Genomic DNA, 131,478 nt, shown 5'->3' on the forward strand with positions numbered 1-131,478 from the left:
TAGGAACGTGACAAGGATAACCTTTTCATATTTCAGGACAGAAAATATTCAAATTAAAGACATAAATCCTGGTTACATCCAGTGTTTTTTAACATTGGAAACAAGGACAGGTGTCCCTGACTATGAATTCGTTCCTACGTTCTATGTATGTGTAATAATTATATAATGTATATTTAATTTTATCAAATAATACTTTTTTAATAAATATTAGGTAATCATAGATTTGGTTTAAAAAATTGAGTGCTAATTAATCCATGCCACGTAAAAAATAAGGTGGCAGGTTAATCTTAGGTCAACTTTTTTTTTTTAAGATAAAAATACTAATATTGATTTTTAGGTCAAGTTGACAGTTTTTTTAAAAAAATTTTGCCTTGCCTGTAGCTGAAGACCAAACTCTTCTGCTTAGAATTTTTTTATATATATATATATATATCATAGAAATTAACTATTTGCCAAAAAAACTTTATCTTTAAATTTTTTTTAATTTTCATTATTTTCTTTTCTCCAAAGTAAAAAAGAAAAAAAGAAAGAAAAGAAATGAAAAAAGACAAAAAATCCCTTCTCTTCTCTTTCTTGCAGCTTTCTCTGCGTTTCGATTTCTTTGTCCAAGAATTTCTATGAGCTCGGGCTTTCCGTTCTAGAGTTTGTTCGACTCTCTCTCATGTATTGCAAAATTAACTTCAGCTCCTCAGTTTCATTACTTTGATTTTGATATTTTAAGGTCAAAATTGATCACTATTGTTCAAAACCCTAGTTTTGTTTCGATGCTTAAAATTGGGGAAAAGCATAAAGGTGGAAAATTTCGTTAATTTTATGAGGTTTCTTATGTGGGTTTTTAGTGATTAATAGATTTAACTTCTTTGATTAGTCGGGTTCAGTGTTGTTAGCTTGAAATCTGGTAATTTGGATCTAAAAAAATTGATGAAGTTGAGATTTGAATTTCTAATGTGTTCTATTTTCCTGCATTTTCAATGGGTTATCTGTTATTGGAGTTTCTAAGCTTAAATACTCGCTTTAGTTTGCTTAATTTGATTGATTATTAGTTTTGTTTTAGCGAAATTATTGTTCTATAACCGGAGGGGGTGGAATTTCTAGTCCATTTGGGTTTGCTTGTAAAATTCTGAACTTGGGAAATAGCCTAATGCTACCAATTTTAACGGAATGGTAGCTTATTTTAACATTGATTATGTGGGGAATCCAAGTTCTTATTTGTGGGTTCAATGAAAACAATTCCCATGTTCTGTTTATGGAAAACATAAGATTAAAAAAGATTGTGTGGTTGTCTTTCCCTACATTTTATATGCGAAAGAGTTTAATGCTGAGTTATTGTTCAATTTCACAAATAGGGTTACAGCATTCATTGAGGTCAAAGGGGGAGCAAAAAAAACTTCGAAGTGCATGAGTGTTTCTTCTTCTTTTTGAGGCCCTTAATATAGAGATGGAGCCACAAGTCTCCTTGGACTCTGAGCGACATCTTCATCGAAACAGTTCAATTCAGGTCGGAGATCCTGGTGTAACATCATCTACTCCAGATCGTGTTGAGCCACGGCAGCCAGGTATGTTATGTGCTTTTAATATTTTTTTTATAGTTTTTGTTAATTTAGGTGCTGCTGGAACATACCACGATTTGGGAGTGGTAGTTTTATCTGTAATTGTTAATATTATGCTTAACGCAGAGAAAAGACCAACACGGCAATGGGCTGCTTGGACACATCAAGAAGAGGAAAGTTTCTTCAATGCACTACGACAAGTTGGCAAGGCATGTTATTACTGGAATGTGCTTTGGATTAAAAAAATTTCAGTTCTGTTTTACTCCTTAAGTAACCATCTTGAGCTTTCATTGCAGAACTTTGAGAAAATTACTCGCCATGTTCAAAGTAAAAACAAGGATCAGGTAAGTTGCAACAAGATTTAGATCCAGCTGTTTCGTCTAGTTTTGTTGATGTATTCATCATATTCATTACCACCTATTTAATTTTATTTCCAGGTCAGGCATTATTACTATCGTCTTGTGAGGCGTATGAACAAATTGCTGGGCCCAGGATTGTGCCTAGATGCAAAAAACTCAAAAGATACAAACGCTGCAATGCTCCGATGGTAATATTTCTTATATACTGTTTGAATTGTTTTTCTTTTTTTTAATATGTATTATAAATTAGGGAAGTGATACATGAAAAAATAGTCAGAAAAAGGAAGCTTGTGATACTATCAACAAATAGATGTCATTATTTTTCTGGTTCTGCATTGGAGCTGATGTAAAGCATTCTGAATCTCTGATACATTAAGTGAATGGTTTTTCTACTGTCTTAATTTCCCATCTTTGTTCAGTGCATCTGGCTTAAAAATCTTTGGGGAATTTGATATAGTGTATAGACCATAATGCCATCATGGATCAAGGATTTGTATCATATCTTGGTAATGATGAGGATTCAGTGTTATGGTTTGTCAAAATTGATATTTTTCTCTTGGACTGCTTCAACTGACAGAGTCTTGGATTGTTTTGTTTTCCTGGTTCAAATTTCGATTTTTTTATACAGGTGGTCATTATTGGCAAAGTATAGTTGCAAAGCTTCAAAGCTCCATCTAAAACCGCGAAGGTTTAAGATATTTGTAGAAGCACTGGTTAGTGAATTTTGTCTATATTTGCAAAAGTTTGCGCTTTCCTGTTCACGAACTTGATTGATCTACTGGATATGCTCAACTGATTGGTATATGTTTTCCTTGAAGGAAAACCAACTCTTGAAAGATCGAAGGAAGAATGTTAGGAAACGGTCTTCACAAGGGGAAAATGGCTCTCCAACAACTCCTAGCATTATCACAAATCAGAATAGAGCATCTGGGCATGATACTCGAACTGTTAAACTTGTTCTTGTTGATAGTCAAAACATACAAAAATTAGGTGGTGGAAAGGGATCATTGAAGCGCAATGTTAATTTGGGGGTTATCCGTAACAACAATAAAGGAGACTCAACTGCAATGAAACCTGCAAGGCAAAGGCGGAAACCAGGTGATTATTTGTTTGAGCTTATCCTCAGTTTTGAAGATGTTGTATTAGGATTTTACATCAATTCTATACTTTACTTTCCCCCATTTACCATACATACTTTTTATGTCATTCATGAATTTGCTTTAATGTTATTCTAGGCATGATCCTTGAGGTATCTGTACAAAAAGTGGACAACTTGTAATTCTCATTTTTTAACTTTAAATGGGATATGTGTTTGGGGTTTGTTCGGAACAATCAGTGCCCCATAAAAGGCAGTGACTTTCTGCAAAATTGCTGAAGAATAGGACTGCCCCTGAATCCTTGCTTTCAAAACCCTACTCAAGTGGGGTTATGACTGAGTGATGGCCATGCTATTGTAACCATTATTCCTAGCTAAAAGCTATGTTTCTCTGGTTTCTTGATTTTATTATTACCCTGATTTTTCAAATGATGGATGAATATTGTTTCACTTTGTTTGGTTTGAAATCATGAATTTTTGTGCTGGTCACATTGTTAATTGATTCTCATTGGGTCTAGCCTCATCAGCGGCATACAAAAAATGGGAAAAGGCTGCAATTGCTGGGGTTTCTTTGGTTGCTGATGCTGCCGAGCATTTGGAACGGACAGCCCCTGATAAAGAGTTTGAACATGACCAAGGTATGGCTGGTGGGGCTGATCCTCACCAATTCCTAATCCAAAAATTTGAAAGAACCACCATTTGAAGCGCCATAAGTGATTGTTCTTTCATTTCCAGGGCAAAATGGTCTTGATTCTGTTGAAAACGTTCTGCCCCATTTGCCTGCTTCTTTGCTTCATTATGTTGAAAGCAGTGCACACAATAATATGAAGCTTAAGCTCCAGTTGTTCCCAATTGATGATGGTACTCGTAGAGCCTTAGAAATGGTGAGCACAAAGAGAAACAACGTTGATGATTTTGATGTAGAAGTTTTAGTTATCGAGCAGTATTCCGAAAATGTGATTGTATTTTCATTTGGGTGCAGGATAAGCATAATCCACACCTGGAACTCACTCTTAGTACTCGGAAAAAGATATCATCAGTACTGGAACATCTAAATCGGAAATGGGGCAATTCTACTGTTGCATCTGGAGAGCTAATGCTTTTCCCTTACGTAGTTAATAGAGAAAACCTGGTGGGTTATCAGAGATGGACACAGGACTCACTTGTCAGTGCAGCCGATGTATACCTTTCAATTGGCAGCCCTCCAGTGTTTCGCTTGAGGTTTCTTCTATTTCTCGTTCAACTTAAATGCAAATCCTTTGTTAGATCGTACTTTAACTGACATCTGCATTTCAACAAAGGTATGGCTGGTTTTCCAACGCCAACTTTGCTTCTATGACATTGCGAGCACCTTCAACGTATAGTTGCCTTACAGATGGAGGAAATGAGAAAGGGAAGGCTATGGATTCTGTATCCACAACTGAGCCATCAACTGGTGATCAGTTTCTTGAGGATCCCAGTAGGGATTGCCCGACTTCCATGAACAGTAATCATGCTTCTACACCTCATTCTGCAGGAGTGAGCAATGAGACAAATGAGTTTATTGCCATAGGACCCATAAATAATCTTGTCAAGTCCTTTGATCCTGCAGCAAACACATCCTGGCATAGAACAGAGACTGATGATAGGACTAGCACACAACAATTGGAAGATGTGGTAATTGCAAATTCTCATGATTTTAATCCAATTGAATGCTGTCTCAGTTCATGCTACTTCATACCACTTTTTTATTCTGCTATATATACTTGCTGATGCAGCATTCATGTCTCATTCATAAATTGAGGTTTGGTCATTTAGTTTTTAATACAATCTGTCCGTTGTTGCGTATATCTATCACCTATTATTGACTTTTGAAATATTTCAGCCATGACGAATGTCCATACACTATTCCATTTGTGACGTGTACTTTGATTTGTATATATGTAGGATGGCTTGCGATTGAGCAATGTAAATGTGCTGTCTGCTGGGGAGTGGGCTGATAGCCTTACTGATGTTAGCATTGGAGATCTACTATCAGAGTTGCCTCATGAAGCAGATTTTAACTGCGTTGAACCTCCTATTGTTCAAAGCAATCAATGCCTTCAGCAGATCCCATTCAGCTGTGATTCATTTGATGCGGCAATTGCTGCACATATCTCAAGGCATCAAAGCAAAGTGGGATTTGTTTCCTCAGTGACATCCCATACATCTTCAATCTGGGATGGTGAAGAAACATGTGATGCCTTTGCTTTTCAAAGGAATCATTCTCTCCGCAAGGAAGTTACTACATCTGCTGTTGCTTCTCCACAGGTTGGCAAACAGATGGACAGGACAAGCTCAATCGCATCCGGTGCCTTTCTTGAGGTATCCTTAACACTTGTATCATGTTCAAGTGATTCCATTGTCTGGTGGAAGCAAGGGTTGATTAAATATATTATACTTCTATTGCAGGAGCTACCTGATTTTGTGGGTCCTATGGATTATCCTACTGGTGAAGACCGTATGTGTCTGTCTGATTTGCAAGTCGTGAACAACCAAGCAAAGAATTTCAATGGGCTAACAGATATCTATTGGGTATGTTTTTTGTTCTTCATTCTTTCTTTTCCCTGTTTTATGCTCTATATCCCCTTTAAGTTGACCGGGTTAGCATTCTGGCGCCAGAAGAAGATGTGTTGTTTCATAAAGAAATTTGTTAGCCCCTGGGAAAATTTAGTTAGATTTTTATAGCTGACATGATTCATGCTATCCACTCTGCAGCCTGACTCGTTAGGGCTATTAGATCTGGATATACCATCCTCCAAATACCATGCTGAAGATTTGATTTTAAGTGATAGCCTTGGTGGTTTGAACCATCTGATAGCCAGCAGCTTGGATGCATTTCAAAATTGCTCCTTTTTTGGGCTGAACAAGAAAGATTCGACTTCAACAGTTGAAGCTCGAGAAACAACCTCATTTTCAGATTTTAAAATCGGCAGCGGGATTTGAATTTCACCATAGAGGATGTCAAGAGATGCTGCCCTTAGAAAACAGGAACTTTGCTAGATTATAACAATTAATTGTTTATGCTCGGCTGACATTGGGAGGAGTGTGTGCTGAGGACCGGTGCAAGCTAAGAAAATTCTGGTTATTCGCCGATCAGCCATTCTCCTGCATCTGTACAAAAATAGGCATGGAATACTTGATCCTTTTCTCTTTCTTGACTTGTTTTCTTACTATTCCTGTAAAGCGTTTTCCATAACTGTTGTAAGTGAACAACCTCGGTACATCAAATAACCTCTTTTTATCTCATCACTTCACATTGCTCATGTATTCTTTTCTCTTTCGGTTTTCTTGGATGTATATTGTTAAGGTCTGATGTAATTCTTTCTTCGGATTGCCGTATGGTGATTTTTTTTTTCAATAAAAAAATGAATATACTTTCCAACGTGAGTTTTTTTATGTAAAAAATTTTCAATTACAAATTAAAATGTTTATCTATACATCTAATTAAATAAATCAATATTTAATTAAGAAATAATTAAAATTAAGATATTTGATTATACAACATGGATCATGTTAATAACCTTGTTTTTTAAAATAATTTTTTTGTTCAATCAAAATTTTATGTGCCAATAAAAAAAAGTTGAATGATGAACTATTCTGCCAATTATCAAACTACTTGAATGATGAAACTGAAAAAAAATAATGAAAAAAAAAATATGAATCAATCTGGGTTAACTCGTTAATCACGCGATCATGGGTACATGATTATAATAGACCCATAGAGAGGAAAGTGAAGGAAAAAAAAAACACGAAGATCAATTCCAAAAGAAAAATTATGTTGAAGGATGAAATTTTTAAAAAAATATCAATTTTAAAAAAGAACAAAACAAGACCAAAATCAACCTGCGCTAACCTTTGAAACTCGTTACCGTGGTCATGAGACCGGGACTGATTGCATAGAAGACGAACCCAAAAAAATGAAACAATATTTCCAATAAAAAATGTTTAGCAATGAAACTAAAAAAAATTAATTTTTAAATGAACAATGAAAAAAAATTTAAAGCTAACCCGGGATCGAGATAACCCAATATAAAAAAAATGAAGAAAAAAACACGACCAATTAAAAAACCAAATTCGACATAAAAATAAATTAAAATCAAATGCTTAGAGATGAAATTGAAAACAAAATTTTATTGATAAAAGGGTAAAAAAAATCAAAAGAATGTGGATCAAATTTAACATGAAAATCAAATTAAACTAAATGACAGAGATGAAATTGAAAAAAAAAACAATCAAAATAAGATATAAAAACAAAACATATAGTAATCAAAAGAATGAGAACTAAATTGAATATAAAAAATAAATGATAAATGATAAGGTATACTCATACTTTGGTAAGGAGAAGAAAGAGATAAAAAAGAAAAAAAATAAAAAAAAGTCTATTAGGGCCTAACCAGAGCTCCTACATACAAGCACTGCGTCACCACGCTTCCAAAGCCATCTTTAAAAGTGAAGTCCACTCGCTGGTGAGTGTCACTCATGCTCTATCAACATTTTTTTATATTAAAATTTTATATTTATTAAAAGATCAAGGTGTCCTTTAGCTCTCCTGAGAATAACAAAACAAATCTAAGATCAAAAGATAAAAAAACTCCTACTATGAAGCTTTATTATATTTTTTTTTATCTCGAGGATAGTTAAATAATTTTACTATATATAAAAAATTAAAAATTCAATAAAGCCCCCCGCCACCCTATTATTACAAAAACATTTGTTATGAAGTACCAAAATGCCCTTGACTATTAGTGAATAAGACTCAACTTTTTAGGGGTAATTGTATATGAAATTAAAAAGATGAAATGCCCTTCGACACCGGCTTTAAAAATCTTAGTTTCAATGGTAATAAAGTCATTTTACTGTGCATAATATATATAAAAAGACCGATATATCCCTTATAAATGCAATGATAACAAGTAGATCTTGTAAAATAATAAAAATACCCACGGGTCATTTTGCTAGCGATCGAGGTTATGAGACTGTGATAACCTTATAAAAAACAAATAAAAATAATTATGAAAATCAATTCCCAATCAACCTGGTGTTGAAAAAAAATTACAAAAAAAATAACTTAAATGAATACGGTTAGTCTGCAAAACTCGTGATTTGAAAAAAATCCACCATTATTAAACCTTTTTTGTCAAATGAAACCCATTAACATTAAGAACGATAAGTTCATCATAAAAATAAGTTAAACTAAACATTCTCTCTCCTCAATGTTTTTAGGCGACTCTCTTTCTTTTCTCTAATTTAGTAATTGAAATGTTTAAAAAATAAATTTTAGAATTAAAATTACAAAAACTATAAAGACCTTCAAGAAAGAAAAAGGAAAGTACAAGGATGAAAAAAACCTTTTCTCTGAATTTTTGGTTTGCTGATGAGTTTTTGTTTTGTTTTACACTTTGGTCATTTATTGTTGATTTTTTTCTTTAATTAATAAATTTTGACAAATTGATCATGAAAGTAGGCATAGAAAACTGAAATTAAAAAAAAAAGAGATTTCATGATGAAAATAAAAAATAATTGGCTATTGTGGGTTGTTATAAAATCAATTTTAATATATTTTATAATGTAATTATAATTATAATTGTAATTTCAACTTTCGGCTGAGTACACAGATAATAGAACATTCTAGATTATCAATACCCTCTCATTCTACGCTTGCACATACCTCCTTATTTATTGGCCCCACTCTTCACATAGCTGCAATTTCTTAATATTTAATGATATGAAGGCTTGGTTTCTAAAAAATGAAGTTTTAAATTTTAAATTAAATTGTCATTGAAAACTTTGTGTAATTAGAAACAAATAGATTATAAAAATAAAAATAAAAATAAAATACATAAAAATACTATATTTGATGTAATAATGCCACAAAATAATATAATTAAATAGCATAACGCTTGTTCATCATTTTTTAAGGATATTATTGTATATACAGCATTTTCTAAATCTCTAACAAAAATTTAAAATCTCCATTGTTAGAGGAGACACTTCATCCATCACGTGATTGAATTGATTAGAAAATGCTTAAAATTTATTTATTTGAAACTTTTTTTAAAATTTAAAAGAAAAATTTATATTTCTTAATTTAAAAATATAAATTGAAATTAACAAGATATATATGGCATAAGATTTTAACTGTAGCGCTAAATACAATTTATATTTTAGGTACTATTAATAAAATATATATTTTTATCTATATCAATCTCTTAATTTTTTTTTAATTTTTTTAGTTATTATTAATGATTTTTTTAAAATTTATTTATATAGATAATTATTAATTTATTTGATTAGATATTTATATAAATTTTTTTATTTATATTTTAAGTTTTTTTATGTGGAAATAAATATCAAAATAGTCAAGTAGCAGGATAATATTGTTGTGCGTGATTGAACTACCACGTGAGACAAAAGGAGTAGTTGTATCGCCCTTGCAAATACTACAAGTCTCTCTCTCTCTCTCTTCAAACTATAAAAATAAAACTTAAATCTAAAATTGAATATGTATTTCGATTTTCTTTTGTAAGAAAAAACGAAAAAGCCAATTTAAGAAATTAATAAAACATGTTCAATTTTTGTTATACAGTAAGGCAGTGTTATTTTTTCTTTTACCTCAGCTATTTTTTTTCCTGTTTATTTATCATATTTCCTAACAATTTTTATTTTTTTTATTCAATTATAAATTCACAATATTCAAATATCCGTCCAAAGTCCGAATTAAAAAGGAATAAAAGAGATTTCGGTGGAGCGAATCGAAACTTTTCTTTCCAAACAAGAAACGAAGACTCTCTATAAATACCGAAACACCCATCTCTTTAGATCCCAAAATTAATTTTCGAAAAAAGAGGTATCTGAGTTCTGATTAGTCTCTCAACAAAAACTCTGGGCCATGTCTAACCAAGCTGAAGCTGAATCCTCCGACTCGTAAGTACATCATTGCTTGACAGATCTGCTTTCTCTCTCTTTCTCTTCCTGTATCTTTCGATTTCGATTTTAACGTTTAAACTTTTTTAATTTTCGGGGAATTGTTTTGTGTTTGCAGTAAGGGAACAAAGAGGGATTTTAGTACTGCGATTCTGGAGAGAAAGAAGGCTCCGAATCGGCTTGTTGTTGATGAGGCTGTAAACGATGATAACTCTGTCGTTTCGCTTCATCCCGAGACCATGGAGAAGCTCCAGCTCTTTCGGGGTGACACCATCTTAATCAAGGTTAGATTTTCCGATCTAAGATTATTGTTTCAGTTTTTTCGCGTTGGGGTTGGGTACTTTGTTAATTATGTTGGTGATCTATTTGAAATTTGGGGTTATTTGAGATTGAAATTTGTGTTTCATGCTTATATTTGTATACGAGCATGTGATGTTTTATGCTGGGTTTTTAGAATCTGTGAGCTGGGTGTTTCTTTTACTTCGGTTATATCGATGTGTTGTTGGGGTTGTTTTAGATGAAGTCGTGTTTTAGTGTATTGGGTGTATAATATATATATTTTTTTAGCAAATACTTGTGAAAATTCTTTATTCTTGGTCTGTTTTATTACTAAAAATTCAAGAAGTTTGAACGGAGGCTGTATATGCATGTCGAAATTAATTTCTTGTTTTTTGCATGTATAAAGATTTCAAATTTAGTTTATCAGATGTATTAGGAGTACACCTACTACTCTTCACCATGAGCGATGTTTGGAAATATGATTCTTCTTGGGTTTCTCTCTGTGCTTGTGTTTGTTATGCAATAATACTCAATAATGCTATTTTGCTTGGATTGTTTTGACAGATTGTGCTAATGGTGTTCTTTGTTACCTTGTTGCTTGTGGTGTTTAGGGAAAGAAAAGGAAAGATACTATTTGTATTGCCCTCGCTGATGACTCATGCGATGAACCAAAGATCAGGATGAACAAGGTTGTGAGGTCGAACCTGAGGGTTAGGCTTGGAGATGTGGTGTCTGTGCACCAGTGTCCTGATGTCAAGTATGGAAAACGTGTGCACATCCTGCCCATAGATGACACAATTGAAGGGGTCACTGGAAATCTCTTTGATGCCTACTTGAAGCGTGAGCTTATTCTAAACCTATTATTCTAGGCCAATATCAGAAGTTAACCTGTCATACTACTAATACTACAGTTAGTCCTTAGTGATGATTTTTACATAAAGACTTGTAAGCTCTTCATTTTGAATTTGATAGGGAAAGTGTCATGTTTACAAAACAAATTCTCACCCTATTAATTTTGAGTTGGTCCCGGACGTTGCTACCTTTCTTCCTTCTTAGGTTTTAATTGCTATGCAAAATCTGTACACTATACTTAAAAGAAACTATCTCATTGACTTGTCTCTGCTTTACTTTTGGAATTCCCCTATCCCATTGGTGCTAAGAATCCTCTTTTGTGTTCCTGTGTCAACATACCTTTATTGTTTCTATTTTGCATTTGTGAGATGATAGCTATAATTCATGAAAGAAGTTGGTGATTGCCTTGTTCTACCGATTTATTTATGAAAAATGTGCTGCTATCTTAGCAATAGTGTGAAGCAGTACTGCTTAATATATGCGTGCGGACATCTAGTAGTTAATGATTTATGCAGCTGGCTCTTACTGGTCAATTGTGAGGCATGATTGTTAGCGTGGAACTTCTTAGATTTTTTTGAAGCACAGCAATATCGTTGTCTATTTTCTTATGATTACTCTATCCTCGTAACATAATTTTTTATGCAAGAAAAGATAACCCTTGTTGGTTTTTTGGTGGAAACTCTAAACATGGTTCTTGCAATTCCCTGTCTTTTGTTTTATAGTTATGATATCCTACATTTGATTTCTTGTTAATTTCTTTTTGTGTGCACGATGCAGCTTATTTCCTGGAGGCATATCGCCCAGTGAGGAAGGGTGATCTCTTCCTTGTAAGAGGGGGAATGAGAAGTGTGGAGTTCAAAGTTATTGAAACTGATCCACCGGAGTACTGTGTGGTTGCTCCAGACACTGAGATCTTCTGTGAGGGAGAGCCTGTGTTAAGGGAGGATGAGAATAGATTAGATGAAGTTGGTTATGATGATGTTGGTGGTGTTAGAAAACAAATGGCTCAGATTCGGGAGTTAGTGGAGCTTCCATTGAGACACCCACAACTATTCAAATCAATTGGTGTGAAACCACCGAAAGGTATTCTGCTGTATGGACCTCCTGGTTCTGGGAAGACTCTTATTGCCCGAGCAGTTGCTAATGAAACTGGTGCTTTCTTCTTCTGTATTAATGGACCTGAAATCATGTCAAAATTGGCTGGAGAGAGTGAGAGCAATCTCAGAAAAGCGTTTGAGGAAGCAGAGAAGAATGCACCTTCGATTATATTTATCGATGAAATTGATTCGATTGCTCCAAAGCGAGAGAAGACAAACGGAGAGGTTGAGAGGAGGATTGTATCCCAGCTCTTGACACTCATGGATGGACTAAAATCCCGGGCACATGTTATTGTCATGGGGGCTACAAATCGACCCAATAGCATTGACCCTGCTCTGAGGAGGTTTGGGAGATTCGATAGGGAAATCGATATCGGTGTTCCAGATGAAGTTGGGCGCCTTGAGGTTCTTCGTATTCATACTAAGAACATGAGGCTTGCTGAAGATGTAAGTAACAAACACAGTAACTGAATTTCACACATTCCTTTTCTGTTTTGCTGCTCCTTTTATTTAATTTAAATTCTGTGTTTGTATGCAGGTTGATTTGGAAAGAATTGCCAAGGATACCCATGGTTATGTTGGTGCTGATTTAGCAGCACTTTGCACTGAGGCTGCACTTCAATGCATCAGAGAAAAGATGGATGTGATTGATTTGGAAGATGAGACAATAGATGCTGAGATACTCAACTCCATGGCAGTGACTGACGAACACTTCAAGACTGCTCTTGGAACAAGCAACCCATCTGCTTTGCGTGAAACAGTAAGTCTTGACCCTTAGTTGTTTGTTGTGGGCATCTTTTGTTTTTATGACTCTGACTAACAATTTATGATCAGGTTGTCGAAGTTCCTAATGTTAGTTGGGAAGATATTGGTGGTCTCGAGACTGTTAAGAGAGAGCTGCAGGAGGTAATTGCTGTTTTTCTAAAGTGATGTATTTGTATTTGTAAATGTTTTTTGTTTTCTATTTGAATCTTAATGCAACCATTGCACTGTCTTATTTAGACTGTTCAATATCCAGTGGAGCACCCAGAGAAATTTGAGAAGTTTGGAATGTCACCATCAAAGGGAGTTCTGTTCTACGGTCCTCCTGGATGTGGGAAAACTCTTCTGGCTAAAGCTATTGCCAATGAATGCCAGGCAAACTTCATCAGTATCAAGGGTCCTGAATTGCTTACAATGTGGTTTGGTGAGAGTGAGGCCAATGTACGAGAAATTTTTGACAAAGCTCGCCAATCTGCTCCTTGTGTCTTGTTCTTTGATGAACTTGACTCAATTGCAACTCAGGTTCATTCACTTCTCTAGAGTGTTTATGAATTTTACCCTTTTCTAGATCAAGGTGATCATATGGCGTGTGACAACTATTCAGTGATTGTAGTCGTTGGAGATGTCAATCATTATGGATGTGTCGTTTCATTAAGGATGTGTGTATGATTCAAGGTTAATCCAACAAGTCAGATGTATTTTTTTTGCTTCTTGCTTACGCTGTGCCATGTCACACTTGCAGAGAGGAAGCAGTGTGGGAGATGCGGGGGGTGCTGCTGATAGAGTTTTGAACCAGCTTCTGACAGAGATGGATGGCATGTCTGCAAAGAAAACTGTTTTCATAATTGGGGCAACTAACAGACCTGACATCATAGACCCTGCCTTATTGCGTCCAGGGCGTCTTGATCAGTTAATCTATATCCCTCTTCCTGACGAGGAGTCTCGCTTTCAAATTTTCAAATCTTGCTTGAGGAAATCACCAGTCTCTAAAGATGTTGACCTCACAGCACTTGCCAAGTATACACAGGGTTTCAGTGGTGCTGATATTACAGAAATATGCCAGCGTGCCTGCAAATATGCCATAAGAGAGAACATTGAGAAAGTATGCTTCAGATTTGTTTACTACTACTACTACTATTATTCTCTTATCATGTTTTAGCTACCTGTCCTGTTACACTGAGATTTATTTGGGATCTGTATCTTGTAGGATATCGAGAGGGAGAGGAGGCGAAGCGAGAACCCTGAGGCTATGGAGGAAGATGTTGAGGATGAGGTGTCTGAGATCAAGGCATCACATTTTGAGGAATCCATGAAATATGCCCGTCGGAGTGTTAGTGATGCTGACATCCGCAAGTATCAGGCGTTTGCTCAAACACTGCAACAGTCAAGAGGGTTTGGATCTGAATTCAGGTTTGCTGAAGCTAGCGCCGGGGCAACTGGATCCGATCCGTTTGCAGCTTCTGCTGGCGGGGCTGATGAAGATGACCTTTATAGCTAAGTTATCTTAAAATTGCATGTCTTGTAGATTTGGGCCCTAATATGTGTATTAGGTTAAATCGATGTATGTTTACTTAAAGTTCCTTCGGATTTTTTTATTGGGTCCAAGTTGGCCTTGTGCCTCGGTCAATTGAAGATTTCTTTTCGGCCCTTTCAAGTCAAATGAACTTTTTATCTTGTTTTGTAAGATTATAATTGGCAACCATCTGAAATTAAAGTTACATCTCAATGGCAAATTGATTTTCCAATTTATCTTAAAGATTATCGTGCTATTTGCAGCTCGGAAGTTTATGAACATTGAACCATGTTATCTACTCATAAGCTCCTGAGTTATGCGATTTGTCTTTGGAAGTAATGTCTATGTGGACTTTTAACTTCAAATTTTCAATTTTCTGATCAAAAGATTTCTTTACTTTTTAAATACTAAATTATGTAAAATAATGTTTAGGGCAGATCCTCACCAATTCGCAATCCAATAATTTGAAAGAGTAACCATTTGAAATTGTTTGTTGGGTTTATCTGGTACAAATAAATTAAGAAAATATCCATGTATTTAGTTTATATAAAAGTTTGCAGTTGTTACATCCTTTGTTCTTTACACTTTAATTACTAGAGATGAGAGAAAAAATGAGTTTTAGGTTACTATAAGATTTTATATCAGTGTGACACTTTGTAATATATTATTTTCTCATAATGAATTTTTCTTATTGTCTCGCTTGTGAAGTAGACTTAAGTTGCCGAACCATATAAATTTCGTGTGTGCTCTTATGTGATTGATTGTTTTTGTTTTTTTATATTTCTCTACTTGCTAATTGGTTTGAGATTTAGGGCTGTTTTGCTATAGTGTTACATTGCTAATTATATACGATATTCTTATTATATTTTTATGGTCTACTTAGTTGTAGATGACAAATATTTATAGACATCACATTACATCAAATACTATCAAATTATCTCTTGCTTGTAAAAAATAAATCAAGATAATGTTTGTCAATAATTACCTTGATGTCTCGATTAAGCCAACTCATATTGTAAGGTTAAAATGTTTTTCTATCATGAGCTGCAACCTCTCTACTGCCTTAGTCGACACCACATTCTTACAATTATCGTTGTAGATGATTAAATTACATACCTTATCCTTTATGGTACAAGTTGAATGGAAAATACTAGTGTATATCCATTCGAATCACTTGTAAGAGCAAGCAAAGTCTTTTGGATTACTAAGATAACACCGTCATTACCTTGCAAAACCTCTTTACTACCACCTGAATGATCATAAGCTGGACCACTTACCTCCTCATCAGTTTTTTCTACCATTACATTTTTACTTGGATGACTTTAGCTTATGACACTTAAAAATTTTATGCCTCAATTATATCCAAACATCAAAATTTAAAAACAGATCCATAACTAGAATCTTGACTTGTGGTTTGTTCAGTTGTTGATTCAAGTTGAACGAATGATTTTTGTTAGGTAAGTGTGTGCCCTTCTATTATTCTAGTTAGATCAAAAACCACTTTTGTTAGTTACCCTATAAACCTCATGTTTGTCCATAATTAAAGCCTTCTAATAGGCTTCTAAAACTATTCACAAAGATTGTAAGCATTGTATGTCCTGGATAGATTGCTATAATTCACTCAGATACTTGGAAATTCACTGCTCTTCCATTCCTGATAGATCATTTCTAGCCATTAGTTTGTAGAAATTATCAGTGTACTCATCAACAATCCTCCCACCTTATCTCAATGTATAGAGTTGCTGGTACAAAGTCTAAGTATACTTCAAAGGAAAAAAATAATTCTTCTTCATCTTCTTTCCAACTTTTTTAATCACTTTATCTGTTTTGTCTTTCCCGAGACCCCTTCAATTGCTTCCGCCAAGTAGAAGCTCGCCCCTTCAATTGCTTCCGCCAACCAGAAGCTCGCCCCTTCAATGTGATGATGATTAGCTTCACCCTCATTTGCTCTAGAAATTCATGTACTTGAAAACCCTCTCTACTTCATTCAACTAATCGATAAACTCCTCTTCTTACAAGGTTTTTACAAACTTAATGAGCTTTATCCAAAACCCTAAATCTTCATGATACTTATCCCGATTAAAAGGATTTTCCTTCTACTCTTACATTTGAAACATGTTTTTAAAGATGACCATAGATCCATGATCACTCTTATCATGATCCTTAAGGTTCCTCATTGCCGCAATCTGAAGGGTTAATTACGTAATGTTTCTTTATATACCTTTTATCACTAGTTTTAAACATCTATTTTCTAAGGGATAAGCTCTTCCTCTCCTCCTACATGAACATCTCTTGTTCTGTAACCTTTTCTAGCCATGATTATTTAACAACATACAACAATTAAACATCAGGACTCGTTGAGTTTTGATATCAATTGATATATATAGAAACCATATAAGAAAGACAACAAGTACAAGTAACACATAATTCTACCAAATAAAGCCACCACACAAAAACTCTAATTCAAAATTTTATTACTGGATATTTTATCTTCAAGTACTATTTCTTTCTAAGAGTTTTGCAACTCTTTAAATAAACCTAAACAAACTATAAAATCTAGAAATAAAGGGAAAACAATAAAAGTCCTAAACAAACTAGGAAATAAAAAAATAAAGACGAAAAATAACAAAATTAACCTAAACAACACCTTCTATGCCTTACTTGGAGGTCTTTTAAACCTCAATTGGTTATGACCAATAAACCTCTTATAAAACTACACCCGTGAAATCTCATAGTAATATGGGACACGGCTATCCATATAGCTTAATTATGGCAAATCTATATCTAAATGATTAGAAGCACCTACATCAACCTCTATGTTATAGGAACACTATTATTGCTTGAGTTACTGCTAATGAAATTGATGCTTTCTTCTTTTATATTAATGGACTTGAAATCATGTTAAAATTGGTTAAAAAGAGTGAAAGCAATATCAGAAAAGCATTTGAGAGAACACAGAAGAGTGCATCTTCAATTATATTTATCGAGAAATTTGATTCGATTGCTCCCAAATAAGAGAAGATGAATGAAGAGGTTGAGAGGAGGATTGTATCCTAACTCCTCCTCTTAACACTCATGAATAGCCTAAAATCATGGGCACATGTTATTGTAATTGGCTCTAAAAATCTGCCCAATAACATTTACCTTACTCTAAGAAGGTTTTTGAGATTTGATAGGTAAATGGATATCGATGATCTAAATGAAGTTAGGTGTCTTAAGGTTCTTCGCAGTCATACTAAGAACATGAAGCTTGCTGAAGATGTAATTAACAAATAACATCACCTTTCATTCATTCCTTTTCAGGTTATTCCTTCAAGGATGACAAGAATTGTGACTCCTTTTCTTCTTAAAAAATAGATTATAGCTAGAGTAACTGATTCACCATTAATAATATTGGCCAATAGAGCCAGAACACTAGGTATGTGTGAGTTGAGAACGGAATCTCTTTTCAACTTCTTTTCGTTATTGACTTGAACAATTCCCATCTCAAGCTACCTCTCATCTACATTTTGCCTTCTTGTTATTAGTGAGAATTAAACAAAAGGCAACTAATAATAACTTAATTGTTTATGTACCTTGTACACAATCTCTTGATAATTATTTGTACAAACTCCAAAATTAATAAAATTTTTAAACTTTTCCATGCTGGAATGTAGGCTTATCAATATGTACTCAATCAATTAGAACATCATGCCACTAATTTTCAACATCACATGTAAGTTTGTGTATGACAAATACTACTTTTTGATAACACAGAGTCTTGTTCAAATAAAATTAAGTTTGAAACTCTAACAACCATCCAATAAATCTCTTATTTGAAGATTCATATTAAAGAGAAAGGAATTTCATCAAAATAACCAATGGGGTTTTTATATTTATCGGTGATTCTTTTGGTGGTGTACTAATTTGTTTTTTTAATGCTAGCAAAACAATTTGAATCGGAGAAGCATTAAACAACATTAAATAAAAAAATATAACCTGAAGAATACATTTAATATTATTAATTTAACTATAAAAATCAATTACAAATGATTATAAACATTAAAAAAAGGTTGCAGATGGAGGTGAAGGGGGAAACAATGGAAAATTTCATGGAGGTCAGTAAGGAGGAGGATAATGACTGAACATATATGCAATCATCTCCATCCATTGTTGCCTTTTTTATTCATACTTTATCTCTATTTTGGCCCTCAAAGCACTAATTCGTTTTTCAACCAACTCTTTAATGACTCATGATGGCTGACTTGTGATGGATTGTGGGGTGTCTATGTTTGAGACACTACAACCCGACCTCATATTTCAGGCTATAGTCATAAAGTTACCATAAACTCAATTTCTATCGGGTCCACCAATTGCTTTAGCCTTCAACCACAACTCCGGATTGTATTCTGGATGGATTAAAGGGTCCTTCTCATGGTTGACATGTATGGCAATGTTATATTGTTCTTACACAACAAAATATACAAGTAAAAGATATAGATAAAAAATTAGTCCAAAACAATGCACAAAAGGTTTAAAACTTATAATAAACACTTCAGCTCGACTGTCCATAAACTATTGCACTTTTTTTTTTTATCTATCCTTCCTCCATATATGTGTTTCTATTTATAACTCCATCGAAGTTGGCTCGCGCCCAAGCCATGTATCCTATAAAATAAATCATTAGTTAAACATTATCACCAATAATAACTACCATTCTAAGAAAAATATTTAAAAATAAAACAAGTTCTCTTAACAAATGCTTTTCATGGTTAGTAAAGGAAACAACTTGCTGGTATGCTTGCTAATGAAACCATGAGTTTTTTTATTTTTGTTTGAGGACCCACTCCATGAACGCCTCCTAAAAACCTTCCACGTGAAGAACTCTAGATATCTCTCATAACTACTTTTCATGTTGTGGGGAGGTCTATAATTCTTCCACTTCTCAAAGTCATCTGACTCAGCATATCTCTTAGCGTAGGTGTATTTGTCATACCAGAGATCACGCAACTTGGTTCAAAGATTCGTTAAATAAAAAAATATAACAAAAAAAGATTACAATTTAATACAAAATAGATACTTCATATTTTAAAACTTACCTAATTGCGTTGTGATTTTTTTAGACTTGCTTTGCCGCCCTAGAGTTTGCCTTGTCTTACCAACATTTTTCCTTGCAATCATTTCATAAAATAATTAGTTTCTAAATGAAAAAATCTTTTATTAATGACAAGTATTGATTATATACATATATATACTAACCTTAAACTTTCCTCACCAAGCCTCAACCACGGACATCCATTCAGGATGCTCTTTAAGCTGACTCCATTGAAACAAGGGCACTTCTATTGATGATTTTATTGTTGAAGTTATTGTTCACTCAACTTCTATATTTGTGAACCTGAAAATTAATTAATTAACAATTCAATATGTAAACACATAATCAATAATTCAATGTTATGTTTGAATAGAACAAATTTTCTTACATGCATTTTCCTTCAATGAAGTCCTATACTAAGTAAAGTAAACCCATTAGAAGTTTAATTAATTCTGATTTTGGTAAATTTTTCTTTCAAACTTAATTTCAATTAAGTCCTTAAATAAGTTAAATAAGCTGATTAGAAGTTTAATTAAGGCCTTAAACTTAATTAATTCTTCGAATTTTGGTTAAAATGACTTTCTAATTTAATTTTGCTTCAATTAAATCTTCTTTTAGCCCGTCTTGTCAATAATATTCCAATCTGACTATCCTTCTGGTGTTTTGACTTATTGCAGCACAAAAGCTCATCTATTTATGTCCCAAGAATATTTTTGGATTTAAAATTTATTATTTTTTTAATTTTTAAATAAAAGGAAAAAATATAAAATAATTTTAGGGGACATGAAATTGGGTTATGACACTTCATACACTAAATATATAGGCAAATGCTCCATTAAGCCGAAGAAAAACAAAAAGAAGGTCATCTCAAGTTTACAAATCATCTTAATGATGTTCATTTCAAGCTACTCCATGTGTTGTGGACACAACTTGTTCGAGCAAATATCTTTTAAAAAATAACTAATCTCTGTGAGTGCATCTTATATATCTTTTAACAATAAATCCCTATATGCAATTAGAATGAGTTTTTGCATAAACATATGGTAATCATGACTCTTCATACCATACAATTTGTATTCTTCCAAATTCACCAATCTAGCTATGTTCGAAGCATATTTATCAGGAAATTATAGACTCTTTAGTTATTCATAGACAATAAATTGTGCTTTTTTATTGAAGGCAAATGTTGCTATAAACGTTGTCACACATGCCTCATCATTAAGCAACCCCATATTTTGATGGTCATAATACAAAGTTATATCTATTTTAGCTTTTATATTTTCATTTGTTTTTCATTTGACGCCCATGACCATGTTAACAAAATTTCAAACATATTTTTCTCAATATGAATGACATCTAAATTAAGGCGGAGGACATTAGTCTTCCAATAAGAAAGCTTGTGAAAAAATACTATGCTTTATCCAATTATGGATCACACTAAAACCAAGAAACTTTTGTTTATCAAATTGAAAATTAAATACAATGTCCTCATATTACGAAACTACATCATACAATTCTTCATCTGATAGTACCGGGGGTGCAACATCCTTTTCAGCTTTACCTTTTAGAAAGTCTTTTACGTTTTCTTTTTGTATCGATGATGACATGGCTAGAACCTCTAGTAGCAATTGAAAAAGGAAACTTTACCACCATTTGTTAAGGTAAAGGCATTATTGTTTTCCATACAATATAGACAAACTAATTTTCTATTTGTGCTCCATCCCAAAACCATCTTATACATAGAAAATTCATTTATAGTTCACATCAAAGCTATCTTTATTTGAAAATTCTATTTCCTTGCGACATCATAAATCAAAACCTCGAATGGCCATAACTATTTTTAACTCATCAATTAACGGTTAAAGTAAAAAACATATATTCCTACTTGGTCTATGAGGACTGGGTATGATTGTAGATAAGAATATGAATTCCTGCTGCATACACATCCCCGAAGGCAAGTTGTAAACTATTAGTATGTCCAGCCAACAAGAATATGGAGTAACAAAAGACCTAAATGGATCGAACCCATCTGTACACAAACCAAAATGAACATTTCATGATTCCATTGAAAACTGAGGATGCACCTTATTAAACTAATTCCAAGCTTCACCATTAGAAGAGTGCACCATGACTCCATCATCCGTATCATGTGAATAATGCCATGTCATGTGCTCAAATGTCTTTGGAGACAAATAACCTTTGCAGCCTAGGAGTGATAGGGAAGTATCTTAATATTTTATATGTGATAAGTGTCCTTCCCCTACCTGTATTGGATTTATACCGAGTATATCCACATGTTTTGCACTTCATTAAATTTACATCCGCATCGTAGTACAACATGTAAAATTTTTAGGCACATATCAATTTTTTGGTATCCAAGGTCAAGGGGTTTCATCATGAGTTTTACAACATAAAAGTTCTCTTTCAGCATATTTTCTTAAGGTAAAATGTTTTTTTCCCATTTGATTATGTTATCATAACCAACCTCACTTATACCATAATCAGACTTGATGTTAAACACATGTGCAATGGTTTTTTTTTTCCTATTTGATTATGCTATAAAACCATAATGTTTTTTTTTTTGTCATAAAAAGAAAACATCAAGATAAAAAAAACATATCTTCAAGTAAAATTTTTTTCCCATTTGATTATGCTATCCTAATCGGCATCACTCATACCATAATTAGACTTGATGTTAAACACATGCAATGACTGATAATTTCCCATAATAGTTTATCAAAAAAAATTAAAAGTTCAAAAAACTTAGCTGCATCTACATTTGGTTCTTCATCTACACATGAACCTTCACTTGAATAACAATGATTAATTATTATTGCATCCATTACCATACTCTTATAATGATTATTTTTATCATCTACAACTTCATGTTTGTTGCTATAACTAGATGTTGAGCCAACATTCCTTTCTAGCATGGTCTTGTAAGAAACAAAGAGTTCTTCGTGTGCAAATCAATACAAGTCTTTCTCAATGAACCATTTTCTTAAAAGATGCATCATCACAACATCTAATTGGTGAAACTTTTTGTTTTTACACTTCAAACATGGATATCTAATTATGCCTCCCCTAATATTATTTAGATTTAAAAGAGAAACATTAATAAAACCCTAAACCCCTTTACAATAACCTTCCCTATACAACATTTGACGAGAATCTCGTTACATAAAAAAAAGATTATCCAATAATTAGGAAACCTATATAGAATAATAATGACAATATTTCTTAATAATATAACAATCAATTCAAAATTCAATTTTGATAATTAAAAGTGAATTCACAATCTAATAACCAATTATTTTTTTTGTAAAAAAATATAATGATATGTAAAAATGTTAACTAAATAAATCCAATTAACAACAATTAATCGCTACCAACTAATTATCTATCATTTATTCAATTCAAACTTATTTAATCTAAATTAATACTATTTAATTGTTATCAATTCCATAAAAAATCAATTTCCCTAAAATTTTCAACATAACAATAAAATTGACAAAATGTGATTGTCACCCATTAAATAATCTGTCATTTCTTTCATTATAACACACCTAAGTTGCAAAATCAAATTCAAAATCAATTTCATCAAATTACAAACAAATTTAAATTTCCTCAAATTACTAACAAACCCTAACATATAAATCAAACTTTAATCTATATGAAAAGGTTGTAAAACACTTAAATAGACAAGCAAATTACATTAAAAATATTAAAAAAATATTAATACATTATCTTAAAACATAACTTGGTAGGTTTGCTTACTTGGTGTAGGGAATATTTAGAAAAAATAGTACCAACACAATAATGCTAACATCATAGAGTGTTGACTGGCTGAATTTGTGATGATGAGGCCTAGATTTGGAGGAAAATAGGTGGGAGGGGCTACTGTTTTGATTTACAGTTCAAAGGAAGGAGGAGGAGGAGGAGGATGAGGAGGAAGAAGAAGGGGAGAATGAGGCTGATATCGATTATAACACTTTTAAATTTATCGATGGAATTTTACGATGAAAAATAAAGTGGTCAATTCGTAAACCAATAATGACGTCTCATTTTTATGATTTAATGATAAACAATTTCATAATTTGTAATTATTTTTATTTTATTGGTGATTCCTTTGGTAATGACCGACAAAACATATTTCGTCGTTAATTACATTGTAAATTTCCAACTAAAATATTTTGTTGATATTATAATCGAAAATTACCAATGGAAAATATTCCATTGGTAATTCCATTGCTATTTGATATTTTTCTAGTAGTGATTCCTTCACATATAATGGCTTGTGACATTTGAAGCAAAAGAAACAAATATTATTAAGATAAAATGGAAGTCCATTGATAAACTGAAGATATCATGGTTTTTTAATTTTTGAAATATGTGGTCTATCACTTCCAAACTCGAGGTTTTTTTTTTTTTTTTTTTATAGCATAATTAAGAAAAACAATTGGTAAAGTAACAAAGAGAAGAAAATTTTTGGGGATATGACATAGTTTCACAAATCCCCGATGGCAACTACAACACGCGAGTCGTTCACAGATGCCATTAGCAACTCATACTTTGTAGATGGCATTTACATCATGCGAGTCACAGATAGCATGTATGACTTCATTCGAATTTTATACCTAGAGACCCTTTCCCTCATTCTTTCCTTCTCTCTCTCCCCCCCTCTCACCACCGTTAGCAACCTTCCTCTCTCTCCCCCACCATGAAACCCAGAACAACATGAGATCACCCATCTTTCTCTCTCTCTCTCTCTTTCTCCGCCATGAATCATCCATTTCTCACCCGAAACAACCATCACCGGTCACCATTACCACCCACATTCTATATTTTAAAGTATATTGAACACTTTTCCTTTATCAATTTGATATAATTTATGCTAATATGTGTTAATTTGATTTTATAGAATGCTAAGGTTTTGAATTAGGGATTAGGTTAATTAGACGTGATTTGAGTTGATAATTATGTTTTTATTTTTGTAAAATAATCAAGGATTTTGGGTTGTTATTGATTGTGAATTAACAAAATTATTTTGAAAGAGTTAGTGTTGATTTAGCTATGAAATTATTTTAAATTATGGATTACACTGAATTACATATAAAACAATAATATTAACTATGAAATACATAAATTTGATTGATAATTTTGTTATGGTAGCGAATTTGATGAATGTAGGTGTTCACCGATTAATTTGATGAATTTAGGTTTTAGCCAATTATATTATCATTATGGTTTTGTTGAAAAATTATGAATTTTGATTAACCCTAAGATATTAATAAACTAGACAACGAATGTTATTTTTTTTGTATTTGTTTTGAATTATATAAACTTCAATTATTGTTTTTAATTTAACTAATTGGATGTTCAATTGTATTGCAAAGGCTAATAATTTTTTATATAAGACCTCGAGGGAGACATGGTTCGGATTATAGGAGGTTTAACTGCTTCTAGAAGTGTCGACAGGCAGGACCACCTTATTGTTGAGGCAAATCCTGATGATAGGTCAGTTTTATATATGCATGATTAGCATCATTCCGATGATATTTGGAGCGGAGATGTGAAATAAATATTCTAATTAAGCATTTAAAATTATTAAAATCTTAGAAATTTTAATTGTTTAAATAACTAAATTGCTTAATTTCCAGGGTGGTGATCATGTAACACCTTGACAACATACCTTGATGGAGTTGCATGAGTGTGTCCACTCATTTGTTATTGATGTTGGTTTTTATGAGATTAGCTATAACTACATGACATATATCTTGACCACACATTAATTGCAGTATTGGTTGAGCGAAGGAGGCGTGAAACACACACCTTCCGTCTATATGTTGGTGAGATGACACCTACACTATAAGATGTCACCATGCTGACTGGTCTTTTGATAGATGGAACTCCTGTGACAAGCCATGGAAGGTCAATTGACATAGATACTTTATGTGATTGCCTATTACGGGTGCCTCTAACCAGTGCTTATATGGGTGACTACATCAAATTGACATGGTTGTATATAAATTTTAAGACCCTCTAGCATATGCGAAAGAGGAACAGTTGATTATGTATGCTCAGACATACATATTACATATGCTTGGAGGTCTTATTTTCAAAAGTACTATTAGCAATGTAGTACCATTGTTTTTTTTTTTTTACTTAACTTAAAGATTTCTATGCAATTTCTAATTACAACTAGGGGGTCATGCTTGCATATCTATATATGCAACTATGTAAAGCATGTTTAAAAATGATAAAACAAATTGCTGAGTGTCTATTATTTCTTCAGGTATATTTATTTTAAATTATTTGATTATTAGAATTAATGATATTTAAAATACTAACTTATAATTGTCAATGTTGATTAATATAGCTCTGGTCATGAGAGCACATTCATATCGGGCATCCAGAGAGTTTGGGTAATAACATGTTTGATATTATCACTTAGAGGCCGCTATCCATTGGTTCTAGGTAATAATAAAATTAAATTGATTCTAGTCAGCATGTCATTTATATAAATTGAATGTACAAAATGTACTAGCTTTGTGGCTTGTTATGCCAGATGGTGTTGGGCTAGATATTTTATGGTAAATCCCACTCATGTCCACAAGTTTTACCGGGATGAGTCAAACACATAATAACCACATTAGATATGAGTTATAAATGTATTGAATTTTTTGTTATTTGAACGTAAATTATTTATTTTTGGTTTGTTATCTAATATAAGTCTTCCATATGTTTTGATAGGTTATATGGATTCCATACACAGAGGACTTGATAATTTCAGCTTCGTCTATATGTTATAAGGGATCTGATATTTCATTAGCATAGGTCCCATTACACTGCCTCGACATTGTTGAGATGCATTGTCTAGATTGGGTAATGTGACAATTTGAAGTATCTCAACATATACTAGATTATATTAAAACCGATGATGAGCTGCACAATATTAGTCGTTAAGGTAAGCACGAGGGGAATTGATTGGTGATTCATGTATTTTACCTAGATCTTTATAATGCTAGGAGAGATCATGTTTTTGAGGAGCGACATTCGACGGTTTATGTAGATACCTACATAAGATGATATCTGTCTATTACGCGCCATTTCATTATACCTACTTGATCACGTTTCTCGAGGTGTCCAATTCGATGCATTATGCGCCCTGATATTCGAGAAAAAATTGATTGGTATGCAATATTGTTTTACATACAACATTTATTAAATACTGAATTAATTTTATTATGGATGATGACAACTAATTGATTTTTAATGTATGTATATTCATTACTTAATATAGGAGGCTCAGAAAATAGCAATAACTATCCGTGAAGGTGTCAATGAGATGAGATGTATTATGGCCAACACTATGCTCAACTTATATCGTCGTGGACTCCAAGAGGTTGAGGAGGCTGAGCGTCTTGAAGTGACATTAGCGGAAGATGGGATTGCTTATTGTGGGAGTGTTGGGGATGCTGGTCCATCCACGAGCATTCCAGGCCCATCATCAAGCGTCCCAGGCTCGTCCACGAGCGTCCCAGGTCCATCCATGAGTTGAGATGATATTGATCCTCACACCTACATGGATATTACAAACTCGTCCTTGAGTTAGAGTGATGCTCCAGACTTGTCCCAAGTGCTCCAATCCCTTGTATGAGCTAAGGTAATTATTAGATATAGTTACATGTTATTATATGTTATGAGAATTATAGATATATGTATAGTTAGTTTAATTTTAATCAAATGTTATGTTATGTTAAATGTTGTCTAATTTTGTTACTAATGATTGAAGATGTTATGTCCTGCTTATGTGAATTGTGTTTTGATGTTGGAAAACTAGTTATTTGAATTGTGCGAATTGTTTTTTTTAGCAAGGAGTTAATAGAAAAAGAGACTTTTCTAGGGTGAGTCTGTTAGAGGAGTCACAAATCATATATGCGACTTGAGTGTCGCAATTGGCATCTGCGACACTGAAGTCGCAGATATGATTTGTGATAAATGAGTTACAAAAGGTATATATGACTCGAATATTGTAGATGCTATATACGACTTGATCATGTGTGCTGGATTTCTAAATATTTTTTTGTTATCTATGTTATTTTGATAAAATCTTTTTTTAATTTTGCTAAGACTTAAAAAAAGAAAAAAAAGCTCCTAAAATTTTATTAGCTTGAAATATGAGGAGGTTTTAGTGGGTCAGCCAAAATGGAATCTTATAAGTGATGGTGATATACGTCCAGTCAATGAAATAAGTGATATGAAATTGCTGTGTCATCTAGGTTCAGAGAGCGCAATTATTCAAAAGCTCCTGTCTCATAACATTCATAGGGATTGCTGCTGATTTTATCTTTTCTTTTAAGGAATCTGCTGACATTTTCCTTTCGGAGTATAAAAAATAATACTCCCAACTGTGCTTCCAGAATGCTTCAATTCTATTTTTTCTGTCAAGGATGCGTTACTAAATAAACTCGTTTGTCTTTGCAGATTTTTATTCTCAATAATTTGCAAACGCTATTAGATTCCATTTGCAATTATAATGGATGATTACTATTGTTTTGATCTGAGTTTTTTACTTTGGTTTCGCACTAACTCTATATAGAAATTAATGAGATTTTAATTTTAATTTCCCCCCAGTGTTAGATTCTGATGTTATTTTTCTCCATTGCTGGACATGTTCATGTCATCAGCTCATAAATCTTTATTTATAACGTGAATAATTTGTCTTTTAATTAGACGGGAAAGATAGATTTGAGAATTCCTCTTTACACACACACACAAAAAGCAAAAAAAAGTGGAACTTGGAATATTAACAATTGATGAAGCCTGCTGGCTTTTTCGTTTATTCATTACCAATAAGGTGAGCCTGAGAAACCAAGGTTGAAGAATTTAATGGAACTTGACAAAACTGCAAGCGCTGTTTTCCATTCGTGGGAGATCTATGCCAACTAGCAGTCTTTACACTGACAGCCTTTTCTTTTCTTTCTGTTGACTGGACATCTCTTTCTTTACAATATTCGCATCTCACGTGGGGAGTTTGAAGCCGAAAGCTGCTGCTCATAACTCTCTTCTTGACTAGAAACATTTCTGGTATTTTTAATGGCCGCAGGGGGCATTCATCAAAAAATGACCTGTACATTTTACAGCTTTGTAACTTGTAATAACTAGTAGATGTAGATATTCCTCCCGTTTTAACTTGTAAAAATGACCGTCTCATACTTTTTTACACGGTACATTCTTCAGGTAGGGTTTTGGTTTCCGGATCGGGTAGGTCCAAATCCAACGGTCTGAATTTGATGTTGGCCAAGTTTTAGGAATGCTGGAGATAAGGAGTCATGTCCCAAAATATCAAAGCAAGGCATGAAACGAAGGGTTAGAAGGTTTGAATGCCACCAAAGACATATTTTTGGTAATGATGGTTGGGGGGAGGCTAATTTTGTTCTCTTGACTAGACTAAGCTACTTCACAGGAGACAACAGCACATGAAAAACTAGAGATTAATGTGTACTCCTTTACTAATATTATTTTCCTTGCACTTTTAGGATTCATGCACGGCGCCACTGGCCATTGTAATCTCCCCACCATTCCCAGCACGGCGACCCCCGCGCGAACCCCTCTCATCAACGTAGTTTTGGAGCCACAATGGGAAAAGAGGGGGCAATTGCCTCCTTAATTTTTTTTAAAAAAATATTTTTTATATTAAAATGTTAATATAATAACTTAACAAGTTTAATTTTTGTAATAAGTTATTAATTGATACAAGCTCTTCTTCTTCCTTTTTGAACTATTGTTCCTGTCGCTCTTTCTTCTATAAAATTTCTCTTCAAGTCCTAAACTATTAATTAGTTAAATAAGTAACATTTTATGCTTTATACTTTATGTTTTAGGTGAGTTTCCTTCCTTTTTTCTATTTATTCCATTGTTTAATTTTAGTTTTATTTCTTTATAATTAATTAGTTATTAAAAATGTTAGAGTTTATGATAATTTATGGATTTGTTAAATTAATATTTATATGGATAATAATATATGCATATGAATATGAATTAAAATGAGTTTTGATGAACTAATATGTATTTTGTTATGAATTTCATATGAAAAATGATGGTGATCAACTTACTAGTGATTAAAAATGAAATACTAGACAACTCAAAAAATTAGAGGCACAATAAAAAAAAATTAAAAAAAATATATTAATATTTATATTTAACCCACTTGTATAAAACAATAAGTCAACAAAGAATTGTTGCCAATAATTTCACTAGTCCCTCGAAGATATAGAATGAATGAAAGTTTGATTGTATATATTGAGAAAGAATATTTTAATCAAATTAAAAATAAAATCATTATGAAACAATTTTAAAATACAAAAACTTGAAAAACAATTATGATATAAGTTTTTTTTATTTTAAAAATATTTTTAAATTAATTTTGCTTGACATGAGTTAATATATACATTTCAAATTGACTTCTCTATATATAATACATGTCTATATAATATATAATATCAAATATTTATTAGTAATTCACCGACTCTTTTAAAAATTCTTGTCTCCCCACTTGTTTGAGATCATTTCACCTTGCCTGTTCGGATGCCCTACATTTGTGACCAGTACTACTGACATGTTCCATGTTCATGTCCTGTTCTCCTCTATCCTTGTGGAATTCACGGGATATTTGAAAACATGGTTTGATGCCTCGAAGGTTTTTACCTAGTAATTTGCGAATGGTAAAAACAGGTAACGATAGTGCTTTCTAGAAACAAAACAAACACGGCCTTGTTTGTCTGAAACAAGGAGAGACAATCAAACGCCTTAGAAATAGCACAACGGCAACTACAAAAAAATATATCAAATCAGGATCATGTGCCAAATAATAATGGTAAGGGGAAAATCATGTCATATCATATCATACACGTATATATCAATCATGTCTGGGGCCATACCTTGTTACTCCTTTTTCTCCCATTATAATATCTAGCTAGGTTTACCTATTTGGGTCCAACTGCTCTATATGGTCACGTGGCTCAGCCAGCAATGACATGATCAATGGAAAGCAATGCACTGAGATTGCTTCAATGACTTCGAGTCACTTATTTTTCCAATTTTTTCGTTCAGAAAGAGCAAGTGGATTTTTATTTATTTAATTCAATTATTAAAAGATATATTAAAGATGACCGGAATCATAATAGTTTTAATTTGTAGTTATGGGAAAGAATATATCTAAAAAATGCGTGGAAGAAAAGGTTGAGTGATAATTTTTGTAAGGGATTTATAATGGTATTATGTTTTTTTTCCTTCTTTTTAATCATAAAAACATCAAATTATAGCTTATTTTAAATATAAAAAAAATTAAAGTTGGGGGTCCACCGCCATCTTTTCACAACCAAACCCTTTGAAAATTAAAGAATGGACCACATAATGGAGGTCCAAACACACACTCGCATTCTCATCCGAATGATCAATCATACATTTATTTATATAAGCTGCACAAAAGCTCTTTGATTGTTTTTAAGGGTCTCCATCAAAATTGCAAAATCTAGATCGATGTGGAGTCCTTGAATGACTCAAAGTGTATAAGCTCAATTTGAGAGTATAGTAATTTTTAAGGGTCTCCATCAAATTGCAAAATCTTTGAAAGTGTGGAAGTTTATGTTTTTTGATGAGTTTAAAAAATACATTTTAATTGAAAAAATAATAAATTAATTTTTTAATGATTTTTATGTACTATTATAAAAAATAAATAAACATAAAAAAATATTTCAAATGAAATATATTTTTAAAAAGTACTTTATATCCCCCCTGTACTAAACAAACATAACACCGCACTTTAAAATGTAAACATAAAATAATATTTTAAATGAAATATATTTTTTAAAAGTACTTTGTATTTCTGTACCAAACAAACATAAAACTGCACTTTAAAATGTCTTGACTTGACTTGAGGCACAATTAAGTTGCTTTCTTGAGATGAAAAACATCTTTCACATGAAAAAAATTTATGCAATGAATAAAGAGAGTGTTGCGCAAACTTAGTCAACAAGCTTGTACTCCCTGCAAGACTTAAAACTCTAGAAAAAATAGTACAACTTTTGCCCAAATGAAACAACAAAGTGAAATTGTATGATATGACTTTAGTTTATTGGAAGAAAAAAAATACACAAAGGAGCTGAAAACAACTTTTCATTGGAGGAGGAAAATTTTATAACCAATAAAAGATAGATTTTTTATATATATTTTGTTGTACACACACATATAAATGTAGGAAATTACAAGTATTTAAGTTCTAAACCATTAAGGATTTAATGACCATTTTAAAAGCTAATCTCTCATTATTTATTATTATTATTATGTTTTGTAACTGCATGCGATTAAATGGCAATTAAAATGGCATATAAAGTTGAGTAATTGTATGCAATTAAAAAGACCAAGAAAACATTATATTTTCTTATAACAACTCCTTAATAAATTTTATTTTTTTATAAAAATATTATAACAATGCCCCCGTTTATTAATACAAAAATAATAGCCATATATATATATATTATTGAAGATGAATATTGTATCACACACAACATATCTAGGTACTCTGCAATGAGGTCATATCTAGGCACATTATGACGTTAATTGTGCTTGATCTAGACTTTCACGAACAATTTAAAGAACTCATCTAATTCTCAAAAGAAACGGCCCCACTTCCTTGTTTATATAGGCGTACGTGTCTATCAAACATCCAATCCAAAAGAACTATATAACACATTAAATTAAAGTTTCATTAAAGAAACTTAACCTTATTTCACCTTAGGATACATGCACTTGCACTATACATATGGATAAAAATAAATTAGTGCATTTTAATCAACTACTCTTATAATTTGTTCTTCTTTTTTAACCAAGATTTTGAGATCTCTACTCAATTAGATAAGATGTTCTCATAGGTAATATATATATATATACCATTGTAATATTATTACACAGAGACAATTTTATCATAATAAATTAAGAAATGTGATATTGGTTTTTCCCATATAAAAATTTCATATAAAAGATCGCGTAACCAACCTTGCTTCATCACTGATTGTGACTAGAGCTATCAACTCTACCTCTATTGTAGATTTAGCAGTAATTGATTATTCTATTCCATTTCTAACATATTACTCCTCCACCTAAAATAAAAACATAGCTAGTGATATATGAAGAATCACCTGATAAAGTGTTCAAATCAGCATCATTATACCCTTCAAGTACAATAAAATACTTTTGATATAATATATTATAGTGCATTGTTCCTCTCATATATCTCATTAAATGAGTTATATATAACAATATTCCACTTATGAGCATTTGGTTTGCTAGTAAACCTTCCTAGAACCCCAATAATAAAAGGCAATATCAGGTTTTGTACAATCAATAGCATACCTATGATTTCCAATAATACTAGCATATATACTTTTTTATATATAGAAAACACCATTATCATTTTTTATAGGAAGCAAATGCATATTACAACAAAAAATAGTACCTATAGATTCGCAAATTATATATTTTAAAGATATTTTCAATGTAATGAGATTGATTAATAAAAAAAACCATTAGAAGTTCTAGAAATTCTTATAAGAAAAATTATATTTGCTTCACCAAAATTTTTCATATCAAAAACTTTGAAGCAACAATTTAGTACTATCAACAATATTCTTGTTAGAACTAAAAGTTAAAAGATCAAAGCATATTTAATCACATGAATATTATTGAAAAATCTATAACATATGCATTTATCACATTCATTATCAAGTAAACATGCATCAAATTTTCATGTTATTCTTTAGGTCCTTCTTTGAAACCATATAAAGTTTTTTTTTTTTTTTGTAATTTACATACCCTATTTTTATTAGCTTGTACCACAAACTCTACAGGTTGATCCATGCATATTTTTATTTATAAATCTCCATTTAGAAATATTGTCTTAATTAAGATCTATTTGGTTTATAAACAAATTATGTATATCTTTTTTTGTCTTTAGCAACTAATTAATCTAGCTAGCATTTGAAATATTTAGTATAAACTCCTTACCACATATATATGATTGGGTTGCAATTCTTATGGCAACAATGATGGTGTTCCTGAGATGTTGAATTCGAGTACAAAAATTGAAGTTGTTGGAGATCTGGACTTTTTTCTTTTCATGATGGAAGAGGCTTCTTTTGTCGATCCCCATCAGCCAAGCATATTGTCATTCATTTCCTTCAATCCAATGGCCGAAAATATGATTTGAGTTCTTCTAAATCCAAATTCTCTAGGGGATTGTTAAGCTTGGATGCCCAGATTCGGACGATAAGAAAAAGATAAGGGTGCTAACTAGGTTTTTTTTTTTAATATGATGATGAAATTGTAATATTTAATATAAGGGTATTTTTTATTAAATAAAATATAATGATAATCTTATAAATAACCAGACAAATTTTATTAATTTTTTTAAGAGGATGTTTTAAAATATAAATAATAATTTTTCCAAACTTAATGGACAAATACAATTTCAATTAAACTATAGAACGGTACGAGTGATTTATTTTTTTATTTTTACCCCATTAGTCTTAATAGTTTATTGAGATATCCTATACAACACTCAGCCCTCATGAGGGGTAAAAGAAAACTAGAGAAGTATAAAACTTTGCTTATGCTATCAATTATTCCTTTTATAAGTAAAAAAATGTATAGGTCTTTAGAAATTTTTTTACATTATCATTAAATCTGAAAAAAAATATTTGTTTTGATTTTTTTTTCCTTCAAGATAAGTTTTTGTATTAACATATCCAACATAATATTTTCAAATGAAATCATTGTTTCTATTTAAAAAAATATTTTATGATTGTTAAAGTACGGTAACAAATAATCTTAAAATAACATGTTTATATTTTATGTGATTGAAAGCTAAAAACAATTATAAATATGATAAAATGATGTTCAAATCAATTTAAATATTATAATAATAGAAAACCAATTTCAATCGAATTTTCATGAACAATTTGTTTTTAGTATTATTATTTTTAGTTTAGATACATAATAATTGAAAAGGATAATACTTTATTAAATCTCAAATAAAAATTAAAAAGTAAGTGAATGTAATAAAAAAAATCTTCAAAGTGTGAAAAAACAAAGAAAAAAGAGTTAATAAAAAGACATCAAAGAGCCATCCCACGTGCGCATAGCAGGCCAAGAGGTTAGGCTTGCACGCCATGTCTGGCCCCCATTTTGTTTTAAAAAAAACATGATTGATGACAGGTCGTTTGCTATAATTCTAAAAAAATTTGTGCCCGCTTGAACTCGTGACCTTGGACCGGTCCTGCGTGTTAACCAGCTCGATTATCTATCACAATTTAGAAAATATTTGCATTCCCCAGTGTTTGAAACTGCAATCTCAGGTACCATGAATAGAGTATTTAGGTCGTTTGCATTCCCCAGTGTTTTTAGTTGTTTAGAGTATTTAGGTAATATCTTTAATTGTAAGTCCAATTTAAAGTCAAACTTCAACAACCAACTACTAGCTACCATGAATAGAACTTCAACATCTATTATTCCTGTTATCGGTGCAGTGTCTTGCAGCAAGAATCTTTTTTATAATTTAGGCGTCAAGGTAACTCAAAATTCACCGACAAAGCTCATAAATCAGATAGCACATGAGGAGGTTCAATTATGAAATTGAAATGTAGAAATTGAGATTGAAACTGGATTCCATTTTTGTTTTCATTGTGCACTAAATACATTAGCTTAAATAATCAGGTCTTGAGTTTATTCCTCAGAAATCGCCAGTTCGAGTGTCACAAATCTCAGGATCACTAGAGATTTACGTTGTTGTTAACATCAAAGTTTCGGAGGATTAGTCAAAATACATGTAAACTAGCTCGAACATCCACGGTTTAAAAAAAAAATGGCATTGGAAACACAATGGATCACCTCATTTTTTTTTATTTGCATCTTTTTTTTTTTGTCCTTCAAACTTTGTATTTTTTTATATATCCTTTTTATTGGGTCCTTTTGCTTTTTATTTAACAATTGTAGTTTAATTTTACAAAATTAACTCTTGATAAACCATGAAATGATAAACACGAAACACGCTAGATAATATAAGATAAAGAAAATAATAAAAAATAATGAAAGTACAACAAAGGAGAAAGACATAATTCATTGTGGGTTGCAATAGTTATTTCCAATGTTTTTTTTTAATTTTTTTTGTCACTTAATTTTTTTATTTTTAATTTAATTATTTTATATTGAGTTGACTTAAAATTGAGTTTGATAATTTTATTTAAACAACTAAATATATCTTAATAATCTCATTGTATTATCAAAATTATAATTACTTAATATATGTTATATAATTTGTTGATATATTTGTCATCTTATCAGGTAGTTTTAATTTCTTATCAAGTAGAATTTATTATTGGATCTTATAAGCTTTAAGTTATAAGGGTACACTAGTAACTTGCTTAAATTTCTCATCAATTCTTTATATAAACCAAATATAATAAAAAAAATATTACTTAAACTCTTTAATTTAACCAAATACAGATATTTAATTCTTAATAATTATATTCCTAACAGTCACATTCTAGAAAAACATCAAAAAATCCAGCATAAAAAACCCTCCTGTCTCGTTTCAAATTTACTACATGAAAATTGAATTTGACCAATACATGGACGTCACGTGTGAGATCATAGAATAACAAATGAAGCACGATATGGAGGGTAAAATGACCCGATTTAGGTCAAAAGATAGATGGGATGGGGCCCGACTGAGAGACAGAAAAGTGGAGGGTCGACTGGCGATACAGGGAGGGCCGCACGAGGGGGCACTGGGCGTCAGACTGTAGGTGTAAGGGGTTGTGCTCCTCTCTCAGTCCCCATCCCTCACGTTCCTTCTCATAAGGATTCTCGCTGTCGGCTGCTGACACTTCCATGTACCCCAACGCCCGTATCTTCCCGCTTTTCATATGCTAATGCTACCCTCTCTGTTGCTACAGCTTCACCCATTCCATCTCTCTCCTTCAATGGAGTTTTTATATTTTGTTTTTTGTTTTTGTTTGTTTTAACAGGCAGTACTTTTCTAAGATTCAAACCTCAGTTTTCTTTTTAAAAATGTTAAGATTATTCTCATATATACCAACTTATGGCTCAACAATCTTAGAAACAATCCTCCATGACAATGCCGTGCCATGTCAAGTCTTGAATCACAAGGTCAATATCTAGAGATTAGATTCAAACCTCCATGACAATGCCGAGCCATGTGTCAAGTCTTTTTGGTGATGTTATTTCCATGGGTAACACGTACATTGCTAGCGTTTTCCGTCACATTATCGTCATGTGATTTTACTCTACGAATCATGGCTGAAGATCGATGAAGTCTGAATTCATGTACTCTCCAGAACATTGAGGTTGTACCATCGAAAATAGGCGTGTGAAATCTTCCCTGGGAAAAATACTATCCAGGGATCTCTCTTTCTATGCAGGGGACAGGAAGAAAAAAACTGACGATTGCTCTTGATATTTTTTTTTACTATATATAAACCTTCATTCTTCCTGAAAATTGATAATATCTGTTTTCATGCCTTAGAATTTACAGTGTGAAAAAAGATTGTAGCTACTAGCTAGAAACATGGCTGATCATTTATATTTGCCTTTCAAGCCAAATTGACTAGTTGGCTAGAATAATGAAGTATAGCTCTCCGAGAGTGAATGACAGCTATATATATATATATATATATATATATATTAATTTCTGTAGAGGGCACTTGAAAAGTATCGATGTCCACTAAAAATATATATATATATATGGCATGCAGAAGGGGCAGCTAAATATCAACCAGGTAAAATCTTTAAATTTACTGCTAATTTGGTCACATATATTTGATTTTTTTTTTATTAAGATTGTTTTATTAAATGAGGTGGAATTACATGATTGATGATTTATCAGTTAATAGAATGTACAGTTACCATTACTTCACTAAATTAATATTATAAGTTTTATATTCGATTATTTAAAAACCTTTCAATATTAAAAATGCCACATCACTTAGTAATTTTTTTAAAAAAAAATGTAAGTACCCCTAGCATTTTCCTTCACCTAATTGCTAAAAAAACTAAAAGCTACAAGTCTCTATATTAATTATGCATGCTAATTATGTGACAATTAAGTACTTTTCATTGTTTGATGTCTTTCTATATTGGAGCCTGTATCACACATACATATCATTTTTTTTTTTGATAATTTGACTTAGTATAACAATTTATTTGGTGATATAGGCCCTATACAAATATAAAAAATCATTTCATAACTAAAAAATATTTATTAATGTTATATCGGCATGTATAGTAAAATCAAGCACCTCTTAATAATAACCCTGAGAGGTGTAGCTTAACTGGTCAGGTCATAAGTTTGCTCTCTAGAGATTACCAGTTCAAGTCTCATAAATCTCAAAGCCACTGGAGGCTTACATGGTCGTTAACTCCAGAGCCCGTGGGATTAAACGAGGTACGCGCAAACTGACCCAGACATCCATATTAATAAAAAAAGATATTTGAATAATTGAAGTAGTCTAGTGATCATAAGTGTTAATTGAACAAAATTCAAAAGACACAAAGTTAAAGAAAAATTTTGTTTTGAAATATTGTGGAATTCAATAATTCTTAAAACTATTCTAAAAATAACTTACAAGCTGTTTAAATAGGTGCTTAACCAATATAGCTAGTTAAAACCAAATCATGTTAAAATTTTGAAATCTAAACAGGAAAAGAATATGAAAATAACAAAAAATAAATATAAAAAATTCAAACAACAACTTCTAAACTTATAAAATGTCTTGATAAAATTTTAGTCAAATCGAATGATTAGATTTAAAAGTATACATATCTTTGTTATAAAAAAATTCATCCAATGTGTTCGAATCTCTTTTTAGAAAAAGATTTTCAATTCACATCTTACATCAATTATAATAATCATATTTAAGATATATGTGCAAACTATATAAAAGATTTCACGATGTGGACTTGATGAAGTTTTAAATTAACTACTATACTAAGAATTGGGTTGGAATCATTGTTTATATGAACATTGAATCAACTTAATTCTTTTTTTCTAATTCTTTAGTTCTTTTTTAATTTACTCCCTTACATTTTTTTTCCTTCAATTTTATTATTTAATTTTTTTTTCTCTCATTTAAGCTTTTTGTTACCTAATTCTATGAGATTAGGTTTTAAATTGTGAAAAATAAAATTAAAAGGGAAAGGATCTCAATGTAAAATATAGAAAAAGCACCATGATTGTTCTTAAAGTTGGTGAACAAGTGTTTTTTGGCCCACCTATTTTTTATTTCTTCTCTTATTCTATCCATGTAGAATTTTAGTTATGGTTCAAAGTTTATTTTGTTCTTTTTCAGTCCCTGAGTTTTTAGAGATGAGAGAGAAACTCACCAGAAAACAATGAGGAAAAAAAAAGTTATCGGTTGATTATATTTTGATAACAAAAAAGGCCAACCTTGATGCTAACCGGTTCCATTTGATGAGAGAAGATCAATTTAGATATTTTTAGGCCTTCATCTCACCAAAAAAGTAGATTAAGTTGAGAAAGAATTTTTTTTTCTAGTTTGATTTTGTGTTTTTGGACTAATTTATAGGTATTTTAAGTTAAAAGATTGATTTATTGACATGATAAGGTTATTAATTAGATGTTTATAGGTGAAGATTGGTTGAAAAATAAACTTTTAAGTAAAAAACCTATTCTGATTTTCTAACCTCCTCTCCAATGGTCAGAAACTAAGGAAGCATACGATGCGTCATCTATCGTTGTGAAACAACTCCTTTTTTTCATCTTTAAACATTATGTTTTAATTTCATCCTTTTTTTACCTAACTCCACGAGATTAAGTTTTAAAATATTGTTGAAATATAAAATTAAATTAGAGAGGACCGCAATGTAATTACAACATGAAAAAAACACATTGCTAGTCTCATAGGTAATGTTTGTTTTTACGGTGGTATCGCGCTTTTGAAAAATATGATTTTTTCTTGCTTAAAATTATTTTTTTTGGTGTTTTTGAATCGTTTTGGTGTGTTGATCTCAAAAATATATTTAAACAAAAATTTAAAAAAAATTATTTTGATGCATTTCCAAGTAAAAATCACTTTGAAAAGCAATCGCTACCACAATGTCAAACAGTATCAAAGTTGGTAAAAAAGTACTTTTCAATCCACCTATTTTCCTTTCTCCTTTACTTTAGTCCCTTTTGCTTTCAAAATTTTAATTTTGGTTTAAAATTTCATATATTTTTAGTCCATGGGCTTAGGAGATGAGAAAGAAACTCGTTAGAAAACAGAGAGGAAGAGAAAAAGTTGTTAGTTGATCAATTTCAACAATAAAAGCTTGATTTTAATGTCAACGTGTTTCCTTATATAAGAAGAGGCCTATTAAGATGTTTTTAGACTTCCATCTCATCGAAAAAAGTATATTGAAGTTGGGATTTTTTTCTAATTTGATTTTGTATTTTTAAACTGATTTAGGGATGTATTTAGTTGAAAAATTAGTTTATTGACATGATAAAATATTTTTTATTTTGTATTTTTGAAATGACTTTTTATATAAAATTAAAAAACTTGGCTTAATTTTTTAACTATTTCTTTGATATTAAAAAATTTAAGTAAGCAGATGACGACGTATTGTTTGATTTTATTTTTTTTTTTGTAGAAAAAACATCAAAATTTGTTTCTTATGTATATCAAAATAGAGTGTTTTGATGTATCTATAAATTTTATTGATTTATTTAAGTAAACATATACATCAGCAAAAATATTAATCAAGCATTTATTCAAGCAGAGTGTCCTGTCCTTGGTGGGATACGTTTAAATCAATAGTTTTCATGTCATATCATCAAAAAGTGCACTTTACGGGTTGCATGTGATTTCTGAGCCACTTAACTAATCACTTCTTGACTCGAACTGTGATTCACTGTTTTCAGGCATAACAAATGGAAGCTCCTCTCTAACGTCCGAATTCTCACTTCAAACTCTTGTCGATTAGCTCCCAATTATTGCATCTCCTCATGACAAGAGGCGATGTGCTTGGTTTTCAACGTTCTTTTCTTGCCCTTTGATCCTGTACCTACAACATGTAGCTGTTTATAATTTAAAATATTTATTTAATTCTTATTTTTCACTTTATTTTTTTAATATCAAAACAATATCATTTCATGTTTCAAAAATATTTTTAAAACCTAAGAAAAAAATAATCACTTCGTATTCTAAGCTTGAATCCAGTTTTTCTGTATTGGAATGCAACTATAAATAGTAACTGAAATCCAAATTATTAATTTAATAATAGTGTCAAGACATGATGTATGAACAGCATTCCCGTTCGACCCCCACCGTTGATGTTTTGTTGCCTGTAGAGAAACATTAATGCAAAACATTGTGGGTTTTCAGGACACAACACTACAAAAAAAACAAACCTTCAAATTGGAGGATCGAAAATTGATGCTTGCTCTTGTCTAATAGATGTTCCCTTAACATAAGGCCTATATATATATATATAGTAAATAGTCGTCTGAATTAGAATCACATAGAATTTAGAGGGTGGAGGGCATAATAATTATTAATTAGTGTAAACTGAATGTTTCTGATTATAGGACTTCAATTGCACTATATAAAAAAAAAAAAAAATTAAAAAGGAGAACGGCTAACTCCCTTTTGCCAACAAATATATAGTTCAGTTCGGCACTTTCATGCTACGTCCTATTGCAAGATTTTAGGTTGAAGCCTCTTCTTTATAATTTGTTTTTGGAAAAAACTCCTTTGTGTTAACAGTTAGCAAGAAAAAATAAAAATAAAAAAGAATCAAATCTGGGAAAACCTGACGAGTCCGATGTCTATTTCTATCGGAGACTTGTGAGGAAAGTGGGGGGGGGGAAGCTATTTTTCTTGACTCAATAAACAAGAGAGTGGTTATTACACTCTTCCACTATATATTGTGTTCTGATCCACCTTACAGAGCAATAAAACTGGAACAGAGAATAATCGAAGAACAAAAAGTTATACTATAAATTATCAGGCTAACCGTGGAACCATTTAGTGAACTAGACTAATAATTTGACACCAGCCAGTTTCCAGAAAAACTAATAATTAAGCACTATAAACTCGATAGAAAGTTAATTACGATAGATGGAGCATGCATTTTCAGAGAAGAAAAGGAAAGAAAAAAGAAATATATATGGAGTAATTTAAGATTTAACTCAACAGATGGATAGATCCAGATTTCATAACAGGAAGCTGAGTTTATGAACACTACAAAATAATGATAGCAACATATAAAATTAAGTAGTTCTATTAATTACACTCTTATAGCTAGATAGATACATATAATTCAAGATTCTTGAGACAACACTTCAAGGCTCGCCGCGCTCACGCTCATGCCAGCAAATAAGCATGGCTATGCAACGCCTGACGATATAGAATTTGCCCCTCTGCTTCTTCACCAAATGGCTGCACTTCTGCCCAAACGATCTGCAGGGTTCACAACCATGCAGCTGAGTCTCACTCTTTTCCTTGCCTGCCATGAACTATAATGCAAGTTAGCCACTTGAGCTAAGAGTGTGACTATACTACAAGAAGAAGGAAATGAAATATAAAGGGCAGAGATGGGAGGTTGTTGTATTTATAGATAGAAGGGAAGGGAGAATTTGGGGGAGGTGATATGGTTATATGCGATCTGTTTTGGGCTTCTCTGTTTTAGGTATGGACTCTAGCCATTGTAAATTGTAAGGTAACCCACTGGCTGTCAGGAAGGATGGTGCAGCATATGATCAGGCACGGTATGGACCAATGCTCCTGCCATTTCACCTGAAAATATTAAGTTCGCCTAGGTCCCATTGCGTCTTGTTAAAAATACTTTTACCATCGTGTATAATGAAGAATATTTTAAAAAAAATTATTTCATATTAAAAAAACACAACTTAATTCTTATAACATAGAGTATATATAGAGTTTTATATCCTATATTAGAAAAATAAAACTTTTATTTAGTATTTATATAATGAACTTTGATATGAGATAGTAACCAACAAGGAAAAGATAGTAAGCTCGCACGTATAAGGTTGAGCCAAGTAAGAGAAAAACCTTTAATTGCTCCTCTTGTGTACGAAGCAACACCTGTATTTTCTGAACCTTTTATCTCCGGTAATAATTTATTTTTTACCCTTAAACTGAAATTATAATTTTTTAAACACTTGAAATTAATTTTCTAACAATCATAAAATACTAACAACTTTTTTATTTTAAAACTTTTTTAACAGCTAAAACTCTTTAATTCTCTAATAGCTCTTTTATTTTTTGAACTGTCGTAACAACTCTTTAATTCTCTAATTTATTTTCTGCTTAGCTATTACATGTTAGCAGCCTATATATACCATGCACTCTTACAATCAAGGTATGCTAAAAAAACCGTAGTATTTTCCTCTGTTTGCAAAGCTTGCTAGTATTCTCTTTCGATCTTGATCTAGTTGTTTCTATAACCCTCGTTTTAGAGGAGAAACTTGTTAGTTCCTGGAAGATAGCCTTGTGTTAAGGTAATATCCTTAAGGACAGTGTCTGTACACGCCTAAAGTTTTTTTTTTTCGTTTATGTTCTTCATTTTAATTTATCACAACACTTAGAGCCTCATCTGACAGCTTAAATTTTTGAATTGGAATGATTACATGGTATCATAGTCTTATTGACCAAGTAGTCACAAGTTTGAATTTCACCATTTTTATTCTATTTGATAAAATTAATGGCACAAGATAGTTTGGGCCTGTGTAAATTTTAAACTTATAGGGCTTTTACTTAAGGGAGTGTGTTGGAGAGTAATATAAAAGTATTATTGGAACTTCATCTAACAACTTAACATTTTGGGTGAGACAAAGTATCAGAGCTTTGATGACCAAACAGTCGCGAGTTCGAACCTCACTACACTCATTCTCTCTTCTAATTAAAATCTAATTAATAACACAAGGTAGTATAGGCATATGCAAGTTTCAAGTCCAAAAGGCCTTCACATGAGAGGGTGTGTTAGATAATAAATTATATCCTAGAACCTCACCTAACAATTTAAACTCTTGAGTTGAGATTTTTTTACAAGAAAAATTATTTTCCATGATTTTATTGGGGTGTACCCCATCAGTGTCGAGTAGGTTTTTTTCCATGATTAAAAAGCTCTAATAATTTGTTTTTAAAATACAATGACCAAATAATTGATAAAACTCATTCAATTCAAAACATGAGAATGCTTCTAAGAAAGCTTTTTTTTTTTTTCGTGTATGTTTATATATTACCTTACACATCTAATAAACTTGGATTCTGCGATTGTGCTTCAGTAAAGCACCTCACTTAAAAAAAAAAAAAACAAATTGGTCCTGGGATTTTTTCTTTTTGATTTGGTGCTTCTTTCTCTATTTTGTTTCATTATTGTTTTTTACAAATTAGTCCATTGACTTTACCTCTTTTTGATTTAATTCTTTTTGGATCTAATTGTATGAGATAAAGTTTTTAATTTATTTAGAAATTAACTATTATACTAAGAAAAATTGGGGTTTTCCCCCACCTACTTCACTATTCATATGAATAGTAAAGAAGATCCCCCTCTTCCTTTTTATTTTTATTTTTAATCTTATCTTCTTTCAATTGAATGTTTTTTGGCTTTTTTCTTTCAATTTAATTCTTTAATATTTTATTGATTTTGAATTGATTAAATAATTTGTTTTAGCTTCATTTATATTTATATGAGGTTATCATAATATTAAACAAATATCCTGATATTTTTTATCAGTTCTCAATTTTTTAAGCGTTTATTTTTGTTATCGTATCATTAAATAAAAAAATAATATTAAACTCAATACAATCTATGATCTGGGTTGCGAGTTTGACGAGTTAAGCTGTGAAGCTCAGATCAATTTAATATGTTGTCAATTTAATATGTTATCATCTCAATATTAAAAAAAAAGTCATCTTGAATTTTTTTTTATAAAACCAAATTATATTTTTACAGGTCATTCAGGTTGCCTTTGTACACTCAAAGTCGATTGCGTCATATAAGGGCAACTTCCATGCAGATTAATTTTAAACCCGGGTTAGATAAGGAGTCGGGTTGAAAGGTTTCAAGGTTGAACCACTAAGTCGGATTTAATAACAATGCCAAATAGTTTTTTTGTTTTCAAATTCCATCTGCCAATTTTTTTTCTTTTTGAATCCTTTTTGGCTTTTTGTTAGCAATTTCTTCCTTTAGTTTTTGGTTAATTTTGAATTGGTTTTCATAATTGTTTTTTCTATAAGGTTATTATAATCTCAAATATACCATTAAATAAAAAATATTTTTATTTTCAAATTTCAGCATGAACTAGCACAATTAATAGAAAACTTTCATGACACTTAGGTTCAAAGTTTTTTTATAAAAAAAAAATCTAGCATAGCACAACTATTATAATATTTTGATGAACTAGCACACTTCAGAAATTCTAGCAACCAACCTAATAAATTTTTTAAAGAGTCGTTCTATCGGGAGTAGTGCAATAGCTTATGTTTTGCTAACCCTAGTAGTGTAACCGACCAAAAGAATGTAGATTGCGTTAGAACTCTTTTTTTTTAACTTGTTTATCCTATAAAATCGAGATAAAATGCAAACTTATATTTGAAGAAAATACAACTCAATAAATTCATTAAAAATATAACATCATCTAATCACATCTAACTTCATCTAATCATTTTTATGGATAGAAATTTGTTTCTAAGTGCTTGTTAATGGTCCTACATCATGGAAATCACATCTTTGTCCTTATCTAATATTGTGTGCTCCTCGGTCTTCCAACTGAATGGTGGCGCAGGTGCATAGAGCCCCATTGGTTATGTCATGAATTGCAGCAACAACTCTTTCACTCCCCCTCCGGTATAAGAAATGCCATGTATTACTTAATAAAAAATCAGTTTATAATACATACACAAGACATTTATTTGTGTGCATAAGGCTCGTAGTGCATAAGTAGACACCTCAAAATTCATTTCCATGGCTATTTGACAAAGCAGTGCCTGATATGCATGTAGGTATCAACTGAAATGGTTGGATATTGATCTTCGGGGATGTCTTGGAGTATAGTAACGGTTGCTTTTCAAGATGATTTTTACTCTAAAATACATTAAAGTAATTTTAAAAAAAAAAAATTTGATATCAGCATATCGAAACGATTCGATAACATTAAAAAAAATAATTTTAAGCAAAATCGTTTTTTTCAAAATTTGGTCACCCCTGTTTGGAACGCAATGCCTAACAAGGGCTTCATCGATTCTTACCCTCTTCGCATGCCATTGATTGAAAAAATCTATATACATTTTCAATGACTAATATCATGCAATTGATTATTGGTATCAACATCAAGTAATATATGTTGATGCAATCCAAACTACCTTATAACATTATCAAAACAATGCAACTCGACTATCATAAAATAATGTATTGAAACCGTTGATCTTTATATGTCCCTACCCTCACTGCAAAATGGAGGAGCTACTTGTACTGCATCCTCTCAGAATGTAACTAATTAAAACATAGAATCCATGTACCTTAACAATTTGATTCAAAAAATAATATTACAGAAACAAATAAAATGCATATTCATAATTCACATCTAATGAGGCTAATGCAGTGCATATCATACTCGTTGCGGTAGAATGATTAACTTGGGTTGGATTTTGATGAAATCTCCTAGACCTATACAAATCTAAAATAATTATACTTGTAATGTTAGTGAACAACCCCTAATTTGTTTCGAGCCAACCATGTAATAATGACATGGTTAATGATATAGATAGGCAAGCATTGCACATCCCTACCTATATCTCATAATCAGCTCAAAATCTTCCAATAACAATTGAAATATGACTAGTATTGTATCGTTAGCCAGACTATAAATAACATGTTACCAAACATATGCATGAGGTACGCTCTAGCATATTTGTGCAACTTTCTATATGTGGGGTCATTTAGAGGTATGTCTAAGAAATATCTCTTCTAGCAACTTTAACTTAAATGTAATCTTTTTTAATAGCTTCATTGTGAGGTATATATCCTAATAAATTCCAACAAATTTCATCCTTATCATATAATCTTCTATCGATAATATGAGCATCATCTATCAACAACTCAAGTAATAAAGCAATATCTTTTTGAATTTATTATGGGCTCATATACCAAGGTAAATTCTTACAGGAAGAATCCATGTGAGTGCCCTGATAGGGTTCACCTATCTTGAAAGGCAAAAGTATTTTTCACAACTCGTGTATTGTGATGAAAAATAATGTCAATTAAAATTGTTGAATATCCAAAATAATTCATTTTTTTAGTCAACTCCTGGTACTTAAATCCAACCTACCGGTAAGTCCAACATTTATATCAGAATATTGACCGTTAATTTTCAGAAATTAAAATTTTTAGAGTTATTGAAATATTGGTCAAATCCTTAAGGAATTTTACAAACTTATTATATGTCAAAGCATACTTGTATGAATTATGAACTTGCACTAAAAGACATCAAATTGATCAACATGCTTTCAAAATATTTAACCCACAAACAAAAGCAACTTATTGTTTTATTACAAAACAGATTTAAATACCAATAAAACTATCTCAAATACATCATCAACATGTTATTGGGCTAAAATCGCATAATCAAATAAGCATTAAAAACTAAGAATCATGCATTTAATGTAAGCCTCTCCAATACATTATTGACCAAAACTAAAACAAACTATCATAACAAAAGCTTAAGCAATCTAAAACATGCTTAAAAAAAGACCAAAAACAAAAAAAAAAACTTTTCCTAAAAACATCGAATTATTCCAGCACCAAAATCAAACCAAAAAAAGCAAGATAAGCTTAAACAACATTAAAAGAGGTTTAAACATTAAGAAATAATGAATAGAAAAGCTACATGGACTCCACCCTTGAACTTTTACATGGTTATACCTTCTCCAAGATTTCTGGCTATGAACTGTTGTTTTGCTTCTTCTTTTTTTCTTCTTTCCTTTTCACTATCTTTTTTCTTCCAAAGCTTATTAGACCCTTATATTAGGCTCTTGAACCTTCATATCAGGATCTTTTCACAGTGTGTTTCTCCATATTTTTTCTCTCTTTTTTTCATTTTTCAGGGGGTATTTATAGGGTTTTTCTAGGGTTCTTGATGGATTCAAACATAAAGTGGTCAAAGTGGAAGAGTTGTAGACAAATGTTAATAGTTGAAACCTCGGTCCTTTAATGGTTTTGGGATGGTGGTATTGTAACAAACTTGTCTAAGTGGTTTTCTTTTACTTGGAGATAAAAGCATGCATCTCTCACCTTCTGATTTTGGATGAAAGATTTATGACTCTTGATAAGAAACTCTAGAAATTTTTAAGTGTGAACACACGAAAAAATTAAGTGGTTTTGCATAAATGAGTATCTTAGTCAAGGCTGATTGAGTTGACCAATTTCGAGACTTCAAAGCAATTTCGATGTAAACGTCATCGGAGACCACCTAAGCTTGGTAGAGGAGAAGCATGTCTTTCGATTTGATCCATTCTTGCTGCATTTAGAGGTCTTTAGCTCTACATTCATTCGTTTGAAGGTGTCAACTCGAACAACCAAGAATTTGAAAATGCAATGATAGCTGATCAGGGATAAGATGTTGTTGAGTTCATTGAAGAAAATAGGATGTAAATGTTTGATAAGAGTAGCTGATCTTTGTATAGGGGGTGTTTCTCAGATGAATGGTGGTGATTACAACTCTAGAAATGGTCAGAGACGCCACGCTCATTCGCTTGAAGGTGTTTACTCGATCAGTTAAAACTGCCAAGAAGAAGCTAAACAGTGGTCGAACGACACGTCGTCTAGGTTAAACCCTAGAAATTAGAGTTTTTAATTTGGGATATGATAAATTTCATTTTGGTCCTTGTTCTTCCAATTCTTTTAATTGCACCCGTAATTTCCTCTTAAACTCCTAATTTCATGCAATTTCACTCATGTCAAACTGAATCATCAGCCCCAAAGTTTAGCGTCATTTTCATATTGGTTCTTGGTTTGTGATTTGTGCACTTAAACCCTTTATTGATCATCAAACTTTTAATTTTTTTTAATTTGGCCCCTGATTTGGTCAATTTCAGCTCCTATAATCACGCATATTTTTTTCAATTTGGTCCTTGGTTTTAGATTTCTTCAATCAAGTCCCTAATTGTCTATCAAGCTTCAATATTCTTACTATTAATTCTCTTATTCATCCAATTAAACCTCCCAAAAAACCAATTAAGTCCCCAGACTTTAATTTATTCTAATTAACACCTAAATTGACTCCGAAAAATAATTTTTCTTGCAATCAAGTCCTCAATAAGATTAATTAAGCCTTCCAAAATTCTTATTGAATCCTTACCTATCCAAATTTGTATTTCTTTACCCCAAATAAAAATATTTTCACCAATAGGACCCTTTGTTAATCAGAATTGGATTGTCAATTTTTCTAATTTTATACATTTTGGTCTTCCAATTTTTTCACTTGTTATTTTGGTCATTCACCACCAACTTGGACAATCTTCTAGGCCTTCTTCATGTATATCCTCTTGTATTTTGAATTTTCTTTTTATATTTTTTCTTTTTTCTTTTCTTGATTTTTTATAGGTTCAAAAATTGGTAACAAAACTACCAATTAAAGATCCTTGTAGAATTAGGAAAGCTCTCAAAATTAGTTGTTGAATTTCCTTGTATTATTAGGAAAAGAATCATCACCAAATAAGATGTTCACAAGTCAAAAGACAACAAATAACAAAATTCATAGTGCATTTGCTGATCTATATTATAAGACCTTCTTGAACTCTGATTGATCTGAAATTTTAACCTAATATAGCTAATAAATCTGAAAACTTCTAGTAAAATTTCAAATTAATCCAACAATTAAATTGAAAATTATACTTAATAACATATAATTATATTAGAATCTAAATTTTTTTATTCAACCTTCTTGGATTGTATTCACTGATGAGCCGGGGTGGTAGGGAATGGAAGCACTAAAAGTTCATTTCAACCCCCTATAACAATCCTCTATGGTACTGTATGTTAGTGTAAAATTTTGTTTTCTTTTTGTGTTTTAATTACTTTTAGATTAATCCGTCGAAATAAGTGTTAAAAGATGAGTGCTCTTAGTTCCTACCTCATGGTACCCATGGAAGCACAAGCACACATTATAACGAGCAATCATTGACTACTTCCAAAGTACTATGAAGCAATTATTGACTACTATGGACAGAAAGATACGGGTGATTCAAAGAACAAAGATTATACTTTTCTGTACAGCAACATTAGAACATTGAAGCATAAACTTGACCTGTGCCAATAAAAATGCATGATCTCCACCTACCAAAAACTGGAAGTCTATACTTGTGGCACTGGAAAACCATTCCAGGCCGACATGACATCCATTTAAATGGTATTTGCCTTAATGACTTTCATCTAAGTAAATCTGCATAAGCATCGAGGCCATGGCTGCCAACACACTGCTTAAGCTTGTACAGTGCACGGCTCTCCAATTGCCGTACCCTCTCTTTAGACAACCCAAACACATTGCCAATCTCAGAAAGTGATTTCTGTTTTCCATCCTCAATGCCAAACCTTAACCTGATTATCCGTCTCTCTTTTAAGCTGAGAATATTTAGGAGCCCACGAATATGTTTTCTCATCAGTTGCTTTGCCACACTCATATCTGGTATCTCGATTTCTGTGTCAGCAGTTATCTCCTGCAATATAAAGAGGAAATGCATGATTTCTACAAATTCTCAATCAATTTTCAGAAAACTTGTTTTGATAAAGGACCCATGCCAAGTAAGCATTTGACAGAGGAAACCATTTGCCAAATTTGAAATCATCTTTTGTAAACAAAATGTTCCAGTGCTGATTTTTTTTGTTTCTTTTGAGGGAAGCAGTATTGATCTTTGAATTACTCGCATAGGACTATGTATAGAGCAGCTCATAATAGTAATGCATGCTACAGGCACTGGAAACTTACAGAGTAGTTAAGGCCTTGGTGGGGATTTCAAAGAGCACAATAAATAGCATGTTAAGTGTTCTAAATACTTATATTAAGTTTCTTTCCCTCTGGAATTTTCTATTTGAAGCTCAAGAATGTGGATATTAAATGAAACACGAGAGAACAAAGAAGCATTTACTTGAAAAGTAGTATTTTGGTCAGACCACACAGTTTGTTGCATCGAAAGTGGTGTTCTTGTAAAACATAGCAACTTTTCCAATTTGTCAATAGCTATTCCAACACGTCTTGCTATTTCTTCTGCAGTTGGTTGATGATTTCCTTCCTGAATATATGACCTCTTTGCTTCCATCACCTTTCCTAAGAGGCCATAGACATTCTCCTACAAAGAAAATGTTATTAGTTCTCAGACGAGCATTAAAGCTCATCATGCTTTTAAATACATTTTGAAGTTATAAATCATCAGGAATTCAGACAGTAAAAGTCCAGCCATTGTTAGAAAATTAGTGAGAAAACATCATACTTTACATGCCAAGAAAATAACGAGAATTTATTTAGACAAAAAAGGTAAAATTGATTCTTATCCTCGACAACAATTATTTTATTGCTGAAATTATTGACATTTGTGAACTCACCAGAGATGGTGAGAGATAAAAGAAAATGGAGAAAAACATGGACAAGTAATTCTTGTTGAAACAGAAATTATGAGAGAAAATTGTCATTACCGGTAAACGAATTGTCCTAGAATGTTGAAAGATAGCCTTTGTAATAGTTTGTCTTATCCACCAATAAGCATAAGTGGCAAATCGGCAACCAGCTTGCGGTTTGAATTTCTCAATGCTCTTCATAAGACCCACAGTTCCCTCCTATAGCAGTTTTAGGAAAGAAACAGAAAGAAGCTTAGTTTGAGAATCACAATTCATGCTCATTCAGTCTTGAGTTCAAAAAACAAGCTAACTCAGACATGTTTCTCCAGTTATTCCCTTTTTTTAGTTCCACAACGAAATGGTATGATCAACAAGGAATATAATGATACCACCAGGATGAGTGTAAAGGCATGCACAACACCCCAGTTATATAGAAAATGTTGAGGAGAATTATTTGCTTTGTATGATATTCCAGCACGCACATGAAAGGATGATCTAGTATAAAAATTTCTAGCGTAGCTACCATGTGCATCAAACAATTTTTAGGGGCAAAAGGTTCGTAACTATTTCCATCAGACCAAACAAGTAATATTTGCATATTCCCTCCCCTCACTCAGAATAGTATTCAACAAAAATGCAAGAACCACATTTTAATTATCCCATCCAGAAACAGAAACCAAGATTTACGTGTTTTATCTACACATTGATAAAGATAAACAAAAAAAAAAAGGCGCCCCAGAAGGCAATACAAGTTTCAGCTAACCTGCAGTAAATCCTGAAGGCCAAGACCACGGTTTTGATAACGTTTAGCTATGTGAACCACCATCCGTAAGTTCGCATTAATCAGCTTCTCCCGGCTGCGGTTACCAGAGTGAAGTTGTAACTTCAAAACATGACAACTAAGACCAACAGCTTGAGCCCATTCAACCAAGGTTGGTTCACGGCCAAACTGAGATTCAAGCCTATTCTTCACCCCCTCCAAATTCATTAAATCCTGTTTCATTTTTCATTTTAAAGGGAAAAAGAAAAGGTTGTCCATAAATAAGCATCTTCTCTTTTTAAGAAGAACATTCAAGAAAAACTCCATTTCAAATTAGATATGATTGGGAAATACACCTGTATTTGAGCAATCAGTTCAAACTCCTCTTTAGCAGTCAAAAGTTGCTTTGTTTCAGGACCCCACAGGAACAATCTAAGGGGATCATTTGGATCAAATCCTTGGCTTAGCCTTTTCTGTACATCAGCACTTTTAGAATCATAGGTCTCAAAAATCAAATCTTTTGTTTTCGGCGCCCTTCGATTTAGAGACTGCCTCGCTAAATGTCGTCTTGACCTTACAATCTTCACCTCCTCAACTGAAAAACTTGATGAACTGGAAAGCTTTTATGTATCAGTCCCGAAACAAAAGAGTTTGTAAGTTAGAATTAAATTAATGGGGAAACAAACCTAGTGGATGCCAAATTATCAAGATCAGTGTTGTTATCAGCAAGAAAAGCCGCATGTTTTGAGGCTGACAAAGCTCTCTTAGCGAGGTTAATAACATTAGTGGGTTCCACATCAATTAGCTTGTCGGTACTACTTGTAACAGATTGCGTGGTCAAGGACATGGATGGATTTTGCCCTTTTTGTGAAGGTGGCAATCTTTAACAGAAAATAGAGCACCATGTAAGGATTCCATCCAGGACAATAAGTGACAATCATAAGAAGCTGATGCAAGTAGCAGGAAATGAAGATTTATTCATCTTACAGATTCCAATAAGCAGGCCAATGATGCAACTGGTACTCAAAGTTTTCTACCAGCTGATCTAACTCATCAGAGTCCTTCCCTTCATGCCCTGATGTCCCAATCTCTGTCTTCCTCCTATCCAATGTTGCCTTGAATGAAACGGAGGCAGACAAATAATTTACAATGCACAAATTAGGAGTTGATATGGACAAAGAGATTACATGAGACTATAAGCATGGCGAGGCCTTTTTCTTTTTAAATTACACAAACAAGGACACTTAACATTTGAAACTCCGCAAATTCTTCAAAGCAAGCAATTATACAGTCAGCTCATGCAACAAGGTAAAGAATCAATGTTAAAACACAAGTGTCTTACTATATGTGAATCTCCTCAATATTTTAGTTTGGTGCATTGTACAATGAAAAACTAACCTGAGAAGCTCTATCTTCCTTGAATATGTTCTGGAGAGGCCTAAACTCATCACGCTGCTCTTGTAAAAGAACTGAAGTAGGAAAATGTTGAGCTGTAGAAGTGGTTGGAATAGAAGAAACAGCAGGAGTTGCTTGTTCCCGAAGTATCAGAACTGCAAAATTAAGAGCGTAAACAAGAGGTAATATTCTCATAAACCCATTAACTAATTTCTAATACACCGAGGAAAACAAGCATAATTTCCAGTAGATATACAATAAAACCTCACTCAACATGCAAGTTAATTCAAAGCAAAACAACAATAGCCTAGGCAACAATCCCACTGATGTTGACTTGCACCCATGAGAGCCAATGACGGGCTTTTCTATGATCCTAAAGTAATAAACGTTTCATGATATGTATAATATATGAGTTATTATAGAAAGGAAGGTCCGTCCTATCAGTTGCTTAACAAAATGTAGAAAATAAATGAAAAAAAATAAATTTTACAATATCATGAAAATTAATATTCTTTAGCAACCGAAGAAAGAGAACTAGAGAACAGGAATAGACTTTAACAAAGCTGCAAAGTTGCAGTAATTCAGAGGTTACCTGAAGAAGTGAGAGAGTTCTTGAGGTGGGTTCTTGTAGGAAAAGATGGAGATGAAGAAAGCAAAGTCCTGCCAGCCTCCATTCGACTGAATCCTGACAACAACTTAAAATCATATACTCCCCTAAACAAGATAATAAGGAATGGTTTCTTGGATAAAGAAAGAAGCAGAGAAAGCCAGTGGGAGTGCTGCTTTGAGTGACTAATTTCTCACCTCAAAATGGGATCAGGTTGTTGTGCCGCTTGCACTTCCGCTGTCGTTTCGTTCCAGAACTAGACAGCTATCACATGCTGTCGTTTAAGGCAGTAGTTTTGTGGCCTTTTATAGCCCAATTTGATGTATATGGACATTGATTTTCTTCTTCTTTATGGGCTGAAACTCCAAGGAAAGGTATTTTCAAGGTTTTCGAAACCATCTAATTTCTCTTTCTTGTTTTCAAGGTTTTCGAAACTCCCAAGGATCATTAAACCGGAGGGTTAGACATCGGGTCGAGATTACCCAGGGTTAAACCCGGGTCACCTTTGTATTGACATTGATTAGATATATCAATTACAATTTACAAAAGCTGTAGACCCTTTATATATATTAAAAAAAAAACTATATCTAATTTTTCTTTCTTGTTTATATTCAAATGAAATATAATAGTATAAAGTAATTTAAAAACAAATAATCATGACATTTTCTTAATTTGTGTAAAAAGTCAATTGAGACTAAAACTTTGGCATAGTAGGAACATGAAATTAAGTCCTCAATGTTTATAATTTTCTTAGCTCAACGCTGGAACATTTATATTATGTATATTGAATTACTGATTTCAATACTTGTAAATCCTTTATATCAATATTTATATTTATATTAATGAGAACGTATATAAATACCAAATATATAAATACTAAATATACTTGTAAATCCTTTAATGAGAACGTATATCAATATTTAATCTTTACTCTGTACTTATTAATAAAACATAAATAAATACTAAATATAAATAATCCCTTATATTAACAAAATATTTTTTAAATGAACATAAAAATAAATAATGCCTTAGGTTTTTCCAGGTAAAAACAAATTGAAAAATGAATTTTTAGGATCCAAAAATTTAAACCTTGATTTTTCAATCATAAAATAATGTAGAGGATAGTAGGTCATCTACCATAATAGACGATGTGTCATCCACTTAGAGGGAAAAAAAAAACCTAAGCATACGATCCATTTAGAAAAAATTATGTAGTCAGACACAAGAGTATTGGCTTACCAACCCAGGTGCGCCTAAGCTTTTGGATCCTTAGCGAGGCATATGGGTCTTACTTGCTAGACTTATCTATACATGATCCTTTTTTCAATTTTGATTGGTGTTATTTAGATTTTATTTAATACCTCCTCTCTCATTTATTTATTTTATTTCTTACTTTGAATTACTTTTTATATAAATTTTATTAATGTCCTCTTAGTTTCTTAAATTATTTAGTTCTCCTAAATTAGTAACTAGTCTTTTTTTATTTTTTTATTTTATAATGCTTTGAAAATATTATTGAGATTTATCTTTAAATTTCTTCCCTTTTATATTTTATATAAATAAATCATATTTACATGAAATATTTTTAAAAATAGAAATCATTTATCCTTAACAATTAGAATTAACCTCTAAGAGAAAATAAATAAATAAAATAAAAAGGATAGTTTGGGTTAAATATTGCATGTGCATCTATCTTTTGCTTTTTATTAGATATATTAGCTTTTTATTTCAGTGTTTAATTAGCTTTACTAACTTTTTTGATTTATTAGTTAATATTTTTAAATTTTATTTTATTATATGTAAATAATGTATTTTTTAATTAAAAAGTCATAATAACAAACATACATACATAATATTAATATTTTTTTATTTGCATTAAAAAACGAAAAAGCTAAAAAGGCTCACTCTTTCACTATGCACTAAGACATAATTCATTATAGATTGAAACGGTGAAATGATTATTTTGTCTTTATAAAAAAAAATCAACAAACTTGTTATAAGGGTAATAGAGTCTTTTACACATGACTCACTTAACGTTACCAAATTGATTAGGACAAATCGACTTTCTTATATTGTTTAGCATAGTAAAATTACTTAATTATTGTTTTATATATATAAACTGGCTTCTTCATCTTTTAATTTTTTTTAAACATAGTGAAATGACCTAATTACCCTTAAAAAAAACTATTAAGATGGCATCTATGAGCTTTTTATATTTTCAACATGGTTTTTTAGTTATAATCAAGTTGATACGGTGACAATTTGATGTTTTAATAAATATAAAATATTATTCAAAGAATAAAAGTAATTGGCATGTACGTGGGGGACACTAGTGTCATTCTGACGGCATATGACGTGCCATCCGACAACCAAACAATGGCTTTCGAGGTGGCATTTGAATTGTCTCGACAACCTCTCCATCCTTTGATGGTGTACGTGGCCTATGGACTTCCGGTTTGGTGCTAACAACCTTTTTTCTCTCTCTCTTCTCCTCGATTTCCATACCTAACCCTCTCATTTTTCAAAGTAGCCCTTCAATTTGTTTTTTCTTTAGATTTGATCCTTGTTCTTTTCATTACTATTTGTTTTATTTGAAATAATTTATATTTTTTTTAATTTCATCCTCCTAGTCTATCATGTTTGATCCTCATTCTTTTTATTGTTGTCTTTTTACTTTTTATCTTTTGTTGATATATTTTATTTTTTAGTTTTTCCCCTCATTATTTTATTTCATTTAATTTTTATATCATATTTGGTCCTCATTCTTTTAACTGTTATTTTATTGTTTTTTTCTCTTTTTCTTGATTTATTTTATTTTTTAATTTCTTCTCTCATTTTTTTTATTTTATTTAATTTTATACTAGATTTGGTTCCTTTTCTTTTAATTGCTATTTATTTTTATTCTTTTATTTCATTTTTCAATTTCTTCTCTCATTGTTTTATTTCATTTAATTTATATTAGATTTTATTCTCGTTTTTTTATTGCTATTTGTTTTTTTAAAATTTTGGTTGATTGGAAATTTTTCTTCGTTGCTTTTTCAAGTTTGTCTTCTATGAGTAACCTGGTCTCATGACCCAGATCATGGATTTTAAAGATTAGCCCGAACTAACTTTGATCTTTTGTAGGTTTGTTTTAAATGTTTTTTTTTCAATTTTATTCTTCGACATTAAGCTATTTGGCCTTTAGCTTTATGATATTTTCCGCTTTCCATTCTAAGAGGTTATCTCAATCTCATATCTTGGCTCACATATTAGTCGAGTTAACCCGGATTGATTTGGATTTTTTTATATTTTTTTTAATTAATTTTTTTCAGTTTTGTCTTTCATCATTTAGTTTGTTTAAGAGTTGACCTTCATTATTATTTTTTTGTTCAAGGTTATCCCAACCTCACAACCAACTGCAAATTTAGTATGTTGACTCGAGTCAAATTTTTTTGTTATTTTTTAAAATTGATATTTATTTTTCAGTTCATCATTCAACGTTTAATTTGCAGGTAATTAAGCTTTAGATTTTTTTTTTCTTTTTATGAGGTTATCATATTCTCATTCAATTTTTTTTTTTTGTTATCAAATAAGATCATTGAGTTATTTTAAGAATATTTAGATGATATTTTTTTATAATATTGACAAGCTTTTTTTTTTTAAATAGTCATTATTTTTTTTTTTTTGTTATGGTTGTTGTTGATGTGATAATAGTGTTTTTTTATTTTATTTTATTGTAGTTGGTTTTTTATTATAATAATATTATTAAATTAATGGAGGTTATTGAACATTTTAACTAATTCAAGTAAATGACCCTGATTCTAACTTTTTTTTTTTTACTCTTATAGAAACAATATTATCACCTGAATATATTTTTATATAAAAAAAAATTAACGTATCACCAATCTAATTAAAAACTAATTTAAAATCATATCACGGTCACAGGATTAATGTTTTACTAGGATAATAAATTGGGAGATGTTTTTTAAAATAACTTTTCAGTTGAAAAAAAAATCGTTGAAATCAAGGTCTGGCCCGCTACTATAAAAGGGGTCGCCGTTTCTCTCCGTGTTACAGTGCAGGGTCAATAGAGTCAGACCTCAGACACGCACCCACCTCTGTTTCTTTCTCTTCTTCTCTCCTTTGCACAAACCCTAACTTCAATCTCTCCTCAAATCACTCCACAAAAGCCCCTCAATCCTCGTGGCTTCTGAAATGGTTCTCTACAACCTCTCCTCCACCTCAAACAATCACCACCACCAGCAAAACTCAAACCTTAACAACAACAATCATGTGGTCCCCACAACTATCCCAGCAGCAAGTAGTGGGTCCGACTCTAAGCTGGCCCACCCTCGCAAATCCACTGCTTCTCAATCCAAAGACCGCCACACCAAAGTCAACGGCCGTGGCAGGAGGGTCCGGATGCCCGCTTTAACAGCGGCCCGTGTCTTCCAGCTCACCCGTGAACTCGGCCACCGCTCCGATGGCGAGACCATCGAGTGGCTCCTTCGCAACGCTGAGGCATCCATCATCGCTGCCACCGGAACCGGAACTATCCCCTCCATCCCCATCTCCACCACTGTTGGGTCTGCCCCGACTTCCGCCTCTCCGCCCTCTGTTTCCGGCGAGGTCCACCCCGCCATCGATGCGGGGCCCGATGGCTTCTCTCTGACGGAAGCTAGCTGTCGGCTTGACCTGGATTATAGGCACATGCCATTTACTGCTTTGTTGCTGAAGCCGCTGTCGGAGAACGTGGATTTGGAGGCGGAGGAGGGTCGGCAGGAGGAGGTAATCGGGGAACAGAAGATGTAGGACTAACATTGCATCAAAACAAACACAAGGTTCAGGGTTTTGGGTGGTGGAGCCTAATGTTTATTTGTTTAATTAATTAAACCACAAATCAGTCTTTTTTTCTATCTTTCGGGTGAAAAAATTAAAGGAAGAAGAAGCAGCTATCAATAAGCTAATATTATTCTAAAGTACTTTGATTAGTTTTGTACAAGACTGGAGTGAACCGTCGTTTGCTTGGTGGTTGTCATTAAAAATACCAGTAGGAATAGGAATTTAAACCCTGTACTATTATGGATTCTTACATAAATTTACTATTTTACCCTTACCACACAATAACATAGAATAGTTTTTTTCAAGGTTAGTAAACGCTTGCTAAGATTTCCCTGTATATGCAAGAACTTAAATTTAACCAGTAGGTAAAATGGGTTAAGTAATTTGAATAAAATTAATTATAAATGAAATAAAAATATTATCGAATAAATATGAAGAAAGTTCTTGGAAAAAATGACGGTTGAATATAGTATAAGAAAGTTTGCCGTGATAATATACTCAATTAGAAGAAAATAACTTATTCAAATAAAGAATACTGACATATTTATAAATATATAGAAATGTGGTTAGTATATATAATTTATTGGCTTACCAAGGAAGCTATTTTCTATGTGAATGGCCGACCAAGTATAATGAAAAGAGAGGAGAAGAAATTGATATTTTCTTGATTTTCCCTCACAAAATCTTACCAAAATAGAATAGAATATAAAGAAAAGAAAGAGTTCTAATGATTAAAGAAAGGTTTTTATGAGTTTAAGCTTGAAAAGGGAGGAGTAGGGTGGTAACAAGAAGTTGAAGAAGAAAGAGGAATCAAAGATTTCTTTGTTAGATTTTCTTTGTTTTATCATTATTAAGAGGTGAAGAATTCTAATCTAAGCTTAATTTAAAGTTTTGTAATGAATTGGTGAGAATTTGGTGTTGATGTACATTATGGAAAATTTGAATTTTAAAAGGGATTGTTTAAATTGGTTATTTGATGCTTAAAACATGTTAACATGTGTCGAAAAGGGTGTTGATTAAGAAATATTGAAGAGAAAATATGCATTCATATGTGCATGAAGTTTTGGTTAGGGTTTGAGATAAGGTTTAGAATTTGCTTGGTTTAATTGTTATGAAATTTGGATAGAATTGTGTTAGGACAGGTACAAAATGATTGGATAATAGTTGGATTGTAGAGAATTTCAAGAATCTTGGTGTCCTCACCATATATACTTGTTGGTTTATTAAATTGACCTTTAATTCATATTGAATTGTGTTAGTTAAATACTAAATAAATGAGTAATGTATTAATTGGGAAAAAAAATGAGAAAAACATATGCATTTCTTAAGAAAGGAAGTTTTGGCCAAATGCTAAGTAAAAAGGGATATGATTTTTTTTATTTAATTCATGGTTGAATTATGTTTAGATATGCTAAAAATAAGGGATACGGTGTGGATGAAGTGTTAATTGTGATGAATTTGAACGAAACCATACATCCTTTTTTTTCCATAATAGGTTCGGCCAATACTAAAAAAAAAAATAGAGGAATGAATTCTTGTTTTAATTGTTATGGAATTTAAATAGTAATGTGTGTGATTGATCATTTAATGATGGGGTGATGTGTGTAATTTTAAGAAACTTGAAAGGATTTCCTTGTCTTTATTGTGTAGGTTCGACCATGGAAGAGTAAAGGGAATAATGGATGGAATTAATTTAATTGGTATTAAAATTGTATTCTAAGATGTTAAGTAGAATGTGTAATGTATAAATCATATGCTAATTTGCTCAGAATTAATAAATGAAAATGTGTTTTCTTGGATGGTAGTTTCAGCCAAAATAGAATAAAGAAATAATGGATTGGTTTGACCAAATTGATGAGAAAACCTTGTTGAAATGTGTTAATTGATGAGTTTGGGGTAATGGATTTTATTGGAAAGAGAATTCCTACCTAATTTGCTCGGAATTAATAAAGAAAATGTATTTAATGTTGTCTACATAAAGTAAAATAATATATTGAATGATATGTTAATAAAAAGTATTTAAGCATGAAAAACTTTATGTTTTCCTTATCATTGATTTGAAACTCGAACTTTGAATGAGAATTTGAATTTGAATTGGATTTCTATAATAATTGAATTGTATATGACGTATTGCTATTGTTGGTACAGAAAAGCTTACAGGATTCATTCAACAGCAAGGGATTTCTGCTTAAACACAGATATCAGGTAGGTGTTTTACGCCTCTACCATTTATTATGTTTAAATTTTTAATATGATATAACTGCAATTTCTTTAAATGTGTTATGCATTTGTATTAATTGTGACATGAGCATCGAAAAGATGATAAATTGACTAGTTACCCTGAATGGGACTAGTGGCGTCAGTTTGTCTGATGACCAGGATTTGTACTTGACTAGTTATCTTAAATGGGACTAAGGAACCGGTTTGTCTGACGACCAAGATTTGTACTTGACTAGTCACCCTGATTGGACTAGTGGCGTCAATTTGTCTCTTGACCAAGATCTGTAATTGACTAGTTACCCTAAGTGGGGCTAGTGGCATCAGTATGTTTAACGACCGAGATTTTTATTTGATTAGTTACCCTGAGTGTAGCTAATGGCATCAGTATGTCTGACGATCGAGAATTCAATTGAGTGGTACCTGGGTGGTACTAGTGGTATTAATGAGACTGATGACCATGATTCCTGATTTGATAAAATTATCTAGTGGAGCCATAAAATTAGTTGAAAGGAAAATATATAATAGTGTTTGATTTTTGAAAATATATTTTTGAATCAAATAAAATAAGTTATATGAATTGGGTGAATTGATCATATGGTTTTATTTATATTATGTGTTATATAAATTTCAGGTACATCACAACCTCATGTGAAGCAATAGATATTCTTAGTATATCTTTTTTTTAAGAAAATGATGATGTAATCTTGAATTGCTAACTTATTTTGTAATGTAATTTTTTGGGATTAGTTTTAGCATGTAAATAATACTAGAATTAATGATGCATGTAATCTAGATAATAATATTTACTCACTAGGCTTATAAAGTATTAAGAACTTCACTTTTACATAATAAATTTAGAAATGCATGGATTCAATTTATAATGTTTTTCTATGAATTTGTTAATATTATTTGACATGATTGTTTCTTATTGTGAATTGTTATATAAAACATGAAGTGGTTGAATGGTGGGATTAAATATATTCTAATCTTGAATTATAATGAGAATGGGTAAAGTCCAGGATGGTTGGACCTTATCGATATATTGATTAGAATAGCATGCTTGCTGTGTTGTTGATAAACTAACATTTTTAAGGGAAAATTTACTGAAATTTCAGTAATATATATTCCCTATTTTCTCATCTATCTATAACTATAAATACGTTGATTTGTGTTTTAAAAACTTGGGGATGTTACAAGGGTAATTCAGTCTTTTCCTTAGAATACAAAAGTCATTGCCAAATTCATAAGGGACATTATGGTCAACTCATTTTTTATTGCACAGTAATATTATTAATTTGCCCTAAAAGTTATTTTCATTTAATCAGCATTGAGGGGCATTTTCAATTTTTTACTTTATTTTAAAAATTGAATTGACTAAATTGTCTCTAAAATTAAATTTTCTAAGCCTTGCATCAAGAAGTGTTTTTGTCATTTCTCATTACTATTTTTGTTGTTATTAAGTTGGGTTAGGGAAAACCTAGTCCTTTTCTATTTCTAAAAGTTATTAAAAAAAGTTGGCGCCAGCTACTCAGGCGCCAGTATATGGGCCAACTTCGCGCTCTTCAAGCAACGCATTAGTTGTTATCCCTTCCTTTTCTTTTTCTCTAAGTCTAAGCTTTATTGTTAAAATCATTAAATGAATCCTTATTATTTTGATTTATTGCTTGAGTTATTTATGCTATTATATGCTAAATTAATTTCAAGTACCCCACGAACTCATGCAGATTAGTATCTAGTTAGGGTCTTTTATGTTAAAGAAAAGGAAAAGGAGAAATGTATTTTTGGAGGGATAATCCTTTGCGTTAAATATTTGATATGTAATCCAATGTTGAATTGATGTAAATTGTAATTATTTCGGATGATTTTCTTATTTGGTTCAGTGGCGATATAATTAAGTTGTTAGTACATTAAACTTAGTTACTCTATGCATTTGTTACGTAATTTTCTTAAGGAAATACTTTATATGATTTTGAGTTATTTATTTTATAATGCTACCCTATGAATCTGTTTATTTAATTTTCTTTTGAATTTGTTTATTTAAATTTTTTTTATTGTTAATGAAACATTGCAATATGCAATGTGATGTAACTGAAATTTGGATTAGATATTCTAATCCGGTGAGATGTTGTGTTGGGTGAATCCATGATAATTGGGCTTCATGTTAACATAAAGATAAAATGAATTGTGAAGAATGGATTTGTATTGTTATTGTTGTTGTCAATAACTTGGTACCAATATTTAGAAGAAACTCTGCTAGATTTTTGATAGAAAACAAAATTTTGGTTTTTATCTTGATTGTGTTACTAATCGCGTGATTAATTGACTTTAAAATTAGAGGATGTTACACCTCGATTCTCTCGGGTCATGGGTCAACCTATTGGGTTGAGTCAAGTTTTAAAATGGTGGTTTTCCAAATGAGGCACTTCCGATTTAGTCACTAGCTTGGGTCACAGGTTTAAAAAGTTAACACAAGTTGACATCGTTTTTTTCTTGATTACATCCTTCAAAGTTATTCATTTTAAAAAATAAACTTTGTTATTTTCTTCGGTTTTCTTTCAATCAGGTTATCCTCATCTCATTATTTAGACAGTAGGTTTGGTTGGGCGACTCAAGTATTTTTTTTAGGTCGCTCTTTTTTTATTTTTTTTAGTTTCATCCTTTAAAATTCAGTTGTTTTTAAAAATAAGCTTGTTATTTTTTTTTATTTTGCAATCTATTGGGTTATCCTATTTATATAATCTCGCTCAAGAGTTTTAGCTACCTCGCCTAAATTTTCAGGTTCTTTGTTTTTTGAACTGCTTTTTGTTCACTGATTTTTTTTTGAATTCATCTTTTTATGTTTAGATTATTAAGGATTGACAACCCATGTTTAGATTATTAAGGATTGACAACCCTTATTTTTTTTTCCTATGATGTTGAGTCATGAATTTTTTTTCTCTTTTTAAATACACTAAACACTACCAACTATTGACAAAAATTTTTAATTTTAAACACTAAAATAATTTTTACTTTAAAATACATTAAAATAATATTATTTTTTAAAAAATTATTTTTACCATCAACACAACAAAATAAATATTAAAAAATTTTAATTTTTTCAAAAACACTTTTAAAACACAAAAATAAATCAGCATTTCACGTGATAAAATTCTGCTACCAACCCTGGTTCAAGTTTTAGTTACTTGCCTCGGATAGAAACATTTGGATCTGCGAACTGTAGAGATCCAATGCAGAAGAACCCCCCCCAATAAAAAAATAAAATAAAAGAGGCAAATGTGCCTCATTGTTTTTTTAGTTTAACGTGGGTGTCCGGGCCACGTTAAACTAATCCCACGGGCCCTGAACTTAACGACCATGTAAGCCTCCAGTGGCCATCATATGAGCAACCACAGGGCTCGAACCTGAGACCACAGAGGGAGCAAACCTCTTGATAAATGTGACTCATTGTTGGTTCTATAAGAACTTGTGAAACTATATCCTCATCTCTCCCACAAATATGCAACAATCATAAGAAAGGACGACTGGATTGATAAATAAACCAAAATAGAGGTCGCAATCAAGTCAAGCTTGAGTATTAAAAGTATCTACGGTCCTACATGACAATGGGAATAAAACGTTATCAAATCAATAATAATATCTTATTTTGAATGCATGAGCAAGTTCTGAGTTTTGATCAGGTAAAGATTCACACTTTCGATACACGTTAAATTTCCCAACCAAACAACTTATCTGAAGCTCCATCCATCCATCTCGCTGTCCCCGTGCATTAAAAGAATAAACAGTGTTACTCATTTGATTATTTTTTTCTGTTTATTTGAGAAAGATATGACACGCAATTCTAGAGCATGTATGCAAAATTCGAGACAAAAAAATCTTTCCCGGAAAAATACAATACACTCGTAGAATAACTGATCTGGACAAGTATGGTTTATAGAAAGAGAAGATACAAGTTTCGCACCAAGGAGGCTGCATGTGCATATGTATAATAGCAAGCACAGCAGCAAGAGAAGATGTGGGGGGGGGGGGGGGGGGGTTCCCTCAGATTACCAGAATATATATCTAGTTCTTATTCCCGAAATTCCACCACCTTTTCTTCTTTCTGAATTCACTAGATGTATCTGTATCAAAACCACGAAAAGAGATAAATTATTCTCACAGGGGCATCATTAGAATTAATGCAAAGTTACCAAATTAGACTTTGCACATGAAACCAAGATCATTGTCACGTAAGTGAGGGAGAAACTGATACGAAAACCAAAGTCAGGCTTGTCAGAAGCAAGAAAATTCGATTCAACACTAAACTTCTTTTCTGTCACAAGAAGTTCAGTTATGTTTTATCATCAACTTTGCCCAAGCATTCCATTGTGCTTACTTTTTAACTCGTGCCCTTTGCCCAATAAAAGAAGCAAAAAAATAAACAATATTTACCTCCTTGAAAATAGATGGAGTTGTAGTGTACCTCTGCCCAAAAGCTCAAGAAAATGACTGCAGAAGGAACCCAAAATTCTTCATCAAAACACAAGCTTAAAAATTCCAGAAGTTTTTACATTCAGAACATATAATTTCATTAGGGTTCACAGGTCATTTATAAGCAATAAAACAAACATTAATGCTATGCTATTATTGTTTGAAAAAGAAGTCTGGGATGGGACTGGAATTTCTTTCAGGTTGCTGTCAATCATTTAAGACCAATTACATTGTATATGGATTAATTAGCACAGGAAACATTATAATAATTTTCAGTGTTTCTACTTTGGTGCTTCTGCAAAAAGAAAGAGAGAAGCAATTGTAGCAATCAGATAGAGTTTTTGCCTCTATTCTTCTGTAAAGTAGTGTATGGGAAAAGCAATTCACCAATCGAAAACATCGCATACAGATCAAGGTTTAACAAAACAATCACTCAATTTTTTTTTATGTTTCATCAGGAATCGGTAAAACTATCAAACTTGCAATCAAACAAGCAATATTTATTACCACAACCAATTGTCAACAATATTTATTATAAACTTGAAAAAATATGATCATGGAAACAACATCTCAAAAAGGAAGATGAGGGGTAAGATAAAGGAAAAGGAAATTAATTTTTTTCAGGACAACTGAAACAAACATAATTTACCTCCTTTTGGCTTTTGGCTGACAGGAAGAATCTCTATGTAACATGTGTCCTTGAAAGAAGTCATGACGAGTATTTTCACGCCATACTGCAATAAAACAAGGGTACAAGCCATGGAAGATAGCACAGAATGTTACATTTGTCTTCAAAATGAAACAATGCATAAAGCTTTAAAATAGAGCAGTGCTATGGTGAAACCGGCAAAGAGGGACAGGGTTTCACCAAAGGTAAACTATAGTCACAATGCATGTCAAATAAAGGAAGCAATTGGCAAAATGTTTTAAGAACAAAGAAAACAAAATCAATGTCCTTCAAGAACAACATCAAGTCCTTGAGCCCAAAAAAAAACAGGCAACTACAAGTTGATATGATCCATACCGCATCCGCAACTGCCTGCAATGTCACATGATCACCCCACTCACCACTCCTGGCATCCAAATGCAAAGGGTATTTGTCTATTAGAATCAACACGCAAGATTCTTTATAGTTAATGAAATAGAATAAGCAAACAGTTCCATTATTACTTCGACATCTTCCTCAAATAGTCACCATACTCCATGGGAACATATCCCTCGTATATCTCTGGGTGAGATTTAAGCTGGTGATCACAAACCATTATAACAAAAATGTATAAGATCAATGAAATATAGATATATATGTTACAATTCTACTAACTCAACTTCAACCACTAATAATAAGGCAGGGAATAAAACAAACCTGATACACAACCTGTCGTCTTACTATTTTGTGGCGATCAGGTGTATTATATATTTGATCTGATAAAGCACGGAACTGGAGAATGAGAAAGTTTTAGAAAGTAAATATTAACATGTCATCATTAATTTGTCAATAAGCACTTTGACAAGCAAGATCAACAGCAGCAACAATAACAGCAAGGACTTTTCCAACATGCGGTCCTAAGGGCACTCGCAAATATCAAATATCAATATCTGGAAGGTTTCATTATCTTTAGTATCAACAAATTAAGGATTAGGATTTTACTCAATTATGGAAGTGAAGACCTTCCATTTATTGCTTGTTGACGTGTACCTTTAGGGCCAATCTTAGAAAAACCCTAATAATAATCCATTTACAGCAACATCTCATGGAGGAGGTCATAGTGAAGATACTCAAAAAGAAACAGACAAGGAAAAGCTAACCTGACAGTTTCCATCCCCTGGAACCTTGAGCTCTTCAAAGCCAAATAACTGCAGTCTGGATTGGTGAGAACAATAATTTAATAGCATGAAGTTTATTCCGAGGTAAAAAGAAAAAAAAAAGGGAAGAAAATGAGCAATGTTATAGTAATCACATGTCTATAGAACACATTAACTGAACTAACTCCCAATCAGACAAAATGGGAAAAGAATTTTGCTTTATCTGCAGCAATAATATCTGTACACAATACCTGTTCAGAAGCCTTTCATGATCTGATGTTGCTTCATCAATTGAAGGTATTTCTCCATTAATTCTTGGAACATGCTGCGAAGCATGAAAGAAATTTTGGCAGGTGATAAGCAAAACCAACAATAGGGGAAATGATATGTCCTTGCAAGCATGTATGCAAGAACACAAGCACAGTATTTTCACCAAGCTAGTTGTACAAGAAAACTACAATTTATAAAGATTTTCAACAGGAAGTATCAAATGATGCAAAACCACAAGATCGTGTGATGCAAATGAGCACCAATTGATGCTAACATGTAACTTCTATGATGCACATTACACTGAACTTAATCACATACCATATAAGTTGCACAAGAAAAAACAAACATTACACCACGCTTAAAAGTGTTTGAACACATGCAAATGTTCTCTCACAATAAAGAATCACGGATTGCGTTGATTGTCTTTTCACAATAAAGAACCACAGATCACGTTGACAGTCTTTAGCCATAATATGACAGTTTATCCAATGATAGTTCATAAAGTATACACTATTTTGTCTGGCTCAGTGATGGAAACATTGAACTGGTAAAACACTCAATTATCCTGAACTTGGACGTGTAAGTTTCAAAATCCCAGTCAAAAAGCATTAGTAGAATTATAGATGCAGTGCCATTAGAGAAGCGAGACTCCAGGAGCGGAAAAAAAGACGCACCCTGACTCTGTGTGCCATCTGTACTTAAATTCATGGCTCAGAATACCTTGGATACTTTTCCCGGATTAACTAAGTACTAGCTACTTTAATGCAATCACCTAGATATTAAAGATAGTAATTGGTGAAAAAGAAAAGGAAAAAAAAAACTGCAATAAAAGAGAGAGGAAAGGCTATAAATGACTATGTGATGATTATGTTCGGGTCGCTTGGGATTGGAAATAAAAATTAGTATCGTGTCCCATTCCTTGTGAAATGCAGTTTGGTTTGCCAATAATAAGGATTAAGATTATACAAGAAATGAGATATTCTATATTTAGTGGAAAAATTTACTTCTTTTATTTGTCATTTGGTAGTATAAAAACTCTAAGACAAGTAAAATTATTTAAATAAAGTTAAACATAAATTTTATTTGAAATGCTATTCCTGATTCCTAGGGGAAGTCAAACATGACCAAAGTCTCTCAATTTCCTCGACCAAAAGAAATAAAAGACCACAATGATGATCTAAAGCGGCCAAACTTACACGGATTGGAATCAACTGATTCAACCTCTTGCCTACTTCATCATCCAGGCCATCTTCATCAGTAAACTCTGGTGAATAGGAATACTCTTCTCCATTAGCAGGACTTGAGCATGAACTAGAGGGTACTGCATCATCTGATTCTTCATGACTACACTCATTGTCTGCGCATTAAAAACATCAAGTGAAACCAACGTAAGAAATTTCCTCCCACAAAAAATGAAACAAAACAAAAGGATAATCTTAACCATAAACCTGAACGGTAGTTCCTCATCGGTGTACAATGCCAATCATGCTCATCAACAGAAGTCTGCAAATGCTCTTCTCCACCATGTGAATACACATTTTCTTCAGTAACTGAAAGCTCTTCTCCACCATGTGAATACCCATTTTCTTCAGTAACTGCAAGCTGCGAAAACTCTTCTTGCAACGTGCGTGCAATCATCTCATCATTCTCTACATGGCTACAGTCCGTAATATCATAATGATCCCTCACATAATGTCCATGGTATCCATCATCACTCTGTACTATTGCTTCACCATAGTACCCAGAATAAAAGGGTGGGTCCCCATCAAGAAGACGAAGACCCCATTGAATAACATCCGACTCTTGCTCGTAAATAACCATCTTTCTTACCAAACCAATCTCCTCCCCCTGCTCAAAACCCGAATGGTTACATCAACCTCGACCCATCAGAATTCAAGTATAAACAGCACCAAAATATCCATCCATCTTTGCAAATAACTCCAAATCATTTCCATAATTAAAGATCATCATTACCAGTTTAACGCAAACACAAATCTTTTAATTAATTTGTGTCTATTTTAGCCGACACCAATAATAAGATTTGAGCATAATATAGCATGATTTAATTTAAAACAAAACCAGAAATCACAGAAAATCATCAAACATTAAATCAAATCAAATCAAATCACAAGACAAGACAAAGTACTAACCTGATGAAGGAAATGGAAAGGCAGAAAAAAAGAAACAAGACGGGGCAGATAGGTAGGTAGATAGGGTTTATGTCGAGTGTAATAGAGGAAACTACAAGCTAGACAGAGAACTAGCGAAGCAGATAACTGTGAATCATTTTACTTGATTTTAACATGGAAACTAAAAACTAAATCAAATAAATGAATTATAATAGAATGGGAAACAGGGAGAGCACTTCTTTTTTTTCTTCTTTTTGTTTATTATACACTGTTTGCCGCGGCTCTTAAATGTCCAAATCAAAAGTACCTCAAGGCGGTGAATGAATGGTTTGGATTTCGCCCCGTTTGTAATTGCGTCATAAATGAGGTAAAATTTTAAATTTAAAAAGACCTTTTTTATATTTCTAGATTGTTTTCATATATTTTTAATATAATAATATCAAAAATAAATTTTAAATATATATATATATATATATTATTTTAATACACTACTATATTCTATACTTCTAAATACACTTTCCTTCTTATAGATATCATTTTTACGGTTTCTTACCTCCAACTGGCTTTTTCTTTAGCATTAAGTTCCTGTTTCGTAGTGGAGTTATAATTGTTTTTTAAAGTATTTTTTATATTAAAATACATTAAGATAATATTTTTTTATTTTTAAAAAAATTATTTTTGAAATCAACGCATCAAAACTATCCAAAATATTAAAAAAAATTAACAAAAAAAATTAAATTTTTTAAAAATACAAGTTGCCATGTGTTTCTAAACACTAACTAAATCAGTGGGAGGTGATATTTTTTCATTTTGAGTAATTTGATAGCGGTTATTATTTTTTAAAGTGTTTTTTAAATATATTAAAATAATATTTTTTAAAAAAAAATTATTTTTAATATCAACACATTAATTCATCTAAAAATAATAACAATTTAAAAAAAATTCAAAATTTGTTTTTTTTTGAAACCAACGTGCTTGTGGTTTTGTAACTGTGGTATAATTGGGCGATGCAATTATCTTATTGAACGGGTAATGACCGTAATAGTGAATTTTGTGAGCTTTCTTCGGTAATAAGTTAGTATTTATTACCCATGCATGATGGAATTCAATTTACCCACCAAAAATTCTAACTTTAGGCGCCGCTCGTAGTTTATAATTTGGATTTCTTTAGTTTATGTGCATTAATTCTTCAATCTTATCACAAAACTCGGTCATGCTTCGCTCAATAAAACTATCTGATACGCAATTATAATATTAACTTAATTATGTGTCATCAATTATATTAATTTTGTATAATATAACCAGATACTTTATCATATACAATAAGCGTGAGCACGTGGACTGCCCTAACTGTCCTCGCTAATTAATCTTCTTCACTTATGCCCGCCAATTTTGAATTATTTGGAGATCAAAATAAATGTCATTTGTTCGGTATCATTATTTTAATCTAGGGTATATTATTAATTAATAATTAACAAAAACTTTATATTAATTTTATTCTTCAACAAATCAATTATAGAATTATCTTAGTTACATAACTTAGATTGTAAATTTAGTAAGTAAACCAAAATTGACTAAAATTATTTTTTCTTATCTTTTTTATTTATTTAAATTGCTTTTCAATTTGATCATTCATAACTTAGATCTCGTCTTGAATTATTTTTAATTAAATTATATTTTTATTGATTATTCAAGTTGATTCTAAACCTACCAAGTTGACTGGATTACAAGAGGCCAACTCAAACATGGTTTTATTTGAAAGGGAGTTTTACGCATTTGAACAAAATTAATTAATTTAAAATATTTCATCAAATACAACTTCTAATGTGAGTGAGCCCTTCAAAAAAAAACTTGGAGAAGAAAGCGTATTTGAAAGTGTGGTACTGATAGTTTTTCAAAGTGTTTTTTACTCGAAGATACATCAAACTAATTTTTTTTTTATTTTAAAAAAATTATTTTTAACATCAGCACATCAAAATAATCTGAAAACACCAAAAAAATATTAATTTGAAGTAAATAAAAAGATTTAATTCTTTCAAAAACGTTTTTGAAATGCAAAAACAAATAATCTTAAAGAGGTGTCCTCGTCTAGCACTGACATTGTAGTATTTTTCAATTAATTATTGGAGAGCTGAAAATAATTTTTTTGAAAAACAAAAACAACACAATAAAAGCAAGAATTTATTGGAAATAATTTTAAATTAAAATACATTTCACTCTATGTTTGTATAATTGTAACCCAAATCAAAGGTTCCCTCTCTCTATCCTTTTTATTTGTTGTCGACAAAGATGTATGATCTCAGATATTTTCTTAAAGAAGAGAAATCTTGATGTTAATTGAACTATATAACTGGTTGTGCTGTCCTATTTTATTTATTTTTTCGGTGGATGACATAATGCACCTACTTTTTCATACGCGTTGACACAACACGCAAAATCCTCCAATCAACACGGCAAGAAACTATTAAACAATGAATGACCTCCACTTCTTGGCCGCAATTTTAATACCTAGAAGATGATGTTGATTGATTGTTGAATTTTTAATATTTAAAGTATTTCTTATTTTAAAATAATATTTTTATTTTAAATTTTTATAAAACAAAATTTGAAACACGACGTGTTAGTAACGCTTAAACAACTTTTTAAAGTATTTTTTATACTAAAATGTATTAAAATAATATTATTTTTTTAAATCAACACATCAAAACAATCTAAAACAAAAAAAATTAATTTTTAACAAAAAAAATAAATTTTTAAAAAACACAGTTTGCATCGTATTTCTATCTAAATTATAGCACAAGTCTATGATTGCCATAGGAGGTACAGGAGTTGAAAAGGTGTCATTAAGCAATAGTTTTCTTCAAACTTGGATGATCGTTGAATTTTTAATATTTAAGGTATTTTTTAGTTAAAAATATATTAAAATAATATTTTTTATTTTAAAATTTTAATTTTTTTATAAAACAAAATTTGAAACACGACATATTAGTAATTTAGTAACGCTCAAACAACTTTATATTACCATCATTTACAGCTTACCTTGTTTGAAATCCTTGTCATTTAAGAGTCTAAATTGCTGCACAAGTCGTTGTTTGCCATAAGAGGTACAAACAAGAGTTGAAAATGTGTCATGAAGCAATAGCTTTCTTCAAACTTGGATCACACCGCATTCATGCATCACCACACAATTTCTGCGTTACAGGCCAAACTTGCAGTCAATATGAACCATTTTTTCTTTTTTTTGTTATCCTTGTTCACTCTTGGATGGACAATACTAATAAACACTGAAATCCTTTTTCTATCGGAAGTGAAGTTTTCTTTTTTATATAGTCAGGGACGGAGACGGGGGGCTGGTAGGAGCCAGAGCCCCTGCAAGAAAATTGTTTTTTCAGCCCCTTTCTTAATAATTTATATGATTTTAGCTAAAATAATAATACAACTGAAATACTAGCCCCCCTTAATTTTATTTTTTTGGCTCCGCCCCTATATATAGTTGATTAATTAAATTATTAAAAAGAAAGTCGATCTTTTACTGTAATGCAATATCGATGCATTGTGTAATGCTACAATAGAGTTGATTAATTAAATTATTAAAAAGAAAGTCGATCTTTTACTGTAATGCAATACCGATGCATTGTGTAATGCTACGATAGAATCCACAATATTTTTTTTTTATTCTTGAAAAAATTATACGATACATGCGGTGGTTGAATTTTTTATTTTTTTAAATTTCATCCTCTCATGTCATGTTGGTATAGTTTTGTATTTTTAAATCTCAAGAGGTTGTTCTAGTAGCATTTAGCTAGGGGTTTTGGAGTTTGCTCCCTTTAAGGTCTCAAGTTCGAATCCCACTAGCACCAAATCTTTTTGGACCATCGGCTGCAGGGTTTAACCCTATATAAAAGCTAGTTCCGAACCGTAGAGACTTAGTCTGGTGCGCACAAGGTGGTCCAGGATACCCAACATTTTCAAAAAAATGTTCTATATTTTTAATATTTGTTTTGATCAATATACTCTTGAGATGTCATAAAATATTCCAGTTTTAATTTTCTAAATGAAATTTTTGACTATATCAAAGAATTAAAACAACATTGACCTAGATTAACACAATAAGAAAAACATAGAAGTTTTCATTTTTATTGTTCAAAGGGAGTGCAAAACTTCACTTTAGTCCCTAAAGTTTTTTTTTTAAAAAAAAATTTGGTCCTTTTTTGTTTTTACATCTCAGTCTCAAAATTTTATTTTTATCATGTTTCGATTCATAACTGTTCAGAGAAGAGAGAAAAAATCATCAAAAAATATAAAAGAGATAAAAATATTTGAGTGGTCACATTGCAAAAGGTCAAATCTTGATGTTAATTGGTTCGCTTTAAAGAGACGAGTTTACTTGAGGTGGTTTTGCCCTTCAAACATGCTAGAAAAGAATAGATCAAGACCCATTAATTTTTTTTATTCGATTTGATTTACGATTTTAAGCTTAATATATGGTGTTTTTTAGGTTGGTATGGCTTTATATAGCTTTTAAGGGTATTTATGAGGTATTTTTAAATTAAAACAAGTTAAAATTTGACTTTTTAGAGTTCAAAAACACAGCCCATGACTTTTGAAATAGTAGACGTGGCTGAAATTTGAACAAGAAGATGATGCACCTTCTTTTTTAAGTGGACGATACTTCTTTTTTTTATTAAAAAAAATAGCACGGACAACATGTTGTCTATCTATTTTAAAAAATAAAGTCAAGTGCACGGGCCTGGACTTTTCCTCTTAGGTTAGGCGTGTAGACCCATCCTTTCAAGCCCAAAGGCGCCTAGTTTTTTTTTTTTTTGTTAAATAGCTCTTAACATTTATTTTATTTTATTAATTTTAGAATAAAATTCTCTTTAAATAAATATATTAATATGTTATTTTTATGTCATAGTCTTAAAGAAAATTTGGGTATTTTATAGCAATATTAACAATTATTTTATGAACAATTATTTATTAGACTAACATGTAGATTTTTTTAAAAACTTGCTCATTAGCATTCAATGAGAAAAAAATATATATATTTTATTATTGAGAGTAAAAATAATCACTTCATAATTCTTTTTTTTTTAAATTAAAATCTGCTTTTATGATTATAATAAGTTTTATTTAAGAAATAATACTTATGAAAGAAAAAAAACATGTTTTTGTCAAAACAAAAAAGAAAATATATGAAAAGTGAAATTGAGTTTTTTTATTAAAAATTTATATTTTTTATCTTTAATTCAAATCATCAAAAATTTTATGAGTATTTTTAATTGGGATTTTTTATTTAATAAATCATGCTACTAATAAAAAAATACATAATTATAAAAATAAAAGAGATTACATGAATAAGAAACCACAATTTTGATTAGGAAATACTTTTTTCACCATAATCTTATTCATTACCTTTCTTATGAATATATATTTTAATTTATATATAATTAAATAAAAATAAATTTCAAAAAGTGCTCTATAACAGCGATTGAGTTCTATAGTAATAACTACTAATCCCAAAAGTCCTAAAATGATCAAATTAATAGAAAACAAATTAATAAAAATAATAATAATGATGTTATGTTTTAAAAGAAAATTAAAAATGAATTAAAAAGGTAAGATAGGATGCAAAGTTTGGATTATTAGGTTTGTTTTTATACCAATTTTGTATATTTAATTTGTTTATAAAAGTATTGGATAGAATTATAGAATTGTTAAACTCTTCATCCCTTCTCATATCTTAGGTAATTTATTGATTAAACTGGATAAAATTCAATTAGGTAAATGTGATATTATTAACAAAACTCTAAAATTTGTGGGATTTTTCATGTAGTAAATTGCTATTGTGCTGGGGCACACACTTTGTGTATTATGGACTTAATGTGCACCTAATATTTTTATTTTTATTCCTATTCTTTTTTTTTTCTTTTATCTTTTAGGACTGAATTGAAAGTCTATTTAAGTTAAATTGTTAAGTAAAGACAAAAATAAAAGATAGAGAATCGAAATAGAAAGAGCGGAAAAAAAGGTAATAATCCTAAAATTTATATATAAAAAAAGGGTTAGGTTTGATTCTTATACTTTGCAATTTTTTTTTTTTGTCCCTTTGGTTTTTGAAATTTCAATTACGATCTAGTACTTTATTTTTAATATTTTTTAGTTTCTAATTTAAGAGATGAGAGAAAAAATCATCAGACTTTGATGATAGAGAAAGAAAATTTTGGTTAACACCGATTTAGATCACGAAAAAGTTCAATCTTGGTGTTAATGGGTTCTCGATTAGGGAAGTCTTACCTAGGTGTTATTTGGCATCCCCCCTGCCTAAAATAGTAGATTTAAGCTTGGAAAGTTTTTTGATTTTGAGTTAATTTTGGGTTTATAGATTGGTGTTTGGGTTATTTAAGGTCATGTTCAAGTTTATCAAGGTGTATAGGGTATTTTATAAGTATTTTATGTCAAAATGAGTTTCTAGCATAGTTTTTTTATCCGCGCCGGTCCAAGGCAGGTTCCGGGTTTTGATCGGGTCGCCCGGGTCAATTCTTTTTTTAAATCAAAACGACGTCGTTTTAGTAAAAAAAAAGTCAACGGGTTGCAACCAGGTTTTTATCGGGTTAGCCGGGTCACACCGGTTTTTTTCTTTTCCTATTTTTTCTTCAACCCGGCCCGGTTCCAGCCCCGAATCTACCCGTCGGGCTGGGCTAGATTTCAAAACTATGGTTTCTACTTTCTAGATCAAATAAACAAAATCCTCAATTTTTTAGCTACCATTGTGGTAGGAATCTTGGAAAACACAAGTGATATGTCACATGCCTCTTATTTTTCAAAAAAATAATGTCATCTATCACATTTCCAAATAAAAAAACAAGGGTCGTCCTACGAGGGCCTAATAACATTTGATTTTTTATTTTTAATTGATAATTTTTTATATGTATTTTTTAAAATAATTTTTAATTTATATTTAAATTAATACATCCTCTCTCTAATTTATATTTTTTTTCTTGATGTCAAAAAATACATTAACAACATCCACACTTTTATTCTTTTACATTAGAAAAAAAAAATGATTTGACTCGTAATTAAATGAATTGAATAAACATGTTAATACTTTTTTTATATATTTATTGATATAAATAGTTCTTAATTTATTTAATTAGATGATTGTATAAATTTTAATATATAATTAGGAATTTTTTTTTTGTGTTAAAAAACACTGAAAAAACCAAAAACTGTATGTTCATTTATTCCGATTCACAGTAAAACACAGATTAAATAGCTAATCGGGTCAAATTGCCACCCCTCTACCTTACCTGCTAGAAACAGAGATGATGAAAAAAATAAAAACCCTTAGTTCAAGCACACCAGGGCCTTGAAGCCTAGAATAGGGCCTAATTTCAATTAGTAAATAACAAACGAGGTAACGACAATTTTACATAAACAACTATGTAGTTCGAGGAATCGATCTTCAAACATTCCAATCTAAAAAATGTTACAAGGAATGATATGATACTCATTAGTAACTCTCCTGTAAAGTGGTAAAATTAGGCAAACATATTCTACTCAAGACATACATTGAAGCATGCAAAACCCACCAAAGAGTGTTTACATGTCGCAGTGCTACAACCTCGGGAAAGTTTTCCAATGCAGACCAGCATCTACTAATTCATTAAATTCTGGACCAGCGATGCACTTATTCAGAAGCAGGAATCTAGAGTTGCTCTTATACCTCCCCTTCCCTTCAGTGATTTCTACAAGTTATTGTGTATATAAAAGTTTTTCAACCAGCTTTGTTGATCAGCCAATAAATGATGGAAGCCTTCCAGCTTCAAACAGTTTTTCCTATTTATACTCCACCAGCCACAAAACCTACCAGACAATAAATCTGCTCGAGTTTACTGCAATTAGCATGTTCTAACATGCTTTGGATTCCACATCCAACCAAACCAGCCGCTTTCTCCAGTTTTGAGATCTACATTTCTCCTTTTATTTTTTGCTGTGGTGCCGTGCGAAGTTTTTATTGGTGCTGAATTCTTGGAGGACTGCTGGGCACTTTCGGTCCCTGTAGATGCATCTACAATCTGATTCATCTTTTCCAACACCTCACTCATCTTGGGACGTAATTTTGGGTTTCTAACTAAGCATCGGTTGGCTATATTTGCAAGCTTGTGGGCTGACTTGAGGATGTCTTTCTGCTCAAGCCTGGGATCCACTATTTGCTTGAATTTCTTGGCGTCTGATAGGTATGGTCTTATCCATTCCAAGAGCTTCTGCTCACTCTTGGGTCGGTTTCGATCCAAAGGGCGCCTTCCTGTAATGAGTTCATAAAGGAAGACCCCATAGCTCCAGACATCACTTTTGGATGTGAGACGTCCTGTTTGGACGTATTCAGGAGCTGCATATCCCATGGTTCCTACAACCTGATGGAAATAACCAATTGCAATTATTGCACGAAAATGAACAGTTTTGATTATAAAGAAAATGTTAACATAGTGTTAGTGCACCAACCTACGGCCAAAGCATAAAGTCTAAACTGCATTCTGAAAGGAAAAAAAAGAATGAAAAGCATAAATAAAAAATTCTATTCGGTTTCTGAGTTATTTAAAATGAACCCGTTTCTTCTATCATGTATGTGGAAAAGGTTTATGCATTTCATAGTTCTCAACCTCTATTGTGCATATTCCTTTGAGGCAAAACCCAGAATCCCTAAGACACGCTAGTACACAGAACTAAAAGCATCCTAATCACAAGAAAGAATAAAAAGAACAAAAATGCTGAAGCAGCTCTGATGCACACTATTAAACAAGCAAGCACTCAAATGAACAATTTCCCAATAGTTGTTCCATTATCTTTGGAATGGCCAGGTTTAATATATTTTATTCTGTTAGATGAGCTTATCAAGTACACTGGAAGCAGTAAAATAAGGCTAGGTTTGGGTCCTGGAGCTTGATAGTAAGCCGATTTCCATCTATATGAGCCTTTCGAACTGCATAATGCCTAGAATGCAAGGTACTCAAATCCATGCAATCACTTTATTCAAGTTATCCGCATATTGTGTTGAGATCAATAAAACTAAATAATCCCACAAGAGATAAGGCAAACTGTATGATTTTCAACTGTCATATTGATGCAGCTTTCAAAGGGAAAGTTGGGTGATCAAAAGCAGACCCAGATAAGATAATTGACTGCACAAGAAATATGCAGAATATATAAGCAACATAATTCAAGATTCTATTCCGGTAATTAGCTCAGTAGTGATGAAATTTTAGGAGATTTCAAAGAGTAAATCCCATCCAGATATTGAATAAAGGTTCATTTCTAGCATGCTAAAAGTAAGCACCAATTGGTGAAACGGATATCAAGTATTAATTAGATCACATTGCCTGAACATACCGCAGTTGAAACATGAGTCAATCCTTCAGAAGGTCCTAGCCTTGCCAACCCAAAATCTGATAGCTTGGCGTTCCACTGCTCATCTAAAAGAATGTTTGATGATTTGAAATCCCTGAAGATGATCTATGACAGTCAATTAAAAAAAAAAAAAAAACTAGTCAGCATTATCAATTAGGCTTGATAGCTTAACCACATATCACAGATTACCACAAACTTTAATTAATTGTTCACAATTGACTTTATGTAGAAATCCCTCACCCGCAACCACGTTTAGGCTCTTTTTTTTTTCTTTTACAGGGAATAAAAAACTACAGAATTTTAGAAAAAAATAGCAAGCTACAAGAACAATGTTGGGGAGATGGGAAATGAAATACAACCTTGAGAAAAATGAAGCATTTCCACAGGGGGCTGCCAAATCTTAGGTGTACTGAAAGGGAATTTTGAAGCACCATACCTGAAAATCCATTTCTTCATGTAGATACTTTAAGCCACGAGCAGCATCTTGGGCTATCCTCAGTCTCATGGCCCATGGAAGAGGTTTATCTGATCGGATGGATAAATGGTCCTCAACACTTCCCTTGGACATAAATTCATATATTAGAAGCCGCTGCATTCCTCTTTCATCTTCATCCGCACAGTAACCAACTAATTTGACAAGGTTCGGATGCTCGACTACTCCAAGAACATTTACTTCGGTGACCCATTCTTTGTGCCCCTGCCAACCAAATGGTGTGAGCTAAGATTAAGACTGCTCAAAACACAAGTATAAATGCAAGACTGTCATCAGCTCAACAAAGCATCTTTCTGAAAACTGTGGGCAAATCTTGAAAAAGATTTTTGTTCTAGCAATGTAGATACCTTTGAAAGTATAGCAAAATAAATATCTTCTACAATTCTATCAATGACATTAAAAACTAGGTGTTGACATGAGGAATAAGACTTGCCTGCACCCCTCTTTTACCCAGCTGTTTCACAGCAATTTCAAGCTTTGTAGTTGGATCCTCGGTGCTCTTAATAGATCCTTTATAAACGCAACCGAATCCACCTTCTCCAATCATGACAGAACGGCTAAAATTCTTGGTAGCTGACTTAAGCTCAGAAACTGTGAACACTCTGAGATTGCTGGGCCTTTGAGACATACTAGGAAGTGAGGGCCTGACCATGGACTCTGTGCTGGTACCAGAGACATTTTGAGAATTCAATTCAGAACCAGATCTTCCTATTTCACGATCAGCACCTGGAGAATTCACAGATTGAACAGAGACTGACTTTGGAGTTTTTGGTTCATCCGTCTTGTCTCCACTGTGGAATGAAAAGCACTTCATTGCCCCCAACGAATGCGCGTAGATAAATCTGGTTGTCACGAATTCAGGAGCAAAGAAAGAAAGCCTTGATAAGATGCAGGAACCTAAAAACTCAAAAACAACAGTGTTCATTAGAAATGTGTCCACAAAATAGAATGCAAAAGGAAAGTATAAAAACAAAAGCTGCACAAAATATGATGTTCATTCTCAGGATACAGTGGATCAGATCATTAGCAATAGTTGGAACTCAAAATTCTCTCTTTGCATATTTTTGTGAGGTTAAATTTGAAAACCAACCAGAAACACCCGCAAGATTGATTTGTGCAAAAAAAGTTCTTAAAAAACAAAGAAGAAGAAAGAAAAGAACAGGACAGAGAGACAGTGCTTGTGGTTCACTTCTTGCCGGATTCAGGAAATTGATAACCAACAAGATTTCCCAAGTTCATGCAACATAAGCAAAATAGAAAACAAGAATAACCTATACGAAATTAAAAGGCATGAACAAGTCAATAACTACTGGCTCAATACTGTCTGCTTTCTTTTGATAATTTCTGTCAAGATGTTTACCGTTCTCATTCTCCCAGTTCCAAGGTTATCCTTCAATGAATTCAAAATCAAGTGAGAGTGAAATCAAGAAATCAAAATTAATACTGATACTGATACAATCTATTGACACACACAATCTCTCTATCAGTAGCAAAACAGCAAGACCATCCAAATTTGCAGCAAAATAAAGGTGCAAAATCCTGGGGAAGCCGGCAAACCTCACCTTCAAATCTTCCTAGACGGGATTGCTTAACCTCAGTTCCTAAACAACGAGTAATTTGAGAAGAGACCCTTCAGTCAATGTCCCAAAAAGACCTTAATAAACTAATTATTTAGATCAAAAGGCCTCAAGAAACTAGTGAAAGTCTGCAGTCTATAGTCTATACACGGCATCTTGGTGTGGAAGTCAGCTTACCCAAAAAAAAAGCAAAAGGGACCCATGTCATTATTAAATAATAGTATTTAATTAGATACGAAAACATGACAACCTTGAAAATCCAATTCTTGCTTGCTCTGTGGATGTGAATAGAGTAGAGGGGTATTACATGGAGACGGAGGGAGGGAGAGGACAGTGTTTCAAGTCTTTTGTGGGGCATGGGTATGAGTCATCTAAGTCAAGTCGGTTTTGGATGGAATTGGCACCCATTGAACAAGCTTACCTCTTCTTCCATTCCACATTCCACATTCCACATTTGATTATGGAGTGACTAATTAAATTAAATTAATTTAAATTAATAAAAACAAAAACTAAGCGAGGGGGGAGATGTATTACTATAACTCTTCAATATGTTTGTTTTTTTTATTTTAAAAATATTTAAAAAATTATTTATTTTAAATTAATTTTTTAATATTTTTAAATTATTAATGTCAAAAATAATTATTTTTTTAAAAAATATATTTTGATATATTTTCAAAAATAAAATACTTTAAAAAAACAGTAGCTACATCACCCTTAAACATCCCTTAAAACTCATAATACTATATTGAAATAATATTAAGATGAACTTATCGCTACCCAAGAACCTTTAACCAAGAATTTGGAGGTAAGATAATTATTTTACCATGATTCAATGTTATTTTTAAATTGTTCAGTGGTAAACTAGTTTTTTTAATTTTTTAAATAGTTAAATTACTAAAATACCAAGGAGATAAAAAAAAACGGCTTGATCCAAAACTTTTATGTTTTTTTTTTGTTTTTTTTATTAAAGTTAAATTCCTTAATTACTGGTTCAAAATTAATAAGATTATCTTCCATATTTATTTATTTTTTGTTCATCGTGATTTTTTTGTTATGTCGAGTTATTCAAAGGGCATTTTGTGTTCTAATAAATGTGAAAAAAAATTTAAAAAAAATTGTTGCCTAAAATGATTTAGGGCTCGTTTGAGAACGCGGCTACGGCTGCGTTCCCAAAAAAATTGAATTTTTTTTTTGCTAAAATTTAATATGGTTTGTATGTTTTGGATCGTTTTGATGTGGTGATGTCAAGAATGATTTTTAAAAAATGAAAAAACATCATTAACATGTATTTTGACACGAAAAGTTATTTGAAAAGCACCCGCAACCACACTGCCAAACACACTCTTATTAGCTTCCGCTGGGAATCAAACTACCTACCTCAAAAGTCATGTCAGTCGTTAACTACTAAGCTACAACACTAAGCTTGTTACCAAATGACTAAAATAATATATTAAAATGGTTAATTATTCATATGAACAATTAAACCAAACCCACTCATCTTAGTTGTATGGATATTCATGTGGTCAAGTATTTCAAGATCAATGCCTCTTGTTGCATATAAAATGTACAAAATGTAAAATTATTATATTATTACACTACAAACTAAATGGGACCAGTGTATTATATTATTTCAAGATCAATGCCTCTTCAACTGTTTTTATTTGGTCCTTAAAGTTATCACAATAGTTCAATTTGGTCCTTGTAGTGTTTTATTTTATATTTCTGATCCTTGTTCTTTTAGGTATTTATGTTTTGATACTAAAACTTTATTCTTTTCACATCTTAATCACTAGATATTGAAAAGAAATAAAAAGTTGTTGGAAAAAAAACAAAAAGAGAAAGATTCAATCTTTATGCATTCTAGCCATAAAGAAAAGATTAATAATGATGCTAATGGGTTTGTCTTTAAGAAGGGAGCCCCTTTAATGAAAGTGATTCTCTGAAAAAAAAAAAACACAATCCATGAATTTTTTTTATTCTATATATATTTTTTAATTTTTATATTGATTGTAGGCTATTTTTAGGTTAAAAATGAGGTTATCAAGGTTCTTGAATGTTTTCAAAGTGTTTTCCAGTAAAAACAAATTGATTTTTAGAGGTTCTAAAACTTGAACCCTGATTTCTTGGTCATCGAAGATGACCAGAATATGTTTCAATAGATGACGTTTTGTCAATTCTATTAAAAACAAACTATGTTGCCCACTTATTTTTTAAGTAAAAATAGGCATGCTCGAGTTTTTTCTTTAAAGTTAGGCTTGTAGGTCTGGCTTTATAAGTCCTAGTGTGTTTGGACATCCTTTTAAGCTTGGATGCACATGAGTTTCATTTATTTGGCCCTTCATTTTTTTTAATATATTTTTAAAGTTAAAATCTATTTAAAAAAATTATTACAATTATATTTAAAAAATCACTCCATTATGTCATTATATTTAAATAATATTAGACTTTTTTATGGTAATATTTGCAACTGGTTTGTGAATAATTATATATTAATCTATTCAATTAAAAAAATGGCACATGAATATTTCAATGAGAATAAAATATATGTTTTGTTATTGTAAATTTTTATATAGTATTTATGAATCAATTACTCTTTTATTTTTACATGGAGATGCATGAAAATTATCAAGACATGAATTTTTTTATATTTTTTTGTTGAAACTTGTTTTTGTATCATTTTTTGAATAATTATTTTTAAAAAACATATTTCAAATAAAAAAAGACATGTTCTTGTGAAACTAAAAAATAAATGAATATATTTTTTTGTTAAATTATTAGAATTCATGTGAATATATATTTTAATGACCTTAAGTTTGAATTGAAAAAAACATATTGTTAATAAGAAAATACATGTTTTCTCAAAAAAGGAAAGTAAATGTGTAAATAAGAAACGATGATTTTGATTATTTTTTTCTTCAAAATTTAAAACATTCTAACTCTTTTCAATTGTAGAAAAATTAAATGAAAAATTAGCTTTGAAAATGATCCCACTGTCATTTCTCTTTTCTCTATTTCATACCATTGACTACCATAACTATACATAGCCCATGCTTGTAAAATATTTGCAAATCCATCTTTTGCTAGTAAATATGAAAATTAACCTTTTATTTTAGTCTTTAATTTACATTTGAAGAATTTTGAGAGAAGTCTTTCTCTTTCTTAATCTTACTAGCAATATGTTTGTACAATAAATAGGGAAGAGAAGCTAACCTACTGACCCTCAAAACAAGAAATAAATACTAGATAGGAAAGTATCCTACACAAAACTAGAAAGCAATAATCTAGAGAATCTGGATAGTTAATATCAGATTCTCTTTCCTAAACCATATATACTAAGATTTCTTTAAGATCCTAACTGATTTTAAGACTGATTTCCACACCCCCCTCAAGCTGGGTTGTATATGTTATACATGCCCGGTTTGTGACTCAATTCTTCAAAATTAGTTCTTGGTAGAGCTTTGGTGAGGATGTCTGCAATCTGAGATCTTGTTGGAGTGTAGATAAGGTGAACAATGTTCTTCTCAATCTTTTCTGTGATGAAGTGTCGATCTATTTCAATGTGCTTTGTCCTGTCATGATGAACTGGATTCTTTGCTATGCTTATGGCTGCTTGATTATCACAATGCATCTGGATAGGTGTCAATGATTCCATGCCAAGTTCTTTAAGTAATCTTTGTATCCACATCCCTTCACAGATACCAAGAGCTAGAGCTCTCAGCTCAGATTCTGCACTGCTTCTAGATACCACATATTGTTTCTTGCTTCTCCAAGTTACTAGATTTCCCCAAACATAGGAGCAATAACCAGAAGTAGATCTCCTATCAATAATGTTTCCTACCTAATCTGTATATGTGTAGATTTCAATATTTTTGTTGTCACATTTCTTGTATAGAAGACCTCTACCAGGAGTCATTTTTAGGTACCTCAAGATTCTATTAACTGCTGCCATATGATCTTCTGTCGGGTTGTTCATGAATTGGCTTACAAAACTGACAACAAAGCCAATATCAGGTCTGGTATGTGAGAGATAGATGAGTCGACCCACAAGTCTTTGATATCTCCCCCTATCCACTGGTATACTATCATTTTCTGCTCCTATCTTCTTTGTTGAATCCATTGGGGTGTCTGCAGGTTTGCATCCAAGCATTCCTGTTTCTTTTAGCAGATCCAAGACATATTTTCGTTGAGAAACATATATACCTTTCCTTGACCGTGCCACTTCCATACCAAGGAAGTATTTGAGATACCCAAGGTCTTTGATCTCAAATTCCTTGGCTAATAGTTTCTTCAGTCTCACCAGTTCTTCCTCATAATCCCCAGTTAAGATGATGTTATCCACATATACTATTAGGATTGTTATTTCCTTTTCTAGAGAGGTTTTTACAAATAGTGTGTGGTCTGCTTGGCATTGGGAATATCCATACTGTGCTACTGTCTTTGTAAATCTGTCAAACCATGCTCGAGGGGATTGCTTGAGTCCATATAGTGATTTTTTCAGTTTGCATACTCTGTTAACATTGGAGGATGTTTCTAGTCCTGGAAGAATCTCCATATATACTTCTTCTTCCAAGTCTCCATTAAGGAAAGCATTTTTGATGTCTAGTTGATGTAATGGCCAGTTTTGGTTAGCTGCTAGGGATAGAAGCACTCTGATTGTGTTAAGTTTGGCCACTGGAGCAAATGTTTCTTGATAATCTATTCCATCGGACTGAGTAAACCCTTTTGCAACCAGACGAGCCTTTAACCTTTCAATACTTCCATCAACCTTATGTTTGATAGTAAATAACCATTTACACCCAACTAGTTTCTTTCCAGGTGGAAGTTCAGAAATTTCCCAAGTTCTATTCTTGTTTAAGGCACTGATTTCATCACTCACTGCCTTTCTCCACCCTGAATCTTTGAGAGCTTCTTCAATAGACTTAGGAATCTGTACACTGTCAATGGCTGAAACAAATGCATGATAGGTTGGTGATAACCCTTCATATGAAACAAATTTGCTGATGGGATGACTTGTGCATGATCTAACACCCTTTCTCAAAGCAATTGGAATATTTGAATCATCAATAACAGAGGCAGTATTCTCACAGTCAGAAGTTTCCATACCTGAGTATATTGGGGCAGAATTTAGACTTGGTTCTGAATCTTGGTCATGTGCAAGAGGTATTGTGTGCTCTATCTCCTTTCCAAGTTTTTTTCTTCTAGAATAAGTAAGAAGCTCATGATTTGTGATCTGTTTTGGTGTAGGATGAATCTGGTCAGGAGATTGGACCGAGGCTGGTGGTGCTGGGATTGATTGGATTGAGGCTGGAGGTGTAGTGTAAGGACTCAAATGACTTTGGACAAGACTCTGTTGGTTGTCTCCTGAGTTAATTACATGATCAGATTGTATATCCCAATTCTGATATTCTCTCATGGTTGCCCCCTGAAGATCAGATTTGGGATAGTATGCTTGGTGTTCAAAAAATGTGACATCCATAGAGGTATAGACCTTTTTTAGAACAGGAGAGTAACATTTATAACCCTTTTGGTGTGGAGAGTATCCTATAAAAATGCACTTGAGAGAGGTAGGGTCTAATTTTCCTCTATGGTGTATATGAACAAACACTGAGCAGCCAAATACTTTAGGGTCTAAGGAAAAAAGTAGTTTGGTGTGTGGAAAGGCTTGTAGAAGGACTTGGCTGGGAGTTCTGAAGTTTAGAACTCTGAAAGGCATTCTGTTGATGAGATAGGTTGTTGTGAGTACAGCTTCTCGCCAGAATTGTTTTGGCACATGAGTAGAGAGCATAAGGGATCTAGCAACTTCCAACAGATGTCTATTCTTCCTTTCAGCCACTCCATTTTATTGTGGAGTGTTAACACAAGAGCTTATATGGATAATGCCTTGATTTAGACAATAAGTATTAAGGCTAGAATTGAAATATTCTTTGGCATTATCAGTTTTTAGGATTTGGATTTTAGTCTGGAATTGGGTTTGTATCATGGCATAGAAGTTTTGGAAAATCTGGCTGACTTCAGATTTTTCTTTCATAAGGAATAACCAAGTCAATCTAGTGTGATCATCAACAAAGGAGACAAACCACCGAGTTCCAGTTATATTATGCACTTGTGAGGGGCCCCATACATCACTATGAATCATTGCAAATGGATGTGATGGTTTATATGAAATGGTGGGATAGCTACTGCGAACATGTTTAGAGAGTTGACATATTTCACATTTGAAGGATTGTGAGCTTTTATTGGAAAAGAAGGATGGAAACAACTTTTCAAGGTACATGAAGTTTGGATGACTAAGACGATAGTGCCATAACAGAACTTCACTATCTTTATTGACATAAAAATTTAAAGCCAACTGACCCTTGGATGATACATAGCTTCTGTTTTGAGTTTGCCTTAAAGGAATCTCACTTTTGAGCAGATAGAGCCCAGAACACATCTTAGCACTGCCAATCTTCTTCCCCGTATCCAAATCCTGAAATATACACAAATGAGAAAAGAATTTAGCAACACAATTCAGGTCACGAGTCAATTTGCTAATTGAGAGTAGGTTGCAATCTAGGTTAGGAACATGGAGAATAGAGTTTAAGATCATGTCCCTTGAGATTCTACTCAGGCTTATTCCCTTAACTTGGGAGGAAGACCCATTAGCTATACGGACTGTAGAATTATTAGTGCACTGATTGTATTCATTAAGAAGAGTGGCATCTCCTGTCATATGGTCTGATGCTCCAGAGTCGATGATCCAAGGGCTTGAGTGTTTCTTACTAACTATAAGGGCTGTTGAAAATTTACCTTTTTGTGCTAACAGACCAGATCCAGAACCAAAGGCTGACATACTTGGTTGAGACAGTCAATTCTGACCGAAGAGTTTCTGTAAGATCTCAAGTTGTTCCTTGCTGAAAGGACTTGTTTCTGTTGGCAGAATGGTGTTTGTATCTCGGTTGTTATTTGAGATAACATTGTTGGCACGTCCGTCTTTGTCATTTATTGATTTTGATGGTTTCCAATCAGTAGGTTTCCCATGAATCTTCCAGCAGTTTTTCTTGACATGTCCTGGTTTGTTGCAGTGATCACACTAGGGTATTCCTTTCCTCTGTCGGTTATCATAGTTATTGTTTGAATAGCCTCGAGCAGCAAGGGCATATCCTTCCATTATATGAGCTGAGTTGTGAGGTCTCATCATTACTTTCTTTCTACTTTCTTCACGTCTAACCTCAGATAATGCTTCTCTGAGATTTGGAAGAGGTTTGGTTCCCATTATTCTTCCTCTGACTTCATCAAGGTTCTTGTTGAGCCCAAGAAGAAATTTGAAAGTTCTTTTCTGCTCAACAATTCTTCTATATAGGATTGTGTCTTCAGGGCAATTCCAGCTATGAATTTCAAACATATCTAGGTGCTGCCAATGACGACAGAGAGTGTTGAAGTATTGAGTAATAGAAAGTTCTCCTTGGCGTAGATCATGTAACACTGCCTCAATCTCAAATAGTTCTGATGTATTTTCAGAACTTGAGTAGGTTTTTCTTGCTGCTTCCCAGATTTCCTTTGTTGTTCCATATAAGAGAAAATTTTCTCCAATTTCATTGGTCATTGAATTGATCAGCCATGACATTACCATATGATTTTCAGTCTTCTATGTTCAGAACATGGGATCATTATTTTCTGGTATGATGATATCCCCTGTGAGGTAGTCATCTCTGCCATTTCCACAAATAAACATCATGACTGATGATGACCATTGAAGATAATTATATCCATTGAGTTTGTGTCCCGTGATTTAGTGTGATGTGCCTTCAGTGCCTCCTGAAAGGCTACCATGAGAGGCTATTCTTGGCTGCTTGGCTGTGAGGTCACCTCAGAGAGAGAGCTTTGTCCTGCTGCCGCCATGCCTTAGAGAAGCAGATTAGGTTTCAAGAGTAGGCTCTGATACCATGAAGAATTTTGAGAGAAGTCTTTCTCTTTTCTTAATCTTACTAGCAGTATGTTTGTACAATAAATAGAAAAGAGAAGCTAACCTACTGACCCTCAAAATAAGAAATAAATACTAGATAGGAAAGTATCCTACACTAAACTAAAAAGCAATAATCTAGAGAATCTGGATAGTTAATATTAGATTCTCTTTCCTAAACCATATATACTAAGATTTCTCTAAGATCCTAACTGATTTTGAGACTGATTTCCACAACATTCATAACTCTTTTTACTATTTATCAATTCATCTATTTTTTAATTCATTGTATTAAATGCATGCATTGTTTTTTTCTTCCTCAATTAACAAAATTAATGATGTCGAAAAATGCATATATAACACCAACACTTTCTTCTTCAATGTTAAAAATTAACTTGAAATCATACTCGTAATATAGCTCAGACATGATAACTAGTATTATAAACTAAAAAAGATAGGCATTTTCATTATAGCATGGACTATTCATTACGACACAAGACAATGTGGATTGCATCAAGGGAGGACAATGCAATCTTTAAACGTTTAATTTGATCCCTATAGTTTTCACAAAACTTCAATTTGGTTTGTATTTTTTCTATTTTTTACATGTCTGGTACTTGTAGTTTTAAGTGTTTATATTTCAATACCAGAACTTAATTTTTTTCGTGTGTTTAGTTTTTAAATATTGAGAGAGGAGAGAGAAAGTCTTTTGAAAGGGGAAGAAAAAAATATATTTTGGTGACCACATTCCCACCACAAAAAGGCCGATCTCAATATTAAAAGGTTCATCTTGAAAATGAGATTTTAATGGATGTGATTTTGCTTTTATAATCATGATGGATAAAGTAGATTAGGATTCGTAATTTTTAGTCTGGCTTTTTATTTTTAGATTGATTAAAGGGTATTTTAAAGTTAAAAATAAAATTATTTAGGTTTTTATGATGTTTTTAGATAAAAACAAATTGAAATTTAGATTTTAAGAATCCAATAAACTTGGGTCTTAATTTTGCAGTTACTAGAGGTAATCAAAATATGTTATAGTAAACAATACGGTATTTGCTTAGGCTTAAGCCTAAGTTATTCATGTTCATTTACATTGCCCTTAAAAATTGATTATATATATATATATAATAAAATTATTTTTGGATAAATAATTACAATGATATTTGTTTTTTAAAATATAATTCAGTTATATCAGTATCTCTAAATAAAACTCAAGCTTTTTATGGTAATATTTGCAATTACTTTATGAATAATTATATAGGAATCTTATATGTAATTTTTTTAAAAGAAAAAATGTACATGAATATTTAATGAAAATAGAATATATATATATATTATTTTTAGTATGAATTTTAACATGGTTTTCACAAATTAATTACTCTTTTATTTTATTTTTTTCATGTAAACACATAAAAATTGTAAATATATGAATTTTTTATTTTTTATTGATACTTGCCTTTTAGATAATGATAGACTTTTATTTTAAAAAACATGTTTTCTTCAAAATAAAAAAATAATGCATAATTAAGAGAGGATTTTGACTCAAGAAATAATTTTTTTTTGTCATGAGTTTACATTACTAGAATTCTTGCGAATATTTATTTTAATTACATTAAATTTTTTATTAAAAAAATCATGTTGTTAATAAAAAAAGACTTGTTTCATCAAAATAAGAAAATAAATGCATAGGTAAGAAATGAGGATTTTGACTATACAAATTAATTTTTTCTCTAATTTTTAAATTTTTGAAGTTGTTTTAAATATTTATTTTAATTATTATAGAATTAAATAAAAAATGATTTCTGCTTCGCTCTTTCCTTTATTTAACAAGTTATTGTATCTATGTTATCATAAAATTCTATGTAGCCTGCATAGCAAACACTTATAAAATATTTATATGTTCATTTATTATCAACTTTGGACTTTAATTCTTGATTATATATTTTTGAATTTATTGTATTATTTTTTTTATTTTTATTGGTAAAGTGGAAAGATAGGGAAAAAAAATGAAAAAGATATTATAGATGATTAAGAGTGTGATTGTGGTTGTGTTTTAAAATATTTTTTTTATTAGAAATGTATTAAAAAGAAATTTTTAAATTTTTTTTTTAATATCAGGTATTAAAATAATTTAAAATTATTAAAATATATTAATTTAAAATAAAAAAATTTAATTTTTATTAAAAATATCTTTAAAATATAAAAACAAACAGTTTCAAGTGCCCTGTACATGGCACTGTCATCACCTTTTTAGGCACTCACTTCTCCCCGCCATTTCTTGATCCCTAAAACCAAGGACTCCCTTTCAAATTCCAACCCAAACAACTCACTCATTTGCTTTTGACCCTGAAATCTTCTCTCTCTTCTCTTCATTGCCGCCACCATCAACCTCCATTGTTTTCTAACATTCCGCTCTCATTCTCAAGCTCCCATTGGATTGGATGGTCTTTTTACCGATAAGATTCTTAGTTTTTTTTCCTTTCCAATTCTTGCCATATATTCTTGTTCCATCAAGGTTTATAATTTTCCATCATAAAGGATGCCATAATTGATCCCCAATGGATTAGTCCAAATTTGAGTGCTCAAAGAAATTGGAATGTGGGTTCTTAATTAGTTGTCATTGGGTGGTCTTTCCAAAATTTGTGGTTTGGGGACCTACAAAGACTTGTGGAAATGAGTGCACTGAAGATCAGTAGTATTTGTCGGGTGTCACGTTTTCTATTGTTTCTTATTGTTGTTTTCAATCTATCACCAAATGCATTTTGTGTTGATGGGGATGATTATAGTCAAACAGGCAACCCAGCATTGCTTCCTATTATTACTGATACGATCTACAAAAGGCTTTCAAATCTCTCTGTAGTGTTCGGTGATGATATAATGGATAGTCTGAGTTTTTGCATCAAGAATGTGTGAGTACTGTTTCTTTTCATATCTAGCCTTGCTTTGCTTTAATTTATTTATTTATCTTTTTTTATAGTGAATTCCTTGACTTTCAGGAAAGCTGATTGGAAAAGAGCATTCGATTTTGAAGGAGACTTGGATTTCATAACTAATTGTATCAAGAAGATTAAAGGTATGACCATTTAGACTATTCATTGCCGTGATGCTTTCTATATGGATAAATAATGCAACAATGACATATGAAGCTTTACAATTTTGACATGTTCAAAGATTCATGCCATCATTATTCAAAGAAGGGGGGGACAAAAACACTGTTTTGGTCTGTTTGAAGGAGTGAATATCGCAAATGAAAAATGCATCAGCTTCTTGTAAGAAATTGAACGAAGGTGTTGCATGAAAATGAACGTCATATCCCCCAGAAATGACCAACTTGCCATTCAGAAAAACTACACCAAGTCACATATGACGATGAGATGCTTGGATGGTTTGCTTGCCAAATTTATGGTGGACAACAGGATGATAAACAAAGTCCATTGGAAACAAACATTTCAAGTTTATTTTGTTGAGGGTTCCTTCGCTGTGCTGACAAATTTTGTATGCTTGTATTTGTTTGCCTAGTTTCTCATGATGGTTTGTGATTCACTGAACAGGAGATATCACTCTGAGATTGTGTACAGCAGCAGAAATCAAATTCTACTTCGGTAGTCTCTTTGGGCAGGGGACAACAGATCAGACTCACTATTTAAAACCAAATAAGAACTGCAATTTATCCTCGTGGCCTAATGGGTGTGAACCAGGATGGGGTTGCGGTGCTAATCCAAATCAGAAAATCGATCTCTATAATTCAAAGGACATGCCTTTAAGGACTCGTGACTGTCAACCGTGTTGTGAGGGATTTTTCTGCCCCCAAGGCCTTACCTGCATGATACGTGAGTATAGTTGCTACTGCTGTTTTTGCAATGTACAACTATACATGTCCATGATCTTCCAGTGCCCTTTCTTATTGTTCTTGTGGTCTTGTAAATTCAGCTTGCCCATTAGGTTCTTATTGTCCATCCGCAAAGCTTAATAAAACTACCGGAATGTGTACCCCGTAAGTTCGTATTTTTGTCCTTGAAATCCTTTTCTCTTCCTCTTCCAAACCTTTTGTGTTTTGTCATTGAGCGTAATATTTATTGGTAGAGAAATTTTGCAGATATGGTTACCAAATACCCCCTGGACATCCAAATCATACTTGTGGTGGTGCAGATGCATGGGCTCCTGTTGCGGCGAGTAGTGAAATTTTCTGTGCACCAGGATCATACTGCCCAAGAACAACGCTTAAAGTTCCTTGCAGTAGTGGGTATTGTTTTCTTTATCCCAAAACTCAATGTATTTAATCGCTCACAACATGAATCTGTTGCTAGATAATGTTAAGCTTGAATCTCATTTGATGGTGCACCATTGTAGTGCTTAGCATCACTAACTAATCTTTTGTATTCATGAATACAGACATTACTGCAGGATGGGCTCCACTTCTCAAATATGTAAGTTTTTGGTTATTTCTGGTGATATGGAAACTTGTGATGTTTTAGAATTCAGTGCTGAAGAAAAAGGATTCTAGCTTTTCCAGTCTTCCTAGTCCTAGTAGTCTGCGATCATGATGTTTGGCAGAACCAACGAGATCCCAGAGTCAAATCTCAGTAAGAGGAAGCAAGCATAACGATAGAAGTAGATCATATGTTCTAAATACTTCTCATTTAGTAATTTTATCGATTTTGAATATAACAAAAATTACAGGGTTGTAATTTTCTTCTTACCACAAAATTTTCTGATAGTTAGATGCTTAAGTAAGAACCAGGAAACATTTTGCACCGACCTAATCAGTATATATACCACTCGAAGACAGTTTGAAGCACCACACCTTATATCAGCTACTGCTTGCAGATACTTTTTATCATCCTCCAGAACTCACTGTTTGTTATTTATTTTCGCTAGACTGCACATCTCAGAAAAAATTACTCATTTATTTTTACTTTGCAAGGCAAGGGATGAATATTTGACAACAAGATTTTGTTGGATCATTTTGCAGCGTGCTTCAAGTTAGTCACATGCCATCCTAATACTGCAAACCAAAACCTTCATGCATACGGAATCATGCTTATTGTAAGTTATCCTCATTTAGTCTTAGAAAAGAAATTTGATTGCAGAATAAAACATTTCTGAATTGTGGCTTTGAACTTATATTTGCTTTTGATGCTTTTGATACCATGTCATTCAGAATTGACTTTAGGGGACTTCATTTCATTGCTCTTTTAACTTACACTGATGAATCTTGAAAACTCTTTACTACAAAAAAAAAGAAGGTCCTCCATAATGAAATTTAGCATCCCCTTTGAAAATACTTGTTGATCGTTCCTTGTGGATTAACTGGATCCGCCAGTATCTGACATTGTTCACTTGCCTGTGCAGGCTGCAGTGACTACTCTTCTTCTCATTATTGTTAACTGCTCTGACCAGGCTCTCTCTACACGAGAAAAAAGAGCAGCTAAATCCAGAGAAGCCGCAGCAAGGCAAGCACGAGAAACTGCACAAGCACGTGAAAGGTGGAAAGTTGCAAAAAATGTTGCCAAGAAAGGGGGATCCGCGCTGCAAGCACAGTTGTCCCAGACATTTTCTCGCAGAACATCTGGATTTAAAGCAGAGCAGCCAAAGGTTTCAGATGTGGGTAAATCTCAAACTGAGGCTGCTTTGTTACCACCTATGCCTTCAGGTACTGCAAGTGCATCATCCGAGAAAGCAAAGAAAAAAGAACCAAGCACCCTTACAAAAATGATGCATGCTCTTGAAGATGATCCTGATGGTCAGGAAGGATTTAAATTGGAGATTGGAGACAAAAATATAAAAAAGCAAATGCCAAAGGGTAAACAATTGCATTCTCACACCCAAATTTTCAAGTATGCATATGGTCAGATTGAGAAGGAGAAAGCTATGCAGCAGGACCAAAAGAACCTGACTTTCTCAGGAATAATTTCAATGGCTACTGATACTGATGTCAAGACTAGGCCTGTGATTGAGGTTGCATTTAAGGATTTAACCCTCACGTTGAAAGGAAAAAAGAAACATCTGATGAGGGGTGTCACTGGGAAAATCATGCCCGGCAGAGTTTCTGCTGTCATGGGACCATCTGGAGCTGGCAAGACTACTTTTCTTTCTGCCTTGGCAGGAAAAGCAACTGGATGCACTATGACAGGCTCAATTCTCATAAATGGGAAGAATGAATCAATCCATTCATATAAGAAAATTATTGGTTTTGTTCCACAAGATGATATTGTTCATGGGAACCTGACAGTGGAAGAAAATCTGCGATTCAGTGCAAGGTGCCGGTAAGCAACATCTAACAGTTTTTGCTAATGTATTTATTATTACTCGTGTGTTTTCCCATTTCCTTTCCTAAGTGCAAGTAATTATTGTTTCTACATGGAGAAATATAAAGAGGACAGTAGCATATATAAGCAAAATCATTCTGCTCATGGTTTCATAACTGTAACTCAACTCAACAATTACATCTGCAATTTTCAGATCTGGAAATTGATGCAATTTTCTTTTCTCACGTAAAAATATGTAACTTAATCTTGATCCAGTTTTATCTGTTGTTTTTGGTTAATGTTTTTCCTCTCAAATCTGGCTTAATGAACACAAAAAACTCTTGAAATTATGCTTAATTTTGATAGCCAGTCTCCTAGTCTATTAACTTGGCATCACAAACATTCATCAACTTTTCAACTTTCTCGCTGAACTTCTTCCCTTCAACTGCTATTGTTCATGTGGCATCTTCCCTTCACAGTTTCTTGAATTCTCTGCTTTGCAGTTAATTTCTACTGATTCTGCTACTCCACTCTTGTTATGTTTTTTTCTAATATTTTTCTTGTTGGGCTTCTTACTGGAGATTATCTGCCGACATGCCTAAAGCTGATAAGGTTCTGGTTATTGAAAGAGTTATTGAGGCATTGGGACTGCAGACGGTGAGGGATTCTGTGGTTGGGACTGTGGAGAAACGAGGAATTTCTGGAGGCCAGAGAAAACGTGTGAATGTTGGGCTTGAAATGGTCATGGAACCTTCACTACTGATTTTAGATGAGCCTACATCTGGTTTGGACAGTTCATCATCACTGTTACTTATAAGAGCTCTACGACGTGAAGCACTAGAAGGGGTAAACATCTGCATGGTAGTACATCAACCAAGGTAAGTTTCTTCTCTCTCTGAAGCCAAAATGCCATAGAGATATTCCCTCCTGTAAACTATCAAATGCTTGATAATTGTATCTGGTTCTCTAATCAGTGTAGCTTGAGCAACAAAAGAAGAAAAACACAAGGTGTGACTTATAGCTGATAAAACACTGCCCCTTGTTGCAGATGTTTATTCTTCGTAGTAGCCTATCAGATTATTGAACTTCCACAACCCCTGAAATTTACCACAAATATACTGTTCTTGAATAATATATAGTGAAGAGTAAAATGGAAGTTCATATCTCGGTGTAAAGCCTTTGCAATCTGCATCTGAGGAAAATAAAAGATTTGCTAGACAAGATACTACCAAGAGATCCCAATGCAGCCCTTTCACTTTTCTAACTTGATGTGAATGCTTAAGAAACTTGAAAGGTGATGCGAATGAATAGTAAGACAGAGAAAGGGATCATCTGAATACTTATCTATCAAGTTATATTTCAATCCTGGCCTTTTACATGAGCCATGACAATGGTTTATTCATCATAAAAAAACGATCCAGAAATTTTCCGGATTTAATGGTTAGTTTCTTTTGATTCAGCTATGCCCTGTTCAAGATGTTTGATGATTTTATACTTCTGGCAAAAGGTGGCCTCACTGTTTATCATGGATCTGCAAAGAAAGTTGAAGAATACTTTGCTGGCCTTGGGATCACTGTACCAGAGCGTGTTACTCCTCCAGATCACTATATTGACATTCTGGAGGGTATAGTGAAAACAAACTCAAATGTGACTCATGAACAACTACCTATCAGATGGATGCTGCATAACGGGTATCCAGTACCACCAGACATGTTGCACTATGCTGATAGCATTGGTGCAATCTCTTCTGGCTTAAACTCAAGTGCTGCGGAGTCCACAGAACAATCTTTTGCTGGGGATTTATGGGCAGATGTTGTTTCTAATGTTGAGCTTCATCGAGATCATATAGAGCGCAACTATTTGAAGTCTAAGGATTTATCCAACCGAAGAACTCCTGGAGTTTCCCGTCAGTATAGATATTTCGTTGGAAGGTATGAAATCAATTTTTATTTTCTATGTAATAAGCATATGTGAGAAAAAGTTGTCTAATTCCGAGGCATTTGTTGAAGTCAACTCATATCCTCTAAAGATTATTTCATGACTAATTTGGCTTAACTAGCTCTGATAATGTAAAACGATAATTCAAATGTTGGGTAGAGCTCAATTATTCCAGGCTTACAAATTAATAAGCAACTTTGCTTTGGAAGATGCAGTTTTAAGATAATCAATTTTGTTGGTCATTTCTGAAACCCCTAAATCCACAAGGTGCGTATTTAGTTAGTAAATTATGATGTGATAAACCATTGAATATTTGCTATTTTTTACATGCAAGGGAAAATTTTTATTTTGTAGGATTTATAGGCATTTACTTAATTAAGCTTAGTGAAGGCAAGATACATGTTGGTTAAACTGGTATTTTGTGGTCCAAAATTCATCGATTATTTGAAAGAGCACTGCATGGCTGTGCAATTTGAAGTATTTTTACAGACATTTTATTGTACATATCGTTTCTTTTCAGGATTTGCAAGCAACGACTACGAGAAGCTAGACTACAAGCAGTTGACTATTTGATTCTATTACTGGCTGGAGCCTGCTTAGGAACTCTTGCTAAAGTGGACGATGAAACATTTGGGTCCCTTGGTTATACTTACACTGTCATTGCTGTTTGTAAGTTGACAAACACAAACTCGTTAACTATGCCATATTAGTAATGAAGTTGATATGCTCTTGATCAAGAATAAGGGGATGGGAATTTGTTTTGCATCTTCCAGGAAACTATAATCCTCTCTTTAATCTCAATCGTTTAGGAAAAGAGTTTTCTTGTAATTAAATAAATATGTGTGCTGCGTTCTTTCTCATACATGCAATCTTAAATATGTGTGCTGTGTTCTTTCTCATACATGCAATCTTCATTTCTGATTGCAGCGCTGCTATGCAAGATTGCAGCATTACGATCATTTACGCAGGATAAATTACATTACTGGAGAGAGAGTGAATCTGGAATCAGCAGTCTAGCTTATTTTTTATCGAAGGACACAATTGATCATTTCAACACAATTGTCAAGCCTCTAGTTTATTTATCCATGTTTTATTTCTTCAACAGTCCTAGATCAACATTTGCTGACAATTATGTGGTTCTGCTTTGCCTAGTGTACTGTGTGACTGGCATAGCTTACATTTTTGCAATCTACTTTGCACCAGGTCCTGCCCAGCTGGTATGTCATAGAAGATTCCACCGATCATCTCACAGCGCATTTCAATACATGTAGTTTCTTCATTTTCTACCAAATATGCTTCAAATTCTGTTTTCACTTCATGCAGTGGTCAGTGCTTCTTCCTGTTGTCCTGACTCTTGTTGCAAGCCAGGAGCAAGATAGTATACTGGTGAGGCATTTGGGATATCTGTGCTACCCAAAGTGGGCTATGGAAGCTTTTGTTATTGCAAATGCTGAAAGGTTTGTCATTGTGTCAGTAACTTAGCTTATCTCTAGCTAATTCGAACTACCCAGCCCATTTAACGTTCTCCTGCATTATGTATTCTAGATACTCCGGTGTCTGGTTGATAACTCGCTGCAACTCACTGAGGGAAAATGGCTACGATCTTGGTCATTGGGGTCTTTGTCTACAACTTCTCATTCTGACAGGCATACTCAGCCGTTTTGCAGCTTTTTTCCTGCTGGTGACCTTCCAAAAGAAGTGAGTTGGGAAATTACATATCGTTCTTTGTCCATGTTCTTAGTGTACAAATCAGAGTTGTTCAGTTTTGATACCGTTGTAGAGATCATACAAATCCTCAAAAGTGAATACAGCAGATATATAGCTAACACATTAGTTCTGCAATGATCAGATAATTAAATTAGTCTTCTAGATCAGCTGTAATGATCCAACATAAGTTCTGCAATCCCGTTGTATTTTATTTTTAGAGAAGCAGAGAGCTGATACTTTTTTTTTTTTTTCATTTTGTATGATGCAAGAATAAATAAAAAAAGAAAAATCAATTTTACTCGTTCCGTTTCTTAATTATTAATACTTGTGGTTTAGATTTTATTCTCTTTGTAATTCTTCTCTCAACTTGATAATATTAATTTCTCTCTTTATCTATACTAATCGCTCTTTTACATCCACGTGTATATATATATATATATATATATATATATTCAACATAAACACATGGGCTATAAAATGGTATTTCCCTGAATAAACAACTCTAATATTTTTGTGTTTAAAAAATGTTTTTATTTTTTTTTAAATTTTAAATTTTAAATTTAATTTTTTAAATATTTTCAAATGTATTAATATTAAAAATAAATGTTAAAATAAAAAATATTATTTTAATATATTTTTAAACAAAAATCATTTTAAAAATAAAAATAAATTTCTCCCTCGATTGAAACGGATTCCGTCCATCCTATTTATCAAGCAGTAAGCGCACGTTTGATTTTTTATAGAGAGAAATGAAATCAGCGTTTCGAAACGCCTACTTCTTCACAGTCTCACTCTCTCGCTCCTTGAACCCTAACACAAACCCAAACCTCAACCTCTCTCCCATTTTCCACAAACTCCCTCTCCTTTCCACCACCACCATCTATCTTTCACTCCCTCTCCTCATTTCTCGTCACCGAAAAGCACCAGGTCGCTCATTCTCCACAACTCTCACCATGTCAGGCGGTGCTGATTCTCCCTCTCCCTCACTAGATAAACAATTCGAAGAGCTTCGCTCGAAGCTAGAAGAATCAGGAAGATTGCGCGAAAAGATTCGAGCTGTTGTCTTAGAGATCGAGTCCACCACTCGACTCCTGCACTCTGGTCTCCTTCTCGTTCACCAATCCCGTCCCGTTCCAGGTTCTAAAGAAACGACACCGTTTTCTTTTCTCTTAATGCTCCCTCCTCCTAAGAAGTAATTTTTACTTGCATTTTTTTAATCTTTTGTGTGATTTGATGCAGAGGTTTTAGAGAAAGCAAAGGCGCAAATTGGAGTGTTGAAGGGGTTATATAATAGACTTGCTGAAATCATCCTCGAGTGTCCTGGTCAATATTACAGGTAGTTAAGAACCTGCGACATTTTTTTTATTTTGATTTTTTTAGCTTCATTTTGGTGTATTTGGCTAGTGATTGCCTTATGGTATAGGTATCATGGTGATTGGAGGAGCGAAACACAAATTGTTGTTTCTCTGCTGACTTTAATGCATTGGTTAGAGACTGGCAATTTACTTATGCACACTGAAGCTCAGGAAAAACTTGGCTGTATGTTTTTCTTTTATCTTGTTTACGAATCATGATTAGTTAATAAACGCTTGCTCATGCTTTCGTTTTTCTTGTTGCTTCTGCAGTGAACAGCTTGGAGTTTGGTTTGGACATTGAGGACTATCTTATTGGTAAGTAATTTTTTGAAAAAAAAAGCATGTTTGATTTGTGTGATAATGTATATGGATTAGGTAATTAGACTTTGTTCTCATGGTGAAAAGTGGGTTTGCTTGAATATACTCAGGGTTTCTGGTATACATGTAAATATATGTTCAAATTCCAAAGCAAGTAAAAGAATTCAAATATTCACATGAATGGCATATAAAAATTCAGGTGGTAGTGGTGTCTGATTGTTTGTGATTGCGTGTTGACCTGCTTAGGTTATAGCTGCAGGTTTTGTCCACTTGACTTCATCAGCCAATGCTGACCAGTATCAGGAGGCCACTCTAATGAAATGCTTATTCCTGTGAATTAAATACCAAGTCGAAATCAAACTGTTTGAAGGTTGACAGGCCCATGTTAGAATGATATAGAGAAGATTGTCATGGCTCTTGCCCAAGAATGGCATGCATAAATTGAAATGGTTCAAATTTTTTACTTGTCAGAAGAAGTACCAAGTTGAAATCAAATAGTTTATTTTGAAATTCTGGGCACTAAACCCATGATTCAAACTCCTAAACCTTTCCTTTGTTTAAATTCTTGGATAATAAATTTTCATTTCATGCTTGTGTGTTGTATATAATGCCATATAACCAAGATACCGCCAATGAATCTTTTCATGCATGTATCTGTTACATTGTTAGTGGCATGCGATATACCTTCCTCTGCTAACACCCTGGTATAAAGATATTTAGAAATATGGTAACAAATCATTCCTGATAACACCTGTTTCAGTTATTATAATATGTAATACCTATCTTAATTGCTGCCTGTTTCCAGATAATCAGTCTTTGTTTGTAGGATGTGAAGTATCCTGTTGTTGGTCATTCTGTTCTTTGACTGGAAATGCTGATGTTTAAATTCTCTGTTTATACAGGTGTTTGCTTTATGTCCAATGAAATGGTAAGATTTCCAAAAGGATATCTTACGCTTACAAGCTGCAAGTTCATGGAAATTTAAGGAAACATGGGCTGCTACCTATGTAAACTATGTGCAGTGGATGTGCTTCAGTCAGTCTGTTGAAATTACGTGTGAGCAATTGATAAAGTTTGCAGAAAAGGGCTTTTAATGTGATTGTTTGTATGTTTTTTGCAGCCTCGGTATGTTGTGAACCAAGTGACCGCTGGGGACTATGATTGTCCAAGAAAGGTGTTGAAGTTCATGACAGATCTTCACGCAGCCTTCCGCATGCTCAATCTCCGGAATGATTTCCTGCGCAAGAAGTTTGATGGTAGCCTCCTTTTTTTCATTTTACTCATTTTATATAGCCCTTTTCCACTTGCCTGGTTTTCTTGAATAATTTTAAATCTAAATGTCATTGTATATGAGTTGACTTCATGAGTATTTTCTGTCCCGTATCAGGCATGAAGTATGACCTACGGAGAGTTGAAGAAGTGTACTATGATGTTAAGATCCGAGGTTTGACGGCTACTGGTGATTCAAATGGCAATCAAGGAGTTGTAGAAGGTGAATCATAGGTTATAGAACTATCAAACTGTTGGTTACCTCTCCACTCTCCAGCTATATAAAATACTGTAGATTCACTCTTTTGAGGGATGGTCCAAGGAGGATGGTGATACCAATCGTAACTGTATGTGTTAATCCAGAATTTTGTTTTCTCAAGGTGAGGGTGAATAGTTTTGATGAAAACTCTCTTTGAATCTGTGCATTGTGTTCTCTTTGGTTTTTGATGCAAAAGATTCTGAGATGGAAGGCTCCCTTCATTATTTAAAAAAGTAAGAGGATTTGAAAATGGGTTTATACAATAGTATCAAGATTATCACCCATAGTTCATTAATGTTCCCTCACCTCTGGGTGAAGTGGATGACAAATCTATGACTGGTTGGGGACTAATTCGTAGAAGGTGAGATTACAAGAATTTATTTGTTTGTGTTTTAAAAATATTTTTGAAGAATTTATTTGTTTTTGTGTTTTAAAAATATTTTTGAAAAAAATTGAATTTTTTTTTATTTTTTTTCTGTTTCAAATTATATTTTTTTAATAATTTTATATTGTTTTAATGAGTTAATATTAAAAATAAATTTTAAAAATAAAAAAATATTATTGTAATATATTTTTAATAAAAATTAAAAAGTATTTTAAAAAATAATAGTGGGTGGAAGGTATTTAATGATACTGAAAAGCAAACTTTCAAAAGGAAATGTGATTAGTTGAGATTGTTGTCCACACCGGTTGATGTCCCTGTCATTATTTACTTCCATATAACTGTAACATGGCATTTGCGATCTCCTAGACGTGTGTGGAGTAGACGTGTGTGGAGTGTTGATATTGTGTTTTAAAATATTTTTTATTTGAAAATGAATTAAAATAATATTTTTTTTATTTTTTAAAATTTATTTTTATATCAATGAATTAAAATAATTTGAAAAAAATATTAATTTAAAATAATAAAAAATAATAAAAATTATTATTTTTTTAAATACTCGAGTGGGATTCGGTATAAAGGATGGTACTGGTCTTTTTATTTCATTCAATTGTGCAGCTGGGACATGTGGGTTTTATTGGTCACTTGTTTTTCTCTTCCTTTTTCCTGCTGTGCTGGTGATTGGTGAAGGGGGTGTCGTGGTTGAATTGGAGAGTTTTGAAAAATTTTGATATTTTTTTTAATATTTCTGGATTGTTTTAATATGGATATGTTAAAAATAATTTTTTTTAATATATTTAAAAACCACTTAAAAAAAAACATTTACCATTGTTCTAAGTACCTTCAAAATAATGCTCCGGGTTGGGGTTTTTTCTTTGAGGTCGGGTTATTTTGGTGAGTGAACCAACCATAGCCTCCCCTTGGCTTGTAAAGCCCAAAAATTTAAAGCTTATGTTTGTATCTGGAAATTAAGAGTTTATAGTTTTTTTTTGTGTTTTAAAAATATATTTTAAATTTTATTTATTTATTTTAAATTAATATTTTTTTTGATATTCTTAGATTACTAATATCAAAAATAATTTTTTTAAAATAAAAATAATTTTATTTTTATATATTTTCAAGTAAAAAACACTTTGAAAAGTAATTCTAACCATATTTCCAACACTTTCTTAGAGGTGTGTTTGTATTAGAGTTTCAACGAAATTTGAATTATTTTTTTGTTTAAAATTATTTTTTTATATTTTAAAATTAATTTAATGTGTTGATATTAAAAATATTTTTTTAAAATAAAAAATTATTATTTTAATATATTAATTTTTTTTAAAAAAATATTTATTATCACTTCCAAACACCCCTTAAAAATTAGTCAATATGCTATTTTTTTTTTTTAGTTTAACGTGGGTGTCCGGGCCAGCTTGCGCGCACCTCGACTAATTCCACGGGCCCTGAAGTTAACGACTATGTAAGCCTCCAGTGGCCATCATATGAGCAATCACATGGCTCGAACCTGAGATCACAGAAGAAACAAACCTCTTGGTTCCAAGTTCTTACCACTGACTCACCACCTAGATATGCTATTAGATAGCTAACATGTGACAGTTGACTAACTAATACCGAGCAGTAAAACACCATTTGTCTGGGTGTCTACTACAATGATATATATATTGCTTTTTAAAATAATTTTTATTTAAAAATATATTAAAATAAAAAATATATATATATATATATATTATTTTTTAAGTTTATTTTTAATATTATAATACAAAACAATCTAAAAAACTAAAAAAAATTTAACTTATAGCCATTTTCTTTTGACAAAATGATGGATGCACTGTTGTGACAAATGAATCCTAGGAGATACAGAGCTAGTTGTAGGGCACGGTTTGATATAGGAGATCTTTCGGTTTATTTGGTGCAGTGATTGAACTATTATTCTGTTAATATTTGTTTTTTATTTTATTTTTTTGACATCTTTAGATTATCTTAAATGTTCTAATATAAAAAGTAATTTTTTCAAAATAAAAAATAATATTTTAATATATTTTTAAACAAAAATAACTGTAAAAATATAAACTATTCCAAACCTCTTCAGCCTCCTTACCAACAGCCAGCTACCAGGATCGTAACGCTGTAATGACGTGGAGGACCGCAAAACAAAGTAACTCGGCGTTAAATCCTTCTAATGACATCCACCTGTCCATGATTTGCAAAGACGGACTTCAAACCCAAATTATATCAAATAGACAAATACAGAACAGACAGAGAGGCAGATGAGCGTTTCTTTTTTTGTCCAAAAAAAAACCTTTACTATTATATATATAAAAAAAACATTTCGATTCCGTCGAATAAAAGGAGAAAGCACCAGAACACAAATTACATAATACTTTTCACATTTCCATCTCGTGCCGCTTCTTGGCGGTTTTGAGCTCTTTCGGTTTCGAACATTCGGTCGAATTTCCTTCCACACACTCTCTCTCTCTCTGGGGTCAGAATCAGATCTTCTTTCTTACGCCGCACTATCGCCATCTCTCTTTGTATCTGTCTATTTCTGTTTCTCACTTGCTAGATCGTGTTTTGATTTTGTTTTTGTTTTTGTTAGGCTACAGGCTTTGCAGATCGGTTTCATTTCAAGCTATCTGGATTTTTCGCCGATGAACGAGGTTGTTTTTTTTTTTATATATATATTTTTAAATACCCCTTTTATTAACTTGCTTTACTATTTTCCTTACTGGTCTGTTTGTTTCCCGGGAAAACGAAGGAAAATATTATAAATTGATTTTTATTTTCATTTTTTTAGCTCTTATCTGTTATCTTTTGCCTTTCCTTTTTAGTGGATACGTTCAAGCTTAGGCTAACTTGATGATTCTTTTTCTTGCAAAAAAAATAAAAAAAATAATTTTGATAAAATAAAATTAAATGAAAGTTCTTATTTTAAGAACTGGCATTTTTGAGCAGCCAAAAGAGATTTTAAATTATTTTTTCGAATTTCAATTTCGGATAAATAACGCTTAAACTCGAAGTTGTGCTGTTTGTTTGTTTGATTTTTTTTTTCTAATATTTATTTTCATTTTCTTGCTTGGGTAGTGTCTATAACGAGCTTGCATGATTGGATGCTAGGTTTAAGAGAGTTTTCCACTGCATTTGCCTCTGACTCGTAATCATCTACTTGTTTTCCATTACTTTATTATTCTTTACAACTTGCTGCACCATTTTATGTACATACAGATTTGTCACTTTGCTTCTTTATTTTTGAATGATTCTCTTTGGGGCAGGCTTGGTTTATTTGTGATGAGTTTGTTTATAATTAATGACTATATTGGTTGTGATGATACCTGATCAAGTGAATAAATAAAAGTGAGTTTTGAAAAGAACATAGACTTCTCAGCAACAACAACAGAGCCTCAATCCCAAACTAGCTGGGGTCAGTTACATGGATACTTGTGTGCCATTCCATTCAATCATATACCAAATCCACCAATATAGACTTCTTGTTGATTGCAATTAATCTATGGGTAGTTTGGTTTGGTGGCAGAGTATAGTGGCATTAAAAAAACATAGAGGGACGAGAAATAGCATATATTTTGGTACATTGGATTTGCAATTGGATTATGAATTTATCAAGGTACTCGTGGGCTGTGGCTAGCATTTTGTTCCTGTTTGGCATTGTTGAGGAGCAAGTTGTTGAGTGCCTGCATTAGAGGGACAACAGTTTCTGTTTTCCCAAGTCTGCTTATGGTAAGTGAGAGGCATTGTAGCAGGATAGTGTCCCCTGGCATTTGAAAAGGACAGTTAGTAGGGCTTTGATATTCGAGAAACTCCAATCTAGTACTAGCCCAGCAATCTGTAATTAATGGGAGGATGCAATGCTCAAAGAAACTCTAAAATATGCATGCTATAAAAGTAGAAAAATATATTCTGTTTGTGGTTAGAACTGAAGTGATGGGTATAACTGGCAGGTATGTCTATACTACGCAACTCGTGATTGTCAAATGAGTGATGAGCTCCTCACATTTCAGAAAACCTAGCTTAGAAGATACCAACTCTCTAAAAGTGGAAACGGTTTCATAACTAATACGTGCAAGATGTGTTGAATGGGGTACATGCTTATTCAGCATCTCTAACACCCTATATTGGGTCTTTTTACTTTATGTTGATTGCTTGGTTCTTGAAATTATATTATTGACATGCAATTTTCATGTGGATTGTCAAATCAGTCATTCACTTTGGTCTTTTTTTACTGGCAGCAGATAGTAATTTCTGTCATTTTAACAGATAGTAATTTCTGTTATTTTTTCCTCTCAGTTTTTATTCTAGGAACTGAACAAAGCAGTGGTGCATGTTTGGCAATGAGAATTTATGCCTAGGATGGATGGGTTGGATCGAGAAGCGCATTTTCCGAAGAAGTTTGCTAGTATGAAATGTCAAAGGGTGAGAAATTTTTGTTATTAGTGTTTCTTTCTACTGTCATAATATTGTTCTCTGAAATGCTTGGAATCATTCAATGCTGAAGGATATTTCCCCATCCATTTTCTCTGGTTGCTATGTTGAAGGTACTTGATAATCTGGACTAATTACAAAGACAGAAGAGGTTGGCTACGTGTCAGTCAAACTATTGGATTTAGGTTGGAAAAAATAGTCAAATGTTTTACAGAAATTAAACAGTTAGTGGGTTACTGTTTTTCAATATTTCTTCAAATTGGTGATGTATGCAGTAGGCTCCTCTCCATTAAATGTGCTGATGTCAAAATCAAATGATACAAAGTGTTTGTGGTTGGGAAAATCTTTGTACCTTGCTCTGCTGACCCTTTTGGATTCAACAATTGCTGGACAGACATCTTGTTTGTTATATGGGAAAAGTGATTTTGTTGAGGCTGTGTGTGATATTGTGTGTTTATTTGACATGTTGGTTGGTATTGTGCCATTTTAATTGATGACGGGAGGTGTGTTGCAATATGATTTTCTTGATGGCTTCATTCTGTTCATCATGGCATATAGGTGACATACTTTTGGAATAACCCTTCTGTAATATTATGTACTTTTCCTTGGTTCATGGTTTTGCTGATGTTTCTTGTTAACAGGCTATTTTTCTCATACAAGTAATTCTGCATCTTTCCCCCCCCTCAAAAATCCATGTCAATGTTGTCGTTACAACAGTTTCTTATTTTCTTTTGTTAGGTAAAGGTAGATGATTCCTTTGCTCCTGCATTAGAAGATGAAGCAATTGAAGTACAGCACTTAGTTGCGGAACCTAAAACTGATCATGTTTCAGTAGACGGTGTGTTATGTTTGGGCAAGGAGAATTCATCAAAATGCTCAGAGACAGATGGTTTTTCATATGGATTTAATGATGGCATGAGAAAAAATATTGGTAATTTTCTAACTGCTTATTGCTTTCTTTCTGCTGATGCTTTTTTGTTTTTAAAAAAACTACTTTATGTCTCCAGTTTGCACACACACCCATGCATGTGTGTAAAGTATGTGACCAGTACATGGGAATTCAAAAAAGATGGTTTTTTTTTTTTTTTCTAGTGTGATAAAAGATGGCTAGAAAGTTCTTGCCTGTTTTCCTTGGGGTTCTGAATACCCAATCCCAAAGTGATTCTTTATCCTGTCTAGACCAGGAATATCTTAATGTTGGGAATGCTGAGGTAAAAAAGCAGAGAACTTCAGATGATATACTCATATTAAAAAATTGTATGTTTTGTGGATAAGTTCATTATTCAAAGTTGAGACATTCAGTTAGGAGTTTTCTGTGACTTGGTTTGTCCTGGTTGTCCACCTGTGCATCCTTCACTCAAAAGCATTTTCTGCCTTACTTTCTAAACATGCCTCTGCATTGTTACATTATGTGTTCTCTAAAATCTTAGATATGCTTCGACTAGAATCTTGTATATGAACCTTTCATTAATGTTACGAACACTAGTGGCTTTTCTGGATTTTTTGTCTACTTAAATATTTGAAGGTATTCCATTAGTCTTTTTAATGATGATGATCTTTTTTCTTGGTGCTGTTTTCTTAGGTGGGCTGCATTCAAATATTACTCAAGGACCAGATGACTTGGATCTTGGAGTATGTGCTTCTCCTTGTCAATACTTGTTGTTTCAAAATCCCTTTTATACTATTTTTTTCTCATGAAAATAAGTATATTCTCTTGTTCCTCAGGCTAAACATACAACATTTTGTGCTTAGCTTTATACTTCTTTATCTCTGGTAATAATTTTATGGGCATCATGATCTTCTGATGAACTACTGTTTAGTAGGTTCTTGATGGATTCCTGGATGAAGTTGATGAGGTGGATGATATTCATGCAGCTAATGATTTCTCCGGGGCATATGAAGATTTTATTTTGGGTAAATCTCGTGGCTTAAACACCTAATGATCCTCAACTGGGTGTCAATTTTGATGCATTGATTTAAATATTTGTATGGATTTTTTCTTTTTTGGAACTGTTGAATGCAGATATTGAATTAGCTGAGAAGGTGTCTTACCTGGATTATACTCCACGTGGAGGATCACGGTTAAGAAACTCGAGTTCAGAAAGTCAATCCCCTGGATGCAGTGGAAGTAGTAATGGTGCTGTTGGGATGTCAGAATCGTCAACAGCAACTATTCCAAAATTTGAAAGCAAAAATGGTTGGCATCAAAAGACAGTCAAATGTAAATTACGTTGCTCTTCTGGTGACAAATGGAATAGTCAAGAACCAGGTGAGGATAGTATGTGCCCCACTTCAGATGATATAGAGGATCTTGATGAGTTGGATGATGATGCAAAGCCTTTGATAAGTCTCGTATCTGGTAAAAATGCAAAGAAAGTTGTTCAAGCTGCCAAAGCTGGTACATCAGTCAGACAGAAGAGGTTGCGTAAGCCTACAAAGAGGTACATTGAAGAACTTTCAGATCCCAAGGCAAAACATGTGATGGAAAGAAAAAGTTATTTGTCTGCCACTTTGAAGGATAAACGCCCAAAGATCAGATCTCATGATGAACTTCATAGTGGGGGAGCATTGACATGTACTCCCAAGGAGCCTTTTAGTGAGAATATTACTCAAGCAACATCTAAAGGCACTGATGAACCTTTACATCTAAGGTCAAAGCCTGTCTCTGAAAGACGAACAAATCCTTCATTTATTTCAAAGGGTAGACGCTGGAGTATTAGATCTCAGAATGAACCTTATCAAGTGAGAGCAGTGAAATTTGCTCCAAAGGAGTTGTCCTTAACTGGACCCAGTGCTCAAGCACCATTTGAATCCCGACCACGGAGAGGGCGTCCAAAGAAATCCTTGCCTCTTTCGGTAGGGAAACAATTCTCATCTTCTTGAACCTATTCTGTTAGTTCTTTGAAATGGAAATCCTATACCCTCTCACTCTCTTCCATTCATTTGTGTGCCAAATGTCATGTGTTTGCATGTATCTATGACTTACATTTGGCAGTTTGCAAGTGTGCATGTGGCAGCTTTTGAACTGAATGTGTGGATATGCCTTTCATAGACAAAAAATTTCTGTTGCTTGTGTTTTCACTCCTGGCTTTATATCCCAACTCGATTCAGCGTTTCCAAGCTTGAGTTCTCAACGAGATGGGGTCCTTTCTATCTATTATGTTCTGCTTTTGGTTATGACAATTTTGATGGAAACAGTGGCTAGTTTTGTGCTGGACGTCAACTTACTGTAACCTTTCCTTCCTTGTGCTTGAGGATAGTCGTGCATCAGCTGCAACAGAGGTGGAATCTCTTCTGGAAGCATATACACTGGAGATATTTTCCTACAATGAAATGCATCTTTTTATTATACACTGCCGTGCATCAATGCACTGCGAGTGAACGGTTAAAGATTCAGAAATCAGATGAAAAGATTGTCACCTGATATTTGGTTAATAAAAACTTCTCTTGAGCATTGAATTTACTTTTCCCTTTCGATCATGAATTTCACTTAGAAATACCCTTGATTGGTAAGAGTTTTTGAATTTTTATACTAACCTTTGCCTTTCCTGAACAGTTTCTGGAATCCGAAGATGATGAGTCTGAAGATGACTGTGTTAAGAAAAGAACATGTAAGAAGAGCAATGACAGAAGGAAGCATCAAAGAATGTGGACCACTCCTGAGGTGATGAAGTTGATTGATGGTATTGCTCAGTATGGAACTGGAAGGTGGACTGATATAAAGAAGCTCATGTTCTCATCAACTGCTTACCGAACTCCAATAGATCTGAGGGTACTTTCAAGCACTTCATCCAATTAAAGAAGTCCACCTGTTTCATGATTCCAATCTGGTTACTAACAGTAAGCTCTGCAGGACAAATGGCGGAATCTTTTAAGAGCTAGCGGCGCACAGAAACGAAAATCAAACAAGAAAGAGGTTAGCATTTTTTTTTCCTGCTGGAGATTTGTCTGTGAGTGGAGCTTCTGCTCTCCATTAATTAGATTGCCTTAATACGAGTGCAACATGATTGGTTGAGTATAGTAGCCAAATTAGTGGTTAACTAGTTTCCATGATATCTTTAATCCATTTTTTCTTACATGCCTACGGGAATTTCATGATCCAAAAACAGAATAAAAATAGAACACTAACCAGTTAGTTTTCTGCATTCCATTTATCAATAACTGATTATATTTGAGGTTTACCTGATTGGCTGTGGTTCTTCTCAATTTGTTGAGGCTTGTAGTTCCTCAAGCTCATCTACATTTAATCAATTGGAAAAAATTGTGCTGGCTTCCAAAATCAAATGAAGAGTCAATTCAAAATATTGTTGTGCTTAAAATATATAGTTGACTTTGAAGAAACTTGTGTTATATTATCCAGTGAATGTATTCAAGGTTGCAAATGTCAAGTGTATAGGTGTTTAATGAGTTTTAACTTGTTAATTATTCGTCTTGTGGATCATTGTTTCCCTTAACTTGTATCGGACAGCACCTATGTATTGAATTTACTAGGGTGACACTCACTGTTCTGCATCTATTGTGCCACTTATGTGTGGAAATGGAGGCAGGATTGGTAAATTTTACATATGGTGTTAATTCTGGCTCTTGGTCTACATGGACAATAGGTCAAGAGTCAAGAATCTATGTTAAATGCATCGGAGATGTGGAATTGAATGAGCAATACAATATTTTGTGTGTTGAAATGCATGTCATTCAGTACGGACATGACCGCTTGATAAAATGTCCACGAATTGTGAACTCTTTTTTGGTGCTACTGCAAGAATAATTGCTAGTATTATGGTAAAGTTAATATAGTATATTATCCAAAGATGGGGAGCAACCAAATTGGTGTGGTTGATGCAGGTTAAGGAAAAGCTGAAGGATGTGGTGCGTTCATTACCAAGTTCTGTGTTTCGCCGAGTCCGTGAGCTAGCTTCCCTTCATCCATATCCAAGGTTTAGTCCTGGTGGGAGATACATCCGCAGGAAGAACTGAACTCAATGAATCACTTCATCGATCTGTCCTAAATCATAGGAGGGGATTTAGTTTTAAAAGGCTGGATATCAGTAGTCTCTCTTTTCCTAATTTTCTGGCCGGGCACATGCTCATCTTACTCACAGATCTTTAAAAATATTTGATCACAGAATTTGATGATTGTTTTCCAATGTGACAGTGGGCCCAAATTTTCAATTGTAATAGGGGCTGGAAGGCATGCTGGTCTTTGAACCAGTGTTCTTTCGCAATGCCTTTCATGTAGAAAACTTCGGTAGCGTTGTCTCAGATTATCGCCCCTTGTGCATAAAGTGTTCCAAGGGGAGCCGATTTGAGGGGACTCCCTGCAATCTTATGCTAAGCAGGTATTAGTTTATAATGTTTTAGGTTTCTTGTGATTGCATAGCATCTTGGGTATGTGGTGCCGACAACCCAGTCATCCGTTATCCTAATGCTGCTGATTGACAGTGAGGTACACAGCATAATGGAAGAATAGCCCCCTTTTAAAGTATTCTAATATAAAAAGTATTTAAAAAAATAATTTAAAGGGGCAATTGTATATTTTAATATAAAAAATATGTTGAAAAAAAAAATTAAGGGGGCAATTGCCCCCTTTTAACACCATGTGGCTCCGCCACTGGGAGCTGGTTTGCTAGGGAACTAGGGTTAGAAAGAAATTTTTTCTATTTATTACTCATTTGAATCGGTTGAGCTCAGTTCAGTTATTTTAATTTAGTTTTATAAAACTAAAACTGAACTAGTTTTATAAAAGTAAAACTGAACTAAACTGAATATGTTTTTAAAATATTTTAGTTGATTTTTTTTTTCAGTTCAATTTTTTTTTCTGGGTTTTTTTCTCACCCTGCATAAGAAAACAAAATGCAAATCATTTAGACTAAAACCAGTTATGTCACCTTGTCCTACTGGCATTTCACGAGAGAATGAAGTTGTGTGTGCAAGTTATGGCTAGCTGTGATATTGTAACAAGTTTGAAATTAAATGGAGTTAAAAGGAAAGGGGTCTGGTAGAGCCTTGAAGTGGCTCCGGGCCGGCAACAGGCAGCCTGATCTCGTGGAAATCCGTTGCCCATGGGGCCAGGGGTGCCTGGCTAACTAGCCTGGTTACTCCAGTATCAAAAGTCGAAACTGCTTTGGGTCCAACAATAAGGTTGATTACTTGATTATGATTCCCAAGCTCTGATTTCTTAGAAAAAGTGGAGCTATTGGTTGAATGAAATAATGGCTCTCTGCTCTCTATAAGTTCGGTCCAAGTTCAAGCTCTCTCGAAGTGGAACCCTTTCACTGTCAGTCGTGATGTATACCATCCTATCTCGGCAATCTGGTACTGGCATCAAGTGTGATGCTAGGCTCATAGCTATCATCGACTACATGATATGTATAATGCTTCTTTAATTAATAACATATAATAAATCTTGATTTCCATCATATTTCTCACATGACACCTCGCTTTCAACAATAATTTCAGGTTTCAGGAGCCTACATGACTTGTGATATAGGAGATGTTATCATACAAGCAAACCTCGGCTATTATCTATCCACAGCAGTAAGTAGTTTAAGAAAACAACATGGCAACAAGAGTCACACGACTGGGAAATCGGTAAACATGCTATAAATGCATGCAAGTCATTTCTCATGCCATGAGCAAGAGCCTGTAGGAACCTATTAAGTTGTAAATATATACACACATATCATATAGCTATAAGATATTCATGTAAGCATCGCTGGCTAGCTATAATTACCCACTCCCATCATCGCCGTTATCTCCTTGAGAACTGCCACTGCTGCCAGCACCCCAGTCGTTGTAGTTTTGTCTAGGTATGCTATGGTGGTTGTCAATGTTTCTGTCTGGGTAGTGAACTTTGCTCGTTCTGCCTTCAATTATTTTTCCCCTCCCAACATGTTGTCGCTGCTCTTGCCCGTATATTCCACCGATCATTTCCCTTCTCGGTGCTGCCATGCAAGATCCCACCATGAACATCACACCGAAAATAAACACTATCGCTTGCTTCATTTCCCTACTTTAGCAACTTCCCTCTTGCTTTTGGACCTTTACTTGTATGTAACCACATTTCAAAGTCCAAAATACTCTTTATATAGGAAATTAATTTGTTAGGTTTGTATCATCCGGTGTGAGAACAGAAATCATGGAGCCCTATACCAAATTAAAAATGAAATACAAGTGGGATTAAAATAAAATATCACCCTTAAACTTTATAGCAAGAGGTATGATGTTGGCTGAGAATGAATTTTTGTCCATATTCTATGCGGAAATCAATAGGGATCGAAGCTCCACCTCTTAAGTGGATGGATTTACTATTGCTATATGAAGTGAAAAAAACATAATGGATTTCCTGTTTGAGGTGCTCTATGATGATAGCACTTGAGAAGAAAAACCAAACAATTTATTTTAAGTTGTTTTAATTTTTTTTTTTAATCTTAGTATATATAATATATGCATAGAGGATGTCAGTAACTAACACCACAGATTAGAGTTACTTTGAGGTGATTGGACATTATATAGATTAATCTGTAGGTCCTCTCCTTACATTGTTCATGTGGAATGTGAATTATCACACAGCCTTAGTGACCCAACAGTCAAACAAAAGAAGCTTTTTGCTTATATAAATTTCTGAAATTAACAGTGGATTTATACACGAGAATATCTGACATTAAATATGAAAGGAGTTGCTGTCAATAAATGACAGCTACACTACTATTTACACGCATAATGATATAAGATACTGTCATGATTACAGATCATGACTGATATATGTTATTGACACTTTCTCTTAAATTGATGATAGTTAGATTGGAGCACAAATTTGCTAATAAGAAAATCATGTCGATTTCGGGTTATGAATCTAGCAAACATATGATATTTAGATCCATCACAAGCTGATAAAGTGATAATACCAGCTTATTGAAGAAGTTGTCTTATGTAATGAGACTCCATTTCAATGTGCTTCGTCTTTTTATGAAGTATTTGCAGTCACCTATATTGCCAGCGTCAAGTGATGAAGGACATTGAAACTGTTCTCCAAGCTTAGCAAGTAAGCCAGATAGTCTCAGAACAAGTTGCAGACATGGAACGACATTCAACCTTAGTTGATGATTTGGATACACGTTCTTGCTTCTTGCATTCCCAACATTTCAAAGATTCTCCTAGAAACATACACCAACTAGTAGTAGCAGAGAGTCTGAACATCCTGCCTAATCAACATCTACAAAAAAAGAAAGAAAGATTAAGTAAATAGTTTGAAGGAAAGATATGGTTCTTGTCCAAATGTGTATTTGAGTAACGAAAGACCTAGTGAAGAGAATCCAAATGAAGTTATCGTCGACATTTGATTCAGTATTATTTGATGATGGCAGTCTGATTCAAACTCCGGGCGTAATTCCATCAAGAATTGCATTAATTGACTCTTTTTACGCTCTTTTATGACATACTAACAGATGCTAACATAATAAAGTCTTCGTTAAGACGGAAGTACCATAAACCTTAATAAGAGGTCTGAATATCTTTCTCAAATTGATTCTTAAAAAAACCATCTCAATTCAATAGTTTAAGCTATTAGGTGAATTTTCAGGATATAATTTATATTATTTTCTAACACACCCTCTCAAGTAAAAGCCCTTTGAACTTGAAACTTGTACAGATCCACATTACTTTGTGTTTAATTTTTATTAAATAAATAGAAATGGTGAGATTCGAACTCGTGACCGCTTGGTCATCAAGGCTCTGATACCATATTAAAGAATTATCTCAACCCAATAGCTTAAGCTGTTAGGTGAGATTCATGATATAATTTATATTATTCTTTTACTAACTATATTAAAAAACTTCATATTCTAGTTGAAATGCTCTTGCTTGATTGGATTGAGATTAGATCTTCTTCAAGTGCTTTCACATATCTGCTTTCACATATCTAAAAGCCTTTCTATAAGTATGCAAGCTCATAATTGAATTTGATACCGTATTCTAAGGTGAATTTTCCACCTACATCAGAATCTCCAAAAAAGAAAAAAGAAAAAAAGAGAATATGGTAACAAAAAGTTTTTCATCTTCAGTTTTGTTTTTAATGTAAAAGAAATATCCAATCACTTGTAACATGTTTTCTAATAAAACAATTCTAATCATTAACTTAAAATATAATATATATTTTTTAAATATTGATATATTGACATATTAAATAATATTTATTTTTTAAATATAGAGACAACGATATATTAGACTGACCATAATTAACCTGTCAAATATACAACTCAGGTTATAAGATTGTAATTGCCTTATATAAAACAAATAAAAATAAATTATAAAGGTCAATTTCTAATCAATCCAATATTGTTGAAAGACATAATTAAAAAAATATTAAATTAAAAAAGGTCAAAATAAGCTACTCGAGTCAACTTGAGTTAATTTGCCAAACCCGTGACCCATGTTATGAGATCGCGATAACCTCATAGAAAGTAAATCGAAAGAAATTATGAAACTCAATTCCAATAACTCAATACTAGAGGATGAAATCGAAAAAAAATCAATTGAAAAAACAAAAAAAACAACCTAAGTCAACCCAAACTAACCTGTTAATCTGCGATCCAGGTCATGAAATTGAAATAACTTTACAACTAGCAAATAAAAAATTATAAGACCCATTTCTAATAGATCCAATGTTAAAGGTTGAAATCGAGAAAAAAACTAAATCCATAAGACCATGATAACTCACCAAAAAAAAAAATTGAAAACAATTACGAAGTCCCTAATTTCCAACTAATCTAATGTTGAGTGATGAAATAAAAAAAATAAATAAAAAAAACCTAAGTCAACTCGGGCTAACTTATTAAATTCATGACGTGGCTCATGAGATTAAGATAACTTCATAAAAAATATATAAAAAATTTCAAATATCCAATGTTGAAGGTTACAATCAAGAAGAAATTAAACTAATCTCTGAGATCATGATAACTCAACATAAAACAAATTGAAAAAACATTTCGAAACCCAATTCTCAAAAAACCTAATATTGGAGAATGAGATTGAAATAAATAAATAAATAAAATAAAGAAGATTGAGATGTTGGAGGGTGAAAGTGAAAAAATGAAAAAAATTCAATTAAACAAGGAAATAAAAAATTGAATTGAGTCGACTCGGGTCAACTTGCCAAACCCGCGACCTAGATTATGAGCTTAAGATAACCCCATGAAAAGCAAAAAATAAAATAAAATTACGGAGTCTAATTTCTAACCAACCCAATATTGAAGGATGAAATAAAAAAAATCAAAAGGAAAAAGCAGCAAAAAAGATAACCCGAGTCAACTTGACTTAACTTGCTATACCCGCGACATGAATTATAAGATCACAATAAATTCATAAAAAGAAAATAAAAAAAAAACTACGAAGTCTCACTTTTAATAGATCTAATGTTAGAAGTTGAAATCGAGGAAAAAAGAAATCCTTGATATTGATATATAACCTAAAAGAAAAAATAAATTACAAAATATGATTTCCAAAATAATTTAATACTTAAAGAACAGAACTTTTTTTTAAAAAAATTATTAGTGTTTTATGAATGTTGTTACAGTAATTTAGTACAAAAAACAACTTTGAACGTGGCAATGGTATTCTACTAGGATTTTCCTCCAAAGTGAATGATGAAAAGTGTCATTGTAATTAATCATTTGCTATTGACATAACTCAAATTAGAAATGAATTAGAGTTTTGGAGGCAAGTGATTTTGTAACAAAGCTTGTCTCTTCAACTAGACCCTCCTTTTAATTCAATGTACCAACCAATGTAGAAAAATCTAAGCTTTACATCTTTATGATTCAATGGGGGAGCTTCCACCGTGTTCTGGTACACGATCAATTTGTGCAGTCCATAATTTAAATGTGATCCATAATTTTTCCTGTAGGATATTTCGTATCTAATTCAATTATCTTGACAAACTTTTCTCTATTTTATTTTTGAAAATTACAAAATAATTTTTACAAAAATTGTAAACTGCTTCGGCAAACATTATATACAAAGACAATGACTTTGGATAAGCCATTACAGGATTTTTTTGCTTCAATAATTCTAGCTTACTTGCACGATTCAGTTCACTGGGATGGATATCTTGTTTGCTCTATTCTTTGTCGATTGGCTCCAGTCTAAATGGGCCCCTAGCAAGTTGAATAAATAATTTTAAATAATGTAGTTCAACTGTTTTTAGATTTATTTTTAGAGATCACTCGTTCGAGTTTCATAAATTTTATGGTCACTGGAAGCTTATATAAATGTTAATTTCAGGATAATAAGATTAGTCGAGATACGCGTAAGCTAACTAAGATATCCACAGTAATAATAATAATAAAAAAAGTAATCTCAAATAAGTTTGAGAAGAACACAGCAAACTGTGTTGTCTTCGGTTGGGCTAATGTCAACTCAGAACTGATAGAGATTATAAATCTGAGGCCATTGCTTCCTCCTGGGAGGCATGGGAGGGAGTTATAGGAAGTTATGGGTGGGTGGGTGAATGGGGTCAATCATAATAGCTATAGAAGATGTTGTTTGAGTAAATTTTATTATTTTTCTTTATATTTTTGAATTTTTAGTTTAATTTTGATTTTATGTTTTCTTTTCTATTTGTTTTAGGAGTCTGATTTATCAACCTTGTAAAATTGATTTCTGACCTATTTAGAAAGCTGTAAATCTCTTAAAAGAAATCAAATTAAAAAATATATTACAAATTAGGGTTCTAGTATTGATAACCCCTTTCTGCAACAATTCTATCTTTCTTTTCTTGCTGTCTTATTGTGTTTTGTCTTTCCTCAGGTACCAGAAAAATCCAAATTCATTCGCTTTCAAATCAGATTTTGCTAAACAGCAAAATATAGATCACGAAAGGCTTTTACAATCATCTTTGAAATTGCTTTCAAGTAAAAATTTGAAGAAAATTCTGCTTGGAAGATTGGACCGTATTTGTTTTCTATGTTATTTTAATCTTGAATCACACAACAGCAGAAATATACTACTCTCTGGACTTATCGCCTAAGCTCTAGGCTCACCTTCGCGAACCTCACCCACATGAAATGAGTCCCACAAACAATGAAAGGACTTGACCCCAAAGTAATATCAAATCAGAATTCCTAAATTCAAGCTAATTTATTGACCATATGCACCGCATAGTTAGATGGATTAAGGCTAGTCCAGATGGAAGTGAGTGTTCACAGCAAGGAAGATATATACAGCTGAACCTGGCGTTTTTTCGATCGAAGAACATTAAAAACCATGACACAAAATCAAGACAGGTCTATGTTTTGACACCGTGAAATATGGACAGAGCCTTCCTCTAGCTATAAAATGTCTGCAAAACCGTCAGCTTAAGTTAGTTATTGTGTTGAATTGGTTTTTTAACACCTTTTTTCATGTCTTCGACTCCGTGACTGAAAGATTATTTTCTTTCATGGTCATATTTTCTTTCCTTCCATTTTGCTGTGCATAAGCCATAGCCCATTTGCTGCATGCATGGTCAAGTTGCAGAGATCCCAAAATACATATCCCGTATCAACAACACTGTTGTACGGAAAGCACACAACTTCGACCCTAAAAATCTTTGTTTGATATATAAATAATTAAGGCATGGCAAGGCTGATCCAAAAAGATGATAAAGGAAAATATTCCAAAGGAAAAAGCTGCTGTTTCTATCACCAAAGATACAGGTGATCATTATGTGCTGGCTAGTGGTGGCTTAGCTCACACCAAACGTGAATTACAGCGGAGATAAATAAATATACCAACACCACACAATCAATTTCATCGGTTGACTGGTTATGGAACTCAACTAAAGTAGCCAACTTGCTTAATGGAGCTTAATTAATTATTTAAACCCCATTTTCTTGCAATACAACCAATTATATAGTCATTTATATACATTTTGCATTGAATTCTCTTGACATGTACATGACTGAGCTGGAAAAGCTAGCTATTTGTCTCTGATCAGAATTCAGAGCAAACAGATGTGTATATATATATATATTACTATATACATTAGAACATGTATATATCACAAAAATAAGTAGGATCGCACTTTGCCCAAGAAGCTTATCCCTTCCCTCCATATCTTATCTTTTCCACTCTTTCAACTCGTGGGGTCTTAACTTCGAGATTTCGAAAGATCACTGATTTCGAAAGATCACTGATCAAGCACCATCCTCACTAAAGAGCGCCTAGAGAAAATAGGATTTTTTTAATAAAAAATTAACACAAGAATTTAAAAATTTTAACAAAATAATACAATTTTAAAAATTTTTGATGAAAAAATACACTTTTATCTTCATGCATTTCTAAAACGCGACATTTACTAAATATTATTATTTTTAAGCATAACAAGATAATTATCGCGTTTTAGAAAGAAGATAACTTAACATATCATGCTTAAAAAGAACGGCTTGTTCTTCCCGATTCTATGATTATTTTTAACAAAATAATATAATTTGAAAAATTTTTGATGAAAAAATACACTTTTATCTTGATGCGTTTCTAAAACACGACATTTATTAAATGTTATTATTTTTAAGCATAACAAGATAATTATCGCGTTTTAGAAAAAAGATAACTTAATATATCATGCTTAAAAAGAACGGCTTGTTCTTCCCGATTCTATGATTATTTAAGGCTTTCTTTCACTGTCATACCTCCACCCCCACCTCTTCTGCTCTCTTTCATATAGACTTCAGCAACACTTTCTCTCTCTTTTCCTTTCTCCACATCTTCCGTGCGCAAACACAAACAAATATGAAGAATACAAAGAGGAACCTTCTTGTGGCATCCCTTAACAAATGGAGAAAGATGGGAAGTAGAGCCATGCTTTGCTGTGAGTATCAATGGGGTTTGTGGCCTTCCATGCATGAAGGGAAATCGATTCCAAGGGATGTCCCAAAGGGTCATTTAGTGGTCTATGTAGGTGAGAACAACAAACGGTTTGTAATCAAGATTACCTTACTCAAGAATCCACTCTTCAAGGCATTGCTGGATCAAGCTCAGGATGAAAATGATTTCACTGCTGACTCCAAACTCTGTATTCCTTGCGATGAGAGCATTTTCCTTGATGTTGTGCGCTGCGCTGGCTCTCCAGAGGATCGAAAGTCCTGTTTTTCTCTTTAAGAATTAATCCGTGGAGCTTTTGCTAAAACATTGATTGATTCAAGAGACTTATGTACACTAATGCTAATATGTAACCAAAATATGCTGCACACTAAGTAGAATTGTAATATAAAGATTGTCTAGCTCGTAATTGTAATTCAGTTCAGAAGTACGATAATTTTGTTCTGATTTAGAATCCTGTTTCCTATGGATAAAATGTAACTCGGTTAACCGTAACATAAAATAACGAACCAGTTATATTTAAGTAGATAAGATAAGATCAAAAGCTTTAATTAAGACAAAAGCTTTAATTAAGACCTAAGTACTAATTTATGGCGTAACTAATCGATTGATTATTGATTACATGTGACACTAATTTAATTTAAAATATATTTAAAATTAATAATTTTTTTATTTTTAATAATCATTTATTTTTTTTATTAATAAAGCTAATATTTGATTAATGAATATATAATAAAAATAAAGTCATTAGGGTAAAACTGCTTTGCAAATAAAATTATGAAGTGTTTATAATTATGAGATTCTTATTGCATTAAAGCATTGTTCTTAAATATTTTTGGTCAATACTCTATTAAGAGTGGATATTAATTTGAGGTATTGAGACTGAAACATATTATATTTTTTTTTTTATGAAATGAAACAACTATTCTTATAAGCTGAGGTATGAGAGATATCTATAACTAATATGTTAGTGTTTATTAGATGATATGTACATTGAATTGACCCGTATGAGAATTTCATAAAAAGAGATCCATTGTGTCTATAAAAAGACTCACATGATAATTGTATAAGTGATACTTAGACTTGAGATCATTAAGTTATCTTATATATGAAATATTATGCTTTGATCCTAACTACACGTTAACCTAATCAAGGATAACAAACAAGCATAAATTGAGTATAACATGAACTGTATGAAAGTATTTGAGTGATCAAGAGATAATTCACCACCCAATATAAATTAAGAGAATTTTTCTACATGTTCTCAAATAGTATTGATTATGAAATCTTTACACAAGGTGGAATGAAATTTGAAAAGAATTTTAAATTTTATTCAAAGAATCAATAACTATAGAGTTGAGATCAAATATAATTTGATAGAGTAGACATACTCTATGCTATGATGTTTAAATCAAAATATTATTGACAAAAAGATAATAATAACTCGAGAAATTGCTTAATGAAAGGTTAAGTCAAATCACATATAACTTTCTTAATATTTGAGGAATGATGACATGTTGCTAGACAATGCATTTGATTTTCATATATAAATTAATCAATTATTGAATTAATAATAAATTAAATTATTTAATTTATTTAATCCTATTTTGATTAGGATTATAATTTATATTTGTACCAACATATTAGGAACTTAATTACACACAATAAGAATCATTGGTCAGAAATTAAACCGTGGTGATTAATAAAATGTGACTTGACTGAAAATAGGGGTGAGCAAAAAAACTAAAAAACCGATTAAACTGAGACAACTGGAAAAAAAATAACCGAAAAAACCAAACTGTGAAAAAAAAACTGATTAAATTGATTAGAATTTTTAAATAATCGACCGGTTCGGTTTTATAAGTCTGGAACCAAAAAAACCAAACCGATCCGAGCCAAACCAGTTTGAACCGGTTTCGGTTTTTTTCAAAAAAAACTGGTTTGGCTACTTTTTTATTGATAAAAACCGAACCAAACCGAATAAAAAATGATCACCCCTAATCGAAAATAAGTTTTAGAATTTAAAAACTAGAATGTAAACAACCATTACCATACTTCTAAATACTGTATCACTTGCCATGCAATACTATAAAATGGGAAGAAATTAAGTTCAATGGATGTGCAAGAGGCATCATATTGGAGACGTTGCCATGCATGGTCATCGGTGAAGACCGAAATGTTAATTTAATGGACAGATTCTTGCAGACTCCTTATTTGAAATCAGTGTCTCCAGGTCGGCACGGAAACAGTTGCAGGGGATCTTGCTCTTCACATGAGAAGCTTTTAATCACCGTTCCGGTGGATGCTATAGCTTCAATTAAGACCTCTGGTAGAAGGCATGATGACATGGTGATACAAAGAGACATGACAGAACAGGGAATGGAGAATAAAGAGAGAATTCTACCCTCCCCTGCCAACAGCCTCCAGCTCCTTGAATTTACTCCTTTCCTGCTCTATGTTCATAGGCTGCTAGCTATGGCTCTCTCTGCTGTGATCGCCTATCATAGCCATCTCGACGAGAAAACGTGCTGCAAAACAAAGAACTTAGCAAAATGAAGACATGTAATACATTTTGGCAAGCTGAGTCATCATCAACTACGGAGTACAGAGAGAAATTAAATGCCTGCATTTTTAATTCCTCTAGGATGTCTCATAAACTCTGGCTTTAAAGTCTATACAAGTGAAGGCTAACTATTAATATTCTATACTTTGTCAAACCATTCATTCTGTAGATTAATAACTGCAACTGGTAAGAGGAGAATTAAGGTTCGAGAGGCAAAAGCAAAGTTATAGTCTAGTACTTGGCTCGGCAATGACCCTCTTCAGGAAGCTAACGGTTGCGGTTGATAGCTATTTTTTTCTTTTCTTTGGATACCATAGAACTGGGAAAAAATCATCTCAGTTTCATAAAAATGCTCGGTCCAATAAAAAGTTTGCCTAAACTCTGCTCTACACAGAAGTTATCAGATCGCAAAGCATGCTTCGTTTAGCCAGGGAAGGAAAAAGCAGAACCAGCAAGCTTAATGGACCGAGCATTGCAACGCTGGTTGCCACTGCTCCTGTGCCCCTGCAAAAAACTAAGATTCTTGGGCTGGTATCAGGGCTACATTAACTGTGGTTACCCTACACCCAGCATTTGAAGTGTTGCCTGCCAAGTGAAGTCCACTGAAGGGGAAGTCATCAGCTTGGACCATTTTGGGATCCGTGCAAGCCAAACCATTTCATATCACTGCCATCAAACATATCATCGTAAAGTATATTCAAAATGTAGTTATAGTTATTTTTTTAAAAATATATTAAAATAATATTTTTTTATTTTTAAAAATTATTTTTGATATTAACACATTAAAATAATTTAAAAACATTAAAAAAAAATTAATTTAAAAAAAATTCAAATTTTTTAAAAATATTTTTAAACGTAAAAACAAATAGGTTATAAGATACTTCAAATGCTTAAAGAATTATAAAGAACCAAATGCTTAAAAATTAATAAAGAACCAAAAGTTAATTACAGGTTAGCTAATTTGTGATGGGAAGATCAAAGACTTGCCATTAGCGTGATTACCATGCCCTTCAAATGCTTAAAGAACTATAAACTTTTGTACATTTTAAACAACTTGTACGTACCATTACTGTTTTCATTTAACACTCAGAAATCTTGAAGTGATATCCCCGATGTGAGGGCATAGGTGAAGGACAAAGCTAGGAATCAAAAGAAATGAATGGAAAAAGCTGTTGCTAAAGGTTAAGTGGTGACTCAGTGTTTCTATTTTGTATTCTGTTAGTATGTTAATAATGATTTTTAAAAATTAGAAATTAAATTACTCCTTTCATATTCTGTTATTCTATTGTTTCTGTTGCTCTCTTTATATCTATATATATAGTCACAATGATGATGAATAAATAGAGACTTTTACTCCTGAAATATAAAGGTTCAACATTTGGTATCAGAGCTTTATTATTTTCTTTCTCATCTTGTAGCCGCAGTTAAAGATGACAAGTGAGGGCAGTTTTGTTCAGCCAGCAATTCCTCGATTTGTAAGGCACTGCAATAATTGGAGCATGGTGATGGAAAATTTCCTTCGCTCCAAGGAATATTGGCAAGTAGTTGAAACTGGTTTTTCTGCTGCAACAAATGATACTGATCTCTCGGATGAACAACAGAAGGCTATAGCAGATCAAAGATTGAAAGATTTGCGAGCTAAGAATTACCTCTTTCAAGCAATTGATCGTTCAATTCTTGAGACTATCTTGGATAAAGAAACTTCAAAGGGAATCTGGGATTCTATGAAAAAAAACATTTCAAGGAAATGCAAGGGTCAAACGTGCGCAGCTGCAGGCTTTTTGCAAGGATTTTGAAATCCTCCACATGAAGGACGGTAAGACCGTCTCTGATTACTTTACACACACTCTCACTATCACTAATAAACTGAGGTTTCTTGGTGAAATATTGAATGATGTCACTGTTATTGAAAAGATCCTGCGTTCTATGACTTCAAAAATTGATTATGTTGTTTGCTCCATTAAGGAGTCCAAAGACTTGGACACCATGTCCATTGATGAACTACAAAGTAGTCTGTTGGTTCATGAGCAGCGCATGCACAGTCATGCTTTGGAAGAGCAAGCATTGAAGATTACTCATAAAAACAATGGTAGCAAATTCGGTCGTAGCAGCAACACTTTTCGTGGAAGGGGACGTGGTCGTGGGAGGCAAGGCTTTGACAAATCCCTTGTTGAATGTTTTTATTGTCATGACCTTGGTCATTTCCAGTATCAATGTCCAAAGCAGAGCAAAGAAAGGGAATCACAATCACAAGCTTATTATGTTGAAACCAATGAACCGTTGTTACTCATGGCATATGTTGATTGACACGATCAAAAGATTGATGTCTTCTCCCAAGTGCAGGAGTGTCGAAGTAATAAATAACCCGGTAAGACCGGGGTCGAACCACAGGGAGGTTAATTGTATAAATTATAGATAACAATAATACAACAACAACAATAACAACAATAATAATAATAGTGAAGAAGAAGAGGAAGAAGTTGATGAGAACTTTGAGATGGAAGATTAACGTAAGGATTAAACAATGATAACAACAAATGTCAAGGTTAGAGGATCCACTAATGGTATTTCAAACAAGTATAGTATAAACTCTTATTATTCAATTGGAAACCACACACAAAGGAGGTTCCAATCAGATTATAAATTGTTAACATGATTACATTAGTTATCTTATTCGAATAATGCTAATACTTGTAAATGTTGTCAGGCATTCATGATTATAACTTATGTTAACAACAAATCAAGTTCCTTTCATAGCTCAGGTGTCGGTTATACCATACAGTATGGGCTATGAAAGTGCCAAGTATTTGTTGTACCAAGTGTTATACAACATAAATCTAGATTAACCATTTAACAAGCAAAGTATTAAAAGTGAATAAGATAACAAATATAAAGCATGTTAGTATCCAATATTAAGGTCCATATTAAGTTTATATTATACTTATTCTTACACCATTAGTGTACCCTTTTCACCTTGACATAATTAACTTAGCAACACATAATGAAGGAAAGAAACATAAAGAAACAAGGAAAGGAAATGAAAAGCATAAGCAAGAAATTAATATAAGCAAAACTTAAGCATTACAAAATATAAAGAGAGAAAGCAAGAGCATGATCTTGATCTGAACACCAAGATGCCTAAATACATGGCAAATGCCTCCTTTTATAGGCCAAAATTCGGAACTATTGATTTGTTGACTAATTGATGAGTGGGTGGCCAAATCTTGACTTGGTGACAATCCTTATCTTCTTGTCTGCCAAAAACGTCATTGATGACGTCATAATTTGAACAAACTTAAATCATGAAAGTTCTAGAGAATTGTCTCATCTTTCCAGGGTAAAAATTTGAGATCATTTGGACTTCTAGAACTTGAGATATGGGCTGAACACTAAACAGTGTCTGGGCTGCAGGACAGATTCGGACTTCTTTGTTGTTGCTGCAATTTGGACTTGAAAACGGCCTTTTTAAATCTTGGGCTCCACATGAAAGTTGTAGGGCTATGTCTTATCTTTCCATCCATATAAAATGGACCTAAATCCAAGATCGGCAGCTCCAGATATCACCCGATTACCGAACATTGTTCAAGTTTGGACTACACCAATCATCTTTTTTCTAAGTTTGCCCATCTCTTTGTCCTTTCAATTGCAGTACTTCAACTCATCAATCAATTCTTTCATTTATGTGATAGGCCTGCATTTAAGATGAACATTTACCATAAATTAAAGGTATCTTATATTATTAGATATGTTATTATAAAACATGCTTTAGTTAAGGAGTTATTGATACTTCAAGTGCAAAATGATGATATAAAACCTTGATAAAAATGCACTTTTAAGTACTAATCATTGATAATACAGAGAAGATGGAATTAAAAGAATCTTTTTTCAGAACCTGACTCTCTTAAAGTAGATGAATACACAGAACCTGATCCTGTTGAAATGGATGAATGCACAATGGAGTTACTTCTAATGGCTCATGTTGAGAAAGCACCTGATGAGACATCATGGTTTCTAGATTCGGGATGCAGTAATCACATGTCCGGACACAAAGATTTTTTTTCAAAACTGGATGAGAGCTTTCACAAGTCAGTCAAACTCGGTGACAACTCCAATATTGATGTAATGGGAAAGGGCCGTATTCATCTTCAAATCAATAATATTCCACAAGTCATTTCAGAGGTATTTTATATTCCTGATTTGAAAAACAATCTATTAAGCATTGGCCAATTGCAGGAAAAAGTTTTGGCCATTCTATTTCAATATAATAAGTGTAAAGTGTATCATCCTGAGAGAGGGCTCAATATCGAAACAACTATGACTCTTAATAGGGTTTATTCTTCTTAGCAAGATCCAACTTCATGATTAGAACTGTTTTCTAACTCCAACACAGAATTTGGATTATCTCTAGCATTGTTGGTATGGTCACTTGAGTTTTGGTGGTCTACAAACTCTACAACAAAAGCAGTGGTTCATGGGTTGCAACAGCTGAAATATTCCAGTCTACTATGCGAAGACTGTGTACTGGGCAAACAACACAGAAACTCATTTCCACGAGAAAGTATGTGGCGAGCATCACAACCACTTCAACTTCTCAATACGGACATATGTGGACCAATTTCTCCTATCTCCAACAGTCACCAATGATATCTTTTAACCTTTATTGATGACTTTAGCAGGAAACTTTAGGTCCTTTTCTTGATAGACAAGTCAGCTGCCTTCAAACGGTTTCAACTCTTCAAAATAAAGATTGAGAAAGAAATCGGCACTAGTATCAGGGGATTGCGTACTGACAGAGGCGGGGAATTCACATCAAATGAATTTTTTGAGTTTTGTGCAACCAATGGTATCTATTGTCAACTTACTGCAACCTACACTCCCCAGCAAAATGGCGTGGCAGAGAGGAAAAATCGCACAATTATGAACATGGTTCGCAGCCTGCTCACCAGTAGGCAGGTTCCTAAAACCTTCTGGCCCGAGGCTGTCAACTGGGTAGTACATATTCTTAACAGAAGTCCCACACTTGCAGTACACATTAAGACACTAGAGGAGGCATGTAGTGGCACTAAACCATATGTTGCTCATTTTCGAGTATTTGGGTGTGTCTCTTATGCTCATGTCCCAGATAACAAACGTACAAAGTTGGATAGTAAAAGCTTGAAATGTGTTCTGCTGGGAATTAACAAGGAGTCTAAGGCTTATCGCTTATATGATCCCCTTTCTTAAAAAATAATCATCAGTCGTGATGTTATATTTAAAGAAGAGGATAGTTGGCCCTTGAGTGCTGCGGCCATTCATGCATCTCTTGAGTGTATGAGATATAGATGAAGACAACAACACTAATAGTGTCCAAAATGAAACTATAAACAACAATAATTTGGGTGGGACTGGTCATGTCGAAGATCATACCAGTGGATCCACTAATATTGATCATCATGTTGGCATTCCAGAGGGAGATTTAGAGCACCATCAAACAATTAATGCACATACAACTGCTGAGACTGATCACCTTCCCAGCTCTGTTGAGAGGCGTTCTCGACAACCACCAGTATGGCTATGGGACTATGACAGTGGGGAAGGTTTCTCTAATGAGGATCATCAAGGTAGTTTTGCTCTATTTATTGATGCAGATCCTTTATCATATGAAGATGCAGCTCGCAGTTACAAATGGAGATGTGCAATGGAGACTGAAATTGCAACCATTAAGAAAAACAATACATGGACCTCACAGATCTTCCTCATGGTGCAACAATAGTTGGTGTGAAATGGATATATAAAATTAAGCTAAATGAACATGGAGAAGTCGATAAATACAAAGCTCGTCTTGTTGCCAAAGGATACACGCAACACATGGGGTGGATTACATGAAGGTATTTGCTCCTGTGGTTCGCATGGACACTATACGGCTGGTGCTTGCTCTAGCTGCTCAAAAAGGGTGGTCTCTGTTCCAGTTAGATGTCAAGTCTGCTTTTCTTCATGGTGAGTTGAATGAGGAGGTGTATGCTGAACAACCTTTTGATTATATAGTCAAAGGAGAAGAAAAGAAAGTGTATCACTTATGAAGAGCTTTATACGGTTTGAAACAAGCTCCACGGGCATAGTACAACCACATTGAAGCCTATTTCCTGAAGGAAGGATTTGAGAAATGTCCTTATGAACATACTTTGTTCATCAAGAAATCTGCACATGGTACCTCTTTATTACTTGTGTGTCTTTATATAGATGATCTCATCTTTACTGGAAATGATGAAACATTGTTCAGCTTTTTCAAACATTCCATGATGAAGGAATTTGATATGACGGTCTGGGCAAAATGCTGTATTTTCTTGGTTTAGAAGTGCTACAACGAGCTGATGGTATTTTCATTTGCCAAAGGAAATACGCTTAGGAGGTGTTGGAACGCTTTAATATGGTTGGGTGCAATGTTGTATATAATCTTGTAGTTCCAGGATTTAAGCTAGTTACAGACTCTGCTGGCATGGCAATCAACAGCACCCAGTACATGCAAATGGTAGGCACTCTGATGTATTTGACATCCACCAGACCTGACATTATGTTTGTTGTAAATTTGCTTAGTAGATATTTGGCACATCTTACAGAACTCCACCTTCAAGTTGTTAAGAGAGTACTCCGTTATATCAAGGGGACACTTTCATATGGCATCTTTTATAAACAAAGTGGCAATACAGAGCTTCTTGCCTACACCAACAATGATTATGCAGGAGATTTAGAGGATAGGAAAAGTACATCGGGTTTCTTATTTGTGCTAAGTTCTAGAGCTGTATCTTGGTCTTCAAAGAAGCAAGCTGTCGTCACACTCTCCACTACTGAAGCTGAGTTCATTGTTGCTGCTTCCTGTGCCTGTCAGGCTGTGTGGTTGAGAAGAATGTTGGAAAACCTTGATCATGCCTCAGCTGAAACTACGATAATATACTGTGATAATAGTTCTACTATTAAACTCTCTAAAAATCCGATCATGCATGGTAGAAGCAAACATATTGATGTTCGTTTCCACTTCCTTCATGATTTAACTCGGGATGGAGTAGTAACACTACTGCACTGTCGCTCTCAAGAACAATTAGCTGATATCATGACCAAACCATTGCCACGAGTTGTTTTTGAGAAGCTGCGTATGTTGATGGGTGTCTGTGAAGATCCATAAGTAAACTGAATACAATATCTTCAGTTTAAGAGAGGGAATGTTGCTAAAGCTTAGGTGGTGACTCAGCATTTCTGTTTTCTATTCTGTTAGTCTGTTAATAACGGTTCCTAGAAATCAGGGATTAAACTACTCCTTCCATATTTTGTTATTCTGTTATTTCTGTTGCTCTCTGTATGGCTATATATATAGTCACAATGATGATGAATAAATATAGACTTTTGCTCCTGAAATACAAAGGTTCAACAGAAGCCATTTCCAAAATCCCATGTAAGAATTTCTCAACACTTCACCATGAAGTGTGAGAAATTTTGTGATGCTATAGTTTTAACTAATAATATTCTATTAGTTACCTAATATAATTTATTTTATAAAAATAAATAGATACAAGTAGAAAAGAGAAAAATTAGTTGAGATATTCTTATTATTTTTTATAGGTAATGAATTTTACTCCTTCTCACACTTGTGTGTCTCTTCTTTCAAAGTGGATCACATTATGTAACTAATAAGACGCCAATAGTTACAGCTTGAGCATCATAAAATTTTCCATGAAATGTTAATGTATATATCTTGTAGCCAATCAATTGGTTACACGTGATATTGATTTTGTTTATGTAAATATATTTAATTTTTAATAAATAATTTATTTATCTTTAATATTCATTTAATATTTAATTAATGAATTTAATGTTTGATTAATGAATTTAGAGTAAAGATAAAGTTCTTGAGACAAAAATATTTTGCAAAAGAAATTATAAAGATGTTATAATTATGAGATTCCTATTGCATCAAAGCATTGTTCCTAAATATTCTTGGCCAATACTCTATTAAGACCAAACATTAATTAGAGTTGT

At 32.7% G+C, this 131,478-nt stretch overlaps 11 protein-coding genes and 1 non-coding gene across 22 annotated transcripts; 8 read left to right on the top strand and 4 right to left on the bottom strand.

Annotated features, from left to right (window-relative positions):
• Positions 1 to 479: 479 nt before the first annotated feature.
• Positions 480 to 6,275, top strand: LOC18100166 (TSL-kinase interacting protein 1). 3 transcript variants are annotated; one of them, XM_024604617.2, is made up of 14 exons: positions 480 to 663; positions 1,347 to 1,556; positions 1,677 to 1,759; positions 1,847 to 1,894; positions 1,988 to 2,097; positions 2,538 to 2,622; positions 2,728 to 3,007; positions 3,533 to 3,643; positions 3,741 to 3,889; positions 3,988 to 4,226; positions 4,307 to 4,661; positions 4,932 to 5,348; positions 5,436 to 5,558; positions 5,742 to 6,275. In XM_024604617.2, the coding sequence occupies exons 2-14, from the start codon at positions 1,439 to 1,441 to the stop codon at positions 5,967 to 5,969; spliced, it is 2,346 nt and encodes a 781-aa protein (XP_024460385.1). In that variant the 5' UTR covers positions 480 to 663; positions 1,347 to 1,438; the 3' UTR covers positions 5,970 to 6,275. The 3 variants fall into 3 exon arrangements, with proteins under 3 accessions (XP_024460385.1, XP_024460382.1, XP_024460384.1); XM_024604614.2 differs by having other exon boundaries at positions 481 to 663; positions 3,524 to 3,643; XM_024604616.2 differs by lacking the exon at positions 480 to 663 and adding an exon at positions 776 to 792 and having other exon boundaries at positions 3,524 to 3,643.
• A 3,506-nt stretch (positions 6,276 to 9,781) lies between these two features.
• On the top strand, positions 9,782 to 14,696 carry LOC18100167 (cell division cycle protein 48 homolog). The gene is made up of 9 exons (XM_006381362.3): positions 9,782 to 9,950; positions 10,069 to 10,234; positions 10,841 to 11,069; positions 11,859 to 12,625; positions 12,717 to 12,938; positions 13,013 to 13,084; positions 13,181 to 13,462; positions 13,683 to 14,042; positions 14,148 to 14,696. Exons 1-9 carry the CDS (start codon positions 9,916 to 9,918, stop codon positions 14,436 to 14,438), a joined length of 2,424 nt encoding a protein of 807 aa, XP_006381424.1. The 5' UTR covers positions 9,782 to 9,915; the 3' UTR covers positions 14,439 to 14,696.
• A 27,095-nt stretch (positions 14,697 to 41,791) lies between these two features.
• LOC18100168 (small polypeptide DEVIL 16) lies at positions 41,792 to 42,270 on the bottom strand. Its single transcript, XM_006381363.3, has one exon. The coding sequence runs from the start codon at positions 42,119 to 42,121 to the stop codon at positions 41,951 to 41,953; it is 171 nt and encodes a 56-aa protein (XP_006381425.1). The 5' UTR covers positions 42,122 to 42,270; the 3' UTR covers positions 41,792 to 41,950.
• Positions 42,271 to 49,869: 7,599 nt separating this feature from the next.
• Positions 49,870 to 54,277, bottom strand: LOC18100169 (RNA polymerase sigma factor sigF, chloroplastic). Of its 3 annotated transcripts, none has more exons than XM_024602828.2 (10): positions 54,200 to 54,277; positions 53,988 to 54,073; positions 53,399 to 53,550; positions 52,988 to 53,115; positions 52,687 to 52,881; positions 52,357 to 52,612; positions 52,004 to 52,234; positions 51,319 to 51,459; positions 50,775 to 50,975; positions 49,870 to 50,345 (listed from the first exon to the last, which is right to left on the bottom strand). In XM_024602828.2, exons 2-10 carry the CDS (start codon positions 54,067 to 54,069, stop codon positions 50,058 to 50,060), a joined length of 1,674 nt encoding a protein of 557 aa, XP_024458596.2. In that variant the 5' UTR covers positions 54,070 to 54,073; positions 54,200 to 54,277; the 3' UTR covers positions 49,870 to 50,057. The 3 variants fall into 3 exon arrangements, with proteins under 3 accessions (XP_024458596.2, XP_024458595.2, XP_024458594.2); XM_024602827.2 differs by having other exon boundaries at positions 53,988 to 54,080; positions 54,200 to 54,275; XM_024602826.2 differs by lacking the exon at positions 54,200 to 54,277 and having other exon boundaries at positions 53,988 to 54,193.
• Positions 54,278 to 57,934: 3,657 nt separating this feature from the next.
• LOC18100170 (transcription factor TCP11) lies at positions 57,935 to 59,100 on the top strand. Its single transcript, XM_006381365.3, has one exon. The coding sequence runs from the start codon at positions 58,200 to 58,202 to the stop codon at positions 58,794 to 58,796; it is 597 nt and encodes a 198-aa protein (XP_006381427.3). The 5' UTR covers positions 57,935 to 58,199; the 3' UTR covers positions 58,797 to 59,100.
• Positions 59,101 to 64,812: 5,712 nt separating this feature from the next.
• Positions 64,813 to 69,984, bottom strand: LOC18100171 (OVARIAN TUMOR DOMAIN-containing deubiquitinating enzyme 10). Of its 2 annotated transcripts, none has more exons than XM_006381366.3 (11): positions 69,737 to 69,984; positions 69,062 to 69,434; positions 68,783 to 68,943; positions 67,568 to 67,641; positions 67,320 to 67,374; positions 66,877 to 66,951; positions 66,684 to 66,757; positions 66,538 to 66,586; positions 66,163 to 66,247; positions 65,475 to 65,531; positions 64,813 to 65,164 (listed from the first exon to the last, which is right to left on the bottom strand). In XM_006381366.3, exons 2-11 carry the CDS (start codon positions 69,405 to 69,407, stop codon positions 65,106 to 65,108), a joined length of 1,035 nt encoding a protein of 344 aa, XP_006381428.1. In that variant the 5' UTR covers positions 69,408 to 69,434; positions 69,737 to 69,984; the 3' UTR covers positions 64,813 to 65,105. The 2 variants fall into 2 exon arrangements, with proteins under 2 accessions (XP_006381428.1, XP_006381429.1); XM_006381367.3 differs by having other exon boundaries at positions 69,035 to 69,434; positions 69,737 to 69,983.
• A 7,137-nt stretch (positions 69,985 to 77,121) lies between these two features.
• On the bottom strand, positions 77,122 to 81,523 carry LOC18100172 (serine/threonine-protein kinase PCRK1). Of its 3 annotated transcripts, XM_024604322.2 has the most exons (6): positions 81,179 to 81,523; positions 80,977 to 81,006; positions 80,050 to 80,513; positions 79,560 to 79,820; positions 79,106 to 79,228; positions 77,122 to 78,132 (listed from the first exon to the last, which is right to left on the bottom strand). In XM_024604322.2, the coding sequence occupies exons 3-6, from the start codon at positions 80,428 to 80,430 to the stop codon at positions 77,617 to 77,619; spliced, it is 1,281 nt and encodes a 426-aa protein (XP_024460090.1). In that variant the 5' UTR covers positions 80,431 to 80,513; positions 80,977 to 81,006; positions 81,179 to 81,523; the 3' UTR covers positions 77,122 to 77,616. The 3 variants fall into 3 exon arrangements, with proteins under 3 accessions (XP_024460090.1, XP_024460089.1, XP_052309765.1); XM_024604321.2 differs by lacking the exon at positions 80,977 to 81,006 and having other exon boundaries at positions 81,179 to 81,521; XM_052453805.1 differs by lacking the exons at positions 80,977 to 81,006; positions 81,179 to 81,523 and adding an exon at positions 80,888 to 80,905.
• Positions 81,524 to 91,459: 9,936 nt separating this feature from the next.
• LOC18100173 (putative white-brown complex homolog protein 30) lies at positions 91,460 to 99,349 on the top strand. The gene is made up of 14 exons (XM_006381369.3): positions 91,460 to 92,047; positions 92,135 to 92,211; positions 92,690 to 92,968; positions 93,069 to 93,132; positions 93,235 to 93,381; positions 93,531 to 93,565; positions 94,111 to 94,184; positions 94,491 to 95,404; positions 95,968 to 96,264; positions 96,847 to 97,317; positions 97,845 to 97,993; positions 98,252 to 98,541; positions 98,648 to 98,781; positions 98,870 to 99,349. The coding sequence occupies exons 1-14, from the start codon at positions 91,812 to 91,814 to the stop codon at positions 99,024 to 99,026; spliced, it is 3,324 nt and encodes a 1,107-aa protein (XP_006381431.3). The 5' UTR covers positions 91,460 to 91,811; the 3' UTR covers positions 99,027 to 99,349.
• Positions 99,350 to 99,751: 402 nt separating this feature from the next.
• LOC18100174 (uncharacterized) lies at positions 99,752 to 102,392 on the top strand. Its single transcript, XM_006381370.3, has 7 exons — positions 99,752 to 100,168; positions 100,271 to 100,367; positions 100,455 to 100,570; positions 100,657 to 100,701; positions 101,607 to 101,632; positions 101,825 to 101,960; positions 102,092 to 102,392. Exons 1-7 carry the CDS (start codon positions 99,781 to 99,783, stop codon positions 102,205 to 102,207), a joined length of 924 nt encoding a protein of 307 aa, XP_006381432.3. The 5' UTR covers positions 99,752 to 99,780; the 3' UTR covers positions 102,208 to 102,392.
• On the top strand, positions 101,061 to 101,165 carry LOC112328094 (U6 spliceosomal RNA). The gene has a single exon (XR_002982745.1). It is a non-coding gene; the product is annotated as a U6 spliceosomal RNA (small nuclear RNA).
• Positions 102,393 to 104,831: 2,439 nt separating the features above from the next.
• Positions 104,832 to 112,401, top strand: LOC18100175 (uncharacterized). Of its 4 annotated transcripts, XM_024603854.2 has the most exons (11): positions 104,922 to 105,099; positions 105,214 to 105,274; positions 106,571 to 106,710; positions 106,917 to 107,042; positions 107,790 to 107,982; positions 108,634 to 108,683; positions 108,875 to 108,965; positions 109,075 to 109,907; positions 110,608 to 110,823; positions 110,905 to 110,967; positions 111,894 to 112,401. In XM_024603854.2, the coding sequence occupies exons 4-11, from the start codon at positions 106,971 to 106,973 to the stop codon at positions 112,023 to 112,025; spliced, it is 1,650 nt and encodes a 549-aa protein (XP_024459622.2). In that variant the 5' UTR covers positions 104,922 to 105,099; positions 105,214 to 105,274; positions 106,571 to 106,710; positions 106,917 to 106,970; the 3' UTR covers positions 112,026 to 112,401. The 4 variants fall into 4 exon arrangements, with proteins under 4 accessions (XP_006381434.2, XP_024459622.2, XP_006381433.2 ...); XM_006381372.3 differs by lacking the exon at positions 106,571 to 106,710 and having other exon boundaries at positions 104,832 to 105,099; XM_006381371.3 differs by lacking the exon at positions 106,571 to 106,710 and having other exon boundaries at positions 105,221 to 105,274.
• An 8,327-nt stretch (positions 112,402 to 120,728) lies between these two features.
• Positions 120,729 to 121,359, top strand: LOC18100177 (protein SMALL AUXIN UP-REGULATED RNA 12). Its single transcript, XM_006381376.3, has one exon. It carries the CDS (start codon positions 120,816 to 120,818, stop codon positions 121,182 to 121,184), a length of 369 nt encoding a protein of 122 aa, XP_006381438.3. The 5' UTR covers positions 120,729 to 120,815; the 3' UTR covers positions 121,185 to 121,359.
• The last annotated feature ends 10,119 nt before the right edge of the window (positions 121,360 to 131,478 follow it).

This window comes from Populus trichocarpa, chromosome 6 (genome assembly GCF_000002775.5).
Source record: "Populus trichocarpa isolate Nisqually-1 chromosome 6, P.trichocarpa_v4.1, whole genome shotgun sequence".
NCBI lineage: Eukaryota > Viridiplantae > Streptophyta > Magnoliopsida > Malpighiales > Salicaceae > Populus > Populus trichocarpa.

What these genes read in the sequence shown, in the direction of transcription:
- LOC18100166 (XM_024604614.2), top strand. Translation starts at nt 1,439, where the DNA reads ATGGAGCCACAAGTCTCCTTGGACTCTGAGCGACATCTTCATCGAAAC. An exon ending in CACAACAATTGGAAGATGTG is followed by an intron (nt 4,662 to 4,931) that starts GTAATTGCAAAT and finishes GTATATATGTAG; the next exon opens with GATGGCTTGCGATTGAGCAA. An exon ending in CATCCGGTGCCTTTCTTGAG is followed by an intron (nt 5,349 to 5,435) that starts GTATCCTTAACA and finishes CTTCTATTGCAG; the next exon opens with GAGCTACCTGATTTTGTGGG.
- LOC18100167 (XM_006381362.3), top strand. Translation starts at nt 9,916, where the DNA reads ATGTCTAACCAAGCTGAAGCTGAATCCTCCGACTC. An exon ending in GAAGCTGAATCCTCCGACTC is followed by an intron (nt 9,951 to 10,068) that starts GTAAGTACATCA and finishes TTGTGTTTGCAG; the next exon opens with TAAGGGAACAAAGAGGGATT. An exon ending in CTTTGATGCCTACTTGAAGC is followed by an intron (nt 11,070 to 11,858) that starts GTGAGCTTATTC and finishes TGCACGATGCAG; the next exon opens with CTTATTTCCTGGAGGCATAT.
- LOC18100168 (XM_006381363.3), bottom strand. Translation starts at nt 42,121, where the DNA reads ATGGCAGGCAAGGAAAAGAGTGAGACTCAGCTGCATGGTTGTGAACCC.
- LOC18100169 (XM_024602828.2), bottom strand. Translation starts at nt 54,069, where the DNA reads ATGGAGGCTGGCAGGACTTTGCTTTCTTCATCTCCATCTTTTCCTACA. An exon ending in AACTGATTGCTCAAATACAG is followed by an intron (nt 52,235 to 52,356) that starts GTGTATTTCCCA and finishes AAAATGAAACAG; the next exon opens with GATTTAATGAATTTGGAGGG. An exon ending in CTAGGACAATTCGTTTACCG is followed by an intron (nt 50,976 to 51,318) that starts GTAATGACAATT and finishes TTTTCTTTGTAG; the next exon opens with GAGAATGTCTATGGCCTCTT.
- LOC18100170 (XM_006381365.3), top strand. Translation starts at nt 58,200, where the DNA reads ATGGTTCTCTACAACCTCTCCTCCACCTCAAACAATCACCACCACCAG.
- LOC18100171 (XM_006381367.3), bottom strand. Translation starts at nt 69,407, where the DNA reads ATGGTTATTTACGAGCAAGAGTCGGATGTTATTCAATGGGGTCTTCGT. An exon ending in TATTTGAGGAAGATGTCGAA is followed by an intron (nt 66,587 to 66,683) that starts GTAATAATGGAA and finishes TTTGGATGCCAG; the next exon opens with GAGTGGTGAGTGGGGTGATC. An exon ending in TGCAGGCAGTTGCGGATGCG is followed by an intron (nt 66,248 to 66,537) that starts GTATGGATCATA and finishes GTTTTATTGCAG; the next exon opens with TATGGCGTGAAAATACTCGT.
- LOC18100172 (XM_024604322.2), bottom strand. Translation starts at nt 80,430, where the DNA reads ATGAAGTGCTTTTCATTCCACAGTGGAGACAAGACGGATGAACCAAAA. An exon ending in TGGGTAAAAGAGGGGTGCAG is followed by an intron (nt 79,821 to 80,049) that starts GCAAGTCTTATT and finishes TTTGGTTGGCAG; the next exon opens with GGGCACAAAGAATGGGTCAC. An exon ending in ATGAAGAAATGGATTTTCAG is followed by an intron (nt 79,229 to 79,559) that starts GTATGGTGCTTC and finishes TGACTGTCATAG; the next exon opens with ATCATCTTCAGGGATTTCAA.
- LOC18100173 (XM_006381369.3), top strand. Translation starts at nt 91,812, where the DNA reads ATGAGTGCACTGAAGATCAGTAGTATTTGTCGGGTGTCACGTTTTCTA. An exon ending in TTGTATCAAGAAGATTAAAG is followed by an intron (nt 92,212 to 92,689) that starts GTATGACCATTT and finishes TTCACTGAACAG; the next exon opens with GAGATATCACTCTGAGATTG. An exon ending in AGGCCTTACCTGCATGATAC is followed by an intron (nt 92,969 to 93,068) that starts GTGAGTATAGTT and finishes TTGTAAATTCAG; the next exon opens with CTTGCCCATTAGGTTCTTAT.
- LOC18100174 (XM_006381370.3), top strand. Translation starts at nt 99,781, where the DNA reads ATGAAATCAGCGTTTCGAAACGCCTACTTCTTCACAGTCTCACTCTCT. An exon ending in CCAATCCCGTCCCGTTCCAG is followed by an intron (nt 100,169 to 100,270) that starts GTTCTAAAGAAA and finishes GATTTGATGCAG; the next exon opens with AGGTTTTAGAGAAAGCAAAG. An exon ending in AGCTCAGGAAAAACTTGGCT is followed by an intron (nt 100,571 to 100,656) that starts GTATGTTTTTCT and finishes TTGCTTCTGCAG; the next exon opens with TGAACAGCTTGGAGTTTGGT.
- LOC18100175 (XM_006381372.3), top strand. Translation starts at nt 106,971, where the DNA reads ATGCCTAGGATGGATGGGTTGGATCGAGAAGCGCATTTTCCGAAGAAG. An exon ending in TGGCATGAGAAAAAATATTG is followed by an intron (nt 107,983 to 108,633) that starts GTAATTTTCTAA and finishes CTGTTTTCTTAG; the next exon opens with GTGGGCTGCATTCAAATATT. An exon ending in GAACTCCAATAGATCTGAGG is followed by an intron (nt 110,824 to 110,904) that starts GTACTTTCAAGC and finishes TAAGCTCTGCAG; the next exon opens with GACAAATGGCGGAATCTTTT.
- LOC18100177 (XM_006381376.3), top strand. Translation starts at nt 120,816, where the DNA reads ATGAAGAATACAAAGAGGAACCTTCTTGTGGCATCCCTTAACAAATGG.